At 33.9% G+C, this 114011-nt stretch overlaps 7 protein-coding genes and 1 pseudogene across 7 annotated transcripts; 2 read left to right on the top strand and 6 right to left on the bottom strand.

Moving 5' to 3' along the window:
* Positions 1-7973: 7973 nt before the first annotated feature.
* On the top strand, positions 7974-11172 carry LOC135193317 (uncharacterized; annotated as a pseudogene).
* An 18-nt stretch (positions 11173-11190) lies between these two features.
* Positions 11191-12630, bottom strand: LOC113393477 (uncharacterized). Its single transcript, XM_026630366.2, has 2 exons — positions 12514-12630; positions 11191-12144 (listed from the first exon to the last, which is right to left on the bottom strand). Exon 2 carries the CDS (start codon positions 12142-12144, stop codon positions 11233-11235), a length of 912 nt encoding a protein of 303 aa, XP_026486151.2. The 5' UTR covers positions 12514-12630; the 3' UTR covers positions 11191-11232.
* Positions 12631-16066: 3436 nt separating this feature from the next.
* LOC113393275 (cytochrome P450 4C1-like) lies at positions 16067-24651 on the top strand. The gene is made up of 10 exons (XM_026630070.2): positions 16067-16241; positions 19445-19537; positions 19659-19769; positions 20076-20261; positions 20463-20659; positions 22205-22268; positions 22350-22560; positions 22776-22927; positions 23531-23704; positions 24443-24651. The coding sequence occupies exons 1-10, from the start codon at positions 16085-16087 to the stop codon at positions 24616-24618; spliced, it is 1521 nt and encodes a 506-aa protein (XP_026485855.2). The 5' UTR covers positions 16067-16084; the 3' UTR covers positions 24619-24651.
* Positions 24652-27433: 2782 nt separating this feature from the next.
* On the bottom strand, positions 27434-46922 carry LOC113393454 (very long chain fatty acid elongase 7-like). Its single transcript, XM_026630339.2, has 7 exons — positions 46824-46922; positions 32008-32076; positions 31674-31861; positions 31030-31107; positions 30732-30821; positions 29817-30026; positions 27434-29197 (listed from the first exon to the last, which is right to left on the bottom strand). Exons 2-7 carry the CDS (start codon positions 32060-32062, stop codon positions 28787-28789), a joined length of 1032 nt encoding a protein of 343 aa, XP_026486124.1. The 5' UTR covers positions 32063-32076; positions 46824-46922; the 3' UTR covers positions 27434-28786.
* Positions 46923-49117: 2195 nt separating this feature from the next.
* On the bottom strand, positions 49118-55812 carry LOC113393354 (very long chain fatty acid elongase 7-like). Its single transcript, XM_064215077.1, has 6 exons — positions 55623-55812; positions 54895-55085; positions 54149-54286; positions 50980-51085; positions 50383-50519; positions 49118-49496 (listed from the first exon to the last, which is right to left on the bottom strand). Exons 1-6 carry the CDS (start codon positions 55681-55683, stop codon positions 49200-49202), a joined length of 930 nt encoding a protein of 309 aa, XP_064071147.1. The 5' UTR covers positions 55684-55812; the 3' UTR covers positions 49118-49199.
* A 10261-nt stretch (positions 55813-66073) lies between these two features.
* Positions 66074-71753, bottom strand: LOC113393355 (very long chain fatty acid elongase 7-like). Its single transcript, XM_026630201.2, has 6 exons — positions 71662-71753; positions 70505-70695; positions 69436-69513; positions 67457-67619; positions 67176-67312; positions 66074-66483 (listed from the first exon to the last, which is right to left on the bottom strand). The coding sequence occupies exons 1-6, from the start codon at positions 71720-71722 to the stop codon at positions 66325-66327; spliced, it is 789 nt and encodes a 262-aa protein (XP_026485986.2). The 5' UTR covers positions 71723-71753; the 3' UTR covers positions 66074-66324.
* Positions 71754-84428: 12675 nt separating this feature from the next.
* LOC113393266 (very long chain fatty acid elongase 7-like) lies at positions 84429-96904 on the bottom strand. The gene is made up of 6 exons (XM_026630060.2): positions 96761-96904; positions 93486-93676; positions 91003-91083; positions 90398-90560; positions 89680-89816; positions 84429-84719 (listed from the first exon to the last, which is right to left on the bottom strand). The coding sequence occupies exons 1-6, from the start codon at positions 96819-96821 to the stop codon at positions 84501-84503; spliced, it is 852 nt and encodes a 283-aa protein (XP_026485845.2). The 5' UTR covers positions 96822-96904; the 3' UTR covers positions 84429-84500.
* A 6932-nt stretch (positions 96905-103836) lies between these two features.
* On the bottom strand, positions 103837-113389 carry LOC113393356 (very long chain fatty acid elongase AAEL008004-like). The gene is made up of 6 exons (XM_026630202.2): positions 113288-113389; positions 106704-106894; positions 106292-106372; positions 105474-105636; positions 104277-104413; positions 103837-104052 (listed from the first exon to the last, which is right to left on the bottom strand). Exons 1-6 carry the CDS (start codon positions 113346-113348, stop codon positions 103837-103839), a joined length of 849 nt encoding a protein of 282 aa, XP_026485987.2. The 5' UTR covers positions 113349-113389.
* Between the last annotated feature and the right edge of the window lie 622 nt (positions 113390-114011).

Raw genomic sequence — 114011 nt, 5'->3', positions numbered from 1 at the left:
AACTTAATAACTAGATTGCTCGATTCAATATGCTTAAACTAAAATAGCATTTAATAAAAAAAAAAAAACAAAATAGGTTCATAACAAAAATATAATGAATCGTAAAGCTGCGTTCATACAAAACGATTAGAATATACTTAAATTAATAATAGTACTGTATTATTAATTATTATTATTAATACTTGTGAGATGACGTCCGACAGAGACGTATGGAAGAAGAAGACATGCTGCGCCGACCCCAAGTAAAATTGATCTAAGATGTTATTTTCCTGGTGCCTGTAGTACTGGTTAACTCTGCAAACTGGCACATGACAAAACTAAATATTGCTGTTGGTAGAAGAGCGGGTACATACCCAGACGGGCTTAAGTACGGACGACGTACATAGTTTTGTAATCTTCATACTATATTTTAAAGATCTGCAATTAAATAAAGATCATTAAAGAGGAGAAAGCCGAAGAATTATAAAAACAAAAGATATGAATTCCTACCAACATGAGAGAGAGCCGTGAATGCCCGGTGGTTAGAACGCGTGCATCGTAACTGATGATGGCAGGTTGAATCGGCAAGCACCGCTGAATTTAAACGGTAAAGGAAAAATCAAAACCTGCCTCTGATATCAATGAAATTCTGTCACACGTGTATCCACTGACCCACATTGGGGCATCGGAATTAGCTCCAAACCTTCTCAAAAGGGAAGGATTCCTTAGCCAAGCAGTGGAATATTTAGAAGCTGTGACATTTTTCCAACAATAATTACTGTATAATAGTTGGAACAAGAATTACAATTTATATTATAACTGTTTCTTATTAACTAAATCTTAATTAAGTACCAATACTGCCGTAATGTTTCATAAAATGATACGCGATATTGACTAATATTATAAAAACATTTAAAGGATACGCGTATCAAAATAGCGTATCAGTGTCGGGTTTTAATACTTCGCGAGTGTGATACGACGCGAATTGTGAATACCACTGCGGTATTTATACCTAATTATTTTTATCTTAATATTTACGTTATAAATACAAGTTTGATTTTATAAAAATGTACACTTAATTATAAAGGAAATACATAAATCTGATTTTATATTGATGTATTTATTAGTTCATTGACTCGCCGCTTCACAAACTAGATTTAACTCATTATATGATTGTTGTAAATATAAGAAATGTTATAAGAAAAATCTACTTTAAATATATTGTAAAAAAATCATAAAATCGACGATAAATTATTCAATGTTATGAGCTATAAACGATTGATGAATATTGTTATATTCTATTGAACTGATAATATTAAGGCAACTTACGCACGCACAAATATACTTTATTACTAGATTGCTCGGTTCAATGGGCTTAAATTATAATTAAGTTATGTATGTCTTATTTAATGCCTACTAATATTATAAATGCGAAAGTAACTCTGTCTGTTACCACTTCACGCTTAAATCATTAAACCGATTAAGATGAAACTGGTCTGAAGATAGTTTGAGTTCCGGGAAAATAGATAAGTTTATCATGAAAATCAAATTTTAAATACGGAAATGGGGTAAAATTTCTTGTGTGTATGCTATAAAGTTTTATAAATTTTACGCGTGTAATGCCACGAGTCTGGATAGTTAAAAATAAAACCATACCTATCTAATACCTTCTCTACTATTAGGTATTATAGTTTCCCCCGTCGTTTGACCGTCACTTATCGTCCCCCATAGAATATTGGCTTTGTACGCAATATTAAAACTATTTCAAGAATATCCTAATCGATTATTTTAGAAATAAATCGATCGTTAAAAGTAAAAAAAATAACAAGAAGAAACTTAAAAAAAACCTACTTTGAAATACATCGTGTTTTACTGATAACTAGCTAACCGTCCCGCCTTCGCGCGGATAAAATAAAAAGTTTATATTGAAGGAATAACACACAATGAACAATTTATTTTTGGGTCAATCAAAGTCACTTTCATTTATTAGATACATAATAACATAAAAACATAATCAGCCTGTAAATTTCCCACTGCTGGGCTATGGCCTCCTCTCCCGTTGAGGAGAAGGTATGGAGCATATTCCACCACGCTGCTCCAATGCGGGTTGGTGGAATACACATGTGGCAGAATTTCGTTGAAATTAGACACATGCAGGTTTCCTCACGATGTTTTCCTTCACCGCCGAGCACGAGATGAATTATAAACACAAATTAAGCACATGAAAATTCAGTGGTGCCTGCCTGGGTTTGAACCCGAAATCATCGGTTAAGATGCACGCGTTCTAACCACTGGGCCATCTCGGCTCATTTATTAGATAGGATGTAAAAAAAAAATTATCGCCGGTACCCTAAAACTGTTATAATATTGTATGTCATTTTTTGCTGAATTAATAATAACGATAAATAACTATATTGCATGTACAACCAATATGCCGTTATCGTTTTTTACGTATTTATATACCGTTATTTTATTTCTGTGATCGGATTTTACCGAACTTTTTAAGTCTTTGCCTAACCATGTTAAGATTACTCATTACCATTTAAGTATTTTAGAAAGGCAACTCTATAAAACGCCATAACGTATTAAGACATGTACGTTATGCTTTGCTGTCGTGATATATCGACAGATACATCTGTACTATAGTAATATTATTTTCTTTGTAAGAACGTACAATATCAGAATACCGTTTTTGGATTATCCTATAGTCCATATGCGTATACAGTACAGTATTTTTTGGATATATTTATATATATTATAGATTTAGTGGAAAAACACACTGTCAAATTTATTTTTGAAATAAAACCAATCAATCCAAAATTTCATCATTGGATGGTTTTACTACCATCCAATCAAAATCACCAAAAAAAGAAAATCATTTATATTTATAAACAAGGTATTATGTTTTTAAAAAGTCGAAATTCGTCAATCCTTTTTAATGGCCGTGTGACGTTCTAAGATTTGTTACTCTTTTCAATAAATAAACGAGTTAAAACAATTGAATTCTTATTATATATTAATATTGTCATAACCAAGATGCCATAGTAGCTAGAACAAGATAATCATGGAAATTTGAGGCTGTACTCTCTCTGATCAAGCGCGGACCAGGGCCCACGGGATTGCGGTAAATCTTTTAGAAATCTGTCTGTTAAAAATTGTGTGTAAGTAGAAGGTAAATGTTTATGAAACAAATAAATAAATTATTATTATTATAATTATAGTAAATATAACCTATATCTAGAAATATATGTACCTATATCTAGAATAATATATAACAATCAAAAATAATAGTCAGCCACGTCTTTTAAGAAGGACGACGAGTTCCAACTCAAGCGAATATCTGCTGATGTTTAGTAAATAATAAAAATTGTAAACCCCCACACGTAACTAAAACTAAAAAATGAAAAAAGGCTCGAGCCCGTAAATTTAGTTTAACTTAAAAAAAGAACAAGAGACTATTGAAGCGACGATTCCAGATTCAAAACAGAGCAAGCCCTACCAATTTTCCATGTGCTTAATTTGTATTTACAGTTCATGTTATGTTAGAGTTGATAACAAACATCGCGGGCAAACCTGTGTATAGCAGATAATTGCCACACGTGTCACATTCTGTATTGAAGCAGCTTGGTGGAGTCAGGTCCAAATTTCTCCAAAGGAGATGAGGCCTTAGCCTTTAGATATTTACATGTTAATAATATTTTTTAAATGTCCTTAAAACAATACTAAATTAGTTTGTTTTTGTCTGATTATAAGGCATTTAGATAACGGGACTGCTTCTCAGATATAAAAGGCAATACAACTTAACATATTCGCAAGTGATGTGATTCATTTATATGAATGGCCATGTTTTGATGACATTACTAAAATGCTATCGACGCTCTCATTACTAAAGTATAGCTGTATACCTATATATAGTATAATTAACTATGATTATGAGCTACATACATATGTATATGTTATATTATGACTGCCTCGTTGTTCTAGTAGCCTGATATAAGGCCACAGCTCTCGAGGTTCTGAGCTCAAATCCCAGGTCGGACTGAAAAAAAGTTATTGGTTTTTTTAGACAAAAAATTCTGAAAAAAGCCCTAAAATAATAGCAACATAAAATTTTTATTAAGTTTTATTTTTAGTCTATGGTGTCTCCTTCTTTTTGACTTCACAATATTGAGTATAAAGAAGGTGATTCTGAGATATGCACATCATGTTTACAAGGCAAACAACATAAGCTACCATTTAATAAAAGTGACACAAGAGGTGAAAAACCAGGAGATTTAATACACATGGACATATGTGGATCAATGGAGTGTGAGTCACTGGGAGGTGCGAAATATTTCCCTTTATTAATTGATGATTATTCAAAATATAGAAGAATATATTTTTTACGAAATAAAAATGGAGCAGCAGAACATATTAGGAACTATATAAATGAGAGTAAAAATATAACAGGCCACACTATTAAAGTTATGCGAAGTGAAAATGGAAAAGAATTTGTCAATAAAGTTATAGAAAAGTTATTTGATTCTAAAGGTATAAGACATGAGAAAAGTATTCCATATCTTCAAGAACAAAATGATTGCGCAGAACGTGAGATACGCACAATTGTGGAATCTACTAAGTCTATGTTAGCAGAAAGTTGTGTTGAAAAATTTTGGGCAGAAGCAGTAAATACTGCAACATACGTATTGAATCGAACAGGAAAAAGTAGAATAAAAGACAAAACTCCTTATGAATTATGGTATAAAACGTCAAAATATAATATAACCAACCTGTACAGTTTTGGAGTAGACGTTCATATACCCGATCAAAAGAGATTAAAATGGGATTACAAATCACAACTTGGCACATTTGTTGGTTATGGAGAAACAAGCAAAGGATATAGAGTATACTTGCCAAAGAAAAATTATGTAGAATTAAAAAGAGAAATTGTAGTAATTAAAAAGAAGTATCAGACACATAATAATAAAAATAAAGAAATATATGTACAAAAAGAAGACTTACCGATAGATAACACCAAAGAAGAGGAACAGGAGGATGGTAATATCAACTCATTCAATGAAGAAGATTCATTCCAATCTGAAACAGAAGAAGAAAACACAGAGTGTGAATTTTATGAAATACCAGAAACAGATGAAACAAATTCACCTGAAACAGAAAATAATATCTTACCTGTGGTAGAAGATAACACTAAGGATCAAACACAAAAAAGACAAAAACAACCACCGAATTGGATGAAAGATTATGACACAAAGTTTTTTTGTCTAGGCGAAGAGCCAATGTCTTATGAAGACGCAATGGCTAGTCCTGAAAAAATGAAGTGGGCTGAGGCCATAAAAAAGGAAATGATACAACTGGAAGAAAATGAAACCTGGGAAGAGGTGAAAAATATACCTTAAGAGGAAGATGTAATTAGTAGCAAATGGGTTTTTAAAATAAAAGAAACAGATGGCAACAAACTATACAAGGCCAGGCTAGTGGCAAGAGGTTTTGAACAGAAGAACTGTGACAACAATACATATACACCCGTAGTAAGTTTAACAACTTTCAGAACTATGATAGCAGTTGCAGTACAAAAGAGGTTACCTGTATTCCAGATGGATGTCATAGGATCCTTCCGGCATGGTGATATAAAAGAAAAAGTATTTATAAAACTTCATAACGATAAAATAGTAAAACTAAAGAAATCTTTGTATGGTTTAAAGAAATCGCCCCATTATTGGAATAAAAAATTTAATAATTTCATGTTACAAGAAAAATTCATTAGATCCAAAAATGACCCATGTTTATATTTTAGAAAGCAAATCGACAAGTTTATATACTTATTGTTATATGTAGACGATTTAATTTATTTTGGAAACGATGATATAGAGATAAATACATTTAAAAATTCATTATGTAGTAAATTTAATGTAAAAGATTTGGGAATAGCAAACGCATATTTAGGTATAAGTATAAAACAAGACATAAAAAAAAATTATAACAGTAATAAACCAAGAAAAATATCTTAAATCATTATTAGTTAAATATAATATGTATAAATGTAAAACAGTGTCTACACCACTAAAGCAAAACTTTAATTTTGAATTGTTAAAGACAGATAAATCAGAAAGCGAAGAAATTGAGAGTAATTGTAGAAGCATATTAGGTAGTTTATTATATGCATGTTGTACAAGACCTGATTTAACATTAGCAACAGGATTTCTTAGTAGATATTTAAACCGTGCAAGTATGGCATTGTACAAGTGTTTAAAGAGAGGTATGAGATATATAAGAGGTACTATTTCTTTGTCATCAGTGTATAAGTATAATAATAACAATATAACATTTCAAGGTTATAGTGATGCAGACTGGGCTGGGGATATAGCCGACAGAAAGTCAACTTCTGGATTTATATACTATTTATTTAGTTGTCCTATTTCATGGGGTACAAAAAAAACAACAATGTGTATCATTGTCGTCTTGTGAAGCCGAATATATTTCATTGTGTTTGGCTATAACTGAGGGCTGCTGGCTTAAGATTTTGAATGTAATATTAATATAAATATTTTGGAAGATAACTTAAGTGTAATAAAAATTTCATCATCTAGTGACAGTAATAAAAGATTATAACATGTAGATATATAATATCATTATATAATGGAAAAGGTTTGTGATGGTGAAGTTAATGTTACATATGTTAATACAAATGAGAATGTCGCAGACATGTTTACGAAGCCGTTGGGCAAACAATGTTTTGAGAAGTTTAGGGATTGTATAGTCAAATAAGTATTTTATGTTTGTTATTCAGTTATAAGAAGCCAGTCAGTCAAAGAATAATTTTAATTAAAAAAAAAAACTAAAAATTGATTGTTGAGGGGGTGTGTTAAAATAATAGCAACATTAAATTTTTATTAAGTTTTATTTTTAGTCTATGGTGTCTCCTTCTTCTTGTGCGTGAAAAGTTGAAATATACAGCTTAGTAAAATTATTATAAGAGTACTTATTAAAAATTATAATAAACGTTCTATTAGACCATATACAAGTGTTTCTATTGCAATCCACTTCCACTGTACGAACACAGACATTCTGCTAACAAGCGGAAAGTCTGGAAGTTCGAAGTGTGTACAATCCTTGCCTAGACCAGAAACATATTGACATATTAAATTTCCTTAAGAAGTTAAATACCGTAATAACATAGAACAAAACATATTATTATTATTACTATTATATACGTAATTATTAATTGAAAAAAGGAATATGATGGAGTTAGTATACGTTAATTATCTGCAATAAATGGCTAATTGCAGATCTTAAGAGGCGTAAATATATTTTAACGAGTCTAAGAGTAATAACTGTAATGAATCATTACTTTACTGAATCCACGTGTATGCATTATTGTATAATCCGTCGCTATATATTATTATAATAATCAAATATATATATATATATATATATTTATTTCAATAAATTTTATGTTTACATACGTTTTGTTTAATTATAAATAAATGATTTCAAACACTATCAATTTAGAGGTTTCCTGTAGAATTCCGTGATGGCTACATTTTATATTTTAGGAAGGTGACGTGTAACATCCTCTCAGATACATAACATCTTAGTTCCCACGGTTGGTGGTTCACTGACGATGAAACGGTTGAATTTTTATACGGCGCTAATATTTATAGGCGGTGATGACCACTTAGGATCAGATGATCCATTAGGTAGTCCGCCTATTGAAAAAAGACATATTTTTAGTTTGAAATAAGTAACTTCTATACTATAATATAAAACTATTATAATACTTAAAGTTATTTAAGGCTTGTCTTAAAATGTAAAAACTAATCACTAACATTAGTGGTAGTGCCACACCGCATACCTTCGGGTTGCAGCCGAATGGGCCGGCACGCCCGGGGAAGTACCACTCTCTCACTTAAAACCGGCGTAAAGTGGTAGCTATGCTACCGCGTTTCGTCTGGTATGTGAGAGTCCCGGAGGCCCGATCCCCCTCCCCAAACATGATGGTTGTGCAAAATTCGGTTACATTACCCCAGGAGGGTACCATCAGCGACTGCGGTGGAGAATCCCTGTCTGGGCATCCATGCTCAGGACGTACCCCACCTGAGCAGGGATGCCAGGGCCGCCCTCCGAATTCTGGGGGGGGGGGCAATTTTGCGCTCGCCACTTTTCGGGGCAAACGGAACAGGCATCGTAAGGCAACCCCGACCACCTTCACTGTGGACTTCTGCAACATAACTCAACTCCAACTTGAGACGGCGAAGTTGGCCTTGCTCTTTCTTACCGAGACCCAGATCCTCTCCTGCCGATACGACTTTTCTTTCCTACCCCGGGTATAAATTGGAACATTCCTTTATACCACGAGCTGGGGTGTGCGTTTACGTCAGAGATGATACCTGCTTTCGACGCCTCGGCAGCCTTGAAGGGCAGGACCTATCAATTATCTGGCTGCGTGTAGATTGCGACGGCCATCCGCGAATCTACGCGTGCCTTTATAGGTCCCATAGCGGTAATGCCGGAACCGACCGACTGGTCGAGCACGTCCAAATGGCTACAGATTCCGTGCTGCAAGAGATCCCATCCGCAGAGATCGTAGTTTTTGGCGATTTTAATGCCCACCATGCCGAATGGCTTGGATAACGCACTACCGACCATACGGGAAGATCTGTTCTCGACTTCGCTTTAGCATATGATTTGACACAACTGGTCACCTCACCAACGCGAATACCAGACGTGGAAGATCATACACCTTCCCCGTTGGACCTTCTGCTGACTTCCCATCCGGATAACTATCAGATTATCGTCGATCCCCCTCTGGGCTCATCGGATCCCTGTCTCGTTCGGAGTACAGTGCCGGTTGCGCGGTACTCACGACCTCGTTTCGTGGGCTGCCGCCGCGTGTGGCACTACAAGTCAGCAGATTGGGATGGGATGCGGTCCTTCTTTGCATCCTATCCATGGGAGCAGGTTTGTTTCTCGCCGGATGATCCGAGCGTTATTGCTGAATCTGTTGCCGATGTAGTGCAACTGTTCATTCCATATTCTGCGGTGCTCATCGGTGGCAAGTCCCAGCCCTGGTTTGGTCGTTTCTGTAAAACGGCCTCACGCCGAAAATGGCAACATTACCATGACTGGGCTAACGCATCGGCGTCTCGTGATGTAGATACCAGCGCATTCAGAAAGGAATATAACTCTGCCTCTATGGTCCTTCAAAAATGTGATTTCCAAGGCGAAGACGGAATACATTGGCAGAATTGGCGAGAGACTGGTACGTCTCCCTTCAGGAACACGTCCGCTCTGGTCTCTCGCTAAGGCTGTTCTAGGGAATTTTTGTCAGCCTTCCTTTCCATCTCTGCACAAGGACGGTGAGTCATTGGTCCATACCGCGAAAGAGAAAGCTGATCTTTTAGGCTCTCTCTTCGCATCGAATTTGACTCTGGATGACCAAGGAAAGTCACCACCAACAATCCCGCGATGTGATACCACGATCCCGGAAGCTAAATTCCGGCAAAGTGCAATTCGTAAAGCACTTCTTTCCTTGGACATTCATAAGTCGAGTGGACTCGATGGCATCCCTCCAATCATGCTACGGACATGTGCTCCCGAGTTGGCACCAGTCCTAACGCGTCTTTTCCGGCAATCCTACGCATTAGGCGTCGTCCCGATATCCTGGAAGACTGCTTTGGTGCATCCGATTCCTAAAAAGGGTAACCGCTCAGACCCGTCCAATTATAGGCCTATAGCCATCACCCTCTTGTTCTCCAAGGTAATGGAGTCCATTGTAAACTGCCAGCTCCTGTGGTATCTAGAGGAGTATCAGCTGATTATTGACCGCCAGTACGGTTTCCGTCGGGTTCGCTCAGCCGGTGATCTTCTAGTTTACCTTACTTATAAATGGGCGGAAGCAGTTGAGAGCAAGGGGGGCGTTAGCAGCCAGTCTGGACATAGTGAAAGCCTTCGATCGCGTGTGGCACAAAGCGCTTCTTTCGAAGCTTCCTTCCTATGGGCTTCGCGGGAAATTATGCAATTGGATTACCAGCTTTTTGGCAGATCGCAGCATCAAGGTCGTTGTCCACGGTGCATGCTCCGACCAAAAATTCGTCAATGCTGGTGTTCCACAAGGCTGCGTTCTATCACCCACTCTATTTCTTCTCCATATCAATGACTTGTTGCAAGTCAGGAACGTTCACTGATATGCAGACGACAGTACCGTAGGCACCTCATACAGCGGCCGTGCTAATATTTCTCGGGAAAACGTTGAAGAAAACCGGAACAAACTTGTGTCTGAAATCGAGTCTTCGTTTAACAAAGTCTCGAACTGGGGCCGGCTAAACCTAGTCCATTTCAACCCCAAAAAGACGCAAGTTTGCGCGTTACCCGCCAAAAATACAACATTCGTCGTATCTCCACGATTTGAGAACATTCCGATAGCCGCCACAGCCAGTATCAGAATACTTGGCGTTGATATTTCGAGCCTAGTTCAGATCCGCGGTCAATTGGAAGGCAAAGCCAAATTGGCATCAAAAATAGCTCGATGTGCTCAGCAAGGCAAGACAATATTTCACGTCGGCCCATCGCCTAAGACTATACAAGGCGCAAATTCGGCCGCACATGGAGTACTGCTCTCACCTCTGGGCGGTAGAGCAGCTCGAATTATCGACGATCAAGCCTTTTCTGATCTGCTCGATCCTTTGGCTCTGCGTAGAGATGTTGGATCACTCTGCATCTTCTACCGAATTTTCCACGGGGAATGTTCGGAGGAATTGTTTGGATTAATCCCGGCAGCTGAATTTCACCTTCGGACATCTCGTCAAAATTCTAAATTTCACCCGCACCACCTAGATGTCCGAAAATCCACAACAGCGCGATTCTTAAGGCATTTTCTGCCTCGCACAACCACTCTGTGGAACCAGCTTTCGCCGGCGGATTTTCCAAACCGATACGACTTGGGAACCTTCAAGAGCATACTTATTCCTTAAAGGCCGGCAACGCACCTGCAACCCCCCTGGTGTTGCAGATGTCCATGGGCGGTGGTAATCACTTTCCATCAGATGAGCCTCCTGCATGTTTGCTCCCTATAACATAAAAAAAAAATAACATAAAACTATACTAAATATTATATTAAAACTGAGGATACCAGTAAATCGCACGTATTAAAATTATTAACGATCCTAAACATTATATATCTCAAAACGTATAGATTATTATTTAAATCTCTCATCATAATGATATATTAAAATTTTAAGTTTACTTGATTCGTATTCAAATTGTAAGCCTTATTTCTAAGACATCGTATTTTCGATCTGATCGTTTTTTTTCTTCCTTCTCTTTCGAGGAAGACGTTTCGCACATCATCATGTCTTCATCTATTTGTGGATTTTTAATATTTACGTTTTGTTTTATATTCACTGGTAATTTCTTCATGCTGTCAGTGGTTTGCATTCGCGCGTCATTTCTTTCAACTTTAATTTCTTGATTTATATTAAAAATATTTTGAGGTATCACTGTGTTATTTTCGTTTCGTCTCCTCTCAAGTCTGATGTCACTTTCCCTGTGCATAACAGATCCTCTGAAATTAACAATGACAGTTGGTTTTAACACAGTTTGAGACTCTCGATTACCTATTTGGCTTTGACCAGCCATTGTGTTCATAAACAGTTTATCCATCATCGCGTCAGGTTGTGTAACATCTTCTTCACTTTTATTTGTTAAAGTATTTTTATTTTTGTTAACGGGTGGTCTTGGTCGTTTTTGTTTCTTTGGTTTCTGCGTGGTAGGATTTAATTCACTAAATTCGCCTGGCGTGTTCACGTAAACAACAATTTCTTCTTTAGGATTCTCGGCATTATCAAAACTTTCGTTGCCCATAAGACTTTTTGGAAAACGATATTTAATTGGAGGCATTTCTATTCTATCGTTTCGTCGTGGCATGAAATCGAGATCATTAGGTAATTGTAGAGATTCATTTTCAATTCCATATTTGTCATAGTTTAGTCCTAAATTATTTTCGTCACTTAAATTTATATCTTCTGGTAGTTGAGCTCGCATTCGAAGTGATTGTATGACGTCATTGAATATAGACCGCTTTTCAACTGTTTTAGAAATTTCTCGAACCTTTGGTGGACGTGCGGTAACTATGATCATAAGATACGTCACACATATAAAACACTGCATCTGAAATTTGAGATAATATTACATGAAGACAAAAATCAAGTAGGATTAAATTTAATAAAATAAATTTAATAGGTGGGAAAACTAACGCTATAGGTAAATCATCTAAATATGTCCAATCAATATTCATTTATTACGCTCGTATTAAAATCGAATAATATTTGGAAGAGATTTTTTAAATCAACCGTAAATTTAAAAAAATATCATACGAATTACACATTCAGTGATAGTGTTTTTATCTATATTCTTTACATATGTTATAAAACTAAGCTAAAAGTTACGCAGCACTTATTTTTTTCATAAATTTACATTTATAGTAATCAAAAATTCTTATGCTTCTAGAACACTCTTTGTTATAAAAATAAAACTTACCTTGCGTTGTCCGTGCCGAGTTCGAGATCTGACTGCTGTCTTGTCTAGTATGGAGTTCTGTGGACGCAAAGGGTTGATTGAACCTAAGTGAACTAGCCAGGTGTGCGCAACCGTACTAATTTTAAAACCTTATAAATAATTATTTATAAAATTTCTTCACTCGGTAATTTAAATAATAGTTTTAATAATTGAAGGGAAGAAGATTTTTACTTTTCTCATTCTTTCCGACTTTCTTTGATATTGCTTTTATTATTTTAAAATTTGTCTGTTGACATTTTGTTTCCTCGAAACAATATATAGAGGAACGAAAGTTCTTTAAATCGATATTAGACTTTTCCTTTTTTCATAATAATCTATTAATACAAATATTTAATATTTATTAGCTCTGCAAAAATAAGGACACCGCTCGCGCTGGTCGTGCTAATTGCATTTTTGTATAGTATTTTTATTTTTAATAAAACCAATACTGCAAGAAAGATACTTAATATTTCAATCTTTTAACGAAATGCCATAAGTATGTTAAATTTAATCATGGTGTTATTTTAAAACTATGTGGGGCTCAGATTGGAACAGCGATAAAACTTTCTCAAAATACTTGATCAAAATTCGCACAAAGATGTGATTAATGTAAGGTAAAAGAGTAAGCATATGAAATAACAGGGTTGCAGTACGTAAATTGTATCTGTGCTTTAATAATATTATAAAGATATATCTTTTGTCGTTTTGTCATTTTACAGTTTTAAAGAATTACTTCACGTAACTACAAAAAATCTTCAACATTTTACTTTTTGATTTTACGTTTATGTAACATACGGGTACTGTGATGATTATTATTACTGGATAGGCTAGTGGGTGTAGGCAATACTACATTGATTTTATTATATTTGTATACCTCGATATACACTTAATGGATCTTGGTAACTACCGTGTAACAAATTACTAGTTGTCCCGTTACAGTCATGTTTTCATATAAAACGCCCATTTTAAGTATGCCTGTATACATACCTGCGTGTACAAAAAATAGTACCTATACAAAAAATCTTTTCAGTTTAAGTCCGAACAAACAAAACTGACTTTTGATAAACAAGCCTTTTCCTAGCCGAAATACTGTTACCGCTCTTACTGATACGAATGGGAAGTCATAAACATATATAATTTAGTTCTGTAAATTTAAAAAATCAAAACTATTTTATTAATTTATATTCAAGACATTGCTCTAAACATCTTCTTAGTATTTTGTAAAAAATATTTTACTAATTACATTTACCGTAGCCGTTCAGGCCAAGTAGTGTAAAACCAGCAGAATTAAGCTTTCGTTGTCGTTAGTTGTCGTTACCTCTCTTAGTATTAATAAGGAACAATGAAGTCCGAATTCTGTAATTCAAATATATGAATGGATCAAATAAAATCAGTCTAAAAATATTTCGAAATCAAACCAAAAGTAACTCTTGGTAAGTTGTCACCATTACCTAAATATTAACCATACCTTACAACAATAATGCGCCACCAACCTTGGGAACTAAGTTGTTATGTCCCTTGTGCCTGTAGTAATACTCAATTCTCCTTCAACTGGAATACGTAAAACACTACTGAGTATTGTTGTTTAGTGGTAGACCTACGATTATTGGGAGGTATATATTAAACAGGCTTTTACGAAATCCTACCACCAAGTTAACTATACCATGTCAAGTGAAAGTTTAAGGTATAGAGTCAATCTTACATATTATTTACAAGTTCATAAATGTTTTGCTCCCCTGATTTAATACCAACCTGTCTTGCTCAGACGGGAACTAAACTAACCCGGAACATATTCCAGCAAAGTCATTTATTATTCAACCTGTGAATTGAATCTTAGTACCATGCAAAAAGGTTTTAATTGTTGTAATTTTTTTTGCAACTATATAATGAATATTATGTGAGAATTATATAAATAAATAAATAATAAATAAAGTGTACAATATATACACATAATTTTTTGCTTAATTAAACCGTAACGACATATGTCTGACACATTTATTATATAAATAGTTAATAGTATATAATTATATATAATCACGTATATATATTCATTTTAAATTAAATATAGGTATTACGCTCTCCCGTCTTAACGTTATAACGAAGTTCTTGTTACATAATGTAATATTATGTCTTTAATGTTCGATAATTTTCTAACGCCTTTTTATTATTATTAATAGTCCTTATTATTATTATTTCATAAAACTAAGAAATTATTACTATACTTCCTAGATCTTTGTGGAAAAGTATTCAATTCTATATTAAAATATTACAGATACTTTTAATGATACATATATTTTATGTCATATACTTAATATTTTTTTTTAATGGGTAAATAAATTAAAATTAAATTTATAATGTTTATGAAAATAGAATACATGTGTTATATAAAAAAATATATTAAAGTATAGACGTTATTATTGGATGATTGTGATGTTATACATTTTAATTTAACCATAAACCTATGTATTTCAATTAATAAAAAACAGTAACTATCAAATATGTAACCGGTTTGATAACCTAACCATTTTATTTACAAACGAATAAAATGATATTTTCATGATGAACGAGTTTATAGCAAATTTGTCAAAATAGTCATTGCTTATTTTTATTGTAAGGCGTTATTTAAATAAAGAAAATGTGTATAGGGAATTAGAAATATCTTGATTGGATTTATTTTTGCTCGACATTAGATATTTACCTCTCTTTATATCACACTTAACTACACATAAATAAATATCTATATACCTGAGTTTTAGAAAAAGTAAGAATCATCTTAGACCCTGTAAATATCCTTTTGCTGGGCTGAGGCCAAATTTTGATTGAAGAGAAGGTTAAGGTAAGAGCCACCAAGTTACTAAAATGCGGATTAATGGGTGCACATGCTACAGAAGCACATTCACATGCTCGAACATTAAATGAGTATTATTTTTAACCTAATTAAATTAGTTTCAATTTGCGTCTTTGGAGACTCTTAGTCTCCTCTCTAAAACAAAGAAACAGCGTGTACGACTTGGAAACTGTTGTCAGTCCCAGATAGACAAACAGATGGTACCAACTGTCCTGTCCTAAATCTCAGGAAAACCCAAGGAAGATGACGCAGGCTGAAAATTTAATAACAAAACTTATGGGTATAATTTAAACACAAAAAGTTAGAATAAAAAAAGAAGCTGAACTCATTAAGGCAATGTCTCGTACATTTGACATTTTTTCGTAAATATTAATGAAGTTGGAGTAAGTAATTGGGTGGGTTTGCAGAGCAATTGCAATTAGATGGGATGATAACCTACTCGTAACTATATGTAACTCGAAAAAATACGTACAGCAATGTAAATGGGTGCGAAGCTTAAGAAAGGTCCCTGGAGTTCTTCTTTTGTTATGACTGAATAAGTTTTAAGTTTTTTCCCTTGTTCCGTATTCGTTAGCAGTTAAAAAAAAAAATTATAAATATGCACAACTTCAGTTCATATTGGAGATAGCGAGGTCGGAAGCCTATATATTATACAATATCTGAGTGACAAATCCACATTTGAGCCGAGTCCGTTGTTATTAAATAATGTTCGTGCAATATGTAATTGTGATTGTCATCCTGTTGTTGATAGTGGATCGATGGAAGCCAAAGAAAATGTTGATATTACATCAGCAACTTGGAAATGATTGGGCGTATTATCCTATTATCGGAAATGCATTTTCTTTTATAGGAAATAATGAAGGTAATGTTGAACTTTTACGCAAGTTTTTATTTTATGTATAAGTATAATCTGATGTCTGGAGATTCGGATTGGGCGTGTTACAAAAAAATCCAATTGTTACATTAAAAACTATTTTTACATTTTTAATTTTCAATAAATTTTTAAATTACATCAAACGTGTCAATTCGCTAGAATCTATTCCGTCAAAGTGCTTCCAATTTTTTATTTGGATTTTCGTATAATTTAAATGTTAAAATCAATAAAATTTATTGCAAGATTGATTGAGTCAAAATCAAAATATACTTTACTCGAGGAAGCTTTTATAAGCACTATTGAAACGTAATTTCACAGAACTATAATAATTTAATATTAGAGCTACCACCGGTTCGGAATATATATTTTAACCAAGAAGAACCAACAACTAATATTCTAATGTTCGAGTGTGATACTTATATTTTATTAATTAATAGTCAATATTGTGTTTTCATGTATCGTAATTTCATATAAATCTGTTACTGATCATCTTCTATAAAGATTAGTATTAGTGAGATTGGCTGTATTATTTATTATAACGGATTCCTTTTGACTTATAAGTTAAATGTTCTATATAAGCTTTTTTTAAATTTTATTTTGGTTTCAACTCTAATTTAATGTAGCGTATTTTTGTTTCGATGGCCACACTCAATGCTGGTCTTTCAGGGTTACAAAACCTTTTGAAATCGTTCTTTTTGCACTTTTCTACAATTGGTTTAGCACTGAATTTTAATTTCATATCCATATTGAATATACATACAAAATAATAATGCGGTATTAAATATACCTTTTCAAAAACTTTAGAAACCTTTGACCCAATGGAATGATTTTCCGGAATTGACGATTTGTCAATTATTCTAAGCATGTCTTTAAACCTACAGAGGGTTTTTTTTAACACTATATGGACTAGAGGTTGAGCGCTAAAATGTTATTTGGCTGCGTATATCCAGGATTTCAGCTCCTGCTCCAAGGATATCGAGCTTGTTCCCGTAAGCTTTAGAAATATCCACTTATCATTGAGTTATAACGTGCCGTAGTTTTCACTGGCATGGCGATATTTTCAATTATTAATTATAAAATCATAATTTCGTCAGTGGCACCTAAATAATTTTCAATAATACTTTTATATTTCAATTATTCATCACGCTGAGTCTGTCTGGCATAAATATTAATAAATGATATAGTAAATCTTTTATAAATAATCTAAACTAAATTTCATCTATTATATAACACAACATATTTAAAATAATATTCATCAAGAATATATCAAATCGAAATCTTCTTACTAATAAAAAACATAGTGCAAACTTCTAGATTCTTAGTCTTAATACAATAAATATTTCATAGACAGAAAATTAAATTCCAAGTCAAGAAAGGATTCTAGAGGTGGATACTATATGCTTTATTATATATATATATATACCTCCGTGGTCGAGTAGTTTTCATGGGTACGCCACTCCGAGTCCCGGGTTCGATTCCCGGCCGAGTCGATGTAGAACAAGTTCATTAGTTTTCTTGTTGTCTTGGGTTATGGTTTGTGATACCGTCGTTACTTCTGATGTCAAGAAAATCGTACTATCGGTAGCAAACGAACAAACTGAACACGCTTTTGTCTTATACTATTTAAAAGTATAACGGTCTTTATAACTAATTATAAGTTATTAAAAGTAGGTCAGTCAGTACTTAACTTCGCATTCTTTAAAGATATTAAGTTATTAAAATGATTAAAAGAGACAGCAATTTGTTTGTTTATCGACCTTGTAACGAAACAACTTTTTTAAAAAAATTCCTATTATTAAATTAAAAATAAACGATTAAAACGGATGCAAGGTAAATAAAAAATTGATAGGATATTATATTGAAAAGTTTTGAAATTTTTTTTTACGCAAAGGTTTCCAAACCGTCATAGAGGTCAAACGAGAATGCCCTCTCGCAGTCCTCGCTCTTGATTATGGCAGCGCGAGGCCATCCCAGTTGCCCTCTTCCTCAGAGCAGCTTGAAATGGGGAACCAGGCCCCCACCTCACGCGTCCGCGGCCCCAGGGTCCGTCCCATCTTTTAAGCCGCGGGCGTTGGAGCTATGGGAGAGCCGAGACGACGCCTTCGCCGTCTCCATCGAGCGGGATCGGCCCGTCTCATCCAATCACATGGACCTGGATCTACCTCTCTGAGATTTATGCGGGGGCACGCTTCTAGTATGCTCCGCATATGGTGGGGGATGCGCGCCACAGTGGTGACACACTGTGTTCGCTTCGCCTTCGATCTTACACAAAGATCGAACACAGAATCGTGACCGGTCACTACCTGCGTAAGTCGGAAAGTGACGCGTCGCTTACAGCACAGTACATCCAGGTAAAAATGTCGGCCTGAGGGCTCCAACAACTCTATTGTGCGCATACCTTTCCTTTTGGTGACGGTCGCAATACGTCGATAGAGCCGCTTTAACACCTCGAGCACATTCGGATAGGTCGCGCTTTCGTCATCTTGTCGGAGGACGCAGGTCTACTGATAGACGCGTCTATATCCACCAGAATGTCCAATGGTGAAAATACAGAAAAACTACCAAACCCGTAGAGGGCCATCAAATCCAAGGCACTGGCATCGAGACGGCGAATTCCCTTCCTCTTTTATCAGGTGGCCCATTTTTCCAATCCACCTGTAACATAAAAAATGTACTGAAATTGAATAAGGTATTCTCAGTAGCAGTTCTTTCCATATTTCAGGGAAGCAAAGCACTCCCATGACTCAAACACAATGTAAAAGTATTTTGATCTGACTTCTCTTTGACCAAGTTTAATTGGATGAACTAGGAAATATAAAATGTTTTTGTGGGTTTATTATATATAGGTATATAGTCGATACATTTATCTTTACTAATACTAAAAATGCAAAAGTAACTATCTATCTGATGATCTTTCATCTTTCATCGTCAAACGGACCCAATTTCATGACAATTACTACGTAGTGTGCTTGAACTCCAAGGAAGAACCAAACACTAAAATACGAGCGTCGCGTTATAAGATTATTTATTAGAATCATTTGAAAATAGTTGAAAAAAAAAACAATAGATTTATCATTATTATTTTTATTATAATTCTATTCATACATACCTACATTATAAAACTGAATGACATCATTTAAAAAATATATTATATTAATATTCTATAAATATATTATATTATAATATTCCAGATTTGATGACTGCGTTTATTAAAACATCGACCCAGGGTTTAAAAAGAAAGTATAATGCGATAAGTTTTTGGTTGGGTCACATTTTTTTTGTTGGTAAGTTAAGATATTTATATCAGCGCTTACAATGCATTATAATCATACATTTTTAAGATTTATTTTGATCTTGTTCAAAGTGTTCCAATTGTTGATTTCATAATTTACAGTTTTTTTTCAGGGATTTCAGATCCAGATCTAGCTATTGTAGTATTAAAGTCAACATTGGATAAAAACTTTGTCCACAAATTAACAAAGCATCTCAGCGGTAACGGATTAGTATTCGCGCCTGGTACATATTCTCATTTATTACCTAGTAATAGCATATATTTTGACATTTTAAGGTCAATAGTTTTTAAGGTCAATGATTAATAATTATGTTGAAATAAAAACAATACTATCAATTTTAAAATTAATTTCTATAACTTGAAAAAAAAACATCAAGTTGTCGATATAATGAGTTCGTTATCAAGGTGCATTTTTCTGAAGATCTTTCAACAGAAGAAATTGAATCCTGTATTTTTGTTTGCCTTGAAAGTATCAAGCCCATATAAAATACTAATAGATTCGTCTACTATTGCTTATCATATCATTGCAGTTGATATTTGGCACCGAAGACGCAAAATTCTAGCGCCAACTTTCGCTTCAAGATATGTCAGCAAATTTGTGACAGTTTTTGAAACACATGCTAAGATTATAGCTGAAGAACTCGAGTCGCATGTCGGAAAAGGAAATGTTTCATGTTTGGATTATGTTACCCGATATGCATTGGATTCTATTTGTGGTATGGAATTTTTATGATACAATCAATTGTCCTTGAAAGTCTAAATTCAATTTTTTTTTATGCCGATACACTATATGTTTTAAATTGCAAAAATAACACATCGAGTTATATCTTTTAAAATTTTGAAAAAACATGATGTTAAAAAAGTGCCTCGTTAAAATTACCTACTTCAAAATATATTAAAGAAATGTATTTCATTAGAGACCGAGTTTGGCATGAACATGGATATGCAGCGGCAACCAGATCATCCATTCTTCAATGCTTTTGTAGAATACTTAAAAAATATAGCTGCTCGCTTATGCCTTCCTTGGTTACAAATCGATGCCATTTACAAATTATTACCCGTGTATTCCAGACAAGAGGCTACGAAGAAAATAATTTATGAGTTCATCGATAATGTAAGTTTTTTGTTACATTTTTTTCAAAAGGAACAAAAGGCTAGCCCACCTGTGAATACTTATTAAGTAGGACATGAGCTACATTTATTATGAAGATAAAATTATAATGTGTATCCGATACTAGAAAAACATAAAAGTCGTTAAACTGCTCGTGTTTTTTATATATATCATATAAATATAGATCACAAGCATACCAGACGGTCATTGTCCTGCTTTTACAATAAATATTCAATTCAAATTGGTACCAATATAATTAATAAAAAAGAAAATGGATGCCTGTAAGGAATTTTTTGGCGCGCATTTGAATAGTTTTAATTTCTGTATTCCATGGTGACATACTCGTACAACTGGCTGGTCGGGCGAAAAACATTGACTTTTGAGATTAATGCCACAAACTCTTAGCGACTGACTTTATTTATCAACATTGAAAATGCTAACTGGCTATGAAACGTGCACCAAGAATCGATATATTTATTATTACAATTCAAACCGATGCATCTTTATTAAACAATTTTTGTCAATTTTTGTTTTGATGTTCAATTGCACCAACTGTCAAACAACTGACAGTTAAATCAACCGGTTACGTCATTAACGGTGGCATAAGGTTACATTAAAAAAGTTAATATGATTGTGAAGTCTTCTTAAATTTTCTATGTGACCAAGAAAATTAGGGATTCGTTTATTACTTTCATATATATATATATATATTTATTGATTATATTATATTATATATTCTATGTTTTGAGACTGGATAAGACCTCCGATGATAGTTTAGATTATTCTAACCAAAATACGCTACATGTAAACAAAATAAGAAAATATTCTCCATTTTGAATTAATTTTTATAGTTACATGGAGTTGATGTGTTTTAGCAAACACGACACATGTGGCTTGAAAAAAAACTATGGGCTTCATTAAAAAATTAATAGTTTTATAATGTCAAACAGATGAAATACCTTTGAGATTTGAGATTATTCGTCTATTTTATTATACGAATCCATTTTATATAAAACATTTGTATATATTTTGTAGATGTAACTATAATTTAAGTAAATTTATACTTATTTGTGACATTATTTACTTAGAATCAGGCAGGGTGAGGTATTGAACTTCATTTATTATTTATATTTGCATTTTCAATGGCTTATTTAAATGCAAACATTCTTGGAATATTTGTTTCATTGACGAACAAAAAAAAAAAAAAGAATTTATATTTAAATTAACACATACATACATTTTTTTATTATTTGTGTCTCCACAGACATGTTGCCTTTGGTGTATCTTTAATTTTGTTTTTGTGTACGTATATTTAAAAAATAAAAATTTGAAGGGTTGTTATTTGTCTTCTTGCGATTCTGGATTCCTTTGTCGGATAAATATAGATATAGTGAGCAATTGGTGTAGATAAAATTGCACAGGGACGTAAACTTTGGAAGTTGTTTAATATGTATATTAAAGATATAATCATATTAATCAAAAACTATTTGTAGCGAATAATATATAGTAAGAGATATGTAATAATATAAAACTATATCTTTTTTTCAGCTTATTTACAAAAAGAAAGCACTGATTAAAGAAAGAGATGGAATTGAAGCCAAAGCTGATTACCGTACGATCATTCAGAAAACGCTTATTTATTTATTTAATTTAAATTTTAAACACTTTTATAATTATAAATATTTTGTTTCAGTTGTTGGTAAAACCAACCCTAATATTACGTCATTCTTAGAGTTAATGATAGAAAATTCTAAGAATACCGATAAGGCGTATTCTCATGAAGAACTACGCGAAGAGACTCTTGTACTTGCGTTAGCGGGTACTGACACATCATCAATTGGGATTTGCTTTACAATTTTATTACTGTCCCAACATTCAGATATACAAGAAAGAGTTTACAATGAGTACGTATAATTATACTACTGAAGAGACCTTGATAATCGTTTCTGACACTGATTTGGACTTCAAAATTGAAAACTACAAATCTAACTCAAATATATCTAACTATATCGTTGTTAATTTCTTAGTATAACTATTTTTTATAGTTCTAATTTCGACGCAACAAGTAACTTTTTACTTGGTATTTTCCTCAATAATAACACAAGCTAATGAATTTTAGAATTCAAGAATTTTTAAGCAATTCAGATAAACCTCTTCAGATGGAAGACCTGCTCAAATTAAAATATACCAAAGCAGTTATAAACGAAACACTGCGACTCTATCCACCAGTACCCTTTATTACAAGGTGTTGTAAGGAAGATTTAATACTACGTAAGTATATTAGCTTCTTCATATGTAAAGTTATTATTACACGGCACAATAAATGCTCACACATACACATATTATACTCACACAAAGGATGCGTTACCTGTGTATAATTGTATACAATCTTATATATTTGTTTACTAATACTTATGACGATCGGTTGAATTATAAAAAAACCTCTATATTATAATTAACTGTAGTGTGATCTACAACGCCAAGTCTATAAAAGCCGGCTCTATTATTAATATAATATTTATTTTACATTTTATATTTATGTATACGATTACTTACCAATAATCATCGTTCGATGCTTACTTTTTTCCATTGTATTATGGCATATAATAGGTATTAAAAGAATTATTATTCCCAATTTAAATAGTTTTTGTACCGGCGCCTGACAAATTTTAATAGCAATATGATTGATTATGTGACTGAATTTTATTGCTCATTTTTATTGACAAGGCATTTAAATGCGAATTTATCTAAAACAATATTCGTTTCAATATGACATATATATATAAGCATATATCTCATAGCTTGAGGCTTTTGTATGATATAGTAGATTTAGTCTTTTAATTTGAAAATAATAAACACTGTTTGTTCCTCCAGCTAATGGTATCGTTATACCCAAAGATAGTAATGTAGTTGTAAGTATCTGGGGCTTACACCGCAATCCTCAGCACTGGGGTGACGATGTGGATGATTTCAATCCTGATCGTTTTATGTCTGGACAAATACCAAACGCTTTTATGCCATTTAGCCATGGTCCACGGAACTGTGTTGGTAAGAAAATTCCAGAAATAATTTTATTATAAGGTATCCATTCGTTTATGGGCACACAATTCCACTGCACCTAAATGTATGTAAAATAGACCGACGTGTAATTAAATAGTGTACATCTTCACAAGTATTAAGTTTTATATGTGTTACATGGTAATTTTATGGTTAACTAAGTCGAAGAGCATGAATATTAAAATGAAAATGAAAAATATAGATGTCATTATTGAGGTTCGTATTGGATGCAGAATGTATCGTATTTGCGATCGTATTTAACCCCGGAGAGACACAACCAATGCCTATATTTAATATTCGAGGCACAAACGTTAAGGCACAGTCAACTTTAACCAAATGAAGTGAAGTTAATAGCTTCAACTCCTAGCTTAGCTACAACCATTTATAAAAAAAAAAACAAACTGATTCGATTGGTGCGCTTTGAGATTTAAACTATTCTGCTTTCAAATCGATATGTATGATATTGACCGTCATACTCTGTTAACATAGTAAAAACATGAAGAATATTTTTGTTTTAATACCTTCAATAAATTCACAGTTACTCGACCCATTCGAGAGGACACGAAAATGAAATGAAGGCTATTATGAATAAAATTATGTAAATTTAACAATTTAATTAATAAAATCGTTTAGGAATAGTGGCAAATTTTCTAGGATCCGACTTCCGATCCGCCTTGGCGGACAAGACTTTACCCTAGGTATATTGTATAATTTTATAGTGTATTTCAGGATATAAATATGCGATGCTGTCGTTAACGACAACATTGGTGACACTTTTACGAAAATACCGCTTCACTCCAGCCACAAATTTCAAGTACGACAAAAACAATCCACTTCGACTTTCCTTTGCCATTATGATGAAGCACGTCGATGGTTTTACCGTTCAAATGGAATATCGTGAATAAATAAATATAGAACAATCAAAGTTTTACTTATCCAAGAATAGTCAAGATGCCATAGAGAAAACCTCGTGTTTTTCAAACGATGTTCGCCGATTGTACTTTGTTTGCCTAAAAAAATATTATCTCTTGATTGGGGGAGAAGGAAAACATCATAAGGAAGACATTTTGTATAGTTATCACTATTCAAAGACAATGAAAATTGAGATCAAAACCCGCTATGTATCAGTGCAGTGGCATAAGCTACAAATCTTTTCATTAACAGGAGATACCTTAAATCTAATACCTTTAAAATTTGAAGATGAAAAGTGACACCCACACCTGACACTGTTACACGTTCAAAATGTGACCCTGCCTTCTAATTAATAAACGTATAAATATTAACATCAGTCAAGTTCACGAGTTACATTCGTAATTCATGGAATCGTTTCATATAGTTCCGTAAACGTTTTTTTGAAGTCCTCTCATCCTCATATATAGACGAAATAAGTCTCTTTACATCTCCACTCCATATTCGCATGTTGTGTTACATTATACATTATTATATAACTATCTAGTTTAAAATTAAAATCAATAATTCGTTATGGAGAGATAAATTGAGATAAATTTTTGTTATTTATTTTTTATTGAACAAAATTTGCCACGAGGATGGTCCCAGCGAAATTTAAATATCACTGATTAAGTAATCTTCAAATGACACTCGTTTGAGCGGCAAGCTTAGAAAGTCACTCCTATATTTGTAATACAAGCTATGTTTCTTACGTACTTAATATTTTTAACTATGTTTAATATTTTTAATGACATCGAAGAATATTTTATAAGGACATAATATAAATTTTATAAAACTATTGTAATTTCAGTAGTTTAAGATGACATCATAAAATCACGTTTTATAATAATGCTCCGATCTCTATATTTTTTTAACAATCCACCGCAATCATCCAATTGTTATTTTCTAGTGACAGCTCATTTTTTTTTTAAATAAGAAATAGTGTTATATGCCAGTATTAAATGTTATGCCATATAAATTAATATTGATTAAAGTTTTACAAATTATTGATCAATTAATTACAATAATAATTGTATATATAATAAAGTAAATTTAATTGTTTCTGTTACATTCATAATATGTAATAATAATTAGTTTAATTAATGATATAGAATCAAATGACAAAACACCGTATTGGAGGCTCGGGCTCCTCTCTAACACTATTGTTATTTCCTTTATGTGTCATACCACGTCTAGCTGTCTTATATAACATTAAAAAATAATAAAGTTAACGCTAATTAAAGTATAAGGCGATTGATTTGTAAACACTTAATATTTGTTACCAAAATAATTTTACGGATAAAACGAGATGTTTGTTTCATTAGACGATTCTTCAATATTGCTTTACTTAATTTTGTATTTCCTTTATATGCGACGCTGTCGCCGACAGCAACATTGATTACTTACTGCTTCACATTTGAAATAAGTCAAAAACAACCCACTTCGACTTTCCTTACGATGAAACATGTCGATGCTTTATAGTTAAACTATAAGATAAAATGTAAACTTAAGATATATAGCCTTATATGTACTAAAAACATAATGTCTTTAAAGTGAAATGTAATTAGAAACATACATATATATTTTTTAAATCATAGGATATAATATATAGTATTGTTAAAATATGTTTTTAGGTAATGTGGTATATAGATACAATAATAATCTGTAGTACTATGAGAGATTTTATTTTTAATTTGTGTAGAGTGCGTTTGAGATAAGTCTACGTGAGGATTTCGACAATATAGGTACAATACAATGTAGGGAGCATATTTTTGACAAACAGCTATGACTTAAAAATACTTAAAGTTCCCTTTTCCAAAATAAGTCCGGTCTGTGGAGAAAAAAGACAATGTTTTATATGTATTTTAAGAGGTAGGTTATAAATAGTTTTCTTCTAATAGTATTATAATTATTTTGTTTGCACGTGACCTACCTTAGATTAAATTTTTATATTATAAGTGGTCACATAAACTCTACATCGCCAACGCACCACCATTCCTATGTGCTGAGATGTTTCGTCCCCTGTGTCTGTGGTAGGTAATACAGGCTTACTCATCTTTCAAACTGGAGTACAAATACTAAGGTTTACTATTATTATGAGTGGGTGGAACCTACCAAGACCGGATTGCACAAAGGCCTACCACTTAATTTTATGAAACAGTATTTTCTTCAATGTTTAAAACTAGGGAGGACAAGTTTTCGATTGAATAACAGCAGTATGAATGTTTAGGTGGAAAAACAGTAGTTCGAAATTCGTATTATTTATTAAGACACTTTATGTCTAAGTAACATTGAATTTTGTTTACCTTAATTTAATAATAATTAGATTGTATGGTTGACCTTGTCAAGGATTTAGTCGCGTAACAGAATAAAAAACGATTTTGAAAAAGCTTATATAATATACGTTTAAAATAATATATCTGTTTTAATTGTGTAGTCTAATATATTCATTCATTCATTTAATTGAAACCAACTGTTCACAAATCATATTTACCGGTCTTTACGTATTTTTTTGGAAAACTTATCCGAAATACCCACTGATATTTAGTATTATGTTCGAATTGGAAAACTTTTATCTTCTTGAAATTGTTTCTGAATAATTCTATACCTTGGACTGTAAAACCAAGAATGAATTATAAAATAAAAAAAAAAAAAAACTAATCAATTATGTATAAAAAGTAGCTTAAAATTAAATCGTTAGTCATTTCTATTGAAAGAAGATACTATAAGCATGCACAGTCTATGATATTCGAATAAATAAAACCATTCTCCTTATTATATCAGTATTCATACAAGGACGTTTTGTTAATCATTATTTATTTTCTAATCATTATTTTTTTTTTCATTACATTAATATTGTTTTGTTTTACAATAGTTGTGCGATTTGCATTATAATAAATATTTAAAAATTCAATAACTATTTAATAATGAAACTAATTTTGTAAAGCGTATCCTCTCACTGATATTTAGAAACTTATAAACTATTTTTTTTTTTTTTAAATCTATGTACGATATGCTGTAATTCATAAGAATAAGCAAATTTTAATGGACAAAAATTGTATATTTTCTAATCATATCTGCTTCGATGTATTCAAAATAATATCCTTAGTTTACATTCGTTGATATATATATATATATATTTATACATATAAATAATTGTAAATTTTTATTTCACGTTACAAAACTTTATAAAGAACATTGTAATAATAAAAGTAATTATTATTTAATTGTAATTTATGTATGTAACAGAATGCGTTTTTTTTTTTTTAATTAAATATTTATTTACATATAATTCATAATATTAACCTTCGTTATTATTACCTGTCGTTACGTTCCTTCATTAACAGTTTATATTCTTAAATTTTAATATAATCATAATAATATTCTTCATACATTCGAGTTTTTATTTAATATTTGTACCAGATTTAATACTACGCGACTATGACATAATATTCTCATTTAAATATTACCCTGCGTCTGCAAAATGGCGAAAGGAATCAAGCTTAATTTTAATTATAAGTACATATTAAAAGGCACTGGTGATCTCTGATAGGTTTCTGTCACACCGTCGCTTAACAACAGTAGCAATATTGAACCTAATAGTGATACTATTACGTTTTTAAATGAACAAGCAATCAAATACAGATGCATAGAAAATTCAACATTAAAAATCAAATAGCGATAAGTATAAAAACAGATGTAAAAAGCGTTGAAGTGAAATGAGATGAAATTATTAAACAATTTAAACAAACGACGAAACGTTTGCGACACTAAATACATATATTTATACAAATTACCACGCAATTCACTTTTACAATTTTCAAATAATGCAAACGTTTTTACTGGAATAAGATGAATCCCGACATATTGAGAATGAAGTTAATGCTTACGCTATTATATTGCATGTTCGAATATTACATAACCTTGTTTGTTTGTGTGATAAAATCCTACGTCCAATGCTTTCAAAAACCACCAAAGCGATTAAGATTTAAAGTAGCTCTAATCTAAACCCCATACAACTAATCCGTATTAACTTCTAATTTAGGCTATAATAGAATATCCATCTTCAGCATCACAACATCAGTCTCAAATGAACAATCTAAATCAATGATCAAATCTGGATAATCATTTTTTTATTATGCTGTCGAAATCGTACTCCGGTCCGTATGTAGCTTTAGCGGTACGCCTCGTAAGGAAAACTTTGCCATCTTTTATATAATCGCCGCAAGCTTTATTGACTTCGAATGGTATCTCTTCAATACTCGGATTATCATTATTTTCCTCTCGACAGACGCCATTTTCTTTCATTTCACACTTTTCTGTCACACCATTTTGCTTATTAAATCCGTTTGAAGTATTTGTATTTTCTTTCTTAGATTCTTTCTTAATCTTATAACTCTTAGAATAAAAGTTTAGGAACAATAAAAGGAAGATAGTAACGTTAGCGGATATGAAATATGTGAATCCAGTAGCGTATTGACATCTAGGCGAGTTGTATGTCCAAGCGCAGTAGGAAAGCATCAATATGAACTGAATCTGAAAATTAAAGCTATTCATTAATGATCCGTACATATGTCTCTTGAAAATGTGAAAATAGATAAAGGTCAAGTGTAATTTAAAAACTGCATTTAAGAATTTCGAATCGATAAATTAGCAGAATTGTTGTTTATTCAAATTTTATTTAAATTCTTCTGTTATATTTGGGTCAAATCATCAACTTAATTTTAAATCAACTCCGTCAGTTAATTGAGTTGAAATATTGTTTTACCTAGTTTTGTGTCCAAGCGAATACGATATAATTTTTATGTGTTATTGAATAATTATTTGAATAGATTTTTCCTTTATAACGACTTATTTATTTTTATATAAAACTAACATAGACAAATGAAAACTTTCGTAATAGATTCTTAATATTAAGCATATTTCCGATTAACGTACACACAAACATAATTTATAAGTGGGTTAGTTGTGTAGAGCATTATGGACATTATTTTTATTAGATTTGTTGTATCAGTTAGACGTTTATTGTGTAATTGTTTAAAAGTACTATAGAGTATTATAAAGATAAAAGTTTGATATATTTGCCGTTTAAATTTACAGGCATATTTTAATAATAATTTAATAGTATATAAATAATGAATAAATCAAAACTTACCAGTTGCATCTTAGTAACATACTTCTTCCACCATAAGTACTTTTGAAACCTTGGTCCCAAGCCTGACAGTAAATAATAAGTGTACATAACCACATGGACGATTGAGTTCAAGAGTGCAAGAATAGCTCCCTCCCCACCAGCTGCAAACTTAAGGTAGCTCCACGAATAAAGAGCCATGATCACGTGGTGATAGACGTGGAGGAAAGTCAGCTGGAAGATTAATACTTAAGATTAATGCTAGTAACGTTGATTTCGATTTTAAGAATGTGGATGACTAGAGTTCTAAATTATGTTAAAAATAGATCAAAAAATAATTTAATGCAGAGCAAAAAAAGTAGGTGCTATTATGATCACACAGTATAATGCAGTTTTAAGTACTGAAAAACCAATAAATGATCAAAATTCTGATGAAATGTTACCGTAAAATGCATTTCAAAGCTAGACAGGTTAAGATGAAAAGAAAATGCTGTATGGTATTGTTGTTCTCAGAGCAATAACAATATTTATAGTTTGATTTTGTGTGTTGTTTTCGAAGAAAACCATGTACTAAAAATATTTTGTTCAAACAATTTATGTTTCGCATACATTTTCACTTTAAAGTTACCAATTGCAATTTGCCACTACAAGGCAAAAGCCTTCTTGGGGAGATAGTTTGAAGATAATCAACAGGTAGCTTTAATGAGGATCGGCAGAAACAGATGTATTATATCGTAATTTTATTTAGCACATGCAAATTTTCTCAAGATGTTTTCGTTCACTGACGAGCCCGAGATGAATTATTAACACAAATTAGGCACATGAACTTAGTAGTTAAGATTCACGTCTGACAACTATGCCATATCGGCTTCACATTTTACGACATTTTTTACTAAGTGCATATTAACATAAAATATCTTATATAACTAATTATATCACCTGCTTATCTTTCTTTCTTAACACGAAGAATACTGTATCTAGAAGTTCGGTGAATTTTGCAAAAAAATACCACCAGCCTAAGTCTAGTAGCTGAAATAGTAAAAAAATAAGTGTTAAATTTTTGGCATCGTTGTCAAAGTTGAGCTAGGACTACAGACCATCGTGCCAGGTTTGTTTTTTCAACTCTATTTTTAATATAAAACCATAAACAAATAAGAGACTTTTTAAGTAAAATATCTCAACAAAGTTGTCGTGATAATATGAGAATATACATATAAATCTATTAAATTAGACTTACCATTGGATTTTGCGAGTTGGACGGATATCTACACCCTGCATACAATATACCATCTCTAAAGAGATTTAACTTAAACACCTGAAAATAATTATAAGAATTGATCAATTGTTTACGAAATGTACGAATCAATAAAGTATTAAATGTTTTTTTTTATCAGAGGTATGAGGTATGTACATATATGACACACTTTTAGTTTGCTTCAATTGTTGGTTTAATTTACGGTTCACATCTTTACCGTCCTCGTGATGATGCAATTATTTTAAAATAATTTTGAATTTATTAAGATTATTATTTTATTAACGAAGGCGGATATAATTTACTAGATTTTCTCATGGCAGCTCCTTACATAACACCAACAGTGAATTCTAATGCATTAGTAACAGAAATGCAACTCTATGAAGACGAACCAAATTCTATCAGAATAAAAATATGATGTTATTTCTAAGTCATCATAACTTCTTCAAAAGGTCAAAACAGAGTGACTACTTGAAATAAGTCACGAGAAGTGGTTGTATGCAGAATGCGCTTAAAATATAACCAAGTGAGGACTTGGTAAATTTTGAACAATTTCTAAAATTTAATTCTTATGTTATACTAAACCGGTAAGATGTACGTTATTCTTCTATTAGTAACTATCGATTCACCTTCATACAAATCATGGTAGCAAGCACGACTTGCGAAGCGTTGTAATAGCTTATGAGTTTATTCATCCGCAGCGGAGATCGGTTCTTCATCACCCTGGGTCCGATCCTTATGAATAGTAGGTACAGCACCACAACAGACAATATCGGCATTGGGCTCGACATCATGAACCACGAATCTACCATTGCACCTTAAAATAATTTATCCTTTAAAAATATCTTCATATAATTATATTATAAAAAGAGTTTAAACATATTTTGATACATGTTGAATTGATCTTCAATCCGGTTTGTAATCTTTAACAGTATAATGAATATGTATATAAAAATATCTTACTCTTGCCGACTTTCAAGGAATCCAAGTAGCGATCCATTTTTTCCAAATAACTCATGTTTTGACCGCAATCTGTAAAACGAAATTGTTTGTCATATAAGAGACGTGCCTGTCAAAATACGCCGTTTATATAGTATCCTTCTTTGTAAGATTGTTATCTGTAATATTTTATGTTTGATTTAGTTTTATTATTTACTCACATAGGTGTTAAAATTACCTTTATTTATTAAAGATGTATGAGTACGAGGATGCGTTAATTGAAAAAAATATTCAAGAAGTCTTGAACAAAATCACAATATATCCTGACTGAAAGTCAACACGTATTAGCTTCACGCCTTTTCATTTCAATATAAATTATAATACTATACATAGTTTTTTTTTATCTGAAATAAACAAAGAAACATAGTGACCTCTTAACGTATTAGTAAATACTTGATTAATTATACAAAACTTCATACGCTTAATTAAAATATCGACTCAATTGTTTGGATAACATTTACATTATATTGAGAGTGTAAATAATGATTAAATAATCTCATTCATTAATTTACTAAGAAACAATTTACAAAACCAAACAGTCAGTGAAACCGGTTCGAGCTTTGTTAGCTCGCTGTAGCTTGAGATTGATATTTATCTTAAGGTATAACATAGGGGGTTTTATGGAAAACGAGTCTAACGTGACACCTAAGAAACTAGTATTACGAGTACATCAGTGAATTCCTCAAGATAATGACATCAATGTGATACATATTATACGAATGTATGTCATTAAATGTCTGTAAAGTACACGTGTAACAACAATCATGATCAACAAATACTTTGTAATTCACAATTTCACGACAAAATTCACGAGAACGCGTTCTATTAATTAATTTGGTTTTGTTTGACAACCATATGGTAAAATTCTGACATATTTCTTCCATAATATCACAACGCGCAATGGCCGCCATTTGAGATTAAGATCTTTATTTAGAAGATTTTTACAATTTACTTAAATTGATTTTTCTTGTATTTTATTATTGTAAGAAGATTGTAAGGATTTCCCTTTAATTCATGCAATAAGGCTAGGTCTTTTTGTTGATATGATACTATAGAACGAGCAAAGCAAAAGAGGCAAGTAGCCTCTGCATACAATCTCGAATCTCCTGGTAGATTTAAATGGATGATGTTATTTATATAAATTATTTTGTCATCGACTACTATCGGTTAATAGGTTAATCCGTCAACTTTAATTGGTAAAACCGTTGGTATAGGTTATTATGTTTAAATGTGTTTTACTCTCTTTCAACCTGAGGAGAGTTCACCGAGCCGCGAACGGAGCACGGCAAGGGCATACATATCTTTAAGCGATAATGCGGCCTTTCCGATAGATTTTGAAGATCAGGAGAAGAAGAAGAATTTTAAGTTGATACGAATCCTACAAACCCAGGGAATCTTTAGAAGATTATCATTCAGATAATTTTAACATTTTTCTAAGCTATGCAAGCTTAAAAAAATGTTAAAATGAGCTTGACAAGCAATCGAAAATTCTCCCAAACACTAAAATTTGGGGATTATTTAACAAACACATTAAACATAAACATAACGTAAATATTAAGAAATAATTCGGTAACACGTTTTTAATATTTCAAAAATAACTAAATTTTTAACAATTATATTTCAACAAAGGAGATGATGTTGCTTCTATATAATGAATTTTAGAGATATTTTTTATTATATGTATACGAATAATCAGTACTGCAAAGATCTCTCAGTTAGAATTGAAGTCAACTTTAAAATATACACCAAAGAAATTGCAGTCAGATTGCAAATAAAACCATTTAAAATATTACATTTTTCAACCAAGCTTACACTTTTCAAAGGTCAAATGTTACTTGACTGCTAAAGGTTACGACCTTAATTAAGCACTTAAGCCCCTTGTTGTTAATTTTCCAGTCATTGCTTTCATTAGCCGAGGTTTAAATAATATAGGGCATATACATTTAGTCTAGGCTGTAATTAAGATAAAAAATATAATAAAACAAATACGCGCGATGCATATAGGCTGGGCAGAAATTTATCTTAAGTGTGTGTATATGCATATTTAAATTTATAACCTGTCAATCTCTCAGTGCTGGGCTAAGATCTACTCGCAATTTGAAAAGAAGATTACGTGGTCTATGAGTAAATACTCGATTATCTTGATTTTTATACGTACGTATACGTATTTTACATGTACGTTTGATTCAGAGAGCATGACTTCAGGCGAGTCAACTTAGATTGCGTTTATTGCAGAATTAGTCTCGATAACAGGGTACATCGTAAGCAATGAGATCTGATTATTCTAATGACGTCACATTTGACGCTCTTCGAAACCGTATTCTCTCACATATTCTTATGTATTCGTATTGATATTATGGAAAATTGATTTGGTTACTTATTATACAACAACGGTATTAAAATTAATGTTTAGTTGCTAATTAAATCATTTTAGACGTGATGAAAGAAACGGGACCATACATAAACAAATACGTATTCTGTATAAGTAAGTTCATGGAAATGGTCAATATTAAACAGTTTCAAATGAGCAGACTGTCTGCGACTTTGTCCACTGTTGCACTTCGATTCAACTCATATTATATATATTTAATATAAACGCTACCTTTATAGACGAACTAATGTATTAGTTTTTTTTTTTTTATTCACAATGCGACCTAATTTTAAAATCGCAGAATAGTATCGACGGATGTTTTATGGCTTCAGGCTTGACGAGGGAACACCGTTTAAAGTAGCAGTAGGTATATTATCAGGCTAAATTAAATGTGTTTCACGAATCAACTAACTTTGTCCATCGTTATGTTTACGTAACTGTCAGTATAACATATTTTTATTTTTGGTAGACGCCAATTTATAAAAAGAGGAACCGAAAAAGTAGTAGTATTTCATGTTTGTTCGCTTGTTTTATTAAATTTGGTTTATTTCCAAGTGACCCGAGAAGGCCATGTGGGCTAAGAAGTCCTAATCGAAGAATGAATGGGCTCAAACCAAGGAAAAGTGTTCTAGATTTCTCATCTTTATACGTCGACACGTGACAGTAAGTTATGATAATCTTGTCATGTTTTACAATAGTCAAGTTGTGATACAACTTTCTGGCACTGTATCTGCAATTACATTTGTAATACGTATCTGTGTATCAGGTGCAAACTGTGATGTGTTATCTTTTGGATCTCCGTGGTTTATATTTAAGTATCTGTTTATGATCACATCTGCAAAATGTTTCGCATTGCAAGCAACCGTTACGTGAATTGCTCGTGACTACAATTACGACAACCGTATGTAGCATGCCCATGAAATATATTTTTTTTATCATCGAACATCGAAAACAGATGTAGAGATTTGATCATGTTGCTTAATTATAGATCGCTCATTGAAAATAAGATAAAATGAAGAGCTATGAGAATATACATAATATTCAATCCGAGCAAGTTTCACTGACTTCAAATGAAATGTAATTTATTAAAGTAATCTCTATTGTAAAGCATTTTTAAATCGTCAATACTTCAACTCTACAACCATTTCGGAAAATTTATATTATTTGCTCTTATAAAAAAAAAACAGATTTACATTGAGGTTAGTATACTATATGAATATGTGTTTGTAATTCGACTCTTGCTCGTGAAGAAAAATATTTTAAGGAAAATCTCTATGTGTCGGATGAGATGTGTATTGAGTATATCCATAAATCGATAATTGAGTTGAGTGGTAAACATTTCTAACCTTATATAGCTCTCAATAGGACAGAAGACGTTTTCTCATCAGGAAGAAGATTACAGACAGTAATTTCTTTACTACTTTAAGAAAATTAAATGAACAGTAACATTGATCTGCAAAATTTAAAAATGGCAATGTGAAGAGATATGCTTTTCGATATCTCTATCGATAAATCCTGTCCAAAAAACTGATAAATTTGAAAGTCAGCGTCAGAAAGAGGACATGACGGACCGTCATACCGTTTACCGTCACTGCTCACGATTCGATTCCAAGGTGCGTCAATAGACATTTCGCATCAAAAATTAGAAGCTAGGTTTCTTTTTATGATTGATAAGTACTATGAAGTGTTATAATATTATAAGTAGACTCATAAAATCTGTCATTGACCCAACTACCTTTATAATTTCATAATTGTATATTAATAATAAACCAGATTCATTGTATTCATATGAATACGAACTTAAATACTTCATATTAATATTGGATTTTTGAAATATATTAGAAATTGTAAATACAGTTAACAATAGTATGAACTGTAACCATATTACAAAACATTTATTTACAAGCTTAAATATCTCTATAAAGGTGTATAGCATTGCTATAAACTGTATTTCTAGAATATATATATAATACAATGTTATCAAAAATGATACTAAATTCTATACATTTAATTACTTGTATAATATATTAAATACCATATTATAATATACTTTTTATTTTATCTTTATTACTTTGAAATGAAATGTAGATCATTTACAAAGCGAAAGCTGGTATTAGATGAAATCGTTCAGAATGACAATCATTACTTGCCTCTTGGTATTATTAGAAGTAGTTACATTGTAGTTATAGATTTAGTTATAAATGTAATGAAATGACATTAGGAAAACTAAAAAAATATCAATACAATATTAACTGAACACCGATCAAATATTTGCGCATTGCGTGGTGAGTTTGGAGTGAATTTGATCCAGATAAACTTTATTATAAGGATATATATATATATATATATATATTTATATTTTATGCAAAAAAGTGCTTTTCTAACTGTTATACAGTTTTTGGTAGCAGTTATATCATCGGTCAAAGGCAGCACGACTCGAGGTTCACTGTATTCGAAAGTATTTACCACCTATAGTGTTTTGGCAACCAAAAGTTTTCAGTTGTTACTTGAAATGGGCCATTCGAGCTATTCTATATAAAGAAACTCACCGCAGGACACGAGCGTGACATTGACAACAGTGATCATAATTTTTATAGAACGTAACACCGTAAATCGAATGTCGAGATTTCACGAGTGAGACACGAACTTAATTCTTATAAAATCGCCTTGCAAGTGTCCATGAGTTCGTGCTCTAATCCTTATTATGTAGAAAGATAAATGACGCTATGCCAAATTTGTAGTGTGTATCAATAAACTGGTTCTAAATCTTTTCAAATACGTTCAGCTGTTGAATGCTATTGTATTGCTTTGAAATATTTTTTTGGAACGTGTCTCCAATGTTTATTGTGTACGCATTTTTAACAAGTCTATTATTAACACTCAAAAGTTTTGGCTAAAATAAAACTAAGCTGTACATGGAATAATTTATCTAAATTTGGTGCGCCGTTATCAATAAAAAAACGAAAATTTTAACATACGACGTTCTTTGTAAAGTTAGAGCATGAATAAAGAATTTTAAAATTAATAAAGCTAACGTTAAATTTGTTTAATGAACATCATATTTATTATCTGTAGACGTTATATTTTAATAATATTTAAGACGGTTATTCTATCTGTGTTGTAGTCTGTCGACTGCATCACACACAGAGTGCATGCTTTATGAGTAATATATCCTGGATTCAAATTTGTGATCACTCTCTAGTCGTGTTGAATTTCCGTCCCATCGAAATATCTATTATACTTAAGTAATAAGTGAAGTTATGAAAGTCTTCGTCACTTATTTATAAAATAAAACCTTTATTTTAGACTAGCGAAAATTAACTCTCTCCTTAAAGTTGAAATTTCCAAAAGAAAAATCCAAGCTGTTATTTACGCTATAAAATAAAAGTACGTACCAAATTTCAGTTTTTTGATTCAGTTATTTGGGTGCGAGTTGATAGTCAATCAGGTCAAACGATTTTATTTATTTTAGAAATTGATTGTATACTGGATCAATCATACAATTTGCAATATTCCATTTTTTATTACACTAGCTACGTACAACACATAATTTGATTTACTAAAATCATGATGATTAGTTTACAACCTTAGCTAGATACAAAAATAATTACTCCATAAATCCATGCTTAGCCTGAAGAAAATGACTAATCAATAATGTGAGAGATACATCATTTACTCGCAAATATCGTAACTGATTTATCTCGAAACTGCATTACGATCTGCAGGTCAGTTATACCCGTTAAACTACCATTACAAACTATACGCCAATTCATTGTCAATGTCATTTATTATGATTTATAGTACACCTCAAAGTGATTGAGAGGTCATTTTCAAAGCATAACGAACGCATAAAATTGCAACACCTCGATCTAATATATAACTTAAGATCCTATAGTTGACGTTAGAAAGTTCACTTTCGTCTGGCAGATCGAATAATGAAGTTGTCATTGAATGGTAGTATGTCGAGTGAGTCGTTTCAGGTCATTTGCCTGGCTCCAGTGAGGTTTCCCGGTCACTCGTACCTTTATTGTATTCATAGTGATTACGAAAATCTTTGTATACAAATCTACTAACACGATTATCTTTGAAAGTTTTAACTAATTATTTGAAGCAATTTATTCCAGTTTACCGGGTCATTCGTTATTTGATCTTTTACAACGTGTTTAAAGGCGTAGTCGCAGCCTAAAGAAACATGACAAATCATATTATTTATTAAATGTATTAAAGCAATATATTATCACATGCATGCAACTTTATTCCGTATCGTGTAAACATTGATACCTGATGAAAATGCGAAAATCATGCTAAAGTTTCGAGATTAAGCACTTCGATAAAATACAAGAAAGTCCGCTTCACTATTTTGTTTGTTTTTTATATTAAAAATAATGGGGAATAGAAGGAACAATTGAGTTGCTTCAGCAGATTTTTGTGGATTCTTTTTTCTCTTAGATCTTACAGCTCTTTCGAAACAGCCGACATCCAATAATATGCCGATATATAATGTAAAAATAATAAAATAAACGCTGCATCCATTTGATTTAGTTTCATTGATCATTTGCAAGGGTTGCTTCTGTGATATAGAATTGGTAAAACAAATATTTAAATAAAATAATTCAATATAAGAAAAAAAAAAAAAATCGAAACTCAAAATGTCTTTGGTTTTAAAGTAAAAATTCCATCTTTAGTGCTATATCACTTTAAATATTTACAAGAAATTTAGAAAAACCTTTTTTTTTAATTATTGTGAATTCTTAGCTAGAACTGTGGAATCTTCTATTATCTCATAGAACATTCCACAGTTCTAGCTTAGAATTATTTAGGACAATTTTAATAGAGAATTATTAATGTATAATAATTTGTGTAATATGTCAAAATGTCAAATAATTGAGATATCCTCCTTATCGAATTCAGCAAAGAGACAGCCAACAGTGCAGAACATATTATAGTGCATTAGTTTGCGATTTCTACTCTATTGATCTTATAACCCGACGACACAGCAATCTGACTCGAAAGAAAAAATATCAGGAAGGAGACTGAAAGCATTGCTGACTTCCAGATTTCTAGTTGGGACTGGAAATATTCGACATATTTTCAGAAGTTTAAAATAAACCCAATTGGCCAAACTTTCATAGCCAAGACCCGGGTTTTAAGGATCTTAGGTTGTAATCTCAACAAGATATTTGGGAACATCTGCCTTTTAAGCTAACTATTTATCTAACACGCTGTAAAAAATTCAGAATGGGATTTAGCCCCTGCACGGGGAATCCCGTTATGTGGGATTCTCATCCAATAAAACTACTGTAATGGCCGTCTTCGACACGGACCGGGATCGTGACACATCCGCCGCTTTAAGCTAGCTACTAGAACTACTAGACGAAATTATACTATCGCAGTAGTAAACAGTTCTCAGTTATATTCAAGAAATACTACTTGCTTATTTCTCTTGTTTGATCCATAAGCATTTTGCATAAACTCTTTAATATTACAGTAAGCAATAACGTCGCCTTTGAAAGCAACTCAACTCAAGCTATATGCACCATGTGCAAAAAACTAGTACCTACCTAAGTAAAAATCCGTGCTAATAAAAGTCGCGTAGCTCGCGTGTTTATAAAATTTAGTTAAACCTACGTTGAATAACGGTAATGTTTAAACTCGATACGTGCCTACGTAACACAATTTAAAGTAACATTTTATTTTTGCCCGATCCAAAAAAATCCACTGCATCATTCAAAGCCAAAGCAGGTGGTTGCTATGAACTATTTGATAACACGATTATCTTTTCAATTATGAAAGCTTAAAAGATTGCCGCATTGCGGTAAAATTTCTCAGTATTCAATTCAATTTAGTGGCCTCGACCTTCCACAAACTTCGGTACGTAAAATCGGTTTTGGCTTCCTTGCAAAGTGCTGATATCGGACATATTATAAACAAAATCTACAGAACGTCGAATTACTATATATGTTTATACCGAATAGTCGTAACAATAAAAGCGATGTACGATTGTTTAGATTTAAAATGCCAGATATAATTCCAGATAAAAACACCAGAGGTTATTCGTGAACTTGATTACAATTATTTTATTCATAGATACAGAAGTTTTGAATGATATCATCATTTGATCAAGGTAAAACATTATTATGGGGATTTAATTAATAAAGTATAACGCCTATAAATATTCGAGCAACGTACTATTTTTATAAATATATTATTATTAGTTGATGTATTGGTATTAAGGTACCTTATCTAAAATAATAATTATGATTATAATTCTTACTTAGTTTAAAATCGAAAAATTATGCGGTTAAATGTATCATGATGTATTAAGATATCTATATTGCTTTGCATATTTATGTTTTCCATATTCATATTTATATGATAAAGAAAAAGAGATACTATACGATTTATAATGCCCATTAACCCAATAACGACACACAGTTGTTATGTGCCTGTATTTACACTGGCTCACTCACCATTAAAACCAGAACGCAACAATATTAATTATTACTGCTTGGCGATAGAATATAATATACAAAAATGTAAATAGATATATTTTTAAAATATGAATATCATGTAGTTTTTCATTAAGTAGAAAAAAAGTGAAATATGTATTTGGATTGGTTGATATTGATACTTTATTATAATAATACTAAAGAGACTTAATCTGTGGTTGGTCTAAAATTTAAAAATAGAATACATTTGCGAATATTATCATTCTGCAATCATCACAATCAACTAAATAACTCACTATTTTGTTTTAATATTTGTATCAATATCATTTCAAATTCCGATTATTTGTAAAGTTCCGTCGAGTTTATTCACGTAATATTATGTATTGTTCCACAGATATAACTTCATATTCCGTTGGTTTACTTATATGTCCATGCGAAATTTTTAAAAAATATCAATCATCCAAATCGTCATCCCGATTATACCTCATTGAGGAGTAAATTAGACAATGTAACCTGTCCTTGTCCTTGTCCGCGACTCAAACTATCTCCTCACCAAATAACATCTAAATCAGTTCAGCTGTTTAAGCGTGAAGAGGTAACAAACACATTTACTCGCAATTATAATATTAGAATATATTGTAATAATTAATACTGTAGTTTAGTAATTTTGATTTTATTTTATTGCTTCAGCTACTCTTTAAAATATTAACTGTATATACGTGTTAGTGACGTTTTCGCACAGAACAAAATATTCCACGTGCATGTATTCCAGTAATAGATTTGTAAATTATTTGTTGGTGTGCCTAAATAAATAAATAAATAAATAACATCAGGTACAGCTTTCTGTATGTGTTTTGTGTGTGAATATATTGTGTTCAGCATAGAATACATTCGAGACGGTCGCATGCCAATTTCATTGTATTTGTTTTTTAAAGACTCAATTTTTGTTTTTTAAACTTAGCAAGCCATTGTTACATATAAATAGAATTTTAATTGTGTTTATTTTTAATGGGTTTGTTTAATTGCCTGAAATAAAAGCTTTTGTTTTTAATAACAGTTATCGTTGTATATATATCAAGAACGTTTAATTTTATATTATTATAAATTAATTTAATAATCGTTTTATAAAGGCTCATTTCAAGGCTTCTTTTAAAATGTCTGACTGATATAATTACAACGTGCAGACTAAACCGTTGGATTTATCATGATGGAATTTTGCACAGGAATTCGTTGTGGAATGTTCATTACAACTAAGATATTGTTTTTTCAAAATTCACTTCCTAGGGGGTTCGAATGGGATTGAAAGATTGTATATGTTACTGTAAAAGCTCGAACTACGGTAAAGATTATGAATGGTAAATGTCCATAAAACTTTGGGATTCGAACTTTTACCATCATTCCCTTGATAAATCTTAGGATTTACATGTTAAGTTAGGTTAGGTTGGAATGGTAAAAGTCCGAAAAAGTCGTCCCTTTATAATAAATACTTACATTTACCAACTCATGTCGGTAAATCTTAGGTTTTACTGGAAAATCTTAAGATTTACCTTAGTTCGAGCTTTTACAGTAGCATATATATTTTTTCGTTTCTGATGTTAGAAATAAGGAAATCAGTATTAAGGCTTCTGTTAATGAGTTAAAGATAGTTGTTAAAAGTTTTTTGAAAATTCATAGCTTATGAGAGTGAAACTTAAGTTTAAAATTTGTATGGATGTTGTTACATTAAAAATTATTTTTATAATTTTAACTTTTTTTTTAAATTATATAAAACGTCACAAAAGTGTCAATTCGCTAAAAATACGTGCCGTTAACCCATTTCCCGCTTCCCATATATCGGTATTGCTAGCCCAATACATCATTTTGGCATTTTCTTTTAATTTAAATAATAAAATAAATTACATTTATTTTATCAGTGCTGTGAAAGGTTAATATTTGTTTGAAAATGTCGGAATTTTTAATGACAGATTTATCTTGCCTTATAATTGGCTCTTATTAAATAAAATAATTATTCCATAATTATTTCTTTGATTTAAATATGGATATAATTCCCATTTAATTTTGGTGGTGATACTGGCCACACTTCCGCAATCTTTCAAAGTTTCAGGATCTTTCGATTTCGTTCTTTTTGCATTTTTACATCTTCGGTTTAACACCGAATTCAAACTTCAAATTCGATATATTGAATATATCGGTGAGTTACCTTAATAGTTGAGTTTCTTAATTTGTGATTGATTATTACTTCAGTGCTTTAACTGCATATATCTTTTCAGAATATATTTATAACGGAGTTTTGAAGTTTGATAAAAACTTTATACAACATATTTCTACCGACCTTAAAAAAATTGTAAGACTTTAATTCTTGTTTTTGCTTAAATGCGTTGGTTTGCAATTTAGAAACTCGTAGTCATGTTTAATTTGTGATTTACAGTGATTTTTGACCCGTTGGAATGATTCTCCGGAGTTGAAATCGTCATTTAAAGTAAGCAGGACTTTGAACCTCCAGAAGGTAAATTACTGCTTACATCCCTCGTTAAAGGTATTTATTTCTTGGTTATTTACTTGATTATTGTACCTGTATATTTCGTATTGCAGGAGGTTTTTTTTTACCCACCACATGGATTTGAAATATTAAGTGTGGACGGCTGCAGTTTCCTGGTTGAGTGTGTCCAGATAGCTGCTGGTGCAACTCCAAGAATGGCATGCCTGTTTCCTTAGATATAAACAATATCCACATGTAGCTGGAAATTTGGTGATGTACCCACTTTAATTTTTTATACAAACTTAGTTACACCGGCCTGGCGATCGCTGTACTAAATAATCAAATATACAATCTTTGAATCGTCAGTGGCGCCTAAATTTTAATATTTAATAAGATAAATTATAATGCATTGTATTTTCAAACATTCCTTTTATCCCGAGTGACCCACGATGAGTCTAGCTGGCATATTTTTTAATTATCCATATTACAAAAGCTGCAACTAAATTAAGTAACAAAATATGTAACTGAACTTATTGTAAGATTTATAAATTTTGGTTTCTCCAATTAAATAGTTATATAACAAAACTGTTTTCTTCAAACCCATACCCACAGTAAATGAAAATGAAATGAAAATGAAACAATGTTCGTAATTTTTTTTTAAGGTAGACACATGAAAATGTTCTGCCTTATGTTTATAAGTAAAAGACCAACGTTAGTGTTTTCCGATGGGATATTCCATCGGGTATACGACTAGTATACTTACTGTGTAATTATTATTCGTGTTACTTAAATAGGAAATAGTTTCTATATTATAGCTCTTGAATTAAAAAAAAATCTCACCGTATTTTTATATGCCTTTGTTTATCAGTATTTCACTGCATCATGTCTAATGTAGATTTTGTATTTCATTAATATTTTGAAAATAAATAAATAATATTTTTCGTTTTCAAAATAACGAATCGATATTGAAATTTAAATTTTGCTAGCAGTATAAAGATAAAACATTGTTATAATATTATTATTGTATTATTTGATAAAATATTGTATAAATATATCGTTATTGTTGATATAAAGATGAAAACAAACATGTTGTCATTGTTTATTTTTCTGCTTAAAACATTTACTAAGAAAAACTTAACTAGCTTTAAAAGTCATATTATATATGTTTATATTTTACGAATAAATTATTAATATAATTTATACAGGAGGATACACACGTCGGATAAACTTCTGACAAATGTGTACAAGCTCCAAAAAAATAAAAAATATAGGAAAATTTTCAACATGAGTAGAGGAGTCCTTTGTCCTGTGCGACGTTGACAAACTGTTAAATTATATTTTATTACATTAATTGAATCATTATTTATTTCTATGTAAACTTATGTTTTAAAGTAATTTGGTTAAACGTGCTAATACAATGAACTATCAGACTAATTGGGAACAATTTTATAGGCTTTATATCTTCATGCTACGACCGGTGAGGGGATAAGTAGCGATAAAGGTCAATCATAATGGCAAATATATGAAACGAAAAAATTATCCTAATTGAATATTAGTAAACCCGCAAGCACGATAAATTAAAGATATCAAAAAATTTCAAATAATTTACTTGGCGGTAGAGCTTCATGCAACCCTTCTTGTGTACCACCAACTCATCACATATCCAACTAAACAGAAACACTTAGTATTGTTGCATCCCGTATTGACGATTTAATAGATTTTACTTGGTGGTAGGGCTTTGTGCAAGCCCGTCTGGGTATGTACCACCCGCTCATCAGATATTCTACCGCCAAACAGCAGTCTCAGTATTGTTGTGTTCCGGTTTGAAGGGTGAGTGAGCTATTGTAACTACAGGCACAAGGGACGTAACATCTTAGTTCTCAAGTTTGGTGGCTCATTGGTGATGTAAGGAATGCTTAATATTTCTTACAACGCCATTGTCTATGGGTGGTGGTGACCACTTACTCGTCCGCCTACCGATATCATAAATAAAAAACATAATATTTCTTGCAGTGTCAGTTTGGATGAGCCTCTTATCATCAGGGGGTTATTTGTCAGTCTGCCTAACTATTATGAGTAAGAAAAAACTTCTCACGCTCGATATACAAAAAGTATATTTCGTTAGATAACATAAACTGTTTTTGTTAATGTAAACAGACATCAGCTGATCTAATTTAAACTAATGTTTTATAGTCTGTTCAAAGAAAAATACGAACAACACCTATTCTAACATATATGGCTTCGACAGCGTGTAACAGTTTCACAATAAAAAATATATTTAATAAAAACCGTATTGCGTTTGCGATGAACTATCATTAAAATAATATTATAAATACGTTTAAAAAAAATTTAATTATACAATTTGAAAAATTGATTTATTCAAAATTATTATTTTTTAAGGAAATATTTTAACCCTCACTCGCCCTGCTGTACGAAATACTCGTATTAGTTTAAGTTCACTGTATAGCTGTTCCACTGTAGGTGGATAGAATTTTATGTCACATTGCTTTGCGTACAGGCAGGTTTCATCGAGATATTCATTCATCACAAAAATTCTTAAGTTCTATAGCGAGCTAGATGTCAACTGTCGTTTTTATAAAGTTTTTTTTTATTATGAAAAATGAAAAACTTACGTAATCAAATTATTTATGTATATTCATTTACGAAGTCAAGAAATAAGATTTTAAAGTAGTTAAGTCAAATACTTTTTAAAATCAGTAGATATTACTACATACTTTTTATGTATTATATTCACAAAATAAAAAAAAATATATTTAACTGATATTCAGTTATAGGTAACGTAAAAGCATTATGCAAATTATATAAATTTATGACTCACAGTTCTAAGTTTTGTCGCAGAATAGGCTAGGTCTGTTAAAGCAATTTGCTAAGTAAAAAAAAATCTCGCACATAAATACACTTCATAAGTAGAATTTATCTCTAAATTATATTTCGAAATAAATTTTTCAACAATTGCTTTTAGTTTCAAAAGATAAGTTGAACATTTAGTTACTGTATATATTTTTTAATCGAATAGAACACAACCTTTGGTTACGTAATAAATAAAGTCACAAAAATACCCCCCCTGATAATGATAATTTTGTCACTAAATAGAAGTTTCAATTAATAAATTGAAAATGCAAAGAAAAATCTTGAAAAGAAAAATACAGCGTAAACGTTATATAATATTTACGTTCACAACGAACACAATACATTTTAGTATAAATAAAAATGATATTATCAGTCATTCGTTAAAATAATAATAATAAACGAATATAGAAGTACACTTTTTATTAATTAGAAAGGAATTGTGTTTATAAATTAACTTTGAAAATTCACAATAAGATTTTTTCGTGTAGAAATCAACGGATTACACTCTCGCTTTAAATTATAATAGAATGGAAATTCCTTTTTCATATAACAACGATTTTATTTTATAATCACGTAACACCGGGTAAAATATCGACTGAATTGTACTCACCTGTGGGTTCACACTCCGTTCACTATGAAGGTTTGACTGGGACTGCGGATTATCGACCGGGAGAAATACACGCAATGAAACTCAGACACTTGTCCCAGTTGTAAACCTAATACGATTTAGTATAGAGATGTTTTTAGTCCTTGAAACAACATTTCAAAATAGTTGTAACATTATTTTAACAATGACTCGATCTTGTACTATTTATAGGCTATTAATGTATTTTATTCTGATTGATTATATATGTTAAATATGATTGTTTTAGTATTTTGACGAGATGGTATTTAATTCAATGATTTGAGAGTTATTTTTGGTTATAAATAAACATTTCAAAAACGTTAATTATTGTTTTAACACGGCTTTAACAATGGTTCGGGTTGTAACTGCTTCTATTGATATTAACTAATTATTTATACGTTACCATATCGTTACTATATGTTATCAAGTTTTCTGATTTGTTACGTTATTTGTACATTGCCTTTGATGTAGATGGTATTTAATATAATGAAATTTGTTTTTAATTGTGATTGAATAAAGCTTAGTTAATCGATCAGGGTTAGAAATTATACTGTCATAATGATATTTTTTTAAAGAGTAGATGGTTTGAAGCTTACTCTACAACACAGCTCTAATGCTGGTTTGGAATACACGTGGCAGATTTTCATCGGCAACATGCAGGCTTACTCACGACATTCTTCCTCACCGCTGCACGAGATGGATTATAAGCACATATTAGGCACATTCAGTGGTTCTTGTTCAGGTTTAAACTCTGAATCATCTCACTTGGTCATCATGGCTGGGCCTTCTCCACGAGCCTTAGACTTGAAGTGGGACATTTATAGGCTGTTCATGTGTATCTTTTACTCGATTATACAAACAAGGATTTCTTTCGTATGTAATTGTTTTTTCCTAATATGGTAAGATCGTCTGTACTCTTTTTCCATTTATGTATAGAGTCATATAAAATGTATGGATATATTTTTCAAAAAATATATTATATCATATTTATTACTATCCCGAGAAAAAAGATTTATTAGTAAGTTTAAAACCCATACACTCAGTGTGAGGGTTTTGTTCAGGCTCGTCTGGAGGATTACCCCTTCTCTATTATTCCACCGACGAACATCATAGGTCATCAAAAGATATATCATATTTTAAGTTCTATTGATAGCAGCATATTGTCAGTATAAGAAATAGTTTGTTCTTCCCACGGTAACAGTGTTAGCCAGTGGGCAAAATTGACTATATAGGCTTCAGATTGTACAAGGCAGATGGAGCCCACGGAACATTATAGTGAAGCAAAAAAAGCGAATTCAAATCAAAAGCGAATGAAAATTGTTAGTGTGTGTTGTAATTAACAATTCATTAATTGGACAATAATTTTCAATTAAAGTGAACTTTTGGAGTATTAAGAAAATGACGCGTCGTTTCTGTTCCGTGCGCTCTATCTGCCCTTAGTTTTATATTACTATACATATATAATAGGTTTACTGTTTTCTTTAACTTTATTAAAAATCAATAAACATGTTATGATCAGCTCGGAGAGCCGAGATGGCCCAGTGGTTAGAACGCGTGCATCTTAACCGATGATTGCGGGTTCAAATCCAGGCAAGAACCACTGAATTTTCATGTGCTCAATTTGTGTTTATAATTCATCTCGTGCTCGGCTGTGAAGGAAAACATCGTGAGGAAACTGCATAACTGTCTAATGAACTGTCTAATATCAACGAAATTCTGCAACATGTATATCCGCCAACCCGCATTAGAGTAGCGTGGTGAAATATCCTTCAAACCTTCTCCTCAAAAGGAGAGGGGCCTTAGCCCAGCAGTGGGAAATTTACAGGCTGTTATTTGTAGATATATGTAAAATGTTGATCAGTTTTAAGCAACTTCATACACTAAGTTAATTAGGTTTAAAAAAATGTGAAAAATGAAATATCTTGGGTTCTTCAAAGGTATGAACTAGTTTATTTTTCGACAGCCTGGTTTGTTCATCAATACTACTATTAAGACGAAATTACTTCAACATACAATACAGAAAATGTTGGTTGATTTCGGTAGGAGAGAGACCTAGCCAACAATTTATTAACTTGTTCATTTTTGGTAGACTTGGTGACACCACACACTCATCAGATAGTCAACTGTCAAACAGAAATACTTATTATTGTTATATTCCGACTAAAACGATGACTGGGTCAGTGTAACTGCACAAAGGACGTAACATCTTAGTTCCCAAGGTCGTTGACGCATTTTTGATATGATGAATGATTAATATTTCTTAAAGGAATACTAGAGAGGAAGTAATATTATTTTAATATCAATAATAAACTCTTAAATAATACATTTAATTATAAGACTTATTATCTAATATACTTTTCTTCAAACCAACTTCGATTCTATTTTCTCCGATTTGATAATACGCTGGATACATCCGTTATTTTCTTTTCCTTCTAAATTATTACAACCTACATCACTTTCACGTGATTCTTCTTCTAATTTCGTAACAGGTGTGGTCGTTTTGGGTTTTTTGATATATGTCTTAATATAGAAGTCCATAAAAAGTATAAGAATGAATAAATTCTGCGGAAGGAAGATTGCGGCAGTCCATCTGGGATACTCGCAGTCAGGCATGAACGCTATACTGCCCATGTGCACGACACACAGGAAAAACTGTAACTGTAAATATTAAAGATTATAAAATCTAATCACTTACATATATAGTATAATGTACATGCTTGAATTGAACATAATCTTATGTTTCCTTCATTTATTTATTATACATTTAGATATTAATTTTGTGAAAAGTTAATTTTCGTAGTTTTCTAAAGATATACCAGTGACATGCATGAAGTTCTTGGAAGGAGAGAACAACATAAAGAATTAGAGTTAAATTAATTCCCAGTAGAAGTAAATTCTATGTTCGAGGTCCGGAAACTCGTACATTGTAAATACAAACACTCAGACTACAGCAAATACTTTTATGGATTAAACAATAATTTGTCATCACCATCAGCGATCAGACTAGCTTGGTAAGCAGCTTCTTGCAGTGACCACAGTGGTTATAACTATTCATTACGATATTTAAAGATGTCAACACGATTTTTATATTACCAAGAAACCTGCATCAAAACTTATCAAACTATTATTTTTATATATAGTTTCAGCTATTACATGAACTTTATATAATATTGTATATTTTTGAGATAAAGCCTGATATGCCGATATAGTTTGAGAGACTATTTTCAGTCCAGATGTTTTCGAAGTGAACGATATTAAAGCTATAACATAATTATATAGAATAACTTTGTAGGAAAGATTTGTATATCTTTGAAATGTCGAAGTCTGGCTGCGGATATTGATGATGATTGTGATTACTTGTTGATAGGTGACGCAGTTGTCACTACTATCATTACCTCGTATGTGTTATATATGTGATATCTATGTGTTGTATTGTACGTGTTTCCTATTCATGACACAAGAGTCCTAGTACGAGGCTCTTAGTAGATGGGCTGATTGTTAAATATGAAGTTTTATTTCTAATTTATGACAAAGATTAACTTACTATTTGAATTTGTGTCACATGCTTCTTAATCCACAACAATTCCTTTGTTTTTGGCATAGCAACACTTATTAAATAGTACGAATACATCACAGTATGTACGAATGAATTTATTATTCCAACCAATGTGCCATGGCCTCCTAGAAAAAACATAACGTTTATATATAACAACATGATTGATATGTTTTTATAAAACAATATAATATCATCAAAATATAATATCATGAAAATAGATTATTCAAACGGATAATATTTATAAAATGCGTTCACACAAAAGTATGATTTTAATAATTCAAAAACCGTTTGGTAAAATATTTTTACAATGAATTCGAAAGCGTTTTTTTTTTAGTTACATGCAAAGTACCAATAATTCGTCGTAGGAATTGATGCTTATTGTTTATTTTCGGGGGCGTAAATTAGGTCACGATATACCTAAATTACAGTTTTAATACAATCTTCAAATAATAAATTCAACTATTCTTTTGTCGTATATTCGACCGATGAGTAATATCATATGGGCCTTATGATTCATATCAATTTGAGCGTCAAAATGTTTTAGCGGACTTTTAACCTTAAAGGGACTATATACAAAATATTTACCAGGTAAGTATGTAGTAGCACCCCAAATGAGGATTACCATTCCCGTGTGATGGTAGATATGTAGGAACGATATTTGATTATACTTCTTCCTTAGAACGAAGAATACCTGTAAAACGATAACCGATTGAAAAATTAGAAAAACTAAGATATCAATGTCAGTTTATTATATTAATACTATGTTAATAAATTTGTTGTTTTTGTTAGGTGTATCATTTCGAGTAGTTTTACATGTTTTTTTATTAATCATAGGTTAATTATCGGGTTTCTTATTAAAAAAGGAAAAACAGAAGTGATATGATGATGATGATGTGATGATGTGATAGAACGTCAAGACCTATTTCTTAAGAACGCGTGGAGTTACCTAATTGAATACAAGAAATGTAATCCCTTGATGTGAAAAATCGAACTTCCAAATCAACGTAATCATATGATGTGGCCGTTTATCTGTATGCGCCAAATATTTTGACCCTCAAGGCAATCGAAACCTTTAGGGTGCTTTCCGATGACATTATGAAGTTTAATAAGAAGATAATATGTAGTATAAGTAAAAGGAAAATCCCGATTACCGTTAACTTGTGATCGACGAATTAATTACACAATTATACGGAACTCTAGCCGTTAGCCGGTTTTTTTTTTGCTATAACTAAGCGAACACATTTGTAAATACAACTTAATAATGCTTCAAATGCGTATTAATTCATAACATGGCCGAGCAAGACTCTAAAAATACCTACTGAAATGATTGTCCATTCTATAGGTCAAGTGGTGATTATTTTTTCTTTTTTTTTATGATAGCGGTAGGCGGACGAGCAAATGGGCCACCTGATGGTAAGTGGTAATCACCTCTTATAGAAAATGGTGCTCTAAGAAATATTAACCAATACTTACATCACCAATGCGCTACCAACCTTGAGAACTAAGATGTTATGTCCCTTGTGTAGTTACACTGGCTCACTCACCCTTCAAACCGGAACGTTTCGTTTTATTTTATTTAAGTACTAATATAAATTTATTGGATAATTATTTTTTCTACACAATAAATAATTTAAAAAAAACTATATTTGTTTCTGTTTGTACATTTGTTTAGTCCTTAAAACCTATCGCGCTTTTTTCCTACCTCTAGAAATTGTCTAAAAAGTCTTGGTAATAAATACGATTACGTACACCTTCCTTGAATCTATTCTTTGTGTAAGTTTCATTTATATACGATAAAGAGTACTTATTTGTATTTCAATGTTACCTTTTGAAGTGTTAACTATTATTATGATATATTATTAAATGTACGAGTTAGTTACATGATAGAAATTAACGAAATATTTGCCTATTGTAACCACAAGAGGAGTAAATACATATAAACAACTTTGACATAAACAATTTTCGCGATATCATTGGTTGAATAATCTATGATATTTATAACGGATTAGCGAAGATACTGCAATTTTAATGTCGGCAAAGTTTTATTGGAACTCGGCAAAGTAAATTTATACTGAATAAAATAAAGTGAAGAGGAATAGTTTGTATTATAACAAAATACAAATTAATGAAGATTCGTTTGTAGTGAATTATATAGCAGAGCTATTTACAAATCGAATGTTTAGTTTATCATTACTCCTTCGAATTGAATAGGTTATATAATTATGCGATTCGAAAGTAATCAAAATCAAAATATACTTTATTCGAGAAGGCTTTTACAAGCACTTTTGAATGGTCATTTAAAAAATTATATTAAGTAAAGCTACCACCGGTTCGGAATGTAGATTCTATCGAGAAGAACCGGCAAGATACTCAGTAGTTACTCTTTTTCAACATCTAAAAATATAGTCATGTTAGTTAAATATAATTGTATATGTATGTTCGCCAATCTTAAATAATTAAGTAAAATAAATAATTCTCCTTGAAGGTCCGTTAAGATTAATTCAGGTGTATTTAATAGAAAGTCAATCACCAAGTGTGTTTGAAAATAATAACAAAAGTCGAGATGCAGGACCGACGAATAGCTTTACTTGCATTTCGAGACATGGACCTGTAAACACTTCATCATCCTGGTTCAACTTCAGATTACTGGTTGCTAATGAGTGAGTTTACATAATTCTAATTAACCAGAAATTCAATCCTCTGATTGGCCCAATCATCGACTTAGGTGAGTGTTTAAGTTTCCACTAACACATAATAAAATTTCCATTATTCATTTAATTTTAGGAACGAAAAATATATCAACTATGATCCAGAATATAGTGAAGTACAAATTTAATATATGCAGTAAATCAAATGCTAACATAATATTTAAATAACTGGTGACATTCTTGGGTGAAATAATTACATATATTTGATTGTTAATTAATTTTACAACAATGAAATAAAGTACTTTAAACTTTTCATAAAGCATAATATAAACATTTATTAGGGGTATTTTTATATGTGATAAGGTCAGCATACCTATAGCAACAAAATTGATATTATCAATGTATAAAAAATATTTTCCCAACCACCAAAAGTGTGGGAAAATTTGCAAAAATATATTTTAGTTGCATATTTCGATCCACACATTGAAATTCATTTGAAAAATTCAATTAGATATCAGGAAAAATACTACTTGTAATAAAAATAATACTTTTTGATAGGGTATGAAAATCCGTCTGGTTGGGTATGACCCCCTCACAACTTATTCTATCGGTAAACATTACCTGGTACTCAGTATTGTTAAGTTTTGGTTTGAAAGGAGCACTTTACTTGGTGGTGAGGCAGTGTGCAAGCCAGTTTGGATAGGTACCGCCCACTCATCAATACCACCGCCAAACAGCAATACTTTTTAATGTTGTGTCCTGGTTTGATAGGTGAGTGAGCCGAGTAACTACAGGCACAAGGGACATAATATATTACTTCCCAAGGTTGGTGCTGCATTGTAAGGAATGATTTCTTTTTCCACAGCACCACTTACCATCAGGTGGTAAGTGGCATAATGCCCGTCGGTCTATTTATTAATAAAAGGACGAGCGAGCGATTGTAAATACAGGCACAACGTATGCAACTTCTTCTCTTTCTCCTAACGTAATTTATTCATTACACAGAGACGATGTGTGGAGGCGGTGGTCACCACTTACTAGCAGTCGGCTCATTAACCATCTCGCCTACTTATGACAATAGAAATATAATAAAGTAATAAACATACCGTATCCATTAAATCCAAAATTTTCAGTAAAAAATAGTAGTACGTAATTGATGCTATCTCTAAAGCTGATTTAGAATTCGAATAGTCGATTGGCTCGCAAAACAATTTGTACTTCCAACCCCATGCTGCTATTATTCCCTAAAATTAATAAATACATTCACAATCAATGGTAATTCTATAAAACTATACGTTGGAGCACTATGATAAATATAGATGTAGTCCATTCCACGAGTCGAACTCCTAAGGAACAATATACTTGCACCTCAGTGGTCGATGCGCGCGGGCAGAGATAAGCGAGACGAATCCGGCATGTAAGACAATCCTAAGAAACTATTTGTCCTATAAAGGTCATTAACGCGCTTTTGCTAATGATTGAAATAAGGGTTATTTCCTTTGAGAGCTCGTTTCGTGGAATGGAGTATACATATTTATAATCTTACAAACATTAGTCACGAACATGATTCAAAACTGCTAACCAGACATTCTATTTTTTTAAATTATTTTCTTTTAAGATAAATTCAATTAACGAAATATTTTTGATCTTACACAGGCCAGAATGATTTCATCAGTATTTTTTTAGGTTTTAGAGTTAAATACAAAATGGTTAACAAACATTTCTAACTAAGCTTTGATTGTTATTTTCACAAGGAGCTACAATCATTAAAATATAATAAATAAATTCTAAATTCGCACTCGTTGAGTGTCTGAGAATATTAGTCTTTTAAAATTATCATTATAATACTCACCGCAACAAATATATAGCCACAGCAAATCACTTGTATTGCGTTATATAAAATCATTATTGTATCTATATTATAAGATGGACGATTCTTCATGAACCTAGGCCCCCATTTTAATACAAACATTAAATAAACCGCTAAGATAAATATGCATTGAAACGGCTTGGCAATTAAGAACCAATTTTTCGTCCTCGGATCTATAAAAAAAGAAAATTTGAATAAAAAATGTTAATGTCACTTACTATTCAATGATTAACATGCGACATTAACTTAAATAATGTGCTTTGTATCATTTAAATACTTATTATATGTAAATTGTGAGTCGTATATGATTTTGTGTTGTTTTTTTTTAATATAGTTAGGCAGACTGGCTAATTCGTCACCAACCTTGGGAACGAAGATGTTATGTCACTTGTGCCTGTTACCTTGGCTTACCCTGGCTCAGTCATACTCCAAACCAACAATACTAAATATTGCTGCTTGCTGACACAATGAATGGTAAGTGTTTGAAACCTCATCAGCGGCTTTCCAGAAAGCCTAAAAACTTAAATGAGATCATCCTATATTACTGTGTTATAAAAATATTATCAGATACATACAAAGTTATAATCTAATAGGATATGAGAGTTTATAGCTTCGGGGTAGAGTTTAGCTATATAATATACTATATTTATTTTATCAACTTGCAGATAAAGTTTGGACCGATAGTGACTATATAAGCAAAAATTTCTTACCGGCTAATTCGTCAAACAGAAAGTCATATCCTACTAACAGCTTATTTATAATTGTCGCCATTATGAATTAAATAGAATCATAAATTAAAGTTCACGCAACCTTGTTACTAAATAGATACTAGAAATTAATTTCACAATTAAACACTATTAAAGTAATAATTATAAATGTGTAGCCAACACCATTTCGTGTAGTTCCTATTATTCGACTAAGCATTTTTCAAATCACAATATTTTTATATGGCATGCATTAGCATTTAAATTAATGTAATTCAATTGTTTTTTGTAACATACGTGTTTAAAATTTTTATAATAGTCATGTATTATACAATACCAAGTTAATGTCAAATATTATATATACAAGAAAGCAGCCCCATCTTCACGCGCGGAATACAACGATCACAATGCAGGATTATTATACGTATACAAAAGTGTGCGTGAGAAAATCACATACACAGAAGTAAAAATTAATAATGAAATGAAATTAAAAAATGTTTTTGTTTGTCTCTTTGTCGTTACGCATTTTCGTTTCATCGAGTTTAAAACTAAAAGCTAAAAAAAAAAATATATAGTGTATTGTATCATGTAATTTATTTGATGTTTCGTTTGTAGGTTTCTAGCAATGATCATTTGAATTTATTATAATTTTAAATACGATGCCATATGACGACAGTAAATCTCCTTGATAGTAGAAAAATAAAATTTATGAAAACAAAATTTAAATTTTTTTTTTATATGTCATTCAGAAATATTGAATTGAGCCTTATTGCCAGTTATAAAAAGTGCTTCACATCGACTGCTGTCATATCGCTGCGTTTTTATTTGACAGTGGTTTAAATTAGTTAAAAAATGGAATCTATAATTTCTTAAGTGTTCTGACTTATGTAATTGCTTAATGTTTCTTTATTTTTCAAGTCTGCTGACGTCAAATCGATTAAAGACAATAGGATAGAGTACAGTTCGTTCACAGTTATTTTACTTCTGACATCTATTAAAATGACTGCGCGCAAGGTTGGCATTACTGACTGTCTACTTGTTGAGAGTTCCTCGAGTTATATAATAAATTCAGTGATTAATTACATTTAATCATGCCAAAAAGAATTCAGAGTAGAGGAAGAAAGATCGTGCTAGCTGTGCGTAAATTTTGTGAAAAGGAAAAAACTAGTAAAGGTCCTGTAATTCCATTTGAAACGGGTAGCTGCCATGACTACGTCCGCTGTCGAAGGCGCAACGGCCTCGACACGGATCTGGAGGGATAGATGCTGGACGCTTATCGCCAATTGAAAAAAGATCTGCAGCTGGCGATAAGCAAGGCCAAGGAGAAGGCCAGGGAGGAGCTTCTGGCGGGTCTCAATCGAGACCCGTGGGGGCGCCCGTACCGCGGCGTACGCGGGAAGTTCCGCACTCAAGGCGCCCCCGTCACCGAGACGCTGTCGTCGGAACACCTCCTGCGCCTGGTCGGGGAACTCTTTCCCCATCCAGGCGAGCATGTCCCTCCGCAGATGGCCCCCCGCTCCGTGCTCGAAGACGCAGTGGCTCCACAACTGATCACGAAGCGGGAAATGGAGATGGCCCTCGGCCGCTTGAGGGCCAAGGACACGGGTCGTAAACGCCGGGTCCGCCGGGGTTCCGGGGCGTGTTCTGTGCGACGCCCTGGAATTCCTGGGTGTAAGGCTTCGGGAGCTGTTCGATGAATGTCTGTGCAGCGGGCAGTTTCCGAAGTTTGGAAAGAAGAGAAATTGGTCCTGTTGCCGAAAGAAGGTCGGCCGTTGGATTCTCCTTCGGCATACAGGCCAATAGTGCTGCTGAACGAGACGGGCAAACTCTTCGATAAGGTCCTCGCAGCCCGTCTCGTTCAGCAGGGCGGGCTGGTCTACGGTCGACGCTCTGGACGCCCTGAAGACTCGTACGACGGAAGCGGTGACCGAGGGCAAGTCGTCCTGGCGGTGTCGCTCGACGTGGCGAACGCCTTCAATAGTCTCCCTTTCGAGACGATACGGGAGGCACTCCGATACGACCCTCTGCGGAAGCCGCAGAGGGTCATAGCGGTGAGAGGCATCAGAGGGTACCGCACGGTGTCGTGGACTGCGGCGACACTTCTCGCGGGCGATCCGCCCTGGGAGCTCCAGGTGGAGGTGCTCGCGGAGGTGTACCGGTTCCGGGTCGAGGCGAGGAACCGCGACGTCCGTGTCAGTACCCCGAGAACCCCCTCTAGGTGTTGGAGGCCCGCATAGGTGGGCCGACCGTCTGGGCGTCATGGTAGCATGCGCAAGCGATCCCGTGGCGCCCGCCGAGAGACGGAGAGGGTACCGCTGGTTTTTTAGTGGGTAAACCCGGCGTACCTGGGAGCACTCGGCATCCAGGGCTCCGGGGAGTCCCACAAACCCCCCACTTTCCATCACGTGGGGGAAGGGCGTAACGCGTTTTTCCAGCGAGAGAAAAAATATATAAAGGTACGCATGAAATGAGAACCATGAGGTTAAAAATAACATTATAAATAAGTCATATGTTTTTAAAAGACGTAATTTTCAAGTGCCCGTTGACAGGTCAAGGTCACTGATATTGCTATTCTTATTTGGATCGGATAATACATTAACTTTGGGACATGTATACATATAATAAAATCGTAACTGATCGAAAAATGTACATAAAAGATATTTGAGAAAAAATAGTACAGGGGGTATTTATTAACGCTATAGATCACAAAAATGTGATTTTTATCATTTTTGTCTGTTTGTCTGTTTATCTGTTCGTTTGTTACCGCTCATCTCAGAATTGGCTTTACCAATTTGGACGCGGTTTTCACTGATATACTGTAGTTAACTCGGAGTAACATATATTGTTTTATTAAAATTTGTTCACAAAGAAAAAAGATATATCAATTTAAAAAAACAAAACATCTAAATATTTATTGCAAAAATGTCGTTGATTTGGTTGAACCTTTGGTTAATTATAGTCTGTGAAACGGTTATAATTGATAGTTAATGTAAACACAATGTTAAAAAACTGATAATTTAGAAGGCCAATGTAAGTTGATCTTTCAGCAATGTAGTCGATCATATGGTTGAACTTATACTGGTCCGTTTCGGACGCCCACGGCCTGGCCAAAATAATCCCCGCCCGCGCCGCTGCCCCAGCCGGTGACGCTGTAGAGGCCATTGCATTGCATGACTGCAAGCGTGTGCACATATATTACAATAATATTTAAAACGCTCGCGGTTACAATACTATTTTTAAAAACTAATGTATTGTGTCTTCGTAATATATTTGACAATATAGGTTAATACGATCTTATCATCAAAAAAATTGCAAAAAAAATAAACATTTTTATTATTTTTTTCGAAACGTAGTATACACTAGATCTCAGCCGAGAAATTGGAATCTCAAATGTCTTCAGAGAAAAAACAATAAGCGCTATGCTCGAGTGATATTGGAAGGAGATAGGTAGTTTCCTTCTGTAAAAAACGCAACTTCGCCAAAGGCGGCCGCGGAAGCGTGAGGGCAATGTTTCCACTGAACCGATCAGTCGAATAAGACCGAGGAGAAAAGGCTATCGCGTTTTCTTCAGCCGTTTGTGTAGTCACGACTAAGTGGGTTCTCTGTACTGGAGTGGCGGCAACCTCCGAAAAGATGAAGTGGGTTCCGTTGGTTTTTAGCCGGTATTTCGGTACAGTTGGTGATGGTGAGTTCCATAAATACTTCATAAGGGAGAAACGCGTAAATGATAAATACAATCAACATCATTTTAAATAAGAAAAAATACTTAAAAAAATCGAATAACTACCCACTGATTAATCAGGAAATCTCAGAAACTATAACACCTACAATCTTGAAATTTAACAGGTAGGTTCCATATATGATGTAGACATCCTCTAAGAACGCATTTTACGAAACCCAACCCGAAGCGGTTTGGAAGTTTCTATGAAAGTCCCGTTTTTTAAGTAAGAGACTTGAAATTTAAAATGTATGTTTTATAGAAGTCAACAACGTTTTGGGTAGTATGTATATAAATAATATCTCTAAAACTTAAGAAAGTTCAAATTCCATTTCATTTTAGGTCTAAAAGCAATAATTCTGACACATTTCCAAATGACAATACTATTTATTTTAATAAGGATTAACATCATTTGGCAAATTAATATTTTCTTTGTCCCTCGATTTTTTAAAACAATTATCTTGGTATGAGCAACTTATCTATAAAATGGAGACTCAATTGAGGATCCTCGTTATCAGATTCGTAATGACACGAATGAGCCATCATAGCAAACTCAAAAATTATTCTTTTAAAATCGTTTATTCCCTTTTTATGTTTCTTTTATAAATTATTTATATCTCCAATGACAGCACCAATGACCGACGCCAATTCAGTCGCCAATACTCCATCTACTTCACAGATTTTTCAAGCTCCTTACGCCACTTACCAAAAGTTTTACTTATTTACTAGATATTAGGAAATTAAACAGACAAGCATGAATTGAGAAAAAAAAAAGATTGCAATGTGTGAATATTTATTTTACATAAAAAAAGAAAAATGACACGACAAGTTTTTAAGGGACGCTTAAAATGATGTAACAAATGTATGGGTTTAATTTTATTCTTGGTGGTAAGGCAAACCTGCCTGGGAAGACACCCCCATATTCTAGTCATATATTCTACCGCCAAGCAGTAATACATAGTAATGTTGTGTTCGATTCGAAGGATGAGTGGGCCAGTGTAACTTCAGTCACGAGGAATATCACAATTTAGATCCCGTAGGTAGGTTGGTGGTGCATATACGGTGTTAGGAATGGTTAATAATTCTCATTATATACCCTTTGCCCTGGTCCATACAAAAGAAATTTAAAGCTTATTTTAGCGACTAGCCCTAGCCTCCAAAACGGTGTTAGGTCAAAGGATGTCATAATTAATTATATCACATTATTATATATAATGATTATAATCGAAGCTATTTATTTTACATTATTATGTACTTATAAAATTATTGTTATAATTAGTTGTTTAATAATTTGTTAAACTTTAATTAATACTATTTTATTTGGCACACTATTTAAGACTGGCACATAAACATATACATAAGTCATTTTTAAAAATTTTTTTATTGAAGATTGCGAATTATTGAAAAATATATTTGTTGGAGAATTATTATAAAACGTGATTTTATTTTGTCATCTTAAACGACTGAAATTACACTTGTTTTCTTCGTTTTAGCAAATACAAATATAAATATTTTTTAAATTAGGTATTATTCTTAATATTATTTTTCACTTGTTGAAAATTAACATTATTGGCTTAATATACTTAATAGACAAAATGCAAGGTACTGATAAAATTACTCATTTTAGAACGAATTCAATTATGACCAAAAAAGTTAGTTCTCAGAGTAAGTTGTGGAATTATATACATTTGGGGCAAAAGTACCTATAGCTTTTTATTCATAGTAAGACGCTTTGTCTGAACCTCTTGTCATCGTAATATACCTACTTACTATATCAGTTTAAAAAATAAATTGATGTTATGATAACTTTATCATTTTAGCTTCTAGTATTCGGTTTAAAAATATTTATAAAAGCAAATGGATAAAATATAATAATTAAAGTAACTTTTAAAAAAAGAAGGAGGCTATTGATATAATAGCTATTAAAATTTCTATTAAATCAAAGCGACTAAAACATTTTTAAAGTGATAAAGAAGATCTTTTTGTATCTTTAGAAGTTCGCAATAATAAAAAAGCCGTAACCCAAATTAATATATATGCTATATACCTGCCTCCTCCTTTTGTTAAAAAAAATCTAGTCTTCTATAGATACATATAATACTTGAATAGTCGGAGATTTCAATTTGTGCTTCCTAAATTTGGATCACATTTTTTAATATTTTTAAAGAGTTTTTTAATGCTGTTGATTGGGCAGAAATTTTTAGTTATTGCGGTGATGAAAATGAAATAGGAAATGAATTCAATGCTATCCTTGAAAATGCTTTACAGAAATTGTTGTACCAATTTAAATAAAAAAATAAACGTTTACTTTTTGGTACAGCAGAAGTCTCATTAAAATGCTTAAGGAAAAAAATAAGATCAAAATTATATTTAACAAATATAAAAAATCCTAGGGAATTGAAAAAACGCAGTCGAATTTTGATAAAACTTGCTATCACTTTATAAGTGGTAGTGCCACACTGCATACCTTCAGATTGCAGCCGAATAGGCCGGCACGCCCGAGGAAGTACCACTCTCTCACTTAAAACCGGCTTAAAATGGTAGCTATGCTATTCGTCTGGTATGCGAGAGTCCCGGAGGCCCGATCCCCCGCCCCCCCCCAAACATGATGGTTGTGCAGAATTCGGTTACATTACCACAGGAAGGTACTATCAGCGACTGCCGTGGAGAATCTCTCTCTGGGCATCCATGCTCAGGAGGTACATCACCTGAGCAGGGATCCCCAGGCTGCCCTCCCAATTCTGGGGGGGGGGGAATTTTGCGCTCGCCACTGTTCGGGGCAAACGGAGCAGGCATCATAAGGCAACTCCTACCTCCCTCACTGTGGACTTCTGCAACATAAGGGGACTCAACCCCAACTTGAACGCCGTTCACTTTCACCTTGAGCCGGCGAAGCCGGCCTCGCTCTTTCTTACCGAGACCCAGATATCCTCTCCTGCTGATACGACTTTTCTTTCCTACCCTGGGTATAAATTGGAACATTCCTTTGTACCACGAGCTGGGGTGTGCGTTTACGTCAGAGATGATATCTGCTCTCGACGCCTCGGCAGCCTTGAAGGGCAGGACCTATCGATTATCTGGCTGCGTGTAGATTGCGATGACCATCTGCGAATCTACGCGTGCCTTTATAGGCCCCATAGCGGTAATGCCGAAACCGACCGACTGGTCGAGCACGTCCAAATGGCTACAGATTCTGTGCTGCAGCAAATCCCATCCGCAGAGATCGTAATTCTTGGCGATTTTAATGCCCATCATGCCGAATGGCTTGGATCGCCCACTACCGATCATGCGGGTAGATCTGTTCTTGACTTCGCTTTAGCATATGATTTGACATAACTGGTCACCTCGCCAACGTGAATACCAGACGTGGAGGATCATACACCTTCCCTGTTGGACCTTCTGCTGACTTCCCATCCGGATAGCTATCAGATTATCGTCGATCCCCCTTTGGGCTCGTCGGACCACTGTCTCGTTCGGAGTACAGTGCTGGTTGCGCGGTACTCACGACCTCGTTTCGTGGGATGCCGCCGCGTGTGGCACTACAAGTCAGCAGATTGGGATGGGACACGGTCCTTCTTTGCATCCTACCCATGGGGGCAGGTTTGTTTCTCGCCGGATGATCCGAGCGTTATTGCTGACTCTGTTGCCGATGTGGTGCTTCAGGGTATGGAACTGTGCATTCCATATTCTGCTGTGCCCATCGGTGGCAAGTCCCAGCCCTGGTTTGGTCGTTTCTGCAAAACGGCCTCACGCCGAAAATGGGAACGTTACCATGACTGGGCTAACGCATCGGCGTCTCGTGATGTAAAGACCAGCGCATTCAGAAAGGAATATAACTGTGCCTCTAGGTCCTTCAAAAACGTGATTGCTAAGGCGAAGACGGAGTACATTGGCAGAATTGGCGAGAGACTGGTGCGTCTCCCTTCAGGAACACGTGCGTTCTGGTCTCTCGCTAAAGCTGTCTTAGGGAATTTCTGTCAGCCTTCCTTTCCATCTCTGCACAAAGACGGTGAGTCATTGGCCCATACCGCGAAGAAGAAAGCTGATCTTTTAGGCTCTCTCTTCGCGGTGAACTCGACTCTGGATGACCAAGGAAAGTCGCCACCAACAATCCCGCGGTGTGATACAACAATGCTGGAGGTTAAATTCCAGCAAAGTGCAGTTCGTAAAGCACTTCTTTCCTTGGATATTCATAAGTCAAGTGGACCCGATGGCGTCCCTCCAATCGTGCTACGGACTTGTGCTCCCGAGTTGGCGCCGGTCTTAACGCGTCTTTTCCGGCAATCCTATGCATTCGGCGTCGTCCCGAACTCCTGGAAGACTGCTTTGGTGCATCCGATCCCTAAAAAGGGCAACCGCTCAGACCCGTCAAACTATAAGCCTATAGCCATCTTCTAGTTTACCTTACTCCTAGATGGGCGGAAGCAGTTGAGAGCAAGGGGGAGGCATTAGCAGCCAGTTTGGACATAGCGAAGGCCTTCGATCGCGTGTGGCACAAAGCGCTTCTTTCGAAGCTTCCTTCCTATGGGCTTCCCGGGAAATTATGCAATTGGATTACCAGCTTCTTGGCAGATCAGAGCATCAAGGTCGTTGTCGACGGTGCATACTCCGACCAAAAATTCGTCAATGCTGGTGTTCCACAAGGATGCGTTCTATCACCCACTCTTTTTCTTCTGCATATCAATGACTTGTTGCAAATCAGTAACATTCACTGCTATGCAGACGACAGTACCGTAGACATCTCATACACCGGCCGTGCCTATATTTCTCGGGAAAACATCGAAGAAAACCGGAACAATCTTGTGTCTGAAATCGAGTCTTCCTTAAACAAAGTCGAACTGTCCCGGCTAACCCTAGTCCACTTCAACCCCAAAAAGACGCAAGTTTGCGTGTTAAACCGCCAAAAAAATACCATTCGTCGTATATCCACGATTTGAGAACATTCCGATAGCCGCCACAGCTAGTATCGGAATACCTGGCGTTGATATTTCGAGCCTCGTTCAGTTCCGCTGTCAATTGGAAGACAAAGCCAAATTGGCATCAAAAAAGCTCGGTGTGCTCAGCAAGGCAATACAGTATTTCACGTCGGCACATCGCCTAAGACTATACAAGGCGCAAATTCGGCCTCACATGGAATACTGCTCTCACCTCTGGGCGGGTGGTCCCCAGTACCAGCTCCTTCTATTTGACCGTATCCAATGTAGAGCAGCTCGAATTATCGACAATCAAGCTCTTTCTGATCTGCTCGATCCTTTGGCTCTGCGAGAGATGTTGGATCACTCTGCATCTTCTACCGAATCTTCCACGGGGAATGTTCCGAGGAATTGTTTGGATTAATCCCGGCAGCAGAAAATTTTTGTTGTCAATTCTCGTCAAAATTCTAAATTTCACCCGCACCACCTAGATGTCCGAAAATCCACAACAGCGCGATTTTTAAGACATTTTCTGCCTCGCACAACCACTCTGTGAAACCAGCTTTCACCGGCGGATTTTCCGAACCGATACGACTTGGGAACCTTAAAAAAAATGAACGTACTCGTTCCTAAAAGGCCGGCAACGCACCTGCAACCCTCCTGGTGTTGCAGATGTCCATGGGCGGTGGTAATTACTTTCCATCAAGTGAGCCTCCTGCTCGTTTGCCCCCTATAACGTTAAAAAAAAAAATACCAACTCTACATCTGTAATATAGAAGATCTCATTACTAAGAGTTCATCACTTTTTTTTGTACATAAAGCGAAAAAAAAAGTATTTTAATTCATATACTGTTTCAATGTACCAAGTAGTAAGATGTTTCATCTTATTTCACATCTGTATAAAAATACGATGTAAGTGTGATCCGTCAGTTATATGTGCAATAAATAATGACCATTTTAAATCAATTAAAAATAATCACGACTCTTTCTCTATCAGTAGCATAATGGAAAAAGATGTCCTTAAGAAACTACAAAATATTAGAATCAAATGTGCACGAAATTTGACAAAGCATCTTATAATGATTTATAATAAATCATTAGCTTCTGGTGTATTCCCATCTTGTTGGAAAACTGTAAAAGAGGTTCCAATATTTAAAAAAAGATAACAATACCCTAGTATTCAATTACGAGCCTATATTACTGCTAAAGGTAGAAACCTTCGCAAAAGAAGCTTTAGTCGCTTTAGAAGCATTATCTTGAGTCTTATTTTTGCAGCTATAAAAATCAAAATTTTTCGTAGTTATAATGAAAGACAAAACTTTTTTAACATGGAATCATTAGAGAGTCGTAGAAAAAAATTGGCAATGATATTTTATTTTAAATTTTCAATGACAAAATTGGTTGTTTCTTTCCTGCTTTAGACTAAGGGTTCCTGCAAAATATTCAAGTAAGCCAATCAAATCGGTATTGTATTGTCAAGGCGGTCAATAGTTATAGGTGCTAACTCGCAAATCCCAAGAGTAGGTCAACTTTTTAATAAGCGCTATGTATCTGATTTGAAAAGCAACTCTCTTGCTGAATTCCGAAAATTAATCCTTGTAGTTTTAAGTAGAGTTTAAGAGTAAAAGTATATATATTTGGTTTCTTTTTTTTTTTCATTTAAATGTATATTTTTAAATATTTTTTTTTTTTGTATTTTTCTTATAACGAAGTTTAGCGTTGGTATACTTTTTATTGTTACTGATTTTTTACCATTCATAATATCGAATTTAATTGTTAATCTTTATCTAAATTAGTATTGCATGCGGTGTTTACCTTATAACTTTTTTGAGTACTTACAAGCTTCAATTTTATTATTATTATTATTTATAGATATATACAAATGTTATAAGCTGTTGGTGAACCGAATAAAGAAAAAATAAAAAAATAAATACTAATTTTTAGGCATATTATCATTAATGTAAATATATTCATTTAAGTAGCACAAACACATTAAAATGATATTAAACGCTGTGTGTATAAGTTAGTTAGTTTGTGTAGGTATGACATTGAAGCGTAGTGTTGCATCTTCATTCCATCATTTCACTTTCTTGATATAATTATTATAGTAAAACGAACCAAAGCTTTTTATAAAGAATGTTGCATAAAATATTGTTAATAACTTGTAAATTAGGTTATATTGACATTCGTAGAACAAACTATTTATACTATGTAATTCTAGAAAAACGAATTGTGCCTGAAACAGAAATAAAATTATGTTAATAATTATTTCGATGATTTCGACAAAAGTCGTAAGTGCAATACAATATAATAATTCCGCGTTACGCAGTTGAATTAAATTCAAAATATCTCGATTAAACGAATTTTCCGTATGTATTTTGATGACGAAAATATAATTATTTTTTAAGGATCTGTAACTGTGTATTGGTTTTGATTGGGTCTATCGTAGACCTGCACAAAATTATTAATATCGAAGAAGGTATTCCGTAGTTTGCTCCATTGCACTTTATTTTTGTTCGTGGTGCTCAAATAGTTTACGCGACCGATGTAGAATGAGAACAAAAGTTTCTAAATAATTGGTGGGTACTTGAATTATTCCGATGGGATATTGCATTGGCTATTAAATATATTTTTGCGGTGTTATTATTAAACTACGGATAAAATAATACAATGGGCGCTCTACGACCATCTTCGGTTTCCACTGACCACACATTTCTTTATCGCAGGTGTGATCAATTCGATGTAGATAATATTTATATTTTATTTTAGGATATGTGCATTATTTTGATATTTGTATTATTATTGTTGGCTATCAGATAGCACTAATGAAAAATTTTAATCAGTTACATCGAGATAAATTAAAAAAAGTAAAAATAATATAAAATTAAGCACAATGTTTTTTATCTATCTTTAAAAAATCTAACTTACCAATTGCAGCTCCGTCACATGTTTCTTCCACCACAGATACTTTTTGTACTTGTCACCACATCCAGCAATGAAATAGTATGTGTACATGATCATATGTACAAAAGCGTTAACATAGCCTATCAAAATTCCTTGACCACCTGAAATATGACACAAAACGATTCAATAACATTATTTTTGTTGGTTTTAGAGTTTATCGATGACAAACAAAAAGTTATATCGTTTTTCTTGTTTCATAAGTCGAAATTGACTCAATAATCTTTTAATAAATAAATAATATATACCTGGAACATATGTAGTTGCGAACCACGCTGAAACTGTCATCAACATGTGATGGTGTAAATGGAGAGGCGTTATCTGTCTGTTCGATTTTCTTAACACAAATAGTACAGTATCCAATAATTCTGATATTTTTATCATATAATAAGTCCATACCTCACGAGCCATCTGAAACACAAAGAACACCATTTAAGCCCTTTTTCATTTTTTGAAAATTTTCTGAAAATATTTTTATTTCATTTTTATTTGGTTCGTCGTCTTTTACACGAGTCTCAGTAAAGTTTCGATAAAGTAAAGTACCAGCCTGTAATTATACCACAGCTGGACTACGGATTACTCTCCCTTTGAGGAGAAGGTTAGGTGGATCTTACTCTACCTCGTTGCTCCAATGCGGGTTGGTGGATATACATGTGGCAAACACACACAACACACTACGTAAGATTTCTCACAAAATTTTCCTTTACTGTCGAGAACGAAATTTATTGTAAGCACAAATCATATGAAAATTAATTAGTACTTACGGGGTCCTTAAGTTTTACTTGCCCTAACCTCTTCGTCATTTGGCTCTTAAAAAATGTTCTAAATGTCCTCCTTTTTTGGTCCCTTATTTTAATGTTAAAAATAAGTTACCTTTAATATTATACCTAGTTATTTATATAGTTGTTTATATAATCGAATAATATCTAGACACGCGGTAGCGTGTCAAGCCAAGTTCAAGTAAAAGAACTGGCGAGCAGCGCCGTGTGTGTAATATTACACGAAGCATTTGGAGCCACTTTTGACCCCCTCATAACTCAAAAACTATTTCACATAAACCTGTCAAATTGGTCTCATATATTAAGACTCGCGAGATACATATGTGCTTCAAATTTCATTAACACATCTCAAATGGTTATTTAGATATTAACGTCCAAAAATCGTCATCTTTTTCACTGACTGATTTATAGATCAAAACTCTAACCCAGTTCCAAGTGACCTAGCAAGTTTAAATTTGGCATGCAGATAGGTAAGCAGGTGAATACAAAGGAAAAAATGAACTGGTAATTTTTTATCATTTTCTTATAATTTTGCACTTAATTGATTATATTAGGAATACTTGTATACTTAGTTTCTGTGATAACTGTATAAAAAAATAATGTAAGAATAGGCAATGAAAACTTATGACAGCCAGTCTTTATGTGGATTTTAAGGTATTTACGTAAATGTATAACAGGTTGAATACCAACTTTAATTTTTTTAATCCAAATATTTTCGATTTAGTACATATAATTAAGAGTCGACTTTTGTATTTATTACGTTAATAACTGGGATTTAGAATTAATTATTACTTCAATATTTAGCGCACATCATTAGAGTAAGATCATTATTATCATAAATAATTAAATAATAGGCATTTCGGTAGACGCGCGATGCGACGCTTGAGCAGCGAGGTGGGGCGAAATGTTGAATCGTTTAAGAATGGGTATAATATCAAGTCAAGACAGTTGTACTTTATCTAATCGACTCCTTAAATTAACCGCTAAAAATAGAAAGGATCGACTTAAAGAAATCATATTTTAGACTGCTGCACGATGATACATATATATGATACACATATAGCGAAATACAATGCGTTAAATTGCAATCATATTTCACGGTTCACAGTATTTCGACAGTTTACAATCTGACGAGATAGATTGTAACTAACGATGTTTGTAATCTTACGGTAACATATATAAACGGTTTATATAACTTCCTACAAAAGAGTGCTTCCTGTCTTTGCTTACTATTTAGAGACCTGTGTGATGTTATAATATCCCTTTCGCCTGTAATTACGCCGGCTCATGAACTTACAGCAAATGGTGAAACTATGATGGTTTTTTTTTTGTTTTGAACGAATTCGCAGCTAGAAAGACTTATTAACGTCTTCGACACCTAAACATCAAGTTGAGAATCGGGCTTCAGAACTAAATTGTAATTCCTGGAATAATTAAAACTTTCTCACCCATCGTGCTGTATCTTCATCAGTTTCTAATCCTTGGCAATTCATATTGAAATTATAAAACAGAATATACGTTGTACCCTAAAATAAAAAATAAAAAAAATAATTAATTAATAATAAAAGAAAAGTTAAAATATAATAAAAATGATTAAAAATATTGTTAAAAGTTATGTTATTCAATACTACTATCAATAATAATCTATTATTTTTATATTCTATCGTGTTGATATAACACAACTGCGCCGCCTCCTGTGCTGTGCTTCTCTCGCTGCTTGGTTGGGCTCTCCTCAGGGGCGATATCCTCAAGGATAATATCTCCCAGGGAAATATTACCCTCTGTACTCCTCCCTCGCCCTAGCTTTTGGGTGCCAATTTCTTTAGAGCTGTCTGAAACAGGACATGCGAGGGCCCCACTTCACGCGTCCATGGCCACCTGGGTCATGCCTACGGAGGCTTAACCATCCACGCCGATTCCTTGCGAAGATTCTCTGACACGATTTTCCTGCAGGGAGAGGTCTTGCTCAACCTCACGAACCAGTATCTCTTTCTACGCTTTCCATGCGGGGCACGCCTCTAGCATATGATCTTTGGTAACCTGATCCGCGCCCCAGAGGTGATACATCTTCGTCGCTTTGACTCCGATCTTACTTAGTTATTCTCCAAAACAGCTTTGATCGATCATTACCTGCGTAAGTTACTCGCCGCTTTTGTCTTATCTAGGCTTCAAAAACCCGATAGTAAGAGCTCTACGGATGCCATTGGCGAGGGTGCTTTTCCTCAGGGAGATGGTCACGCTACGTTGCTTAGTGAACCGATTCTGATCTAAGCAAACATATACGCTTTGCAATGCCATTTTATTGCACCCTAATATTGCATATTAGATGAATTTGACTTTAAATAAATAATAGCCTATTATTTTACAATATTACAATTATATAAATTCATGAATGAGGAAATAAAAACCTTATTGATTCGATTGACACTTCACTCAAAAAGTTTAGCCTCGAAATTGTCACTAAAAATATCAAACAAACACATATATTAACTAAAAATAATTTTAAAAACATGTTACCTGGCTTATCATATATATACTTAAGAGTATTTGAGCTATATTATAAAGTTTCATAAAAATGGTCACATCGTAGGGATTCCGATGTTTCATAAAACGAGGACCGAGGTGCGTGCAGAAGTAAAAGTAGAAGCCCAAAAGACATATTACTTGAAAAGGTTTCCCAACTAGAAACCAATCTCGCGTTATTGGACCTGAAAATAAAGAATTATAATCATAAATCACTAAGAAGTGTTCTGAGTCAATCATATTCTTTACGACATAGAATACTTTTCAACTTTGAATCTGAGCAATGTGCCAATTGATTTATTAAGTTTTAACTGGATCGAGGATCAACTGTATAGCAATTTACGTGGATGATAAATTGATTTCGAAGATCCCTAAGGAGGCTAGGAATGGTGAGCAGGTGAAAGTTAAAAGGAGTTACTAGGTTTTTCGTTAGCAGCCCAGGTTGAAGTAAGGTAATAAATATCAAATGACTCTTTTTCATTAATGACGGAGGATACTTTTATGTAATTATAGTATTTTCTTTTATCTGTCTAATTGAGGTATATGAAATTGGAGTTTACTTTTAACTTAAAATATTACTTCACAACATTAGATTAACATTATACTTAAATCTATAAAACATTTTGTGTATTATGTACATTTTCAGACTGAATATAATCAGAAGATGAGGTAGCAAAAATACACATTATTTTCTAATAAAATCAATTATCACAATTGAGCAAACTAGTAAAAATAACTATTTTTATAGATTACCAATATTTGTGATCCAATGCGATCACATTACTTGGTGGTAAGGCTTTGTGCAACCCGTCTAAGTAAGTACCTCCCACTCATTAGATATTCTACCGTCAAACAGCAGTACTCATATTGTTGTGTTCCGGTTTGAAGGGTGAGTGAGCCAGTGTCACTACAGGCACAAGGGACATAACATTCTATGTAGTTCCTAAGGTTGGTGGCGCATTGGCGATGTAAGGGTATAGTTAATATTTCTTACAGCGCTATTGTCTATAATGATATAAAATTGTGCTAATTATATGATATAAAATTCACTTTCACACAATTATAATATAATATATAATAAATCATTAATTTTATTATTACAACTCCATTACACAATATAAGTTATTATAAAATAAGATATTGTAACTCACTAGTTTGCTCATCGCAGTAAAAATTGTAATACTTCACAATATTTTGTATGGCAAATTCCATTATTAAAGTTACACGACTGAACTGGTAGATTACTGTTACTTATTTAAGCAAAAATATATAGACTTACCATGCACTATTTTATAAATAGGCGATATGTATATATAGTTTAGACCAAAGTTCAAGATTTAAACTTATTCAGAATAAACGATTACTTAACGTGGAATTCTTGCGTCGTGTTTATTAAGAGATGAAAAACTCATAATTAATGTTTACCATCTAAATAAATATTGACAAAGATTACAATTAGCAACTAAGTAAGTTCAGACCAGATGTTAAAAACGTCCTCGTTTACAGTAGTATCTTTTAAGACATTTCTTTAAGATGGTAATCAAGCAAATGAGCCATATCAAGTAAAATGGTAAGGTTCACCCATAAACATTAGTATTGTGCAAAAAAAAAACATTAAGTCACTCGGAATGGTGTAAAGATTCTAACTATGCCCTGATCCTTAAGTAACAAAACTAATTTAGTTTTAATTAAAAAAAATTTTCTTTCTTCAATCCATTTTCTTACTTAAATTGACATCAAATTTATTCTAATTCTCAAATTATTCGGTAATAAAAATGTTTGGAATTTCATAATTTACTGAATTTTACCCTGATTTTTTTTTTACAGGTTAAAGGTATAAAATCCTATGCCGCCGTTATATCATCATCTAGCGGGTCTGCTAGATAATAGTGGTATTGATTCACATACACCACAATATCGCAAAGATCTTGTAAGTGTCAGCCGGTGACGCTGGCAGGGCCCTATTGAGTGATATAACTAGTCTATGCAATTTTATGCTATCTGGTAAGATGATTTCATCCTTTTTACCACATCTTTATTTTGCAAGACTCTGTACCTTTAATAAAAAAGACGAAAGTATCCGTCCAATCAGCAATCCAAGTCCAAATAGTCCAATCGGGACAACTTGTCGCCGTTTGGCATCAAAATTAGCATGTAGGCACCTAGTTTCCACCCTAAAAACCGGTTTTCAACTAATTCAACTCGGTTTTGGAAGTAGAGGTGGCTGGCCGCGGTGCTTCTGAAAGTTAATGTAACGAATGCTCTTAACTTTTTAAAAAAAGGAGGCGTCCAGAAATCGCTATTCATAATCCTGAATATATGAGAGTCGGCTTTGAAACAGGTGACATTGCTGTCCGCTTTGGCTGCCTGTTAGCCTCGAAAAAACATGAGGTTATCGCATATGAGGACAGGGGGGCAGACCTAGGTTTCCTGAAACCCGAGGTCGCAACAACATTCCCCACTGCAAAGCCGGCCACCATCGAGTCCCAATTAAGCGGATCTGAGTGATTGCAGTTAAAAATAGCGGCGCAGAGAACGGCCCAGGCCCCGAAGTGGCATCGAGACAGACAGCCGAGCCCTGGACCTGCAGTGACGGCGGTGACGTGTTTAATCCGCGATCTGGTATCTCCAAAGTATAAGACGTCGCACTCATCCCAATCAGACCCCGGCCCGTCGGTTTCATCGAACCGACAGGCGCAGTCAATGAGGGAATTCCTGATGGTCAACGATCCGGGAAAGCCCAAAACAACACGCACCCATTTAACAAGGGCCGATAAGGGTCAAGTAATACCACCAAAGTTGAGACCAGCGTCAAACCCTCGAGACCATGCAGTGAATGCTTTCTTAGAGTTCCGAGCTATTGTGACGGCCACCCGTGAGGTCCACTTAGCCACCTGCAAAAAGATCATACAGACCTACCGACGCAGTAACGAAAAACTGCTGGAGGTGGAGCTTGAAGAAGCCGAGGCGGCCATATACAATAACGACACATCCCAAGTTATTAAAGGGAAAATGTCGGGGCGGTACATGGCTGCTTACAGCGCTGCAGAAGGATTCGTGGGCCTGGTTGAAGATGAGGGGCGAAAAGACGCATTCCCTTGGTTCCTCACACCAACAGGAGACCCAGTGGTAGTAGTGGCCAGATGCACGAGAGTAATGCTAGACGACAGGATACTCGCGATGGCAAAATCCATCTCAGAAGGTCCGGGGGTCGACGCACCTCTCGTGGGTTGGGAACTGCCACAGATATCGTGGATAAACGGGGTACCAGGATGCGGAAAGACGACTCACATTGTCAGGAATTTCGATGAGGACAAAGAAGTGGTAGTCACCTCCACAATCGAAGCCGCCAAAGACCTGAAAGAACAACTTACACACTGATTTGGTGAAAAAACTAAATATAGGGTACGAATTATGGCATCCGTGCTAGTGAACGGGTTCAACGAGACCATAAAATGTAACCGTCTTACGGTCGACGAAGCCCTCATGAACCACTTCGGAGCCATAGTAATGGCGGCACAGCTGTCCGGAGCTAACGAGGTGGTCCTCATCGGAGATATCAACCAGTTGCCTTATATCGACAGAGAAAATCTGTTCGAATTGAGGTACTGCCGACCAAGCCTGACAACAAACATCACCCGTGAGTTATCCTGTACGCACCGAAATCTCCTGGATGTCGCATATGCCATTAGCGAGGTCTACCGTAACATCTACTCTGCAAGCCCCATCGTCCACTCCCTCAAAATGGAGAGATTCACTGACGCCAACATAACATCCGACTAAACCAAAACCCTATATCTGGCCCATACGCAGGAGGAAAAGAAACTCCTGGTGGACCAGGGATACGGAAAAGGTGAAGGGTCAAGCGTCATGACCATCCATGAATCTCAGGGACAGACCTACGGCGACGTTATCATAGTCCAGTCGAAGAATGTGAGGCTCCGTATACACGAAAGTGTTCCTCACGCAGTTGTGGCAATCACTAGACACACTAACACCTGTGTCTATTACACGGACGATGGTAGCGACGCTATCGGCAGATTCATCGGCCGAGCGGCGGGTGTTTCAGAAAAGACCATCCTAGAGCACAGCCTTAAGACATCTATACATAAACGCGACATCAGAGTCGCCGAGGCTGTGCTCTCTCTGATCGAGCACGGAGCAGGGCCCGCTGGATTGCAGTAATTAGGATTAAAAAATAAAAATAAAAAAATCACCATATACAGTATTTTTATATATTATATATTATCATATATTATTTATTATGGACTATTTATATATTATTTTAAATTGAAAAAAAAAAAATGTCAGTGTGGGCCACGTCTTCCAAGAAGACGACAAGGTCGAAGTCCAGCGAAGATCTGCTGATGTTCAGTGAAAATATAAAATAACGCCACAATTTATAAAAATAAAATGTAAAAAAAGGCACGGGCAACTGTGAGCCAGTGGATGTTGTAAAGTAAATAAAAAAAATATCCTGAATATTAAATTGACGCAGTTTAGTGGTATCAGAAAGTGATATTATTGCATGATTCAGTGGTAGTGAAATTAAATGACTTTACTGGAAATCTTAATCATGGAAAAAACATTCTTCAATGGAAGCGAGACCATGCAGCACAGCTGTTAACGAAAGCGTAGATACCAATTCTTAAAATTGCTATTTAAGGGTTATTAAACCCTAAAATCATCAAAAATTACTTTAGAGCTTGACGTAAACATCCATGGAACCCTGACGTAGATAATATCAATTTTCTAGGACACTCAAGGAAAACAGACGTAGTTGTCAAATTCTTTCGGGAATATGCATACACAATCAGAAGCAAATGACTATATAGGATTTTGATGACAACTTTCCCATAAAACAGCAAGCTTAATTTGTGGGGAGCAAGCTAAATTGAATACCAGATAACCTTAAAAGCCGGCGCCGCTGCGGACTAAATGTTAATAATTCTTATGTAGATAATCTTATTGACATTATTGCCCTTCCTAAGACAACAAAACGAAACCTTAACTTCAAAACAAAGGCGACAAATAACTACGGAAAAGAAATTGGCGAAGGAACTTAAAGAAGAAGGTATCAAAAAGGGAAAATTAGAATACAAAATATAGTAAATGGTAAAGGGGAAAGAAAAAGGAAGGCAGAAGACAGTTAATAAATTAAAAAGAAAATATTTGTCAAAATGTTTGGGATGCAGCAGAATCTGAAATAAATAACAATTTTATACATGAAAACTATTATATGGTCTAAGTATTGTTAAGATTAACAAGTAAGGCGGGAAACAAAACAAAGCAGCTAAATTTACGAAAGTCTGGCAGACTCCGATCAGGATATTCTCAATTAGATAAGGTAAACTCTGCTTAAACTATATAAGTAGTACTATACTACACTAGTATTTTGGTCTTTTAAGCTGATTAGAAAAGTGTTATAGAAAGATATGTTAGAAAATTATTATTTTTATATCCTAGACCTGTATTATTACGAATTAATGAATTTGAAAAAAAAATCATGAATTTGTAGACAAAGAGCTGTCAATATAATTAGTATAGGTCGTGGCAATCGGTACCATTGGGAAAAAAAATCTCTTTTTTCTTTATTTAATCTGACAACTTTAATATTTTTTTTACTTTAAATTTCCGTTGAATATTATAAGAAAAAATACTAATAGAAATACCTTAAAATGCCTTAATTGAGTTAGATAATTGCATACAATTATCGTCCTAATCGGATAGGAAATCTTTCTCTCAATATATTTATGGTAACACTCATTGTTTACTATAAAAATGTACTAATTAAAACCTTGAATATTTTTAGTAGACCTAGGATCGGTAGTGATTTTAGATATTTTATTTATAATAAGTAGTATATTTAAGACCCATACATTTTTCAGGTTGATCTTCATTATTGTAAGCTTTTGAACAGATCATAGCGGTTCAATGGCATTGGCGAGATAGCCTTAAAATTCTTCTTTTTTCTTCTTCTTTCGGGCATATAAAAACCCTCCCAGTCTACTTTTATCATGACGATTAAATTCCTGTCTACGCCATCTTTAAAAATTACTTTCAGAATATGTGTCTATTTTATTATTCTGATTTGCATTATTGTATGCAATATTCTGAATCATTTTATCGAAATATTGAAATCGTATAATGTAAGTTTTATGCACATAATTATACTAGTGTTTAATTACATTTAGCGGGTTACGGGTTAAGTCAATGCGTCTTGTTATAAAACAAAATAATATTAAATGTTAAATGTGTGTAGTTTTAATTTTATTGTTTTCTTTCAATATAATCTGTTATGTAAAACGGAACATGTTTGCTATTGAGTTATTTTATTTATATTGTTCCTTTCTCATTTTAACCGATTTTATCTTTGAATTCTGTATGATGGGATTGGGCGAAAATAACGAAAGATTAAATTGGTATACTGAGATTTATTTGTAATCCAGTTAGCACAGTACAACAGTTGACACAAGAGAGAGTGAATATAATACGACCGAACAGAATGACAAAATCGCGGCATAGACAGTGGCTCCAACTAGTGAGCTATTTAGACAACTACGACAATTTACATTGTACGGTTTATGCTAGTTCTAACAGTTTACTACAGTTACTATCTTGTAAATTACTTGAAAAAATTATAAACTTTCTATATGCAGGCTGATTATATAAACAGAGGAATGATTTTTATTACTACAAGACTACTGAATTAATCATGTAGACAAATGAAATTATTCCTGTCTGGCAATTTATTTATTTATATAATAAATGAAAAAGAAAATTACTATACAAATAGTTTCACACAATACCTGCTTGAAGGAAATAAATATTCGATTTTTGAAAATCATAACGTTTGACAACTAGACATTCCACAACAAAGATAGGTACGTATAAATATGCATGTGCTTTAAATTTAAATTAAACATTAATACATTATTGACTCAGCAATTTAAATATAATATATATACATTGTTTGAAGTATTCACCGTCTACCGCATTTTACAGTAAAAAGTAAAATAACAAAGAATTTATAAATGAAAAAAAACAACAGTACGTACTAATTGTCTTTAAAAAATAATTTAAAAAATCACATTGAAATATATACTAGGCGCGAATCAATTTTAATGTTTTTAATGGCTCAAAAGCCTGATACATATTGTTTGAGATAAACCACCAATATAAATGGTAATTTATTAATCAAAATTTACACCTATCAATCATATTTGATTTGTGCAAGCTCGTCTCTGGGTTGACGTTGACGGACGAACAAATGGGCCACCTGATGGTATGTGGTCACCATCGCCCATGGACAATGGCGGTGTAAGAAATATTAACCATTCCTTACATCGCCAATGCGCTACCAACTTTGGGAACTAAGATGTTATGTCCCTCGTGCCTGTAGTTACAAAAAAAATAAATATAATATATACCTATATAAGCATATTTATTACACCGCTAACCGGCTATTTGTTCTGTTCCGGATTGAAAAATCAGTGAGCCAGTGTAACTACAGACACGTGTTAAGTTCTCATGGTCATTATTATCACGTGGTCTTCTTATCAGACTGCATACCTATTTTATTATAAAAATATAAGTATTAAGAATAATAAAATGTTTGATTCATAAATGCATCAAAACTAAGCATGATACCTTATACATATAGTAAAGATATCTTTGTTTAGTTTTGATCGAAAAATCAGTGAGTCAGTGTAACTACAGACACAAGTGCTAAGTCATGTTCAAGAACCCTATATAGACCGTGGCACTTGATCTACTCATACACGAAACATTTACATAGCCAAAAGATCAATAAAACTAAAACTTGCAAATTTCAGAATTACATTTATTTGATTTATACGTAAGCAAATTTTAAACAAATATGTATGCATGAATATGTATTATCTGCTTGCTAATTGTATTGATATTATTCGTTTATAAATTTCGTTTTGGTTTCGTATGTTATATAAATATTCGCATATAAACAATGGTTGTATACTCTGAGCTAATTCCAAACCACATGTAATAAAAATCTGATTATTTTTTCATTCAATTTATTAAACAATTTATTTTAAAACGGGCATCTGCACCATGAATAGTATAAGAAGGCATCAAATAATAACTAAAAAGAACCTATGGAATTATATTGATGTCACTTTTATTTCAAAGATTTCATATTTTTTAATATTAATATTACCTTGATTGATTCCGTTGTCTCTTTGCCTAGTGAGACATATTTGAACTATTTTTATAGTTAAAGAGTGTTCCATTTAGAAGCGGAAAGCTTTATTTTAAAATCAAAATATAATTTATTCAATTAGGCTCAATATACAAGGTTAATTTTAATATCAAGCTACCATAGATTCCGAATGTTGATTCTACCGAAAAGAACAAGCACGAAACGCAGTACTATTTTTTCAATCAAAAATAATTTACATTAAATAATATTATAGTTATAGTGTGTGTATGTATGAACATCGACAAATATTAATTGCAACCACTCAATTCTGTACAGTATAATATAGCTTATTTGTTAACTTTTATTTTAAACTAGCTATAATATTTTAAAGTACTTCTGCGTAAATTATATTTTTAGTTTTATTTTCTTCTGGCAGAAGAACATACTGATTTTCTCCGTAACCCGATCTTGACAACGCAACAAATGAAAAATAGTCGGCCGTGTGAATGTAAATCGTAAATCGATTCCTATTTGTTTAAAAGTTTTCCCCTGTGATTTATTAATAGTTATGGCAAAAGATAACTAAACAGGAAATTGAATTCTTTTGAAATTAAAAGGTAAATCATTTGGAATCATTGGGATGAGAGGTATAAGCACTGTTTGACCAATAGTTTTGACTATTGCAACTATTGCAACGATCACGTTATTGCGAAGAAATTTGACTTGAATTCGGGTCCAGTTACATACATTTGGTAGTTTGATATTTCTAAGTAAAATTATTGGGGCACCTGTTTTTAACTTGAGGGAATGTGGGGGAAGGCCACTCTGCTTTAAAAAATTAAGAAACTTCTGTGGGTATTGGACCGCATCTTCTTGATCCATTACATTGTATCTCCTGGAAGTTTACTTAAAATTAGGTCGTTAATTTCGTCAACGCTACTATTTCTCACCGCCAATATTGCCCTATGACACATCGATTGATAATAATCTTTATTTTCTATTTCGATGATATCGGGGTAAACTTTTGATATTAAATCTTCAATGCTAGTCACTCTTTCTCCTAAATCGCGATCAATTTCAAATTTATTTTTAAAACGAGGTACTTTCTTGTCTCCTATTAAAAGTAACTTTGAAGAAAAATTGGTACTACCTCCCCCTAAATGTGCTCTCATATTCGTAGATAGTATTAAGGTATGAACAAACTTCCATAATGAGGAATTTTTAAGGCAAGATTTTACAATGTCTGCTCTAGTTTGCCTAACTATAAATAAATAAAGTTTGTCGAAAATCCCCAGCAAATATAAAAGTAATCCCATCCCACCCATGACTTTATTACAGTTTGATTTTTTTTTTTCGCTGGAAAAACGCGTAACGCATTTCCCCCACGTGGAAGTGGGGGGTATTTGGGAGTCGCCGGTGACCAAGATGCTTGCTACCCTGTACACCGGAATACCCACTAAAAAACCAGCGGTACCCCTCCGTCTCATAGGCGGCCGCCACGGGATCGCTTTCGGATGCTACCGTGACGCATTGACGGTCGTCCCACACGTCATAGCCGACACGGTAGATTTGTTTTATTGCAGCCTGAGTGAACTCACCTCTATAGCCACTTGGACTATATCATATATAACGTAGACTTCTTTTAAAAATTTTTGTAACTTTATTTATTCTCACTCATGTATAATACATTTTTAAATATAAAATATATAAAATATATTTAAAAATATAAAATACAGAGGCCAACCAGTGGCGGGAACAGGGTCCAAGCCACCGGTGGTCAGGGCCCCAGAGAGAAGAACTTCCTCACAATACGCGCCGTGCCGAGGAGTACTGCCTTCTGCATCAGGCCCTTGACCCAGCTGCCTAACGAGAGCCTCTTAAGGTGTTTCTCAAGGCTCTTGGCCATTAGGCCATTCGTTGAAACGACTATCGGCACAATAACTGCTGTATCCACTTCCCACATGGCGACAACCTCGTGAGCTAAGTCAAGATATTTTATTTGCTTATCCTTCTCAGCCTTCACGAGATTCTCGTCATGAGGGATGGTGACGTCAATAATTATCGTGCGGCGATCTGACCGAACTATCATTATTTTAAATATTGTTAAACGTGCTGTAATATCCAATTAGGACAACCATGTCCTGTAATGATATGTATATAGTTTTGTATTATAAATAAATAAATAAATAACACTCGTGGCAGGAGGGTGACACCTCCCGCCGTGCTATCCCGTGCAGGTACTTACCGAAGCATCCGTGCCCGGTAAGTACCTGTGTCATCCTGAAAGCACAAGTATACCTGATCTGCATGAGAAACAAAATATATTTGCAAAAATTTGTGCACCTTCAGCTGGAAGTAAAGTACTAATCAAATGATAAACTTGTCCCTGGACTTTTAAAGTTTCCCTCACGAATTTTTTCACCAAATGAAGTCACCTGAAAAAGTGTGTTATATTGTCTTGAGTGAGATGGATGTGAGCCTGATATCAGTTCTTTAAAAACTGATGTTGGTTCCACAATGTTAGGTATATTTACTTTGCCACCACTACAACACAGTCCAGGAGCTTTAGCCGCCCATTTTGTTCGTTGGCATAAATTGCATATTTTATACATTCTGCCAATATCAATATCATTTAGCTCAGCATAGTCAAGGGTACAATCATAAGCAAATGCAGAATTCAATAAATTACGTTGCCTGCGAGTTCTATTCCTTCCTGATCATGCATTTTGCTGTGCTAATCGATGAGAACGTTCAGCGCTTGATTCCCGTTCGCGGTTTGTCAAATTTTGGGAATTCTGTAAGGCCAAACGTTGAAAACGTTCAGTGTTTGATTCTCGTTCGTGGTTTGCCAAAGTTTGGGAATTCTGTGAGGCCAAGCGTTGAGAACGTTCAGCACTTGATTCTCGTTGTCAGTACGCCGAACAAAGGCTTGCTAGGGATACATAGCACGCTTTTGTTCACTGATCGCTAGCCAACATATGCATATTTTCATCGACTGTTTCATTGCTGCGCAAAAATCGCAGCCGCTTTGCAATAGCAGTCTGCCGAGAAATCTGAAGTCTTTTTCAAGGCATTATAGTGACGAAAAAGATAAAAGAAAGAACGCAGGAAATTAAAACTTAATCAAACCGTATCTCGTAATCAAGAAAAACAAATGTAAGGTGAATAATTAGGTACCTAATAATTTATACCTGCTTCTGATACGTGAATTGGATAAAACATATGTCAAAGGAATTACCGTAGAATGACTTTAGAAAACGCAAAAAAATAAAAAATATTTAGATAGATGTATGTAATACATGTGAATAATTTATATTTAAAATAAATTTAATATTTAATTATTTCGATATTTAAACATAAAAAGGTAAACTAACCGTATGCTTTAGTAAACAAAAACCTAACCTAATAAGAATAATTATATAGATGACACCCACTTATCCAGCGGCCAGCAAACACCGCCTCCTCCTCTCCCGCCGGCCAGCGCAACGTCATGTCTTGCGCATCATGTGCTCGTGTGAATTTTCTTGCGGAGTTATTTTAAAATTGTTTTTCCCCGTTTTTTCCAAATTTTCCAAAGTAAATGTAAAATGTTCTGTGGTTTTTTTTATATAAACGAATATCCTGCCCAGGAAGGAAGTACTAACTTTGTAAGGTCGAAAGCTCGGTCTTGCAAGATTATCTTTACTTCTCGTGTTTATACAATGTTTGTAACTATTTATATCAAAATTATCTACGTTGTTATGGATATACATGGGTCTGTTGTAAATACATTGTAACGCTATCGTAAGTATTCCTATTTTATCAAAAACATCCCGAAGATCCCTCAAACCGTATTTTTTTGCAGAGTGACTATTATTTTTAAGTTAGAAGCATAACCCCAAAATAATATACCATAAGACATGATTCTATGAAGACAACTAAGATGTACCAAACTAGCAGTATCAATGTCAGTGAGTTGTCTTACTTCCTCGAGTCTGTCTTACTTCGTATGCTGCCGACTTGCCTGCTTGGGTTTGTCTATAACAGATGATAAATGAGAATACCATTGAAACTATGAATCTCAAGTGACAAACCAAATTATTGGTAATTGTGAACCAATTCTATTTCGGTGATAATACCTTTTTTACATTATAGTAATAAGTGTTTTTTCTGTCAAATTTAAAGAGTAATAATCAGCAAACAATACAAAGCCACAAATAATGTCAACATAGAATTTGAGATCATTAATTATACCGAAAACAGAAATGGACCCGAAATTGATTCCTGTGGAATGTCCATTTTAAACATCTCATTTAAAAAACCTGTCAGATTCTTTGACTTATATATGAATCAATGATATCAAAAGTTTAACATCATATTGCTTAACTTTATTTAAAATAATTTCGTGTGCCACACAATCGAGTGTTTTAGCACACTCTTCCCAGTAAATCAGGTTGTATTTTGGCAATTAAGCGTCGTAATTGTGTTTACATGAGCTCAATTATTTCTGTTTTTTATGTATCGAGAAAAAAATCCATAATATGTTTTTTCGACATAAGTTTGCAATTTAGTTTTTGGAAAAATTAGGTAAAAGTATCCATGAACTTATTAAAAACTCCGGGATGGTTATTATCCCTTTGCGGAGTTGGAACTTCATATTACAATTTTATATTTACTTCTCTTGTTTACACAGTGTTTGTCACTGCTTCTATCAAAATAATCAATATTAAAAATCATTATATTGTTATACAGCTAAGCATCATGCAAAAGAAATACGGTTTATTGTGGATAAGTTTTCATTGAGCTCACCGTACCCTGCACGAAATTATTATTTGGAACACTCTGAATGCACCCGTTAACGTCACACATGGCCGCCCGTTGAACTGTCATACATAAACATAATCAGCCTGTAAATTTCCCACTGCTGGGCTAAGGCCTCCTCTCCCGTTGAGGAGAAGGTATGGAGCATATTCCACCACGCTGCTCCAATGCGGGTTGGTGGAATACACATGTGGCAGAATTTCGTTGAAATTAGACACATGCAGGTTTCCTCATCATGTTTTCCTTCACCGCCGAGCACGAGATAAACAAATTAAGCACATGTAAATTCAGTGGTGCCTGCCTGGGTTTGAATCCGAAATCATCGGTTAAGATGCACGCGTTCTAACCACTGGGCCATCTCGTTGAACTGTCATGTCATTAAATTTTATGGATTTAATATCGAAATATCTCGATTATACGAATTTTGCGAATACATGTCGTCAACTAAAAAAATTTTTTTTTGGTGATCTGTAATTGTGGATTGGCTTCGATCGGGTCTATCGTAGACCTGCTCAACATTATGAATATAGATAACGTTGTTATCATCATTGTGTCAATCTTTTACGTACCGTTTTTCGGAAATAACTGTAAAAATGTACGTAAGCAACCTCCAATTTCAGAAACACAAACTAAAGTCAGACTTACTAATCAGAATGAATAAAGAACGCTCAACCTTTTGCTCTATTGGTTAATGTGATAAAGTCAGATTAATTCATTGAGCAATCAGCGTTTCAGAAAGTTGGAGGTAAGTATCGTAGGAATAATAATGTTGAGATATTGAAAGCTCTTTTTAAAAGCCACGTTTTACGTCATCAACTGCTATTATCCAATGACGATTAAAATTCAATTAGTTAATCTGATTTTGATTGGTGGTACAGAAACTGTAGGTGAGCGACAGGGTTACATCGGGACGTAAACTAATTTAAAATAAAAAAAAACCTCTAATGTTGATAAATATTTTAATAAATACCATACATTTATTTAACTAGGTGCTATCAATAGCTTAATTGAACACTAGTGCGTTTTATTTATAACTGATTTTTTTATTTTATTTGGTACATTTTTTATATCTTTATCATTTTTACTCTTAACGTAGTTGTAATAGTAAAATTTTCCGAACATATTTAGGAATACTAGTCCATAGAATATACAAAGTAATTTTAACATAAACGGGAAGGAACATGGGTAGAATAAACTATTAACATTGTGAACTACAATGATCGTGAACTGTATCTGAAACAAATAAAAAATAATAAATAAAGAATAATGTTTTTTCTTATGAATAATTAATTAGGACATGCGACTTTACTTAGATGTAATTCAGCTTATTACGTAGCTCCATGGACATTGTGTTATTTTAACGTTTAGGTTATTTTGTAATAATAATGCATAAGAAGCGTTAGTCTAGTGTGGAGACTACTGTAATGCAACGAGTAAAATCGATTATATCACCCACTATGGACTTTCCAGCCTTTTTGCCTTAAACCAGTGCTGGCCCAGTACTGTGGGCTATGGTCCCATTTTTTCAAAACTGCAAGCCTAGTATTGCTGATATATTTAATTTATTAAATATTCTTATAATTGATTAAAGGTATATTATTAAAAATGAAGTAAACATCAAGTAAATAGGTTGACAAGAATCATAAAATCACGATATGTTATGAAAACTACAGAAAATAACTAACGCCTTTAAGAAATGTATCTTAAAAATATAGGAATGATAATAAATGTATCGATAACATTTCAGTTTATTACTTCGTTACGCATCACTATATTTAGTAAATCGGAAGGATAAATCGCCAAAAGTAACTATTTAAATTGTTTAGTATAGATATACTACTTTAATTTCCTATTAACCGGTGCCTAAAATCGATACGATTTGTCCTCAAATTGATTGACTCTTGATTTTTGACATCAAAACGATATATATATGTTTTTTCTTTATTTAAAAAGCTTGGTCACACAAATGACTGACGCTCTATACGTCTTCCTTTACCAGAAAAAATGTGTTTGAGACATGATGATCTTGATCATCTTACGCTCAAACCCAATCTTACCAGTTTATAAAGAGCCCTGGCAGCCGCGGACAAAGGATATGCCAGGACGCAGTTTAATCCCACGACTTCTCTAATAAACCCATGAGACATAAATATTTCAGAACGTAACGGTTCGTTCCGGATACATTCCATTACTATATGATACATATCCTCGATTTTATCACATTCTGCACAATAAGGGGAATCAGGCTTATTCATCATATAAGCAAACTTGTTCTATATCATATCTATTTAAGCTATTGTTGATCCAAAGAGAACTCATCGGTTCCGGCTGAATAGTCTTGTACCAAATACCCTTCTTGGTGGACCTTTCATCGAAATATGTTTTCCATAAATCCAAGCAACGATTGTTAGAAATAAATAAACACTCGCTATAGAATGGTTTTGTTGTTTTTTTTATATATAGTATAGGTGGCAAACGAGCAGGAGGCTCATCTGATGGAAAGTGACTACCACCGCCCATGGACATCTGCAACACCGGGGGGCTTGTAGGTGCGTTGCCGGCCTTTCAGGAAAGAGTACGCTCTTTTCTTGAAGGTTCCTAAGTCGTATCGGTTCGGAAAAACCGCCGGCGAAAGCTGGCTTACTTAAAATTAAATTAAATTAATTTTCCTTACTGTTAAGCCGTCTGAACATCCTTGTTTAGCAAGCTCATCTACTATATCGTTTTCCATTATGCCACTATGAGATGGGATCCTTTGTAAATATAGGCATTTAGGTGAGGCGTTTAATTCCAAGATTAACTTTATTATTTCATAAGCTACGGGGATTGAACTACGGGGACTTGAAAATTCGAGGTACACCGAGCTAAATGTTGCAAAGCACTTTTAGCGTCTGTAAATATGACAAACTTATTCCCATTGATCGACTTAATATAAGACAAAGCCTTTGCTATAGCTATTAATTCTATACGCATTTTAGACAATGTACAATTAATTTGAAATTTAGCTTTACAGTTAACTTGAGGATCGTAGAACGCCGCACCACTTCTGTTACTATCTTTTGATCCATCCGTGAATATCTTATAAATCCCTGCATAGTTCTCTGAACATAGATCGAAATAAAATGAATTTAGTTGAAAATTTGTGTAAGCCCTTTTTAGTTTAGATATAATAAATAAATAATAAATATTGGACAACTTCACATACATTACTCTGATCCCAATGTAAGTAGTTAAAGCACTTGTGTTATGGAAAATCAGAAGTAACGACGGTACTACAAACACCCAGACCCAAGACAACATAGAAAACTAATGAACTTTTTCTACATCGACTTGGCCGGGAATCGAACCCGGGACCTCGGAGCGGCGTACCCATGAAAACCGGTGTACACACTTCTCGACCATGAAGGTCGTCTAAAAAGATAAAGATATATCTTTAATACTCGATTTAATAACATTCTGTAAATTAATTCCACTAATCCATATATCTAAAGAAAACATTTCTAACTGTGGACTGATATTTACAACTGTATTATGAAGGTGATTATGAATAGAATCTAATAAAGGATTTTTTTTCTTTACCCAGCGGTAAGGTAGCATTAAATCGGATAACTTATTTAATAAAACAGAAATTGAATTGAGCTTATATGATTTATTTTTAAGATAAAATTTATGGCCCAAATATTCCCTACGAAGAAATAGAGGCTGTAATGAAAGCTCACTTTCCATTACATGGATAGGAGTACTTTTTATAAAACCACCTATAATCCGCAAAGCCTGATTTTGAATCCAGTCAAGTATTTTAAGACTGGATTGAGAACTGTCTCCATAAAGAAAACTAGTATAATCTAAGCGACTACGGACCATTGAAATATCAGTTTTGTGAGACCAGGCCGTATGATGTCCATTATAGTCACCTAAAACAATTGTTTTAGTAGTTGAAAGATTAAATAAGAAATCCCAGTCAGCCTGTGCCGTATAAACTTCTTGAGAGCAATATATACATATAATATTTTCCAGTAGGTCGCAGTTAAATACTTTAATCCAAATAATTTCCATGCCCAAGTTATTATTTTGAAAATTAACCCTTTGTGACGTTATAGATTTTAACACTATTAGGGCTACACCCCCATATGGGACATTCCTATCGAGCCTATATATATTATAATTACTAACTTTCAATTTATATTCCGAATTCCACCACGTCTCTGTGACAGCAGCCACATGAATTTTCTCCTGGACCAACAAATTCTTAAAAGATGACAATATGGCCTTAAACTACGAGCATTCCATTGAAATATATTAAAATTTAACTGTTTTACATAACTACTATTCATTTATAAATAAAGACATACTTTTAAAAACCTCTGATACATCTGAAATGCTTTTTGAAACAAAAGCTACTACCCAGTCCATAACAACTTGTAACGAGTTTTTAATTTTTAAAAAAACATTGTAGTTTTTTAAAATAAAAATCTTCCTAATTTTCTGAATCAGTTCCTTAAAAGACAATGATCGATCCTCAGTTTCAGGTTCATGTCGAGTCTCTTCGCAAGGGGGAGGGCACTCCACTTCTTCTTCTCAACTCATATATTGAGATACTTCCATTAAAGTAGCGTCCACTATATTTTCTTGCCCAGATTGCTTTTAAGGCATAGTCTTCGTTGATACACTTTTTTTAGGTGTCACTTTTTTAGTTCGGGGGTTCACCGATCAAACTACCTCGGCAAAAGTAGGAGATGAAGAATCTGAAGATCTATGTACATCAACAATTTTAGCATCACCGCTAAGGTTACCGTGTGTGGAAGATCTATTCTGTGACTGCGACTCTTCGCAAGGTGAACGAGAAGGGGGCATGTATAATAACAATGCTTTCCTATATGTGACATTAAATTCTGACATAAGTTCGCTGACTCTTTTTTCCTTCTTATAAATTCGACAAGATTTTGATAACGCCATATGCTTTCCTCCACAGTTGACACACATGAATCAGGTACTTTCGCAATTTTCATGATGTCCACCACACTTTGGGCATATAATTTTATTAGAAGGGCATAAAGTTTTTGTATGTCCGAATCTCCAACATTTGGAGCACTGGGTTACAGGAAATATGAAAGGTTCAACTTTGATTCTCAAATCCAGTATAAAAATATAAGGAGGTAAGGAAAATCCTTTGAACCCAACTCTAATAGATTTACTCGCCGTCCACTCACTGCCGCTTCTACGACTAAGCCTCTTAACCGACAAAATTTCGATTTCTCATTGTAGATAATTTAATAAATCTGCTTCTGATAAATCTGAATCGACATCCTTAACAATACCTAAATTCCTACCTCCCATGTTTTTTGGCTCCTTCAACCCATACTACGAAGTCCTACGCAGTTCATAAACCTCTCCACTAAGTCTTCTGTGTTAAACCTCATAAGAATTTTATAAGGATAAACAAATTTAATTTTCATAACGCCATCAATATTATGCGATTTAAGTAATTTAGCCAAAGCAAATTGTTTAGGAAATTTATCTTTGCAAGTAACACTTAATTGAATATCCTCTATAGATCTTCTTTTCGCCCTACTTCGGGAAACCTGCGTCCATTCTTCATCTTTATTCTCCATCGCTTCTAAACGACTACGTTTATTTGAACTACATTCCATATTATTTGAATTCATCGGTTGTGTATAATCTTCAAAGTTTCGTACAACTCGTTCCGCTGCTAGTAAATCTCCATTCTCAAAGTCGTCAACATAATCACATAACTGCATAACATTGTTATCCAGATAAGAGTTCTCTTCCATTACACATAAGGTTCATAACGCAAACAACAACTACTCGAGCTCGAAACGCAAGGTTTTGTTTATGCTTATCTAAAAGATAAGGATATTTTTTTGCTCACAATGACGTGTTCACTCACAATGCAGTTTGCGATGCGAATGACATTAAAACGATTTGGCGTTTATAATATTTTGCAATTATATGTGACGTGAAGTACCCGCCAATCATAAGCTCAGTTTGAGCACGTGTTAGGCAACACATTCCGCGTATTGAAGGCATATCTCCCGATACCCATGCACAAAACTTATACCAGAAGGTAATCGCGATTTGGAGGTTTTAGTATATAATATTTTAAATACCTACTTTAAATAAAGAAATAATACTTTAAATTTTAATTATTGAAATGATGATAAAATTGATTTACCAATTGCAGCATAGTTAAATATTTCTTCCACCAGAGATATTTCTTGTACTTATCTCCTAGACCGGCGAGTAGATAGTAAGTATACATAATAGCATGCACCAAAGCGTTGATATATCCTATAAGTACGCCTTGACCTCCTGTAAAGTCAAAAAAAAAAAATCAAACCTAAGTTTTTTTTTAACTAAGTGACAATAGTGACGAAGAACTTCAAGCTAGTCTGTTACAAATTGGATACACACGTAATATCAATATTCTTCAAATACAAGCATAACTAAAATCATCCACGATAATCAGCGAAATTCTTGTAAACACAGTTCGTATCACAGAAAACAGAAATTTCAATAAAATTTTCCAAAGACATTAAAGAATATTCAAAAAATCTACAATAACAAAATCTCTTTGATTGTTTCATACACTTAAAATATTAAATTTTAACAAATATTGAAGAGCTTTCTTTAATTATTTATTAATTGATATATGAAAAATATAAATAAACAGAGAACATTTTTTAATCTAATTATTATTTCTTGACACTATGTTATTAAATAACAAGAAAAAACAAAAATAGAAAACGTTGATAAACATAAAGTACATGAATATAAATTCCCAGGTATTTGGGAAGTAGAATGGAGTATCTGTTAAAACCTACTTAATTGCGGAGAACGTACAATATACATAAATAAATTAGTACAATATCATTAATATAATATTTTTTTACCTGGAAAGAAAACTATAGCCACCCATGTAGCAATCGGCATCAGTGTGTGATGATGGACATGAAGTGACGTAATTTGTCTGTCTGATTTTCGAAGCACGAAAAATACCGTGTCCATGAGATCGATTATTTTCACAATGTAATATATCCAAATTGTTTTTGCTATCTGGAAGAATGTAAATCTGTGTAAATATCCAATAGATACTACAATACAAAAACAAATAAACTCCATTTACGTTGATTATTGCTCAAGTGAATAAATTTTTAAGTAGTATAAAATAACGTATAAGAAAAAACGTCTGCATATACTTGATACAATTAGGCCCGTATGAGTACATTTGAAAAATATTTTTAAATTTAAAGTTCATTCCTATTATACTGTCGCTATTTTCGTTAGCTTTTACATTTTAGTACAATCTGGATCTAGGTATAAATCCAAATATTCAATGGAATGTAATTAAATTGAATTCGTGTATTATTCGTCAAATGTCTTTTAACTATTATCACATTTTGTATGGACGTATGGAATAAGATTACTGTTTCGTCTCATCAGAAAGATAATCCTTATTTATTTTGTCATAAATTGAATAAAATGTCTAAAAAATCACCCTTAATCTTGACGGTGAATCTACATCATCTACACCTTTACAGTAAAAGTTGAAATCTGTGAAAAATATGTAAATTGTTCCCTGTAACAAGAAAAATAATTTAAAAATACATTTTTTATGACGGCAAATTATTGTATATATAAGTATTATAGTAAGTAGGTACGTAAGTTGTATAAATATTATATTATAATTGACTTCAGAAGAGAGAGAAAATGTTCATTAATATTTATGGCTGAAATATTCAGTAATCATTTTAAGTTTAAATAATTATTATATCTTTAGCTCAGCTTAGTTTTTTAATAAAATTTCAACACATGAAACAGAGTGTAAATTTATTTTGTATTTATTGTACTTTTACGTATCCTTTTGAAGTATAAGTTGGTGGACGGGTAAATGGACCAACTGATGGTTAGTGGTAACCAGCACCCATACGCATAACCAGCCGTAAGAAATATTAGCCATTCTTTATATAGCCAATGCGCCATCAACATTGGGATCTAAGATGTTAAGGGTCTTGTGCCTGTAAAATACGTGGTGATTCGTTGGCACCCAGACGGGCTACCACAAAACCCTAATACCAAATAATAGTACTCCATTTATCATTTAAATATTTATTTTATACTAATACTAGCTGTTACCCGCGGCTTTGCCGGCGTAGAATATGAATATATTTACAAATTAACTTAAAATATTACGTAAAATTAAGAACTCTTTGTATACCACATTGGTGTGTATTTCAGCCCTTAGGGTAGAATATCCAGAAACGCTTAAATGCGAATCAACTCATTTTTAATCGGTAGCCCAAAAATAATTAATAAAAATTTCGACCTTCTAACATCAAAATGACAGACTTCCAGACTAACCTGAATACGAAATTTTACCACCTATTTTTCCCTTTAGGCCTAAAATATCAAGAAACGCTTAAATACGTATCTACTCATTTTTAATCAGTAGCTCAAAAATAAAGTTTCATGCTTCTGACTTCAAAAATGACGGACTTCTATACAAACTTTCAACCCTTATATCGTCCCCGTAGGGGTAGACTATGCAGAAACACTTAAATAAGTATCTAGTCCTTTTTAATCAGTATCCCAAAAATAAAGTTTCATGTTTATAACTTAAAAAATTCCATACGAACGTTCAACCCCTATTTCACCCATTTAGGGGTAGAATATCCAAAATTCCCTCCTGAGTGGGTGTCATGATATGTTATTTTATAAGTGTACAGCCTATAATAAGTTTTATGCTCCTAGTTCTAAAAATTCTAAACATGACAATACTTTCAACAACTTACAACCTTTCATCCCCCTTTTCAACCCTTTACAGCACTTTTTTCCAAATAAAAAGTAGCCTATGTCCTTTCTCAGGCTCTAGACTATTTGTGTACTAAATTTCATTTAAATCGGTCAAGTAGTTTTGGCGTGAAAGCGAGACAGACAGACAGAGTTACTTTCGCATTTATAATATTAATAATTAGTATGGAAGTATGGATTGTTATTTCCCTCGCTAGAGAGCTCCAACAATAACCGCGTCCGATCGCTGCTAAATTCAAAGTGCTAAATGGAGAACCGCGGCCTCCGACGCGCCTATAGAATATCTTCGAAAATTAAGAAATTAAATCATGCTGTAAAGGGCCATATTGATCTATATTGAATGCACAATTTATTTAAGGTACCTAATTGGATAAGGATTAATGCTATATTGCTTAAAATCGCTTCGAAAATAAGCCATTATTTCTCGTAAAAACTAAACGATAAAAAAATGTTTATTGTAGGTTATCTTTAAGAGATAGACATATACCATCGCGGACTTTTTTGTAGACATTTTTGAGGTGTACAATTCTGTAGTACATTATTTTGATCTATCTAGTAGTACAATGTAAGCACAAAAAATGTATAAATTTACGACATCACATTAGAAACTTTTAAAATTATCAGTGTTACTTAACTATATTGTCTATGTATTATATACAAAATCCTTCCTCTCTCCTCTCGATTCACTCTATCTATTAAATAAAACCGCATCAAAATCCTTTGCGTAGTTTTAAAGATTTAAGCATACAAAGGGACATAGGGACAGAGAAAGCGACTTTGTTTTATACTATGTAAAGATAAGCTGCTCTTTAGTTTGGAATTTCAGACAGCTTTTTGTAGCAGTTTCCAATAATCTATAACGGTTTGCACTTAAATATGAAGTCAAGGTATTAAAATTCCACGATATAAAGTCTATTAATTTCAGACAATTTTTGTTAGCAGGGTTGCACTCGTTCCTTTTTGTTCACGGAACACGGGTAATGATAAAAATTAAGGTATTTATACATCACCAAAATAATTCTAATACTTTAAAAAATCTTGGGCTTCTGAATACTGTTTCCAATGGCATACCCCAGCAGGTACACGACTAATAATAAATATATTTTAATAATATTTAATTGCCATCAACCTTAGTGAAATAAAGCATGTAAGTTCTACATAAATCCTTACCTCATAAAATAAATAGAGACTGATAAGAATTTGAAATACGTTGTATATTTTGATAACATTCCTTAATTGATATGGTTTCCTATCTTTCATATACCAGGGGCCCAGACGTAAGCAGAAGAGCAGATAGCATGCTAGTAATGTGATAAGTTTTAACGGGTTACCAGCCATGAACCAATCTTTTGTTTCTGGAACTGAAAATTAAAAAGTATGTCAAATCAAATCAAAGAATGCTCTTTTGTGAGTACTTTTTCACCACCGATTGGAATGTAGATTCTACCGAGAAACACTGGCAAGAAACTTATAGTTACTCCTTTCCGACAATCAGTTACGTAGATTATTAAACACAATACTTAAATTATTGCTTATCTCTAATGGAAAACAACGAATACTAACTCCACACTTTTTATCATCTACAATTATAATCCTTTATCGAACAATTTATATCTGTATCGATATTATATATTACATTTTGAAATTAATAATTATCGAAATATATTATGCAATATAATATTGAAACAAAAGCATCCTACAAAAAAATGAACACATTATACCTTTAATGAAACAATAGCTCTCAAATATTCGCACAGCCTTAGGGATATCCTCAAGTATATAAGGGAGAAAATTGCTGTCATAAATAATCAGTCACACACACAGTCAGTATTTGTACCTCCAAAAATGTATAACAATAGCTTTATTCGTCACGGAGGAAAATAAAAAAAAAAACATTCTGTTATGTAATTTTTTGGTTAATGTTTTGGGTGAACTTTTATCGCTAAATTCGCAAAAGTATATCCATTTTTTTGAAGAGTATTTAGTTATTACATATGTATATCTATTAGTAATTTATATTATTATATTGATTATATTCTTCTTCAAAAACATTGAAACAATTAGAAATAAATATTCAAATTACCCTCTGAATTGGTAATATTTACATACATTTAAATGTTAAGTAAAACTACTGAAAGAACTTTCAACCCTATTCTTGCAAGACATCTTTTGTTATAATTTTAAGGATTTTTTTACGTAATCTTTTCGTGCAAATCGGGATGAAACCTTAATAAATCAATGCCGGCTGTTGACGAAAAAGCGGTTGATTTTTAGATTAAAAGTTTTAGAAAGAAAGCGATTGAAATTCGCCATAAATATGTTGTGCCATCTGATCTACTTATATAACAGAACGCGTATTCAATATTATTAAGAAATTTTGTTTTTCAGTTTTGCCCTCGATATCTCAATAACTATCATGGGTAGGTTTGTAAATGTATAGAACCTAAATTGCAGGGCGTAAATGAAGCAACAGCAAACGCACAGCTGAGTTATCGTAAAAAAAGAAAATCAACCTTTTTTTCAAGATGGCAGCGAACGCACATAGGAAATCGAGATCGACTATTTCAAGTTAAGCTTTTCTTTTCTCTCTACAACATATCGAAAAATTAGCCTTCCCGGTTCATTTGCATTTCTCGGCCTGTTTTTTGTATATAATGACTAGGCTATTGGTAACAACCGAATAGTTTAATATTCACGTCGGGTTATTATTATCATAAATTAAAAATAATAATTACATATTCACTTTGTTCCTCACCTTGACTGTTTTTGTATAAATTTTGTTAATAAAATGACCCAAAATAATAAATGTCAGAATGTCTATTATAATCAAATAGAATATTAATCAATTTACTTAATAAAATTTTATAACGACTGACTGATACAAGGTACATACTACTACAATGAGTTAAGCTAAGGCTTAACTCATTGTATTTGTAGGTCTATCGAGATGAAATTTGGCACAAGAATTTTTTAGACATAAATAGTCAGTAAGGTCCCTTCCTTACTGACCTTTTAAAATTCATTGCCATGGGAATGAAACTTTAGATAAAAGTTTGGATGATCGTAATTTATGAAAGTAAGCAGTATGGAAATCGTTGCTTATGTTTATGGGCAGAAGACAGCTGTTACAGCATTTTGAAAATTTATCAGTTAATATAGTAAATTTGGGGATGAATATTTATATAGAAGTTTAACTTTTCCAATGTTTGAAATATATTAATCGGTGTTAAGGCTTCTAGTTTCGTAAACTGTATTTTACTTTTGCAAAAAACAAATTTATTGCGATAAAGTCGAATAAAAAACAGTTGGTGGATGGTGTTTAATGATTCCGATGGTATATCCTATCGGGCACACTACTTTTACAAATGTAATAAATCAGAAACGTATGAACACTCTTATAAATAATATGTTTATAGACATCATCTACCGGAATAATTTTTTTTAAAGTTCCATACCGCACTTTAAGCTCCAGGCACTTGGCGACTGAGAGATAACCTGAAATTAATGTATGTCTCCGCCCATCTAAACAATTTTTGCTCTCGTGTTTGAAAGCGTATTTTCATGAATAGAAATATCTATTTTAAATTAATAAATTTAATAATTAGTTTATATTTTTGTAATAATGTCTGTTATTTCGTTATCTGTTATAATGTCTAAAATGGATGTCACATGAGGTGACGCCGATCGTTTATTAGTTGTGTTTAAACGAACCGAATGTCAATTATAAGCTAATTTTTGTCTCGAAGAGATTTCAATCAAATCTTTATACTGGTTTTATAGGCGTGTTGACTCAAACGTTCGCTAATAAAACTTAATAATTGTTAATTTTCTTTTACTGCGTATTAGTGTTATTGTGTCTCTAAATTATATGGAGATAAATAATTACTTTCGAAATAAACTCAAAGAAAAAAAAACATTTTTTCCTAATTCTCGTTGTTACGATAGAATATAAAAAAAATTATATGACCTTATGTACAATGTTACTTATACTCCGTCATTTGACGATACACCGTTGGATATTCCAATTAAAGTCAATATTGACGTCACGAGAATACTAATTCCAAATACGACAAATACGACAAAATGTTTGGTCAAGGTTTTGAATTCAAAAACTAGACTACTGGCGGATGTAGATATAGAGATACTTTTGGGTAGCGTTTGGCTGACAATAGTACGGATTTTGCTTAGCAGAAGAAAGCCTTTCACGCAATAACCAGGGCCCAATAGATGCATTATATTTAAAGAAAATTTAACAATATTAAATTAATAATGACGGTCATTTCACAATATTAACATAACATTTTTAAATGTTAAATTTAAAATTTATATTGTTACATATTTAATAATACAATTGAGATTTTTTCCAATAATTGACAAAACATTTCAAAAATATTAATTGTTTTGAATTTATTTTGACAGAATTCTTAATTTTTTAAGCTACTTACCGGTTGGGTTCTCGATATAATAATTTAGATTTTCGTACAAAAACATTGCCGCGCTCGCCATTTTTAGCGTATAAAATATTGATTTATACACCCCGTTATTTTTATAACTATTAAATTAATCCATGCTTGATAGTCAACGGAAATTAGTTTGAATACGAATACTGGACCTTTTCGTTGATATACTTTTTCCTATTAGGAATCCGTCGACGAATGTAAAATCCTATTTTTTTTATATATGTAATCCGGAGAATAAAAATCTATAATTTCGTTAAAAATTTTTTTTTTTTTTTTTTCAATTCTGTATGTCCCAAATTTTTACCCTCGTACCCCAACTACCCATTTTTTATTTTGCTTTTAGTATTTTTGTGTGTACAATATCTAAATAATTTAACCGTCATTCGTATTTCAAAGAGAACTAATTTATTTATGCCGTTGATTGACAGGCGTCCACCTCATCGACTCTTACGCAAGTCATTCACAAGAAGCGTAAAGTCATTTTTACATTTAATTCTGCATTTGTTATGTATCACAACACAGTTTCCGCAAAATTTTGTACGATTTATTTAAAGTTTTAAGAATACGTGTGTAAAAGGTTGTTTATATACTAAAAGAACAATATATTCCATAGCACAACAATTTTGTCTGTTTTTTATGTGCATTCCAGCAAGACGCAAGCATTGGGATTGACAAACCAATAAACATACGAAATAATAGAGCGAAAAGTTTTTTAATTTTTTTTTATTGCATAGGTTGGCGGACAATCACGGCGGCCACCTGATGGTAAGTGGTCACTACCGCCCATAGACAATGACGCTGTAAGAAATATTAACCATTCATTACATCGCCAATGCGCCACCAACCTTGGGAACGAAGATGTTATGTCCCTTGTGCCTGTACGCTCACTTACCCTTTCAAAATGGAACAAAACAATATTAAGTACTGTTGTTTGGCGGTAGAATATCTAATGAGTGGGTTAGCACAGAGCCCTACCACCAAAAATAGACGAACAAATCCAATAAGATAATGAAAATGTGTGTGTGAGCATATCCAACTTGCGTGCACCTCAATTACAAGAGGCACGAGCCAAATGAAATTAACAACGACAACGACGAATGAAATTGTCACGGTTCGTATTTAACTGTACTATGCTGGTGCTATGGACAAAGAATGTCCCTCCTGTCATGCACTTAAATTCAAACATGAGTAAGCCAGGATGTGTTGTGCATCAGGGAAAGTGCAACTACAAGAAATTGAGACTTCACCAGAACTAATGAACGACTTGCTGATCAGCATGGATCACGATTTAAATCTGTCCCTGAAATCTCTTCGCACATTCAAATCATGCCTTCAAATGACTTCGTTTGCAGAAACAGAAAAAGTTTACAATACTCTGGCTAATTCAATTCAACATTTAAAATCCAAGCGTACCACAAAGTAATCCCTTTGCTGCCAATACCAAACTAACCACATATATTTTTACAAATCTACTTCACGGGCAGTGAGAACATCAATCATGTGGAAGCACAATAATCTCAATTCGCCTAATGACAGGCGCATCGTCGGCGAACTCGGCGGCTCTATTGAAAAGCACAATGAATCATTGAAATTCTTTAAATCACACATGCACGAATTGCAAAGTGGCAATCACGCATTAATTCTGATAAAAGTCCAGCTGAAGAACACGTGCGCGGATACAATGCAATTATTGTTAACGGCGTTACTGGAATCATAGTTTGCGATCGCACACCGATGCGAGAAATCGTGATTCGAAGATGAATCTACTCTGTAATCTTAGTATCTACATATATTTTATTTTGCATTAATTTTCATCACAGATTAAAATAATACTAGTGAGTCGATCGGTATTCAACAGATTTAAAGGAATTTGGAAACCTATGACAGGCTTTGTTTCGATTTATTTTCATGGTCAACTGACGATGTCTCTGTAGCGCCGCTCTCTACCCGGCCAATAATTTCTGCTCTCTAAAATTTATTATTTGTTAAATCGCAACTATTTAGTAAAATACAATCAATAATTCTCTTTAATTTTCTGCACAAATAAGACCATAACCGATCTTCTACGTGCAGCTATCTTTCCATAATCACTGGGACAGAATCGGCTTACGCTATTAATATATAAAAAGACTATGAGTATTTAAAAAAATAAATGAAAGACAGCATTTTTAAGACAATCGTAAAATATTCATTGTGGTACATTTGTTTTTTTTTTATTCGGTTTCATTCAAAACCTGCAAATTCTATTGATATGCAACTTTAATTAACATTTATAGTTTCAAGACGGACATAAGCTACAAAGTAGCTTAATATTATTTTTAGATATACATAGATAAAGTTAGATTACGATATAAAAATGCACCAATCAGGTGAATGTTTAAATCTCATTGATTACAATATACCGATCATTTAGCCAACCTTTTTTTGTTTTTCTCGCTTGAAAAACGCATTACGCGTTTCCCCCACAAGAGGGGGGTATGTTGGACTTGCCGGTACCCAGGACGCCTATAACGAACAGTATACTAAACACTATACCAACTAAACCATCTATACCACCTAAAAAACCAGCGGTACCCGGTCTTTTTGGCGGGCGTCACAGGATTGCTTTCGCAAAACTCCCCTAGTCCCTGCGGCCCCTATTGAGGCGGGAGGAGAAGGTTGGCATAACGTTGTTTCCTCGTCCCCAGTCTTCTTCGACATGAATGTTTTCGCAGAAGGAGCGCATTTCCGACCAGCATGCCTCGCATAGCGTTGATGATGCCCGGCAGCGAGAGGTTTCCACCCCTAGTCGCCGCTAGGGAATGCCTTTGGGGCCCCCATGCAGCACACTCAGTCAGGGTGTGGTAGACCGTGTCAACTGGCGCTGTACCTCGCACCCGACCTGAACCGGTACACCTCTGTAAGCACTTTAGCTTGGAATTCCCAAGGTGGACCGCTCGCGGGAAGTGTCGCCGCAGTCCACGACACAGTACGGTACTCTCTGCCTATGACCCTCTGCGGATTCCACAAGAGGGGCCGATTGACAGCGGTGAGGGTGTCTATCCAAATCGGGGCACCGTACATCGCCATCGACCTTACTAGCCTCTCGAGGTAGTCCTCTTCGTGGACCGTGGAAAAGGAGAGCCTCCGATTCCTTTATGGAGACCCTTCAGCCCAGCATTTCTATTTGATCCCCGAGCCGATCCGACTTCGGCCAGGCTGAATCTTGAAAGTTCCTCCCTATTCCCATGACGAGGGTGTCGTCCGCGTAACAGAGCACCCTCATCCCGGGAAGGACGGGAGTTGTCAAGAGCCAATCGAAACCGACGTTTCACAAGATTGGGCCGAGAACCGAACCCTGTGGAACGCCACAGCCTGCCCGACGCTGGACTAGCTTCCCATTCACCTCTACCCAGCGGACCTCCCGGTCCTCCTTGAGGTGTTAAATAAGACGGGCTGCGAGGATTTTTTTAAAAGTATGGCTGTCTCGTTCAACAGCACTATTGGCCTGTATGCCGAAGGGGAATCCATTTGCCGAAGGAAGCCCTACTTCCAAGGCTTCGGAAACTGCCCGCTGCATGGACATTCGTTGAACAGCTCCCGTGGAAGGAGGGATGACCTTTCTGTACCTAGGTATTTCAGAGCATCGTACAGAACACGCCCTGGAACCCTGTCTGGGGCCGGCGCCGTGTTTTTGGCCCTCAAGCGGTCGAGAGCTATCTCCATCACCCGCTCCATGATCAGTGGTGGAGCCACTGCGTCTTCGATTGGGGCCATTTGTGAAGGGACGTGCACGCCTGGATGGGGGAAGAGTTCCCTAACCAGCGGACGTTGGCATTCCGCGCCTGGCATCACGTCGCCGAAGGTCGGTGATTTCGGGTGACCACTAGTAAAGGTGCTGGCGCGGAACCCTGTACCTTGTCCGAGGTATAGCCGCATCGCAGACCTCCTTCATGGACTCGGGCATGCGACCTGCCAGCTCTTCTGCGCTGGCGCCCTCCCTCTTCTCTTCGGGGCCTCACCGCTGCAAGATGGTGGCCTCCTTGACCAGCTATTGGTCCAACTGGCCAATAGACCACCTCGGCAGCGTGGTCAGCACCCTCTGGGATTCCGTCGACCTGCAAGAGATGGAGATCTCAAATTGGTTGTAATAATGATCCAATAGAGTCTCTACCTCCTCCTCTACTCTCCAGTTCTGCACTCTGCCAGCCGCTACAAGGGTGGTGAATGATACGTCCACCACCCGTTGGCGCACGCAGGTGTGAACCTGCCCCTTATTGAGAAGAAACAGGTTGGAGAGCAGGGCCCTCACTTGTACGGCCCTCCCTCACAGATTCGTGGCAGGGTTACCCCAGGCACGCGACTTCGCGTTTAGTTTAGCGACTGTCTGGCCACCGCAGCTCTGACCGAGTCTAGATAGACCTCGAACTCAGCTAGGCTTCGTTCCCTACCCAATGAGATAAGGGAGGAACGTAAGATGGCTCGCAGACCACAGCCAGCTCGATCCTCCACTCCGCCATGAACTGCAGCAGTAGGTCCTGAGCCCTGGCGCAGTGGTTGAGATTGGCCTGAAGGAAGCTGAATTCTCCGTTCATATTGACATTGCTTCCTCCTCCGACTAGTGCTGCCTGACGATGGTGGTGGTCGGGTACCTATGACCACCTTAACCGTCGTGATAACACTCCCTCGATCCCATCACGTGCCTGAAGAGCTTGCTGGCGTACACTGTACAGCGCCGCTTCCAGTGCACATATACACAGATTTGTATGATTTAGCCAACCTATCCTATTATAGTATTCTACAAATAATCTTAAATATGTAATAAATACATTCAATTTTGTTTAATGTACGGAATCTATTTCCTCGTATAATTAATTTTTTTTATTTAAAATCATGGAAAAAATAGTCATTGTATTTCGTCAAAATACACACAAGTGTAGGACAAAGACTCAATACATTTTAATTGTATAATGAATATGAATATCGGTGTTGTTGTTGTGAATTTATTTTCGGGAATGACTACTAACTGTTCTAATGAGTGAAATATTTATGTGTGTATGTGTACTCAAAACAAAGTGTGTATTTTAAAATCAAAATTATGTGCTTTCTAGTGACATGTTCATGCATCATTTATTGTAGAACGCACAAAATCATAAGATATTTTTTATTAACAATTTACTCACATAAATACTAACATAAATATATATATATATGCTTAGTGGAGAAAGCTGCTGCTAGCTGTTAGACCGATACTGGACACGGCTGTTCCGGTAAGCAACAGCGTCAGCAGTAACTTAAGCGCACCGCGACTATTACCCAGCGACTCAAGTGGAGCAGAGCGCCTCCACTATCGCCATGCCTGCTGAAAGATGCCTCAGATCCTCCTCCCACCTACTTCATCATCAAAGCTTGATGTGATAGAGCTCTGACTTGCTCCACCTCCACCGACCTCCACCTAGAGTTCCCAGGGGGGATTAAAGTGTTGTCGTCGTTCACAATATTGTACGGTAGTCTCATATCGTTTTCATCGCTATAACAAGGATTGTCTATTGTTCAACCTTTCAATAAGATTGTTGCATTCGTCTATTGATATTTCTTACCTCACTTTCATTGACCTTCTCAATATACTTTTATCACCTCTATACTATACATCTAATTAAATTAAGGAAATAACAAAAAATATTTCGATTCATTTATCAAACAGTTTTTCAGTCATTAGACTCGTTTAAGATCTGTAATATCTTCGAAAATATTCATTTAAATTACATGCTGTAAAAGGCCACATTGATCTGATTAATTGATTGATTTAAGGTACTTAATTAGATAAGGATTATTACTTGTATTGCTTAAAATCGCTTCGAAAATATGCCATTATTACTCGTAAAAAGTAAAGGATAAAAAATGGTTATTATGGGTTATCTAATGCCTAAGAGATAGACATATACTATCATGGACTTTTTGTAGAACTTTTTAAGGTGCACAATACTGCAGTACTAATGTACTGCAGTATATGAGATAGATCAAAATAATTTTTCATCTATCTCGTAGGGTTCAGCTAGCGTTTACAACGTAAGCGCAAAAATGTATTTATTTACGACATACCTTCAGAAACCTCTAAAATTATTATTGTTTCTCCACTATACTGTGCGTGTATAATACATATAAACTTTCCTCTTGAATCAAACAAACTATTAAAAAACACCGCATCAAAATCCGTTGTGTAATTTTAAAGATCTAAGCATACATAGGGACAGACAGCGGTAAGCGACTTTGTTTTATATTATGTAATGATTTTAAAATGCTGCTTAGATCATATTCTGTTTAAGCTTTTTCAAAATTGGTGGTAGAGTAGGGGAAAAATTCGATTATAACGAATTAAGGTGCAATCTGAAAACAGATATTAATTAAAAAAAAAAAAAAAAACTACCACAAACTAAAACCGTTGTCAGCGATTTACATCTACGCCCCCTTGAAAAAACTGGCTTGAAAAACCTGACACAATTGCACAGCAGGAACTCGAGAAGAAAGAAATTTCGATTGAAGTGCCTTGTGCCAGACCTGAAGAAATATCTTTGACAGATTTCTTAATCAGAATAAATACTGAACGCTGATTGGTTACATTGGCATCATTGATTGTTTACTATAAAAAAAAAAGATTAATGTTGAATTAGTTAATCTGACTTCGATTACAGTTTTTGAAACTGGAGGCAAGTGTCGTAGGAATAATGTCAAAACGTCTAGCTATTTTGAAATAAAAATGCTCCAAAATATGTATTATTTTAATTAAAACCATACATAGCCGAGATGGCCCATGGTTAGAACGCGTGCATCTTAACCGATGATTTCGGGTTCAAACCCACGCAGGCACCACTGAATTTTATGTGCATCTCGTGCTCGGCGGAGGAAACCAGCATGTGTCTAATTTCAACGAAATTCTGCCACATGTATATTCCATCAACTCGCATTGGAGCAGCGTGGTGGAATGTGCTCGAAACCTTCTCCTCAAAGGGAGAGGAGGCCTTAGCCCAGCAGTGGGAAATTTACAGGCTGTTAATGTAAAAAAAAAATAGCTTAATTACTTGTTAATGCGTTTTATTGTTAGCCTTGCTTATTCCCATGGATACATTTTTTATATCTTTATCGTTCTTGCTCTTTATATAGTTGTTATAGTAAAAATTTCCAAACATATTTAGGAACAGAATTGCATAGAATATAGTAAGTAATTTTAGTATAACAGGGTAGGAGCATGGGTAAAATAAACTATTGACACTGTGAATCCCAATGATTGTGAACTGTACCTGAAATAAATAAAAAATGTCGATAAATGATATCATTTTTTCTTATGAATAATATTAAAAGTTAAATTGGAAAAAGCAATTAAACTCCTGGACATAAGCATGTTCTTTTTTTGAGGAGAATGTTAAGGAAACTTTCTCCAGTACGTTAATCCAATGCGGTTTAAATTAGTACATAACTACTTTAATGTACTCAAATTAACAAATTAATATTATAATTGATTTACCAATTGTAGCATAGTTAAATATTTCTTCCACCAGAGAAATTTCTTGTACTCATCTCCTAGACCGGAGAGTAGGTAGTAAGTATACATAACAGCATGCACCAGAGAATTGATATATCCTATGATGACACCCTGACCTCCTGTAAAGATAAAAAAGTGAATAATTAATATTAAGAATTAGGAATATTAAAAATAAGGAACCAAGTCCAATACTAATTAAATTGAGTTGCGACTATCTTGCTAAATAACACTATACTAAGCTTAACGAAAACAAAACTATACTAAGCTTAACGAAAAACATTCCAAAAATAAATCATAAGCAACAATACGCGCAAGATTAGCTCAAAGTGTTAAACACAAGCACTAAACGAGTAACTGATGATTTTCTTGATGATTTTTCGATTAGAATCTAAATTTGAAACCTGCATTTGCATACATTTAATTTAATAATATAACAAAAAGATACAAAAGCGCATTTTGTGTGTTACAATTTTATAGTACAAAACAGGATATCAATCGTGTATCAATTTTTATGTTATAAATATATACCACGATTGTCTAGTAGCAAACTTATATAGTCTGCAGATTCTGAACCATGTGTTTGAGTAAGTGTTTTTTTTTCAAAGTAAGTAGGTATAACATAATTATAACCTGAACCAAAAAATATATATAATTTAAAAAGTCAAGAACATTTGAATTTTCATTTTACATGATTGAATTTAATTTAAATATACATGGTACTTACTAGTCCAGAATTAAAATTTTACCGCAATAGAAGAATTAATTAATCAGTTTTTCAGCATGTGATTTTAATTTATTAAATAGCAAAACTAAACGTATTTGAGGAATTTTATTACCTTGCCCAAAGAAGGATAGATTCACTTTGCTGTGGCGTAAAATTAATGCTACAAGTTTTCCTCTACTTTTATATGTCTATCCAATGTTTATCACTCCTTTTATTAAAATTTTATTAAGGGTATACATATTATTTTTGTAAATAATATAAAATACAATATCACAAATACCTTTAACGTAAAAATGTAGGCCATTAATATATAATTTAATCAGAAAAGGACTTAAAATCGATCCCTGTGGAATGCATCTATAGATAAAGCAGTAGAGCACAAATTATTAAACATGTAACTAACTATACAATAATTACAGTAGTCGTATAATATAATTAATATAATATTTTTATACCTGGCATGAATGTTACACCGACCCATGTAGCAATCGGCATCAGTGTGTGATGATGGACGTGAAGTGACGTAATTTGTCTGTCTGATTTTCGAAGCACGAAAAATACCGTGTCCATGAGATCGATTAATTTCACAATGTAATATAACCACACTGCTTTTGCTATCTGAAATAATATAAAGGGTAATTAATATTCTAAATACATTTGAACATAAGAAAAAAAAACTATCAACATTAATTTCGGAAAAACGTTACTGGCCGTTTAGAGAGTACTACGGTACGGTTGTTTAAGAAAATTTCCAATTGAACTAATGATAATATTTGATATTAATCTAACATTCTAACTGTACTAATGAAAATAATATTAATCTAACATTCTAACTGAAATAATTTTATATTAAGAATTTAATGTAAATGTTTTCATCATTTTTTCGCGCAATTTAGGTGAGTGACTTGCAGTTTACAATGAAATGAAATCAAAACAAAATGTGGCATTGGTTTAAAAATTCCTTAAACAAATTTTGAAGTATCGCGGGTGACCCTCTAGTCTTATAGTAATTTTCCACCGTAACACTTCAAAGCAAAAATCAATCAATCGATCAAATAAGAAGATCCATATCATTAAAAATGTTTATTTATGATTATGTCTCTTTTTTGCGGCTATAGATTTCCTGAGCTTGACTCGTCTCTAGACTTAAAGTCTAGAGCCAAATTAGTGTCATGGCTTTAGGCATAAAAACTCAGATCCAAAATTATAAATCCCATTCACACATATCATAATTTTATTTAATATATGTATAATGAAAATGTTGAATAATCACCCTTGATGTGGACGGTGAATTTAAATCACCTATACCTTGGCAGGTAAAATTGAAATCTGTGAAAAATAAGTAAATCGTTCCCTGTAACAATAAAATGTGTATATATTAATGGAGGTATATTATTTTAATAGGTAATAAAACTACTGTTAGATGTGAAATAAAACTCATTTGGAGCGAAGTTTCTTTAAAATATCGCATATAAAAATATAAATTGTATCAAGAAAAAAAAAATTAATGTAATTTGTACATATATTTTGAAGTAATTATTGTTATATAATATATTGGACAGAAATTGCAAAGGCTATAAGATAACAATGTTGTCTATAATAATTAAAATTACAGCTTAATGTTACTTAATTGCCATTGACCTTAAATTGTTATATAAGTAAGTTCTACATAAATCTTTATATACCTCATAAAATAAATAGAGACTGACGAGAATTTGAAATATGTTGTATATTTTGATGACGTTCCTTAATTGATATGGTTTCCTATCTTTCATATACCAGGGGCCCAGACGTAAGGAGAAGAACAGATAGCATACTAGTAATATGATAAGTTTCTGCGGGCTACCAGTCATGAAATAATCTTTGATTTCAGGAACTGAAATTAAAAAAAATACATATATTTAATTTTATGCTTGCAAATGGACGAGATTAAGAATTATATTAGTATTGATCACAATATAATACAATGATGAAATTGAATCTAGTAAAAAAGAAACATATCATTTATTGATAATAAAAAACAAAAACATTATCAAATTATGAAATATTTAAATTAAATAAATTATGATTAAGAATATAAATCTATATATATTTATCGTCTTTTTATATCTATATATAGCGGTCAAATATACGCACAAACATATATGTATGCGATACGTTAACGCACGAGAGAAACACACATAACAGGCTGATTGCTATCTTAATGTTGAGATGTTTCCTGTTCAGCTAACTGAGCTGTAATAATTTGCTAACCCCGTTGCCCAATATTTATATCTGGGTTAGAAACAAAAGAAGGTCCGTGAGTGTTCGACTGATACCTTTCTCGTAGCCATGTAACAGTTTATTTTATATTTATTGGATAACTATCCAAATTAACTTGGACCAAGACCAAGACCTGGTGTGTACTATGGGTGGCTGAAGTTTTCAGTCGTAACTTCTGTTATTTAGCGATGATCCTTTTTGCAGAGTGTCACTGGACTTACGTTATCGTTTCGAGGCAGGGGAGTAGAGCAATTGAGAAGTCTCGGTTAATTGATAGCAATCGTTATGCCAGGTCTCAAGAAGCTGTATTGAAAAATGCCAGCACAGGTCCACTATATTCTCATAAGAAGCTTCTTGTTGCTTCTGACTCAGTGGTTTAGCTGCCGAACTTATTAAGGCTAAGTACGGTTTAGAATGTCACACGGGATCAATTATCCATTACAAGTGAGTCCCGGTACAGAATAGTCGAAACAAGCTTCAATGCGCAAGATTCATGATTTTGTTGTTTTCATTCAGTGAGATCATTTGGTACCCACTTCCGAGCTTTTTCTCTATTCAATTTGACGCAAAGGAATACATATTATTCTATCACTTACGGTGAAGGCTGCTGCTGTTTCCAGTGAGGTTTGATTTGAATCTGTTTCCATTGTGAACCAAAAACCAAAATCAAAACGTACGTACTATTCAAATCTAATTTACCGGCGCGTTCTATACATGATATATTATGAACAACAAGTGATTAGAGTCTTTAGTAAAAGACTACACAAATGTAAATTAATAATGGTGTATAAGGTTAATAAGATTAAACGACTTGAAAATTAACGAAAACTTAAAAAATACCCGTGTGTTCCTAAAACACGATCTCTAAAAAATACAAGAAATTGTACATTATTACTTCGGATAAGCCCTATAACTGTTTTTCTCTAACGGGAACAGATTCCATTCCATCTGATAAGAAGATTTTTTCCTACTTAATATAATAATATCTTCATGAAAAAAGAACATGAACCAAAATCGCCTAGTAATAAAAATAAATACGCAAGAAAATGACATAGGTATAAAATCTTAATAAATTAAATATTGCGTATTTACGTATCTCATCAAAACTTCCATTAAATGTGTAGGGTACATAATTGTTTTTATTTATTAATTCGATTCAATTTCAATTTATTATTATGTTTTATTACTTCCCTAAAATCAGTGGCGGTAATTTATTGTAATAGGACGGAAGTGTGTAACAGGAAATCAAAAGCGCGCGTTATTTGATTTGAGCATGCGTGGTACGAAGTAAGAGGTAAGAGTTGAACGTTTATGATCCAACCCATTTTCCGAGAGGATATAATGCTAATATTGTTCACTATTAAGGTTTAATGTCAAATGATACAAAAATTAAATAGGACTACCGGTAAGGCTCACTTATTTTTTAATTATATTTTGGTAATTCAATTCCACCAAATCATTTCCTATTAGTTTATCCTCTAAAATGTGAAAAGTTCGGTTGTCGTTAATATTAATTTTATGGATTTTAAAACGGCTTATGTCGTAGCTATGATTATTATTATTTTTTTTATGTCATGTAGGCGACCAGTTAAATGAGCCAGCTGATGTTAAAATCAGTGCCCATAGACATTGGTGCCGTAACATTTTTTAAGAATTCCTTACTTTAGCAATGCACCACCAACCTTAGGTACTGAAATGTTTCCCTTGTGATTTATTCACTCTTCAAATCGGATCACAATAATATTTAGTATTGTAAAAGCGACTTCGATGAATATGACTTGTTGATAGGGCTCTATGTAAATCCGTCTGGGTACCACCCACTTCAGGTATTGTTTCGCCAAAAAGCAATACTTAAAACTACATGCACAAGAGATAATATAATATCTTAGCTCCCAAGGTTGGTGACACATTGGTAACGTAAGGATTTTCTTTTTTTTTTTTATCGTTGTAATGGAATAGGCGTTTGTCTCACCTGATGGAAAGTGTAGATGTAGACGAAGGTGGTGCACGCCCATCCAAAAGAAACCTGTTCACTCTACTCTTAAAGGCTCCAGAGTTCAACTCATCAGCAAAAATAGACCCAGGCAGGTCGTTCTAAATTTTGGCGACTCTCACCAAAAACGAGCTGTCAAATCGTTTAGTTCGAATTTTGGGTATGTCAACAACGTATGGATGAAACTTTTGCCTGCGCCTAGTAGTCCGATAAAGGAATGGTCAACCAGTCGAAAAGAGCCTTCGAGCACTCTCCGAAGTGTATCCTACAAAAAACCAATAAGCTGGCAACTCGACGACGATGCTCAAGGGTGTGTAGTCTGCTATTTGAGAGCTTTTCATTGTTAATTAACCTACGGGCTTTATGGTCAACTGAGTCCAAAGCTTCCAGATGATATTTGGCTGCACCGTCTAAGAGATGACTGCAGTGCTCCATGCGGGATTGAACTTGGGCTGTGTAAAGATTAAGCAGCTGTTCAGAGCTGAAGTACCGCCGGACCTTTGAAAGAATTGATAATTTCTTGGACGCCGCTTGTGCCATAGACTCAATTTGTTGGCCAAAGTTGAGGTTAGAGGTGGTGGTAATACCTAGAAGCCCTAGATGGTTAGTAATCGGTAAGGATACACTTTCGAAAGTGGGTGTTAAATCGAAGCTACTTTTTTTCGCGGAGAAAAGACGCCTGTATTTTGGAAGGGTTGAACTGGACAAGATTGGCGTCACCCCAATCGGACACCCACTACAATGTCACATTCACCCGTTCAATCATGGACTCTCTCAAGGACCGTATTTCCTCTGGACTAGCTCGCGAGTTGGACACGTACCTCTCAATTACGGTGCTGTCATCGGCGTAGCTAATAATACCGGGTTTTAAAAGATCATTTATGTGCAACAGAAACAAGGTCGCAGAGAGAACAGATCCCTGAGGCATTGATTGCCATTAGATCGGAAGAGCAGCCATCCAAGACAATTCGAATCGACAGTTCCCTCAGGAAGTCACATATCCAGTCGCAGAGCTCAGTAGGTATGCCGTATGCTGGAAGCTTACTAAGTAGTGCCTCGTGCCAGACCCGGTCAAAGGCCTTTGAGATGTTTAATGAAACGGCTATTGCTTCACCGTGACCCTCCAAGGCCTCGCTCCAAAGGTGGGTGGCATATATTAGCATATCTCCGGTCAAGCGTCCCCTGCGAAAACCATATTTGTTATCACTAAGGAGCTCGTTTGCTTCAAGATATGTCAAGAGACGATTATTTAAAATACGCTCCATAATCTTACAGATTATAGAGGTGATCGCGACAGGTCTGTAATTGGCTGAGTCTGCACGGCTTCCTTTTTTAGGAGTAGGCTGAACATTAGCAAGCTTCCAGGATCTCGGAACTTTACCAGTTTCTAGAGAGAGTTGGTATAGACGAGTCAGAATAGGAGACAACTCGGGTGCACAACACTTCAGTACCACTGCTGGAATGCCATCAGGACCACTGGCCTTATTAACATCCAGGTTCAGCAAACATTTAAGTACCTCTTTATGGGGGATTTTAACGGCGCTCATTTTAGGGCCAAACAGAGGTAACTGAGGTGGACACTTACCGTTGCTGTCCAGACGAGAATATTCTGCGAAGAGATTGACAAATAAATTTGCCTTCTCCATAGCGCTGTGGGCCAGGTATCCGTCAGGTTTGTGCAGAGGAGGCAGCGAAGAGCGACAGAAGTTTTTCTCAACCGACTTGGCGAGGCTCCAGAAAGCTTTGCTCCCTGAGGGAAAAGAAGCTAATTTTCCCCCTATACGGCCAATGTGGTTGCTACGTTGTATGTTTTCTTCTTTGCCTGGACATCCAAGGCTTTGTTTTTACGAGCGTCAGCCCAGGACAAATAGGCTTCATGCTTACGCTTTTCAGTTAAGAGGCATTCAGCATTAAACCACGGGCGAGCTTTGGTCTCAAGGAATACTTCAGCAAAACGAATAAAATACTCCATAGCTTGATAAATAACACTCGAGACAGCATCTGCGCAGCACGATGGATCTCTAGAAGAAAAACATACCTGCCTCCAAGGATAAGAGGCGAAAAAGTGACACATCTCATCTCAATCTGCTGACTTGTATCGCCACACTCGCCTAGTGCCTTTAGGACTAGTGTCAGGAGGCGAGTAGTGCGACACAGATTTCACCATACAATGATCCGATGTCCCGAATGGTGGTGAACATAAACCGAATATCTGTCAGGATCGGTTATCAGCAGAAGGTCCAGGCAATACGCAGTGTGGCCCACGACGTCAGGAATACGAGTGGGTGCGTGGACGAGCTGAGAGAGGCCACAAGATATTGCAAATTTGTAGATCTCTCTTCCAGCGTGGTCAGTATCATTATACGGGTACAGCCACTCTTTACGTCCCCAAGAAACACCAACTGAGCAGATGGAAAGCGTCGATGGACCGAATCTGCAGCTTCATTTAGATGGTTAAAAAGCCTAGTCGTCTCCTGGTCCCCGCTATGCGAACGGTAGACACTGGCGTAAATTATTTGACCAAGGCCAGTATTCACAAGAACCCACAAAACAGAAAGGTCAAGAACCTCCAAGTTACGAAGACGCTGACAGCAGATCACGTCCCTGATGTATACGCACACGCCTGCATGGGCACGAAATTGCGTCTCCAGGATATACCCTGGATAGTGCAGGTATGTTAGATCGGACGGATTACAGATCTGCGTCTCCGTTAGAAAGAGTAAGTGAGGTCTCTCAGTCTCGAGATGGTGATGGACATCATTGAGATTTGAGTGCAATCCTCGGATATTAGAGAAATGCACTTTAAGGAAGAGGAAGTGCAACCGCTGGTTAAACTTACTTTTCTTTTTGATTCTTTTCATAGTTAGAGTGAATAGGGGAAGGGGAAAGAAGTTGGGAAAAAGTACCACACCAGGAGTCAAGCAGCCCGCAAGGAATAATACACTGATGGGGAACTTGTTTGGAGAGCGCGGGGACGCCCGAACACCCCCGGGAGTCGCCATCGGGTCCTCTCCATCCGGTCGCCAACCGGCACGATGGAGCAACTCCGGGATTATGCGTGGCCGGCGGGGCAGCCGTTCACGTGGGGCTAGCACGCTAGTTGGGCCCCCTACAAACCACGGGCGGCTAGCGGAGCACCGTTTCTTCGGATCCCGCTGACCTCCAGGACAATTGACACAATGCATCGATAACTTGCGAGCCCAAACGGCTGTCTAATATAACACAACCACCTATACCAAACCCCATTTATGGGCATCCGGAACTCTCACTCACCTGACGAAACACAGCAGCACTAATATGCTGCTATTTCACGACGGTATTCTGTGAGAGCGTGGTAATTACCCGGTTCGAGCCTGGCCCTTTTGAGCTACTGGTGTTGGTGTAGCTTGGCTCTACCACTTTATTTCTTACAGTGCCAATGTATAAGGAAGATCACTCATTTGTTTATCCGCCTAACTTTTTTGCAAAAATGTAAGCGACTCATCTTTATATTTAATTTTTTTGGTTTGAAGTAGTGGAAGCCGTAAATCTCAAATTAAAAACAAAAGATTTATGAAGCGCGCCGATAATTAAAGTGAATCAACAAAAGCGAATACAAAATCAAAAGCAAATGCAAATTTCCGGTAGCGTTAACAAACTTATTTTTTGTTAATTTACTTACATAATTCAAGTTGAATTCTATAAGTAAATACTTTTAATTAACGTTAACGAAAATGAATGTACGTCAAACGGCAAATTTGATGATTTATCGTTGTATATTTTTACTATTAAAGTCATGATTATACTAATTTCAATGGGTTTTTAATTTTTAAGCGCTTAAAATATTACATTTTTTAAAATTGAAATAAAGATCTAAATCGAAAAATTCAGTTTTTATCATAGTATACATAGCATATTAATATTAAGGTTGGGACTCACTCTTCCATGACATAGTGTGTATAATATATGTATATTATAGAACATACTATGTGACAAATTGTGACAAAAATTGATAAAATATGTTAAGCTACTTACCGACTGGGTTTTCAATATAATGATATAAATTATCGTACAAAGATAAAGCTGTGCTCGCCATTTTGTAGCGTGTAATAATTTGACAGTTGATTTTAAAAATCTGTTACTTTTATAACAATAAAATTAATCCGTGACTTCATAGTCAAAGGGAAATCGTTTAAATACGAAAACTGTTCGTTTTCGTAGATATATATTTTTTTATTAGGAATCCGCGGGTAAAACGAAAAATCCAAAGTGACGACCTTCTTTTAATTTATATAAATATTAAAATTTTCCTTCTACGACGAATAAATAAAATATTAAATATAGACTATTTAAATTAAAAGCTACAGTAAATTAAACTATATATATATATATATATATTTTTAATTTATTTATTTTAGGTCGCTTTTTAACATCTGTGGTAATTAGCGACCACAGCTATATAACAATTCTTATATTCAATTATAAACATTAAATAATTAAAAAAAAAATGTTTCAGAATATCCTACTTTATTTAAACATTCTTTCAAAATTTTAGGTACATTAAATATTCTTTTTTCAGTTTTGTAAGCCGTACAATCGACTAAAAGATGGGAAAATGTCAGGTCAAGTCCACATTTACATTTATTTTTGTTGGTTTTTGTTATTAAGTGGATGTGTGTCCAATACGCAGTCAAGTGATTATAACTTATTCCCTTCTACAGCTGAATGAAGTAGGGGCTTTGTCAAAAATTGAATTTCT

The sequence above is a fragment of the Vanessa tameamea genome, chromosome 6 (assembly GCF_037043105.1).
Source record: "Vanessa tameamea isolate UH-Manoa-2023 chromosome 6, ilVanTame1 primary haplotype, whole genome shotgun sequence".
Taxonomy (NCBI): Eukaryota; Metazoa; Arthropoda; class Insecta; order Lepidoptera; family Nymphalidae; genus Vanessa; species Vanessa tameamea.
Note: the sequence above shows the minus strand (reverse complement) of the source record. Positions and strands in the feature narration are given on the sequence as shown.

Excerpts from the sequence above, each read along its gene's own strand:
- LOC113393477 (XM_026630366.2), bottom strand. The coding sequence starts at position 12,144 with ATGCAGTGTTTTATATGTGTGACGTATCTTATGATCATAGTTACCGCA.
- LOC113393275 (XM_026630070.2), top strand. The coding sequence starts at position 16,085 with ATGTTCGTGCAATATGTAATTGTGATTGTCATCCTGTTGTTGATAGTG. Across the intron at positions 20,262-20,462 it reads TGCATTGGATTCTATTTGTG|AGACCGAGTTTGGCATGAAC; the intron begins GTATGGAATTTT and ends GTATTTCATTAG. Across the intron at positions 20,660-22,204 it reads TTTATGAGTTCATCGATAAT|CTTATTTACAAAAAGAAAGC; the intron begins GTAAGTTTTTTG and ends TCTTTTTTTCAG.
- LOC113393454 (XM_026630339.2), bottom strand. The coding sequence starts at position 32,062 with ATGAGTTATTTGGAAAAAATGGATCGCTACTTGGATTCCTTGAAAGTC. Across the intron at positions 30,027-30,731 it reads TAAGAAAGAAAGATAAGCAG|CTGACTTTCCTCCACGTCTA; the intron begins GTGATATAATTA and ends TTAATCTTCCAG. Across the intron at positions 29,198-29,816 it reads ATGTTACTAAGATGCAACTG|ATTCAGTTCATATTGATGCT; the intron begins GTAAGTTTTGAT and ends TTTAATTTTCAG.
- LOC113393354 (XM_064215077.1), bottom strand. The coding sequence starts at position 55,683 with ATGGCGACAATTATAAATAAGCTGTTAGTAGGATATGACTTTCTGTTT. Across the intron at positions 54,287-54,894 it reads GTGGCTATATATTTGTTGCG|GGAATAATAGCAGCATGGGG; the intron begins GTGAGTATTATA and ends TATTAATTTTAG. Across the intron at positions 51,086-54,148 it reads TTTTGGATTTAATGGATACG|GTATTCTTCGTTCTAAGGAA; the intron begins GTATGTTTATTA and ends ATCGTTTTACAG.
- LOC113393355 (XM_026630201.2), bottom strand. The coding sequence starts at position 71,722 with ATGGAATTTGCCATACAAAATATTGTGAAGTATTACAATTTTTACTGC. Across the intron at positions 67,620-69,435 it reads ATGAAGATACAGCACGATGG|ATGGCTCGTGAGGTATGGAC; the intron begins GTGAGAAAGTTT and ends TTTGTGTTTCAG. Across the intron at positions 67,313-67,456 it reads CGCAACTACATATGTTCCAG|GTGGTCAAGGAATTTTGATA; the intron begins GTATATATTATT and ends GTCATATTTCAG.
- LOC113393266 (XM_026630060.2), bottom strand. The coding sequence starts at position 96,821 with ATGGCGAGCGCGGCAATGTTTTTGTACGAAAATCTAAATTATTATATC. Across the intron at positions 91,084-93,485 it reads GTCTCTATTTATTTTATGAG|GGAACAATTTACATATTTTT; the intron begins GTAAGGATTTAT and ends TTCTTGTTACAG. Across the intron at positions 84,720-89,679 it reads ATTTAACTATGCTGCAATTG|ATACAGTTCACGATCATTGT; the intron begins GTAAATCAATTT and ends TATTTGTTTCAG.
- LOC113393356 (XM_026630202.2), bottom strand. The coding sequence starts at position 113,348 with ATGGCGAGCACAGCTTTATCTTTGTACGATAATTTATATCATTATATT. Across the intron at positions 106,895-113,287 it reads TTATATTGAAAACCCAGTCG|TTCCTGAAATCAAAGATTAT; the intron begins GTAAGTAGCTTA and ends TTTTAATTTCAG. Across the intron at positions 104,414-105,473 it reads CGGTGTAACATTCATGCCAG|GAGGTCAGGGTGTCATCATA; the intron begins GTATAAAAATAT and ends TTATCTTTACAG.